At 40.9% G+C, this 142,026-nt stretch overlaps 10 protein-coding genes, 5 long non-coding RNA genes and 3 pseudogenes across 22 annotated transcripts; 7 read left to right on the top strand and 11 right to left on the bottom strand.

Moving 5' to 3' along the window:
* Positions 1-47,060: 47,060 nt before the first annotated feature.
* Positions 47,061-49,772, top strand: LOC130693096 (uncharacterized; annotated as a pseudogene).
* Positions 49,773-53,616: 3,844 nt separating this feature from the next.
* LOC130693097 (uncharacterized) lies at positions 53,617-54,878 on the bottom strand. 2 transcript variants are annotated; one of them, XM_059494478.1, is made up of 6 exons: positions 54,776-54,878; positions 54,548-54,715; positions 54,327-54,480; positions 54,099-54,272; positions 53,848-54,027; positions 53,617-53,783 (listed from the first exon to the last, which is right to left on the bottom strand). In XM_059494478.1, the coding sequence occupies exons 2-6, from the start codon at positions 54,713-54,715 to the stop codon at positions 53,638-53,640; spliced, it is 822 nt and encodes a 273-aa protein (XP_059350461.1). In that variant the 5' UTR covers positions 54,776-54,878; the 3' UTR covers positions 53,617-53,637. The 2 variants fall into 2 exon arrangements, with proteins under 2 accessions (XP_059350461.1, XP_057372203.2); XM_057516220.2 differs by lacking the exon at positions 54,776-54,878 and having other exon boundaries at positions 54,548-54,725.
* A 3,278-nt stretch (positions 54,879-58,156) lies between these two features.
* Positions 58,157-58,780, bottom strand: LOC130693098 (uncharacterized). The gene is made up of 3 exons (XM_057516221.1): positions 58,537-58,780; positions 58,325-58,461; positions 58,157-58,264 (listed from the first exon to the last, which is right to left on the bottom strand). Exons 1-3 carry the CDS (start codon positions 58,778-58,780, stop codon positions 58,157-58,159), a joined length of 489 nt encoding a protein of 162 aa, XP_057372204.1.
* Positions 58,781-66,305: 7,525 nt separating this feature from the next.
* Positions 66,306-66,933, bottom strand: LOC130693099 (cuticle protein 19-like). The gene is made up of 3 exons (XM_057516222.1): positions 66,928-66,933; positions 66,725-66,850; positions 66,306-66,656 (listed from the first exon to the last, which is right to left on the bottom strand). The coding sequence occupies exons 1-3, from the start codon at positions 66,931-66,933 to the stop codon at positions 66,306-66,308; spliced, it is 483 nt and encodes a 160-aa protein (XP_057372205.1).
* A 755-nt stretch (positions 66,934-67,688) lies between these two features.
* On the top strand, positions 67,689-68,329 carry LOC130693100 (cuticle protein 7-like). The gene is made up of 3 exons (XM_057516223.1): positions 67,689-67,694; positions 67,772-67,909; positions 67,979-68,329. The coding sequence occupies exons 1-3, from the start codon at positions 67,689-67,691 to the stop codon at positions 68,327-68,329; spliced, it is 495 nt and encodes a 164-aa protein (XP_057372206.1).
* Positions 68,330-69,629: 1,300 nt separating this feature from the next.
* On the bottom strand, positions 69,630-70,255 carry LOC130693101 (cuticle protein 19-like). The gene is made up of 3 exons (XM_057516224.1): positions 70,250-70,255; positions 70,050-70,175; positions 69,630-69,980 (listed from the first exon to the last, which is right to left on the bottom strand). The coding sequence occupies exons 1-3, from the start codon at positions 70,253-70,255 to the stop codon at positions 69,630-69,632; spliced, it is 483 nt and encodes a 160-aa protein (XP_057372207.1).
* A 2,508-nt stretch (positions 70,256-72,763) lies between these two features.
* On the bottom strand, positions 72,764-73,516 carry LOC130693688 (endocuticle structural glycoprotein SgAbd-3-like). The gene is made up of 3 exons (XM_057516877.1): positions 73,361-73,516; positions 73,175-73,290; positions 72,764-73,096 (listed from the first exon to the last, which is right to left on the bottom strand). Exons 1-3 carry the CDS (start codon positions 73,367-73,369, stop codon positions 72,841-72,843), a joined length of 381 nt encoding a protein of 126 aa, XP_057372860.1. The 5' UTR covers positions 73,370-73,516; the 3' UTR covers positions 72,764-72,840.
* Positions 73,517-74,456: 940 nt separating this feature from the next.
* Positions 74,457-78,326, bottom strand: LOC130693685 (peroxiredoxin-2-like). 2 transcript variants are annotated; one of them, XM_057516873.2, is made up of 9 exons: positions 78,177-78,326; positions 77,917-78,105; positions 77,619-77,653; positions 77,455-77,548; positions 77,283-77,350; positions 77,068-77,194; positions 76,889-76,980; positions 76,702-76,809; positions 74,457-74,598 (listed from the first exon to the last, which is right to left on the bottom strand). In XM_057516873.2, the coding sequence occupies exons 1-9, from the start codon at positions 78,205-78,207 to the stop codon at positions 74,539-74,541; spliced, it is 804 nt and encodes a 267-aa protein (XP_057372856.1). In that variant the 5' UTR covers positions 78,208-78,326; the 3' UTR covers positions 74,457-74,538. The 2 variants fall into 2 exon arrangements, with proteins under 2 accessions (XP_057372856.1, XP_059350462.1); XM_059494479.1 differs by lacking the exons at positions 77,455-77,548; positions 77,619-77,653.
* Positions 78,327-79,270: 944 nt separating this feature from the next.
* Positions 79,271-81,983, top strand: LOC130693682 (ubiquinone biosynthesis monooxygenase COQ6, mitochondrial-like). Its single transcript, XM_057516869.2, has 8 exons — positions 79,271-79,470; positions 79,556-79,743; positions 79,813-80,052; positions 80,145-80,252; positions 80,317-80,379; positions 81,094-81,201; positions 81,343-81,557; positions 81,639-81,983. Exons 1-8 carry the CDS (start codon positions 79,317-79,319, stop codon positions 81,949-81,951), a joined length of 1,389 nt encoding a protein of 462 aa, XP_057372852.1. The 5' UTR covers positions 79,271-79,316; the 3' UTR covers positions 81,952-81,983.
* Positions 81,984-83,289: 1,306 nt separating this feature from the next.
* On the bottom strand, positions 83,290-89,382 carry LOC130693104 (uncharacterized). The gene has a single exon (XM_057516226.1). It carries the CDS (start codon positions 89,380-89,382, stop codon positions 83,290-83,292), a length of 6,093 nt encoding a protein of 2,030 aa, XP_057372209.1.
* A 1,597-nt stretch (positions 89,383-90,979) lies between these two features.
* Positions 90,980-138,204, bottom strand: LOC130693687 (E3 ubiquitin-protein ligase MIB2-like; annotated as a pseudogene).
* Positions 93,439-105,144, bottom strand: LOC130693694 (uncharacterized). Its single transcript, XR_009001752.2, has 3 exons — positions 104,697-105,144; positions 104,253-104,637; positions 93,439-93,666 (listed from the first exon to the last, which is right to left on the bottom strand). It is a non-coding gene; the product is annotated as an uncharacterized LOC130693694 (long non-coding RNA).
* Positions 98,659-99,891, bottom strand: LOC130693686 (uncharacterized). Its single transcript, XM_057516874.1, has 7 exons — positions 99,779-99,891; positions 99,480-99,713; positions 99,286-99,420; positions 99,037-99,229; positions 98,877-98,977; positions 98,762-98,832; positions 98,659-98,705 (listed from the first exon to the last, which is right to left on the bottom strand). Exons 1-7 carry the CDS (start codon positions 99,889-99,891, stop codon positions 98,659-98,661), a joined length of 894 nt encoding a protein of 297 aa, XP_057372857.1.
* LOC130693693 (uncharacterized) lies at positions 105,476-106,445 on the top strand. Its single transcript, XR_009001751.2, has 3 exons — positions 105,476-105,605; positions 105,910-106,043; positions 106,105-106,445. It is a non-coding gene; the product is annotated as an uncharacterized LOC130693693 (long non-coding RNA).
* LOC130693692 (uncharacterized) lies at positions 106,002-107,170 on the bottom strand. Of its 3 annotated transcripts, XR_009420650.1 has the most exons (4): positions 106,955-107,170; positions 106,817-106,874; positions 106,291-106,740; positions 106,002-106,230 (listed from the first exon to the last, which is right to left on the bottom strand). It is a non-coding gene; the product is annotated as an uncharacterized LOC130693692 (long non-coding RNA). The 3 variants fall into 3 exon arrangements; XR_009001750.2 differs by having other exon boundaries at positions 106,002-106,740; positions 106,944-107,170; XR_009001749.2 differs by having other exon boundaries at positions 106,002-106,740.
* LOC130693690 (uncharacterized) lies at positions 119,009-121,079 on the top strand. 3 transcript variants are annotated; one of them, XR_009001748.2, is made up of 7 exons: positions 119,009-119,130; positions 119,235-119,379; positions 119,438-119,622; positions 119,680-119,892; positions 119,962-120,164; positions 120,223-120,687; positions 120,757-121,079. It is a non-coding gene; the product is annotated as an uncharacterized LOC130693690 (long non-coding RNA). The 3 variants fall into 3 exon arrangements; XR_009001747.2 differs by having other exon boundaries at positions 119,675-119,892; XR_009001746.2 differs by having other exon boundaries at positions 119,438-119,892; positions 120,757-121,078.
* On the top strand, positions 129,256-131,483 carry LOC130693689 (uncharacterized). Of its 2 annotated transcripts, XR_009001745.1 has the most exons (10): positions 129,267-129,300; positions 129,368-129,444; positions 129,523-129,620; positions 129,686-129,844; positions 130,000-130,211; positions 130,278-130,404; positions 130,470-130,589; positions 130,671-130,938; positions 131,014-131,178; positions 131,252-131,483. It is a non-coding gene; the product is annotated as an uncharacterized LOC130693689 (long non-coding RNA). The 2 variants fall into 2 exon arrangements; XR_009001744.1 differs by having other exon boundaries at positions 129,256-129,444.
* Positions 138,205-139,765: 1,561 nt separating the features above from the next.
* On the top strand, positions 139,766-141,033 carry LOC130693107 (protein MAK16 homolog; annotated as a pseudogene).
* The last annotated feature ends 993 nt before the right edge of the window (positions 141,034-142,026 follow it).

The following is a 142,026-nucleotide window of genomic DNA, read 5'->3' as shown; positions in this document are numbered from 1 at the left end:
TGCGTCATTTCATCCCGCGAGTAACAGGGCCTGTAAGCCAGGAAACGATCGTAATATAAGCCATTCCGGCGGAAAGTAGGCGGCGAAAGGCGGGGGCCGTTAGCAGCGATCAAGGGTCGCGAGCTCGGCAGATTATCGAAACGAACTCGTGTGAAACGCGAGAGACGGTGACCGAAAACAAGGAAGGGGCGCGTCCAGTGTCAGTGCAAGCGGAAGGCACTGTCGACATGAGAGACGCGGTTGGTGTGGAAGCCGACACCACTGGCATCACCGAGAGATCGTCGGGTGCCGACAGCAGACAGCTGTCGACGGAAGAACATGACGCAGCGGAAGAGCGAGATGTGGACTTGGAAAGAAGAAGCCCGCACGAAGGCCTACGACCTAGGGCGTCTAGCACGCCGCATACAGCGGTGTTGGTCAGGCCAGAAACAAGTGGATCCAGTGTTGGGAATTCACCAAGGCGGCAATCCATAGCCCAGGAAGAGGAACTAGCTTAGGACCCTTTTCTGGCTGAGGAGGAAGATATGGCGGAAAAAGTGTCCATTGACCACCTGTTCAGGGGGTTAAGCCCAGCACTTTACGAGACACTGTATGTGCTAGGAATCACGACCTGCGAGGAGTTTCTCGAAAAAGCAAGACTTCATGCAGATGCGGTAAAAACGGCCTAGGAAAGAGGCTATGAAGATGCACGCCGGGAGAATGAAAAAGCTCCCATCGGGGCAGTAGGCCTTGACAGGATGCAAGAGCTCCAGCGGCAGATACAGGAGCTGAGGGATGAGCTGGAGAAGGAAAGAGGGCAGTCGAGAAGGAAGAGCATCGATGATGGAAAAGGCGAAAAGAACTTCGTTACCGAACACGAAGTAGCCTTAGTGTAAAGGAGGACACGACGCTGTCATGTTGCCTCCAATACTGAAGAATAAAACTAGTTGCGGCGCTGCTACTCACAATGTCGTGTACAAATAAAGGTAAGACAATACGTGCGTGAAAGAATACGTGTATTAAGAGACCACCAGTAGACAATCGAATGAGCAGATCAGGGGCAAAGGCCTACGATTACGCATCAATTTACTTGGGCTTACACCACTAAGGGATAGCTAAGGCAAATAGCGAATATTGCTAAGAGAAAGACTTACGCTTCAGCAGGAGAGGATGAGGTAGCGGTTCAAAAGGATGCTGAAGGTCTACACGAGATAGTTCTTCCAGGGGCGACTAACTATTGCGAGTTGTCGATGGCTTCTTATATGTTAGCCATCGACCGTGAGAGCCGTACGGGACAGTGTTAAAGGATACGAGGCAATATCGGGCGGTATCGGGCGATTTTGGGCTCAATGGAGAGGCATAGGCGGGTAAATTCGGGCGGTATCGGACGAAATTGGACGATAGCTGAAATTCGGTCCGGCGGCTTTAGGCCATTTCGGGCAACCTCAGACCAACCGAAATAAATCTATTTTTAGCCAGCGTGCCCAGACATGTTCTATTTTTAGCCAGCGTGCCCAGACATGTCTTCATTATTTTTATATTCGTAAGGGGCTTTTTAAACTAGGTTAGTAGATGAAGGCTCTGAGTAACAAGGGGCTACAGGTATAAGATTCTAGTCTATTTGAGAAGGAAGGTAAGAAGGGGCTTCGCTGGTCGATTCGTTACATTAGTAAATGAAGGCTCTTTGGCCAGCTGAATGTTGGCCGAACCAGTAGAAATAAAATATGTAGTTTTGTACCCTTTCCGTTTGGGGTTGTCAACATTTCAGACATCCCATGCTTGTAGGTAGGAGGGAGGATGCAGCGCCAATGGACTTTGTCGCCTATCGCATGATGATAGGCGATCTGCAAGTCAGGCGTTGGCTAGCATTGCCGCTCTGGCCGGATTTCGGGAGCCTTAAAAGCCCGACTCTGACAAGTCCGAGTAGTAGTTGGTAGTTAGTAGTGTAAAGAAGCAAATAAATGTTTTTATTCGATATGCCTTCCCGTTTATTCTTTATGTATGACTCATGTGTTACGCCATATAAACTGCGCAGTAGAGTATTATATTACATCGGCACCTTGCCGCTTAGCAACAATTGTGATTGGCTGCTCATGCGTTGATCTGTATTGCACCATCAACTTAATGTATCAAATTTCATTACTTGCGACATGTAATTGCGCAGTTGTTAATTGTTGTGCAATATGCGAGGTTTCGTGGTGAACTAAGATCTGAGTAAGTTCAGTCGTCGATGAGCCTCTGACTCTTACAGGTGGAGTTCAAGTTCAGCTAGTGCTCCCCCATTGATAAATCTGTGCAAGTGAATTGAGCTGTGTCACGTGCTTGCCTGAGTGTTCAGTTCACCCATATTGTTTACCCACGTGGCGACGAACTCCTGTTAACGCCGTCTTCTCTTATATCCTCGCCCGTGCTCCGCTCAAGCCACCGCGGTAAGCTTATACTACAGTATCATATTACACTCCGACTTCTCTTCTTTTAGTCTGACTCCTTTTGTCCTATCCCAAACCGACTTCTGTACCGCTTGGCCCTACTTGGATAAATATAAATCATCGTGTGGGTAAATCGCCTCCGAGTTCGATTCATTTCAATTTGTCTTAATTCCGTAAAGTACGTCTTCTCACAGAGGAGATGCTTTACAGTAGTTAGGTTAGTTAGTAGTTGAACAGTAGTCAAGTAGACATTCATTGCGTAGTTGTTCAATAGTTGTTCGATAGTCGATTGATTTGTAACCTGTGTTTAGTGCTGTATCTTGTGAAGTGAGTCCAATAAACGAACCTTAACCCAGAGTTGTTAAAATATGTAGAAATGTCGTCATTTCCATTTGTTTTACTACTATGCCTTTATGGACTGGAAACGCATGCCTTTGAAGCGACCGTATGTGATTGTGTAGCGAAAAACATTTCGCTAGACCCTAAGGGTGTAGACACATTTGTTTTAGCTAAACTTCAAAGAGAAAAAGAAAAACCAAAAGAAAAGGGAAAACTCCCCCCTTTTTTTTTTCTTTCTCCCTCTTCCCCCTGCACGCGGTCTAAGCCGCCCATACATTCAGACATATTTTAGGTCTCGTTCTGTAAAGATGTCGGCTCAAGGTGGTTACGATAACGGCCGGCCTGGCAGTTCGCTGGATGCTAGGGCCAACAGATTCTTGACGAGAGAAGAGTTAGGGGAGTTACGCTTGCACGATCGGGATAGGGCCCATCGGGAAAGACTAAGGGTTTTTGAGCATGCTCAATTGCCGCGTGATAGATCGCCGTTGCGTCGAAGTGTTGAGTAGTCGTCCGACGTATAGCAGTGAACGCCTGCCCAGTCGGCCATATGAAGAGCGGGCACATCAACCGAGTTTGTCTCCCACCTCTAGTCAAGCTCATGAGGAGCGGGCGGGATTTAGTGAGGATCAGCTGGAGGACGACGAAGCTTTGGATGGACAACGAGGCCGTTCTTGGTTACCGAGCTCCGCTAGTTCACGCCCTACGTCTTCGACGGATGAAGGGAGTCTGCCGAACAGATCGGAAGATGTTCAGTCTCCCGTTGTGGTATCACAAGCTATTTTTGACTAAGGAGAGGCAATTTCTAGCCTCTTCCAAGGCGATTTCTAGACGGTTCCTCTTATTGTTTGAAGATTCCAACTTCTCTCTTAAGCCGCCGAGACTCGACGGCTATATGCAGCGCCGAGCCAGAGAGAAGGAGGTGATGAAGTCGGTCAACAATACCGAGGCCATTTTGATGACGACGCAACTTAAAATTATGGATGTGGCTCCCCCGTTGATAAGCCTATATGCTCGCCTCTCCACTCTCGGTGAGGGGGAGGTCGACACCCAAGTAAGAGACGCAGTAGAAGCTGCCTTACAACAATGGGGACGAGCCTATCTCCACGTTACAAAGCTAAGAAGGCAAGCGGCTGTCACTGCGGTGGAACCCAAGTCTGAATTTATGCTGTTGTACTCGGACATTTTTTCAGTTGGAAAGGAGGCCCGCGAGCTCCTTTTCACTGATAAATTTTTGACAGCGATGCTAAAGGAGGCTAAGCAAGACGCTACTCTGGCCCAGAGAGACGGTTTGGTGGCTGCGGCTAGACAACCCACGACGCAACGGTCGAGACCACGTGCCAGACGAGTAGCAATGGAGCGTCCAGCTTTTGTCTTTTCCAGGACACAGCGACCAGCGCTGGGTGCGGCACGTGGCCGTGGACGTGGACGCATGGCGCAGAATGGACGGGGTCGAACCGGATTGAGAAGCACTTGGGCGCTAGGACAGAGGTATGTCATCCCTTTTTCTTCGGTTCCCCGCCATTCTCATGTCGGAGGGCGTTTGAAATTTTTTGCCAAGAACTGGGAACGAATTACCACCGACGTTTGGGTTCTTCAAACGGTTTCGAGGGGTTTTGAAATTGATTTCGTTTCCGAACCAATTCAAGGGGGTCTTCCTCCTCCGGTTTCTATGTCGGAGCAGATGGCAATCGTGTGCGACAAGGAAGTTCGGGACTTGATCAGAAAACGAGCGATCGTGGAAGTGGTTGATAGTTCCGAGGGTTGTGTGCATTCATTCTTTGCTGTCCCCAAAAAATCTAAGGGATTGTTTCGACCAAATAGTCAATTTAAAACCCTTGAATACGTGTATTCAATACGAACACTTTAAGATGGTGAACTTGGAAGCGGTGCGTTTTTTGCTGCGGGAGGGATACTGGATGGTCAAGCTGGATTTGGAGGACGCTTATTTGACTGTTCCGGTCCACCCTGCTTTCCATAAGTTTTTGCGCTTCTTATGGAGAGGTCGTGTTTTTCAGTTTTCTTGTTTAACGTTTGGGCTTGCACCGGCTCCTAGAGTGTTCACCAAGCTTCTCAAGGTGGTTATGGCCGTGTTGCGTAGAGAGGGTATTAGGCTAGTAATCTATCTAGATGACATTCTGATCATGAATGCATCAAAGGAGGGCCTTCGTACGGACATTGAAAGGGTAGTGGAACTAATTCAAAGCCTAGGTTTTCTGCTAAACTGGTCAAAGTCGGTGCTTAAACCCACCCAAATTTTAGAATATTTGAGTTTAATGGTTAACTCTAAGCGTATGTCTTTTGCGCTACCAACTAAAAAGGTTTTTATCGGTAAAGGCCATGTGTCAAGCGGCGTTAGACAAAAACAGAATTTCCCTCAGGGAGATTGCTTCTATTCTCGGGAACTTTACTTGGGCTATTCCGTCGATCCCTTTTGCTCAATCGCATTATCGAAGCACGCAACGTTTTTATATTGAGCAGGCCAAGGAATTCACTTTCGACTTTAATGCGAGCTGTATCTTGTCTGAGGGGGCTCGAGTGGATTTAAAGTGGTGGGTCTGCAACCTAGACGCGTCGAAAGACAGGTTGTTTTTCCCAAAAGTGCCTGACTTAGAAATTTGTGCGGATGCGTCGCTTTCTGACTGGGGGGCATGTTGCAATGGCGTAAGGACAGGGGGTCCTTGGACTCTATCTGACACTTCGAAGCACAGAAACGAGCTGGAGCTTATCGGGGCGTTCTATGCTATTCAATCGTTTACGGCGGCGTCAAGGGATATAGCCATTCGCATTTTTCTGGACAACACAACGGCCGTCGCGTATATAAACAAGTGCGGAGGTACAAAATCGATAGCGCTTTCGGTTACCTCGAAGTTATTGACGGGTTGGTGTGAAGAGCGTGGGGTTGCCGTTGAAGCGGTGCACTTGGCTGGTAGGTTTAACGTGGAGGCCGACGAAGAGTCACGCTCGGTAGACGCAAGTGATTGGAGGCTGTGTCCGACGATTTTTTTGTGCATTAATAGCATTTGGCCGTTTGAAGGGCGAGGCTTTTCGCCGCAGCTGGTCGGGCTACTCTTGGCGGGACGCCGTCCCAATACAAACGCAGCCTATGAGTCGGCGTGGCGAAATTGGGTGGATTGGTGCGTGGGGTGGCATGAAGATCCCTTGTCAAATGGCCTGAGGAACGTTCTGGAGTTCTTGACAGACTTGCATGCCTCGGGCAAGTCTTATAACACCCAAAATATTCATCGCTCCATGCTTTCGAAAACTTTGGATAGCGTGGAAGGGTCTTCTTTGGGGAAGCATTCGCTGGTGGTCGAGCTGTTTAAAGGGGTGCTACAACCAGAACCCGCCTAGGCCGAAATATAACGTGATGTGGGATCCGGACGAAGTTTTCGCTTTCGTTTCATCACTAGAAGAGAACCGATGTTTGCCGCTGTTAGTTCTTGCCTACAAGACGGTCACCTTATTAGCTTTGGCGTGCCTGATGAGAGTGTCGGAAATCGCCGCAATGGACCTGAGTTCGATTGCTTTTTCGAACGTGGATGTTAGGGTTTCCTTAGTGTCGTTAAGGAAGACTCAACGCAATGGGCCTCTTCAGTCGACAACAGTGGGAACCTGCCCGGACGAGAAACTATGTCCGGTGCGAGCTTTGCAAAGTTTAATTGAACGCACTCAGGTTTTTAGGAACGAGACCAATAGCGGAAGAGTTTTTATTGGTCTTATAGCGCCACACATGCCCGTGACTGCCAACACTATCGGCAGATGGATTAAGACCTTTCTAAGATTGGCAGGGGTTAACACGGCTATTTTTGGGGCGCATTCTACAAGAGGTGCTGTGGCGTCTAAAGCAGTGCGTAACGGCGTCGCCGTGGATGCGATTTTGCGAGCAGGGCAGTTGTCTAGAGAGTCCACGTTCGCCCGTTTCTACAGGAGGAGTGCGGGACCGTCGGTCGGCACGGTGATTCTTGAAACACAAATGTAATTTAGGTAGGCCTTTAAAGTCACCCTTAGGGTCTAGCGAAATGTTTTTCGCTACACAATTGCAAATTACCAGAGGGATCGCGAAGCGATCCCGATACATAATTAGAATTGTGTGAGAAAATAAATGAAGAGACGACCCTAAGGGTATGTCTACTCGTCAGCCCACCCTGGTTTTTTCTTTTTGATCCTTTTTTCATTTATTTAGTTACATGGTCCGTAATTTGTGTTTTGGGCTACCTTTGTTTATATTCTACACTCCGTCGTGCCAGGGTTCAACCAGCCAGAGCAAGTAAAAGGCCGCGAATTGACGGGTGGTTTTGGCCAAGGCAACTAACCAAAAGGGGTTTCGTTCCTACCTGCTGGAGTGTCGGCAGTGGCGAACGGATGAGAAGAGGAAGAGATGGTCTATCTCTAGCCCTTGTGTTCAGTGTTTCCTTGTTTCCCTCACAGATGTTTCCCCAACAGAGTTATTTTTTGCTCCTGGAAAATTCAGGTTTTTTTCTCTGTTGAGGGTTATTTTTTTTTTATCTCTGCGTTTTGGTTGTGTTTTCTTTTTGGTTCAACATTTGTTATGTTTGAAGTTTCATCCTTTATAGTTTGTTCTGTTTATCTGCGTCAAGCCTGTCAAGTGTTATCACTTTAGAGATGTAGCAAATATGTCTGAGGTGTATGGGCGGCTTAGGCCGCGTGCAGGGGGAAGAGGGAGAAAGAAAAAAAAAGGGGGAGTTTTCCCTTTTCTTTTGGTTTTCTTTTGTTTTTTCTTTTTCTCTTTAAAGTTTAGCTAAAATAAATGTGTCTACACCCTTAGGGTCGTCTCTTCATTTATTTTCTCACACAATTCTAATTATCTATCGGGATCGCTTCGTGTTCTCTCTGATAATTTGCAATTGTACCTAATCGTCGAAAATGGGAATAATTCAATTTTCGGATACCGATTGTCATCCGGAAATAAATGATAAACATTCCGTTGACTTAAAATATTCAGTGTATAGTGAAGTGCGTGCGGCTGTTCATTTTCCTGGATATATTTGCGCAAAGTGGAAACCAATTTTACATGTCACCATGAACTTCTTTGGACAATTGGTGATTGTCTTCGATAAAATTCCATTTGACACTACACCAAATGAGTGCAACGATATGATTAACAGTCTTCGATGCGACGATCAAAAAATGACCGCTGCGGAAAAAAAATATGTATTTGACCGTGAACCTGAAATTTTCGGTCATTGGTTACAAACGATCGATGTGGAAATTATTAATTGTGTGCTCGAGAACATTCGTCTGTATCAAGATGTGGAAGATAGTAATTTTCCACGCCGATTGGTGTTCCTTCCTCATCAACAGGTTATTTGTCGCATAATCATTTAACATTGGTTTGGGACAAAACCTATACTCAACGATCTGAACCAAAAGCTCATCTCATAGAATCTGGAATTGGAAAATTAATACGAAAAACGGGAAATGATAAAATTTTTCGCCTTCAAGATGACAAAAAACAATTGGATTTCCATTTATCTTTTCAACCCCGTTGTATTCCCATTCAAAATTCCTGTTCAAAGAAATCTGATGCCTTTAATATTGTCGGCCAATCAAAACTCTTCGTTACAACGGCGGCCATCATGGAAAATTTGTCGACAATAACATTGGCGGACCTCGCGCCACCTAGTGCTCAAAATTTGGACAATTCCGCTACTTTACAAGTGCTGTTCAATTCATCCAATTTAGTGAGTTCAATTTATATATTATTTTATAACTATTGTGAGTGCTTTAACCGCTTCTTGTGCGACGGACAAGCCTTGTTATCTTTATTCTTTTCTTACAACGTTTGACATCTTTATTCCACCTTCGCCATGGCGGTGACGGTAAGACTAAATTCGCATAACTCCGTTTTGTATTTTTGTTTCCCATTTATGCCTTATAACTGTGTATTCCTTGGTTATTCATTTGGCCTATTAGAATAAAACATATTCGACATTGTGGTAACTCCTCCCGAGTTCATTTTTATTACTATTTGTCTTAATAACGTAAAGTTATTCATCTTCACAGAAGAATGCTTTACAATATTATGTACCTATGTACCTAGGTCCTTTTTCTTTAATTATATACCTTTCATATATAATTTGTATATGGTATTTCATCTCCCTTATTTATTCATTGATTACAATCATTTCAGAAGTTGAATGTCTTTCCAAAATGAAATGGCCCAATACAAACATTTCCACGTTAGCATTCGCGTTCAATTTCCTTTTTCTCTAAAACGTGTGTTCAAAGCAAACCAAACTTGAGTGCATGCCTATTGATCTATGAAGCACTTTTGCACTTATATAGATCGTATGAAAAGGCTTATCGACAAATTATTAACGATTAAAGGATTCTGCCGTTTAGCTTTCTTTTTTTAGTATTCGCCGTTTGACACTAATTTGAAAATTAACCATAGACAGTGCTTTAATAAAATTTAAGCTTTAAAGTCGGAATTCGTAAGCAGAGAATGGTATCCACATAGCCTTAACGTATCTGATTATATACGTATAGAAGTAGTCTTTTAACCCGCTCATTGCGTCCCGCTTTTTAAATTTCCGCTTTTGAAAACAATGACCTACGCCACATTCCCAGGGCTCATCAAGTCTAGTTGACAAATGTTTGTTCGTGATTACAATCTACTCAGTTGTCACCATCAATGCTCCACAAAGGATTTTTGAACGTTCGTTTACCTGCTGGATATGCGTGTACGATTGGGCTCTCTATGTGATCCACTTCCGCTTCTCGTTCGTTTTCCTGCTGCACTACGTGAGTTTTAAATCTGTCTCTGGATTGATGAAACGTGAATCTTTCAAACGATTTCTGTCTGAGGATGAATGTAGGACGTTTTTCTTATAATGACCGACTAGGGAAAGGAAAAGATTACATCATTCAATTAGTCGTTACACAAATTATATTTTTCAGCTTCGTTGTGATAAGCTAAATCATAGGAATGAATCAGTGAGAGAAAAAATATTGCAACACGGGTTTAAGAAATAAGAGTTTCACTAGTTTTAACGATAACATTACAATTCTGTTGGAACAACACTTACCTTCTTCTCTTTTGTAAAATGCTTTAAAGAGAAATTACTGTTGACGTTTTCATCCTATTCTTCACGGATTAAGCATATAGTGTTCATTCAAGGATAATGCCCATCTTCATCGCGTGTCATAACAACAAAAGGACCAAACTAAAAGGTGGGGTAGGCATATTGGCTTTTACGTCAACACCTGTCATTTGCGCGTCTCGTAACCGCAGGACTAATGAATCGAAACAGGATAACTTTCAATCATATAAAATGAGAGAACAAACGTGATTCAATTCAGTGTCGTAAGCCACTTGGGCACAGCAACAGAAGTACACGACATTTTCCATAGGTTATAATTTACATCGTGATTTCCAGCTTTGCAATTATGGGTAATTTGACGTTGTATTTTACTATTTAATCGTAGGAATTAAACCCCTAATTCTAATTTGATTTCAATCACTTGTAATGAAGTTGTGTGTTCTTGCGCTGCATTCAGGTGGTTCAAGAGAGTTATGTGTATGTATCATCTTGTTTCAGCTAACTGCGACGCGATGCTGCTGTTGGCTGTAGTATCTCTGATAGCTGGACAGGCCATGGGTGGACCAATGGGATCGTCTTCTTTTGGATACTACACCACGACGTTGCTGCTCCCAGCTACTACAGAACAAAGGCTCCAAAGTATTACAACGCACTTTCATTCCACCGCTTCCCTTAGCAACACTCACTTTCGTGAAATGAAATGGAAGAGAAATATCAAACAGGATGACAGGAGAAAACTGATCAAGAATTACTCCGACCTTTGTTCGTTGGCCACTTGACGCATGTGGAAATAGCAATCGATGTTGGAAGCTTATCTACATGTTGAATTTTACATGAAATTTCTAACTGGGGTGTTACACCATCAAGGCGGGGAACCAACCATCATTTACAGCTAAGGCTGTATCTGTTCAATAAAAAATCAAATTTTATGCTGCAACTCACGAATTTTGCATGCCAGTTTCAAAATTATCAATGCCGTTAAATAATTTTACAGATTCAGTATTACTTGAGAAACCTGAAATTAATATGTCATCAAGATGGAAAACTCGCCATTAGCTAAAGCTCATCGGTTCAATAAAAAAAAAAAAAATGAGACTCTTTGCAAGTAGCTTGTCAACTTCTTTTGCCAGTTTAACAATTTCGATGAATTTATTCAAGGTAGGGTAAGAATATTAGCTATAACATCACCAACTGTATGGTGCGCGTTTTCGTTACCTCAGCGCTAATTAAAAAGTTTCTTTAAAAAAAAAAAAAGAAATTCTCTGAGGGTGACTTTGCTGTAATGGAAAGTGAGACGACAAAAATGTTCAATTCAGTTTAGGAAGCTTCTTGGAAACCTCAACAACAGTACGCAATTTTCCATACATTGTATTTCAATTTGTGTTTTACAATTTTGCGTAAATTACCGCCTTGTTTTACTTATTGATCCTTGACATTAATACTGTTAACTATTTGGATTTTAATCAATTGGTATGAACTGGTGTGTACCTGCTTGACATTCAAGTGATTAGTATAGATTAAATGTTAAAAATGATCATATTTCAGTTAACTACAGTGGCATACCGCTGTTGGCTGCTGTGTTTTTTAATTTTGACTTTCGGGAGCAAAGTAATTTCCAATTTTCGTTCCTCGGGGCACCGCATAAAGGCGGTCGTTTCGGGGTGGATGGCCTTTTCAAGCGGGGCGGGTTGTTGGGGTAATTGCCGGAACCCTGCCATTTTTCAAAATTCTTTCATCGTGGTGAAATGCTTAATAACAAAGGTGCCATATGAAATATAAAAATTCGTATACTACCAATATAATATGTTTATTACTAATTAAGATTGCGGCACTGGCGTGCTAAGTGCCGTAATTTAAATATTTGTGTTGTACAGTTACAGTGTTTTGTTGTGGTTAAAGCTGTTTTTAAGGTAAGTCACATTTCCGTATTTTTATTACGCACGGCATTTTTTCACATTTTCCACTTCGGCCTGACTATGCCTTCGTGGGCATATTTTTTTTTTCTTTTTTTTTTCTTTCGGCGGGTCATTTTTGCCCACCGGACTATGCCTTCGTTGGGCATTTTTTTTCTTTTTTTTCTTTCGGCGGGGCACCGAAATATTTCGTTGCAATAGATTCCACCGGGGCTGGTGGAAATCAGGTAGGCCTATACAAAAATGAATTTTTTACAACATTTGGTTTTATACATATTTTTTTTTTTTTAATGGGCGGTGGAGAGGGGAAGATTGGCAGAGTGGTTGATTTGCGAGGCTAGGGTGACGAATCTGGCCGCAACCACGCTAATGTAGATTGGGCTTCTGGCTCAACAAACGTTCACCTTCTGGGACACAAGGGTAAAGTGGGTTTGAGGTGTGTTCATGCTGTTGTTTGGAGATATTACTATGGTGAAGCACTTATGGTCTTAGGGCTATCAAACAATTTCACTAGCAGACCTTGGCGTAGTCTGAGCAATCCCAAGCACACTGCAACGTTTAGCGTGGGTGACAAATCAAAGTTGCCGGCTAAGAGAAATGCATAAGGGACACAGAGGCTGGAATCCTCCTATGGCGGAGGTAGATCGCTGTTTGCTATTTCAAATTTTAGTGTTGCAAGATGACATTCCGTCGTTTTCCCTCACTTTCTCCTGGCGGTCAGCAGTGCATAGGTCACGTCGGAACAGTTCACCGCGTCACCGACAGGGAAGACATTCGAGTTCAGTTTGATGGTAGTAATCAGCGCTGGACGTTCCATCCGCGAGCAATTTATCGTTTATCGTCATTTCCCGTCGGAGACGCAGTAAGGATAATAAATTGAATAAAAATATCAAAAAGTAGTTTTTAAAAAATTTTAGCTTTGGGGCTAATCGATGATATTGCACACGTGAAACTTCTTCAACGGGACCATGGATAGTGGGTTGATTTAATGCGATTGGTATGAATATTTTTAACAATGCAACTTATTAAAACATGACGTTGGTGTCAAATAAAATTACGTATATCTCCGTAATATCTGTAAAGGAAAAATAAAAAAAGAAATAATTTAATCTTTTTTTCTAGGCTCTTGGTAAAATCGGTAAGGTGACGAAGGTCTATGACGATGGTGATCTACGAGTCACCGTGAATGGACAGACTTGGATTCTCAATCCATTATGTCTTACGCCATTACCCGGTTCAGCGACAGAACTGCATAATGCCATGGCTGCAAGCGTTCGTCAAGAGAACATAAGTGGGTTTCCTTTTTTACTCTATGTTATTAATGTTACTATTAACGGTGTCTTAAACTTTACATACTACACCACGACCTATGCTGCGCCCAACTACTACAGCACAAAGGCACCAGAGTATTACACAACAAAAAAGGGCGAGTATTATACAACAACATATGCCGCACCCAGCTACTACACCGAGCCTCCCCAGTATTGTTACAGTTTCATACCTCATAACAGTGTCCTACCATATACCCCCTCAATAGATGGCCAACCGGTAAGTAGGCGACGGGTCGTCTGCTCAGAGTCACGCAGGGCAGTCTGGAACCTCGCCGTCTACTGTGTGGTTGAAAGAAGGAGCTTTGCGCTATCGCTGGCTTCCCTTCGCGTACTTGTGTGTAATAGTGTTGAACTTGTGAAAGTGTTACCCTGACAAATACACTTCGTATTGCCTGAGCTTTGGAATTACCCATCTATCCTAACGTCTACGCGACTACCTGTCTCGCTGTCCCGGTTTTTGGGTCCAGCGCCGGCCACCTCCGTAACAATTAATGTCAGAAGAGGGATCGAGGAGGATTGAAGATCGAGGATATTCATCTCCGCCAGGCCATCGAACAACTTTTCTTTAAAAGTTGCCTGCAACGGACCCGCGTGCCGCCCACGCTTGAAGGAAATTTTCGCAGACGTGGTCGCCGCCATTGTGGATTGTCCTTACCGGCGCCGAAGGGGAGTGAATCCCATCCCGCCGCGACGTCTTTGTTGAAGAGTGGAGGAACGATACAGGTAAGTATTTCAACCCCTGTTACCTATAGCCACGGGCTATTAAAATAAACAATCCTAGTGCATGATTTTTTTTTGATTGTGTGTAGTTGGAAGTGTATTTTTTTTTCTTTTCGGCATACCTCTTGCCGCTTTGTGTGGTGCGTTCCGTCCTTTTTTTTCTTTTTGGGACGGCCCACGCGTTTTGGTCGAGAGAAATATTTTTCTCTCTCTCTCTTTTTCTGTTTTTTTTCTCGAGCGACCATATCAGCGGGATTGCAATATCTTTTGAGTGGTTCTTTTGTTGCTCGTTCTCTTTTTTTTTTGAAGGCGAGAAAAGAACCTTGATACAAAGCCGTGCCGTGAAGTTTTTTTTGTGCTTACGGGCTGTTGTTCGTTCTGGACGGTATCGTTTTTGTGTGTGTGTCCCTCTTGTGTACAGAGGGTACTTTTGTTTTGACCTTTTCTTTTTGTTTTTTTTTGGTTCTGCTGAGTTTTGATCGCAATCTTTTGCGCTCAACATCTCTTCTTTTTTCTTTTTTTGGACGATCCTTTTGGTCCTGACGTGAGACTCGTTGGATAAGTGCCTTTTTGTTCGCACTTGTTTTTTTTCTTCATCCTGGGAGTTTAAAGTGTTCGTCTGATTTATTTCTTTATTAATTTTTTTTTCTCTCTCTTTTTTTTCCACTGTCATTTTTGTGGCATTCAGTCCATTTCTTTTTTTTTTTTTTTTTGGAATTTGAGTGCGGTGGTTCTGCATGTCGGATTTGAATCCCGACGTCCCAGATCCCTTTTTTGGCTTCGAACCACAGTACTACCTGCGGAATCAGAGGGGAAAAGCTCGTCAAACAACAGCAAGAGCACGTATTGTTCGTCCGGTGCCACGTTCACCTGCGACGAAAACGAGCTGTCCGAAGTTAGAGTTTGTACTGGCGGCAGAAGCATCTTCATCAACAGACATGGCAGACAATAACGAGCTAATCGTGGCTTTGAATAGATTTGCTGAAGTAGCAGCGGCTGACGGTGCGGCGAGGCAAAATCAGGTTGCCCAACTCGTCGAAATTATCAACGTGCAACAACAACAGAACAACGAAGCTATCCAAGCACTTGCTAACGCTTTGCCAGCTGCCCAGGCAGTCCGTCCGTCGACGATTGCTGTCAGTTCTATACCACGCTTCTCGGGTGCTGTTGGCGAAGATGCGCAAGGGTTTATTGACCATGTGGAACGCGTTGGTGGGTTAGAGGGTTGGACAGAGGAGAATCGACTTTTGGTTGCTGTGACACGTCTCGAGGGCACTGCCTCCCAATGGCACGCGCAAACGGGACACCATCACACTACCTGGGCTATTTGGTCAGTCGCACTAGTGACAAACTTTGCTGGAGCGCTTTCGTTTTTGGAGTGGAGTTCGCTCGTAGAGTCTAGGGTACAAAAACTAGGGGAATCTTGCCTTGAATACGCGTTGGACAAGTGACGATTGTGCCTTCGTTGTTCCGTTGCCCTACCTGAAGCGGATGTCATCAAGTTTTTGTTACGAGGTCTCGCAAACCCCATCTACGTCGCAGCTCTAACGTCACCGGTACCAGTGGACTTTACGGCTTTCCTAGCCCGACTCAGGGACCTTGAACAACTTGGTTTAACTTCCGCAATACCAAACGTACCCGCCCCAATGTTAACGACCGAACCCGTCTTAACAGTGCCTCCGACGAATGTTGCTCCATCGACTCCAGATTTGACCGCACTTTTTCAAAACTTGGGAGATCGGTTGGTGAATCAAATTTCGGCTTCGTTCTCTCGGCTTGCGGTTAATTCCAGCCCTAACGTTCCGCGAGTAGGAGGTGGGGGGTTTACACCCAGGGGCCCAGCGCAAAGGTTGTGCTATTCGTGCAATCGACATGGCCATATTGCGAGGGACTGTCCAGCAAAAACCGACGGGGTAGCTCGCCGAGGACAATGGCGCCCGTGAAAGGATTTTTTTTATCAGAAAGTCGTCCAGCTCTGCCTCTTATCAAGGTCTGGGTAGAAAAAGTTGGGGAAGTCACGGCACTCGTCGAATCGGGCGCCAGCATTAGTGCGGTACGGCTAAGCGTCGTGCGGAAATTTATGGACCTTCATCGGAATTCCACGAAAACTAAATTGAGAGGCGTCGACAACAAGCTTGTGCGTGTAGAGGGAGCTCTACCGTTGAACGTTAAGTGGAAGCACAATTTTGTTAAACTCAAGTCCGTCACCGTGCTAAGGACCGCTCCGTTTGCGCTAATCTTGGGGGTGGACTGGATAGTGGAAAGTAAGACCAGCATTGTAGTAAGGGTAGGGAGAATTGAATAAGTCGGGGAAGGGTTAGTTGAGGAGAAAAATAAGGGTGTAGTGGCGCAGGAAAGTAGGGAGTTAGATCTAGTAAGGGGAGAGAGTAACGTAACGGGGAAAGGTGTAAGGGGGGAGAGTAACGTAACGGGGAAAGGTGTAAGGGGGGAGGAAATATGGTTAATTGAGGGAAATTTAAATAAGGGAAACAGGGAAATCGAAGACGGCGAAGGAAAGGGGGTAGAGGAAGTTTTGACGAAGAAGAAAAAGAGAGTTCGATGGGCGGAAGAGGTGCATATAATTAACGGGGAAAGCAGCAGGGAGGGAATATTTTTGGAAGAAGAAGGGAGTAATGAAGAAGATTTTGACGTAAGCGACGGTCTGATCGAGTCTTTTGCGGAGGAATCGCCTTCGAAACGACGTGGATGGATGCCAGTTAAGGCAGATGGACACCAGGTGGTTCCCCCAGACTCGCTAGTCTTTGTGAAGGGAAGATTGTCGTCAGATGTCTCTGGTACGGCTTTCGTCAAGTTTAATTGTTGTTCGAAGCCGGGAAAGGAGTGGGTGATACCAGCCAGTGTCGTGACGGTAAATAGAGGACTAACGGAGATACCCCTTGTGAATTATTCCCCTGCGGAGTTGAGACTGAGGCGACGGCATTTCTTTTGTACTGTTGAACTGAACGATGACGCCGTGTTGTCTACTTTGACTGACAGGGATTCTGAAATTTGTGCCACCGTTCTTCCAGTAGGTGATGAAGCCAAATACATCACTCAAGTTAATATTGGGGAAGGACTAGACTCTGGTCAACGTGAAAAACTTATGGGTATGCTTGAACGTCGACGAAAATGCTTTCCGAAGTCAAAAAGGGAAATTGGGCAAACCACTGAAGTTGAGCATCATATTGACACGGGGGATGCTTGCCCGGTGAAATCAGCGCCATATAGGGTATCAGCGTTCGAACGACAAATTATTGCGGGAAAGGTTGTAGAAATGTTAGAAGACGGTGTTGTCGAAGAATCTTTTAGTCCGTGGAGTTCGTCCGTCGTTTTGGTTCGTAAAGCAAAATCTGGTGACTATCGTTTTTGTATTGATTTTAGACGTTTAAATGCGGTAACGAAACGTGATGTTTATCCGTTACCTCGCATTGACGATGTTTTGGACAGGCTAGCAGGTGCGCAATTTTTTTTCTTGTTTGGATTTGGCCAGTGGATATTGGCAGGTGCCTGTAGCGTTGGAAGATCGGGAGAAGACAGCGTTTGTCACTCCAGACGGTCTTTTTCAGTTCACACGTCTGCCGTTCGGGTTGAGCAATGCTCCGGCGACGTTTCAACGTTTAATGGATAGGGTCTTGGCTGGTTTGAAATGGCATATGTGTCTAGTTTACTTAGACGACATCTTGGTTTTTGGTCGTTCTTTTGACGAGCACTTGGCACGCCTAGAGTTGGTGTTAACAGCTCTAGAGCGAGCAAATTTGACTCCGAACATTGACAAATGCGTTTTCGGCGCCACCAAGGTGTCCCACCTAGGACACGTAATCGATGCGGAAGGCATTCACCCGGAAGGCGAGAAAGTGTGCGCTTTAACTTCCATGCCTGTTACGAATCTAAAATCATTACGAGGGTTTCTTGGACTTGCGTCATACTATAGGCGTTTTGTCCCTGATTTTGCGTCATTGGCTCACCCTTTGCACGCTCTCCTCAAAAAGAATGCTGTTTGGCGATGGACGGAACGTCACGAAGGCGCAAAGAGCAGTATTGTAGCGCGTCTTACGACTGCTCCTGTTCTGGCTCATTTCGATGACGCTCTGGAAGTTACTATTCAGACTGACGCAAGTCAAACTGGTCTTGGAGCAGTGTTGACGCAGGATGCTGGTGAAGGCCATCGACCTGTGACTTTCATCAGCAGAAGGCTGTCGGACACCGAAACAAGATATCACGCCAATGAACTGGAATGTTTGGCGGTGGTTTGGGCAATCAAGAAATTGCGTACCTACGTTTATGGGAGACATTTTTTTGTTAAGATGGATAGTTCAGCCGTCAAGTGGATGATGGGGAAAAGGGCCTTAATGGGAAAGTTTGCGAGGTGGGTGCTTGATTTACAGGAGTTTACCTTCACGATAGAGCACGTGAAAGGTACGGATAATATTGTTGCGGACACACTGTCCAGGAACCCTGCCGATGGCATTTATTCCCGACCAGGTGATTGTCTAGTAGTCGCTGTAAAAGAACCCGAAGTGGGTTATGCCTCAAAAGAGCTCGCCCTCTTGCAACAACAAGACGGCCAGCTACGGAAAATATTCGTAGCATTAGACACCCTTTCTCCTTGTAAAATGTCCCAAAATTTTGTCATCTGTAGTAAAATTCTATATAGAAAGAACAAATATTCTGGCAGGAAGTTGCTACTCGTTATTCCCTCTATCCCTCGTAGAAAAATCTTGGAAGCATGTCATGATTCTCCTTCATCTGGACATCAGGGTGTGGAGAGGACTCTTTTTAAAATTAAAAGTCGATTTTGGTGGCCACGGCTGGGTAGGAGCGTAAAAATTTTTGTTCAATCTTGTTCTTTTTGCCAAACACACAAACACGCAATTGGTCAGGTGGTTGGCCGGCTCCAGCCCATCGAACCACCATCTTCTCCGTTCCAGCTTATCGGAATTGATCACTTGGGCCCGTTTAAGGTTACTGCTTCTGGACATCGTCATATAATTGTCTCGATAGACTATTTGTCGAAGTGGGTCGAGGTGGCTGCTGTTCCTGACACGTCGACAAAATTTGTTACGTCGTTCCTCGAGACGCACATTATCTTTCGCCACGGTACACCACAACGTATTATTAGCGACCAGGGATCAGCCTTTACGTCTCAGATGTTTGCCGAATGGGTAACACGCTGGCATATTAAACACATTTTGGCCACTGCAGAGCATCCGGAGACTAATGGATTAGTGGAAAGAGTTAATCGTACATTAACCCTTGCATTGTGCGCCTTCGTCAACGCCGAACATACGGACTGGGACTTACATTTAGCAGCCGCAACGTATGCTATTAATACTGCCCGCCAAGCCACAACCGAAGTAACGCCGTTTAAATTAGTGAATTGTCGTACATCAGTCCTGGCCATAGAAAATCTCTTTCCTTGGCCAAAGAACGAAGAAGAACCACATGCCACTTTTTTATCACGCGTTTCGGAATTGAGGTCGTCAGCTCGTTTGCGCATTGTGGAAAAACAGCAGAAAAGCAAGGAAAGAACAGATTGAGTTCGGAAGCCGGAACTCGAGCTTCTCCATGGGGACCTTGTCCTAGTTCGACGGAAGCCTAGAAAGAAAAATTCCACAAAAAAATTCCTTCCTAAATTTGTGGGGCCGTTCCCGGTGGTGCGAAAGTGTCAAAAACAACCTACCTAGTGTAACGAAGCCAATAAATACTTTTATTCAATATGCCTTTTTTTGTGCCTTTATTGTTGACTCATATGTGTACCTATGTATTTCGCAATAGCATAACCGCGCAGTTGTAACGGCGCAATATAAATTACACCGCATACCGTATCATATGACATCGGCACTACGCCGCTTAACAACAACTGTGATTGGCGGCTTATGTGCTGATCAGTATTGCACCATCAACATGCTGCATCAAATTTCATTAGTTGCAACGTGTAATTGCGCATCAGTTAATTATGGTGCAATATGCGAGGTTTCGTGGTGAACTAAAGACCTGAGAGAGTTCAGTTATCAACGGGTATTCTACTTTAACAGTCAGGATGAAGTCGGCTGTCGGTGTGCATCTGACTCTCACAGGCAGAGTTCAAGTTTGGCTAGTGACTTCCCAATAGTAACTCTATACTAACAATCTGATCGGTGTCACGTGCTGAAGTGTGTCAATTTCATCTGTATTGTTTAAACCACGTGCCGACGAGCTTCTGTTACCCGCCGCCTTCTCTGATATCCACGCCCGTGCTTCACACGAGTCACTGCGGTAAGCTTACACTAGGTGTCAGATTACACTTCGGTTTCTCTCTCTCTTTCACTCTCCCTTTGCCGACTACTTATGTCTTATTCCAACTCTTTTCGTCGTGCTTCGTTGTGCTTTACTTAGACAAATATAATCGTCGTGTGGGGAAAATCGCCTCCGAGTCCTATTATTACTATTATTATTATTATTATTTTAAACGTTTTGAATCTGTAAAGTTACTCTTCAGAAGGAGATGCTTTACATAATGGTGGCAGCGATTTTTGGACTCACCCACAATGACTGATCATGTTTTTCTGAGTAAGCATAACCTCCCTCGTACCCCTCCGCCCGCCGCGAACACCCCTGTCACGCCCGCCATACCAACTGTCGAATCTGTAGCAAGGTCCATTAATTATGAGCAATTGCCCACTACCACGCCTGCGGATACTGATAAGTTTACGGGGTATAAGACTTCGGAGAGGAAAACGAACGCTAGTAAAAAACCCGCTTCCCCTGTTTTAAAACCAAGAGCGACCCCAGATAGCTCTCAGAAGAGGAAATTAAGATCAAATCCTGCGTACGAGTAGGTACCTAGACTAGACATTTCAAACGCCCGCAAACATCAGGCCCAGCGCACAGAGAAAACCTCGACTATTACGAAGTCACCCTCCCTTTTAGCCAGAGTTGTAGACCATCTTACGCCAAAGAAAAAGTCCGTTTCGCAACAAACATCTCCAACCAAAACTCTCTCGATCGCTGTTTCGAATTTTTTTAATCGGAAAAGAGAGCAGCCAATGGAAGAAGAGCTCAACGTGAGCCTCAAGCATCTGCTGCAAGAAGTAAAAAAAAACGAGGACAGCATCTTTCAGATACCGAAAAGCCAGCTGCCGTCCCTACTGTTAGCCATCAGAAGCCTCAAGGAGAGGAAGGCAGATTTTCAGTCCAGCGACCCGAAAGTCTGGGAGCACCTGAATCGGTTGATGAACGACATCCAGCGGGGTCATCGAGCCGATCAAATAATACAAATAAATTGGTACCAACCGCAAATTTTATTGAAGTACTTGACAGCCATTCTGGAAGTGAAAGCCAGTGGACTGATCAGGAAGAAGACGAAGAAACAAACGGAGGAACAAGTGACAGGACTCAAAGAAATTTTCACGGGACACGCGAGGAAGGTTTTGACTTATCTACACGGGCAGATTTACAACCTCATCGATCTGCAAAAGATCACACCAACAAGAGCGGGAAGACTTTTCGGGTTCGTTCCGAGAAAAGATATCGAAACCACCGACGAGGACGGAGTATACTTGCCATTAATCACGGCCGTGAGCGACACATCAATTCACCTAGAGGAAATCCTACTGGCGTCACAGCGCGTATTCCTGAAGGAAGTGGACAACCTAGCGTCGTACTTGAAGAAACTACACTTAATCAACAACTTGGAGCTACTACAACCGGAAATTCAATTTCTTGTGGACAAACTGAACAATTTTCCGGAAGCCAACAACCCAGTCAACGCACAGAAGGCGAACGACATCAAGCCAATAATCACGCAAACGGAAATACAATTGAAACAAGCGCTGTTGTTCATACAAACGAACCAAACGCAACAACAAGCAACGCGGGTCCAACAAACACCGCCGCTGGCGGAAGGTACCTCGAAGAAGAGACGGTCACGCTGCAGACACCAACGTTGCAGACAGACAATTAACCAAATATTTCCTCACACCCAACCCCCCAGCCAACAGGAAATACTAGAGGATGTCAGTCAATTTCTAGCGACATTCCAGAACTCCCTCAGAACCCACAGCGACGACCAATAAGATTTTCATCTTTTAATCCAAACATGGCTAGTTCTTTCTCTCCGCCACGTGCAGCCACAGTCAACGACTTAAACGACCTTCAGACCACTCAGCATACCTTCTCGCGCCTGCAACTGCTTCCTTCTTTTTCGGGAAGCCCACTTTCCCGTTTTGATTCCTGGATCGACTCGTTTGAAGGCGTAGTTGAAGGATCAGGATGGTCAGAGGAGAAGATTATTCAGATGCTGAGGACTAAAATGACCGATAGGGCTTTCTCTGTAGCGAAAAATGTTGTGGAACAAAAATGTTGTAGGGAACATCCTAATGACTACGCGGCTGCTAAGGAAGCTTTGCTCGACTACTTTCACGGGGACGAAAACGTCGACCTGTATATTAAAAAATTTAATAAGGCTAAGCGTAAGCCGGGCGAGAAAATAGTTGATTACGCCCACCGTCTGCAGGAAATCTTTAAGAAAGCGTATCCTGTAGGCAATACCGAGCGATCATTCTCAATTATCCTTATGCAGAAATTAAAGAAGGGTTGGATTCAAAATTGCAGGTTGGGTACAAAGAATTTAGTGACTTTAACGCCCTGGTTGCAGCGGCACGCGTTTATGCTGTTCGCTTGGAGGCACTTGACTCTGACCGTGAAAAACACGAGTTTATTAAGGCAATTGACGAGTCGAAAGGTGTGGAAAATTCAGAATTGAATGAGATTAAACAAATGTTAATTGATCAGAAGGCGATAGTCACTCATGCCGTCGCAAATATACGTCAAGGAAATAAGACCGTAGATACTCCAAAATCGGAGAAGGGTGAAATTAAAGAAGCACTGCGCGAGCTTAGCCAGGCGGTCAAACAACTCCAACTTGATAAAAGGGATAATGTTTCTTCTTTGGCAGGCGCCCGGTTTAGGAAAAGGGTATCATTTCAAACAGATAGCGTCAATCGGGAAAGAAACTGGAAACCAAACCCTCCACGCTACCCCAATACTAACGCCCACCCTTACCAAGGAGATAGGAACCAAAATAGGCCTACAAACTATACACCATCTTTCCCAAGATCTAGTAATAATCCTAATAATAGGCCTACTGAGAATGTAATAACCTGTAACTTCTGCGGTTTCCGGGGTCATACTCAATCGGAGTGCCGAAAATTTCAGCGGCATATGTTGGAACAAGCACAACCTCCAATTTGCTACTCTTGCCGTGTGATTGGCCATAAATCGAACAACTGTCCCCAGTATAGGGCCAGTAGGCCTAATATTCCAGGTCCCCTTCAACATCAGGGAAACCAATAAGCATCAACTGTAACTTCGGGTCAGTTGATAAGGAGCCTCAGTTGAAAGCCCGACAAGTCGCAAAATTAACAACAATCATAAACGAATCGACCCCCAGAATTCCATTAAAGATTTTTCAGATCCCTTTACAAGCACTATTTCATACAGGCGCGTCTAGAAGCATTATTCACGAGAAGATATTTCAGAAGTTACCCCCGAGAAATCAAGTAACAAGCAGTCAGCTTGATTTCGATTTGTATGATGTAGGGGAGAAAAAGTTGCATACGCTGGGAAAAGTTACATTACCCGTACGATATGGAGATTCAGTTTTACAGCAGGAGTTCATTGTTAAAAATGGTGTCTCTGAAGACTGTATCCTTGGATGGGATGCGATCCAGAGACACGGTTTTCGCCTTGACGGAGAAGCCAAACGTATTTATTTAGCAAGGGATGAGCAGGGATCAGCCATCTCTAGGGTACCAGACATGGCAATTACGACGGTCAAAAAGACGACGCTATCTCGTCAGACGTCGATCGTAATCGCAGCGCAAATGACAGGGTCATTTCCGTATGTTCCCCCTAAAAGCACGTTTATTTTTAATCCAGCAGAGGATTTGCCGGCCGGCATTTTTATTGAAGAATTCGTTGGAAATGTATCGGGAAATAAGAAATATCAAATTATGGTCGAAAATCATTCGTTAAATCAAGTCAAACTTCCTAGGAACACAACATTAGGCATAATCGAAGTAATTCATAATGTAATTGGAAAGATTGCTTTACGTAAACTAGAGGAAAAGCCTACTACAAAACATGAGTTAGCTTTAATTTCAGAAGTCGACGCTGAATTTCAAGCTCCGCTCTCAACATTATTGAATGACTTTCACGACTTGTTTGCAACAAAAGATTCAGAACTAGGGAGCACTAATCTCATTATGCATACGATTGACACACAAGGAAGAGGCCCTATTCGACAGCGACCCTATCGAGTTACAAACCACCAAAGAAAGATATTGGATGATAAAGTGCAGGAAATGATGGACGCTAATGTAATACAATATTCCCATTCTCCATGGGCGTCACCTGTGGTATTAGTTCAGAAAAAAGGCGGAGACGTAAGGTTTTGCGTTGATTATCGGAAATTGAATGCTATTCCAAAAAAAGATTCATTTTCTATGCCGAGGATTGATGAAACGTTAGATAAACTATATGGGAAAAAAATTTTCACAACCCTGGATTTGGCATCCGGCTATTGGCAAATTCAAGTGGATGAACCAGATATTGAAAAAACAGCTTTTGTAGTAGAAAACAATCTGTACGAGTTTAAACGAATGGCGTTTGGCTTGTGCAACGCACCTGCCACGTTTCAAAGGGTAATGAATTATGTACTGAAAGACGTTTTGGGACATAAAGCATTAGTTTACTTGGATGACGTCATCATATTTTCAGACACTTTTGAACATCATTTAGACGATATCCGGGGAATTTTTTACCTTATTAAAAAGGGCCAATTTAAAATTAAAACTTAAGAAATGCCAATTCATTAAACGTTCAGTAAATTACTTAGGCCATGTTATTTCGACTGAGGGAATTAAGCCTGATCCTGGTAAAATTAATAAAATACTGAATTACAAAACGCCCACTTCCGTCGATGAAGTGAGGTCATTTCTTGGCTTAGCAGGTCATTATAGAAGATTTATTCCAAACTTTGGTTCTATCGCAAAATCTTTGACTAGATTAACACATAAGTATCTCAGTAGAAAACCTTTTTCATGGGGGGAGGAAGAGCAAGTTGCTTTCGAAAAGTTGCGGATATCCCTGGTTACACCGCCGGTTCTCGCATATCCAAATTTTAATGAAAAATTTATTCTTTTCACTGACGCATGTGACTATGGTATTGGGGCCGTCTTATCTCAAATGCAAAACGGTCAAGAGCATCCAATATCGTATTCTAGCAGACAATTAACTAAGGCTGAAGTGAATTATAGTACAATTGAAAAGGAAGCTCTAGCAGTCGTGGATGCCATTAAACATTTTCGTAATTATCCTTGGATAAACCCTTTGAGATAATTAGTGATCAACGTCCCTTGCAGTGGCTTAAAAACCAGAAAGACAATAATGGAAGATTAGGAAGATGGGCTATTTTATTAGCCGCCACCAATTACGAATTAAAATATAGACCAGGTCGCATTCATCAGAACGCGGACTGTTTATCAAGGTTAAAAGTAGCTAATATTCGAACTGTGCAGTATATTAAATTGATTTTTGAAAAACAATTGGATGATGACCTTTGTGTCGTTATCAGGAATTACCTTGAGAAAGGAGAACTAGATGAGATTTTTCAAGTATCGAAACCCGAGTGGGTGAAGGAAATTTAATATTTTGAGATAATTGAAGGAACCCTTTATAGACGAGAACTGCCATCTCAGAGTAGTAAAAGGAACGACACTTACCATCAATTGGTTTTGCCATTATCTTTACGCCATCTAGTGCTTAAAGAACTACATGACGCACCGATGGGTGGACATTTAGCATTTTATAAAACTTATATGAAAGTTAAAAATAATTATTATTGGCCAAATATGAGGGGCGATATTAAAGAATATTGCCGGGCTTGTGAAGTATGTATAGCTAACTCTTCTTCACAGTATCGAGCACTTTTGCATCCGCATGAAATTGCAAAGGCTCCCTTCGATGTAATTGGAATGGACTTTTTGGGTCCTATCACCCCAGTTTCGCCAAACGGCAATAGCTACATTTTAGTTATTACGGACTATTTTAGTCGTTGGGTTGAGGCTGTTGCCTTAAAAGATCAAACTGCTCAGACAACAGTAGAATGTGTGTATAAAACTGTAATAGTTAGGCATGGAATGCCTAAGGCCATTCTTTCTGACCGTGGAACAAATTTCACGTCAAAATTGTTTCGCTATTTTTGTAAAAAATTGAAGATTGATCAGCGTTTAACCACTGCCTATAACCCTGCTAGTAATGGGGAGACCGAGTGGTTCAATCGAACTTTGACGTCTATGTTAAAGAAAGAATTAAAGGACGGCGAACATGCTAATTGGGAAGAAATTCTAGACGATGTTCTGTTCGCTTATCGTAGCTCAGTCCATTCTTCAACACTTGACACCCCGTATTATTTACTCCACGGAAGAGACCAAACATCCCTATCAACGAATTTCTTGATGCGTCCCCCAAAACATTTAAGTCTTCTTCTGATTATGTAGGTAATTTAACAGAACGTCTGCGTTATAGTTTTCAAAGATTTAGAGAAGAAAGCGAGAAAGCTAGGAAGCGCCAAAGGGAACAATATAATAAGCGCGCAAATGAAAACCGATACGCGGTAGGCGATCGGGTGTTATTGGATATCCGAGTAGTTAAAGAAGGAGATAGCAGAAAATTCACTTCAAAGTATAAAGGCCCTTATAGAATAGTAAAAGTTTATTCGAATAATACGGTGGATATCGCTGATAACTCGTACACATGTCAGCGCACGCATGTAAATAGATTAAAACCATTGTACGAAACAATGCTATGGAAAGATGAGCATTGCCCGCTACTTGAGACCCCCTCGGAATTTGAGAACCGATTACGCAAGTCAGTTGCGACTCAAACGACCAATGTGTGTGAACACGAGATCGATGCTGAAGCCGCAAGACAGCCCAATGTTGCGTCCAAGGCCGTCACAGAACTGATATCAGACACCCGTTCGGTGGATCATCAACTAGAAAAGTGACAATATGATCAAACAGTCTCATCTGCTGATCGAAGGGCGATTGTCTTCGTATGACAATTGCGATGTTACGAATAATCCACAGCATCCAATGGCATTTTCCGAGAATACTCCTATACACGCCGACAAGGATTGCGACCTTCAGCAATTTGAATCCAAGGATGATGTGACATCAACGTTGTCGCATCATGAAAGTGTCACCCGACGCCCGCAGCGAAATAGGAGGAAACTGGTTCGTTACAGGGATGGAATGTAGTGACATCATACCGAATAGCCCAGATTGTTAAGGCAACAACGAGTGGACTACTATATAAAGCGATCGTTGGGTGAACCATATCACAGCTTCTCTTACTCTCAGCACTTACGAACTCCCTGTCTCGCAAGTTTTTAAACGAGAACCAAATGGAGAGCCACACTCAACAATCCGCTGTAAACGCAAACGGAATTGTCGGCACCTGGACCCCAATGGTGGCCATTCCGATCCAGGTTCAGGATGTCATTGTAGTGGACATCGTGTCTCAGTCGGGCAGCAACTCTACGGTGGAACGCGTCTCACCGGAATCACCACAGCCACTACCATTTGACGCGGGGGAGACCGTCGCCAAGGACTCGCCGAGGCCTTGTGAGACGGAGGACGCCGTCGATCTCAGCCAAGGCGGAAGCCGCACTACGGATTGGCACCTGGAAGCGGCCTGGAAAGCGAAGCAGCTAGAGATCAAGACGAATCGACTGATCGCACGCCTCCTTATCAACCTGTACGACAAGAAATGGCATGATGCCGTCGACACCCTGAAGGGGATCCTCGATCTGGATCCCGAGAAACGCCACCCATCCCTCTACGGATGGACTGCGTGCCACTGGGACTCACCCCAGAAGCAGTTCGGCGGAAGCGACGACGAGGAGGGTCCTCGTGCTAAGAGGTCGACATACCTCTAAGAGGAACGATGAATGAAAAAAAAAAACAACTTCTATATGTTATCCGTTTTAACGTTCTTATCATGTGTTTATTTCTTGTCTTAATCTCAAACTTCCCTTTCTATCTCCATGGTTACTCTTACGTTTCCCTTTAATTATATCATATGTCCTTATTCGCTTTATCTTTTTAGGCCTTTATCGAATGAAAATAAAAGCAGTAGTGATTAACCATTTACCTTACAAAAATGATGAAAATGAATATATATCAATCCTAATAATCAAAATTTAAAAAAAAAAAACCTTTTCAGTACACTTTCGTAGAGCCACGTAAATGAAAGACCCCTCATAACAAGTTACTAGTCGTATTGCAGTAGTTTGTAGATATATATTTTGACAGACTAACACAGTAGATGAGTAGGATTTACCGTTGAATACTAACCAAAAGCAACAACAACAACAACAAAAAAAACACAAACAAACAAACAAACAAACATATACTAACGCACGACTGATGGATTTTATGAACCACAATGTGAAATTTCCTTGCCTGTCTTCTTTCCCATCTCTTACATGTCTCCTTCCATCATTCACTCCATAAATACCTTCCAAGCGTAACCAACTAATTATTTTTTGCCCAATATGCCACTTTCCCTTTCGTTCACACACACTGCGGCTTGTCCATAGCCACTCGGAGAATACAGTAATAGCACCGCCCCTAATTGCCTGGAAGTAATACTACTCGTGGACCTTGGACTTCCACGGCAGAATCTCTTTCCGCAGCAAAATTTTACACGTTTCTTTTCTCGCCCTCCCCACTAAGCTATGCCGTATTTTCTTAATTTATCTTTTTGATAATTATGGTTATCTTTTTCTCTTCCTAACGATACGAAATAGTATCAAAAACAAGTTGTGCTTCCCTCTCCAAACACTATTATATCCCAGTGCCCTTTATCCTTCCCTTACGCCGTAGCCTGCTGCTAAAGTTGACTGGAAAGCCTCTGACCTTTCAACAGCCGTCGGTTTTTTCCTCACTTTCACTTCCCCACTTCTTTCTTTATATTTTTGATGTTACTTAGAAAACCCACACGATGACGTTATATATATATATTCTGTCAAATTTCATATTTTCTTTTGTTTGTATATATTCTCCAGTTATAGAAATGTCCCCATTTCCATTTCTGCTGCTTCTATGCCTCTACGGGTTACAATCCCAGGCATTTGATGTGACCGTATGCGATTGCGTGGAGCCATCGAAGGTGGGAATCCTTCAATTCTCCGATGCGAAGGGCCAATCGATATCCACCGATAATAAGGCCGTGAAGGTGAAATATGCAGTGTATAGTAAAGAACGTGCCGCAACCAAATTCTCAGGATATATTTGTGCCCGTTGGAAAAATATCCGCCATATCACTATGACCTTTTTCGGACAACTATTGATAGTGCCAGATAAAATTTCAATCGATACCACACCCGCCGAATGCAACGAAATGATTACCAACAAAAGGTGCAACGATAATCGAATGGCTTTTGTGGACGGAAAATTTGTGTTTGACAGTGAACCAGATACCTCTGGATACTGGTTACAAACAATCGATTCGTCAATTATTAACTGTGTTCTCGAAAAAGTCGAGCTTTTCCAACAAAAGGAGGACGCAGACTTTTCAACACCTATCGGAACTGCTTCTGCTGCGTCAGGCAATCTGTCACATAATCATCTAACGCTGATTTGGGACAAAACCTACATGCAGAAAACTAAAGGAACTACCAGACTCGCCGAGGATGGCATCGGTATGTTGAACCGATTGCCAGGGGAAAAACAAATCTTCCGACTCCAAGACGACGGGAATCAATTAGACTTCCATTTGACACCGGTACAGCATTGCGTCTCAATGCAGCAAAACTGCTCCAATAAGACTTCTTCCTATGAAATAATCAGCCAGCCTAAACTCTTCGTCACGACCGTGCCTATCACGAAAAACTTAACAACGGTGGAGACCCAAGCGCCACTTGGCACTGAAAATTTAAATATACCCGCTAATATCCAGTATATTCGTGATCAACTCACTGATCATGAAAACGAGCTGGCCCGACAAATTCAGCTACTTCAGTGTGATGCTCGTAAAGCCAAACATGAAAGAGCCGTAACGACTGCTCAATATAATGGATGGCTAGCAGCCTCACAATTAAGCTTACCCCGGTGCACAAAACTACAAGCATTCGGAAAAACGGTTCTATTAATTCAATGTCAATCCTTGAATGTTACATTTGAAACCGTATTGACCTCGTGCGGACCACAACCAAAATTCCAAAATTATACTATTAACCTCGATGGCTGGGAACTTGTAAAATATTCCCCTTGCTATTGGACAAAGTCAATTTCAATAACAAACCCTATGCCTTCCGTAATAATACGTGGGAACAACTCGAAGCCACAATTGTGTTGCCTGAACAAACGCTGGCGCACTCTTTCCGTTACGAGAACGTCGAATTTTTCGACTATGAACATCAAAGTAACCAGGCATATACTGACAATATGCTTAACCACATGAACATCATGGCCGACATAGCAGCCGTGATCAACGAACATCCGTCATCCGAATTCACGTCACATGGTAGACCTAGCGCCACAACCATTTTCGTGACGGCTTCTAGTGTTGGAACCTACACATCGTGGTGGGAAACAATCAAAAATTATTTCTTCATCGGCATCTTATGCATCATGGTATTACTCTTTTTACGCATCTGCTACTGTTGCGGTCTCTTCAAGATCATAGGGATCGTATGCCGTCGCCCGCCTTAACATTCAACATCCTCTGAATCCATTCCCATGCATCCCGTCTGATTACGGAACGTAATCTCACGCCGCCAGGAGTGATGTAACAAAGCCAATAAATACTTTTATTCAATATGCCTTTTTTGTGCCTTTATTGTTGACTCATATGTGTACCTATGTATTTCGTAATAGCATAACCGCGCAATTGTAACGGCGCAATATAAATTACACCGCATACCGTATCATATTACATCGGCACTACGCCGCTTAACAACAACTGTGATTGGCGGCTTTATGCTGATCAGTATTGCACCATCAACATGCTGTATCAAATTTCATTAGTTGCAACGTGTAATTGCGCATCAGTTAATTGTGGTGCAATATACGGGGTTTCGTGGTGAACTAAAGACCTGAGAGAGTTCAGTTAACAACGGGTATTCTACTTCAACAGTCAGGTTGAAGTCGGCTGTCGGTGTGCATCTGACTCTCACAGGCAGAGTTCAAGTTTAGCTAGTGACTTCCCAATAGTAACTCTATACTAACAATCTGATCGGTGTCACGTGCTGAAGTGTGTCAATTTCATCGGTATTGTTTAAACCACGTGCCGACGAGCTTCTGTTACCCGCCGCCTTCTCTGATATCCACGCCCGTGCTTCACACGAGTCACTGCGGTAAGCTTACGCTAGGTGTCAGATTACACTTCGGTCTCTCTCTCTCTTTCACTCTCCCTTTGCCGACTACTTATGTCTTATTCCAACTCTTTTCTGTATCGTTGTGCTTTACTTAGACAAATATAATCGTCGTGTGGGGAAAATCGCCTCCGAGTCCTATTATTACTATTATTATTATTATTATTTTAAATGTTTTGAATCTGTAAAGCTACTCTTCAGAAGGAGATGCTTTACACTAGTCGATGATCTGCCAGCGCAACGGATAAAGTCATCGTACAGGCGTTTTAACGTCCACGTCTACCAGATTCGTCGCTTCCATGGTCGGTCGGATGTGGAGTGGGACGCTTCGGAAAATGTAACAGTCGACGAGTCTTCATATTCGTCTTCTTCGAGCGACTCATCTTCGTCCGAGTCGGAAGAGCTTCCACAAGACGACAGGCCAACAACAACTACTAGAGCTGGGAGACGGACAAAAAGACTTGCATGGATGAACGACTACCAAACATAACACGTACACGCTCTTCTTTCTCTATCGTGTTTTTTTTTTGGGGGGGGGGGAGTTATTGGTTTTGTTACGGTGTTTTTTTTTTCCTTTTTTTTTTCTTCTTTCTTTCTTGTTTTGGGCGGGTGATGATGTCATTTGATGTTTTGTTTTCTTTTGTTTTGATAAATCGTTGTTTGTTTTCTTTTTTTTCTCTTTCTTCTTTTGCTGGGGATGTTATTTGTTATTTATTATGTTTTTTTTGGTTTCGTAAATCGCCGTCATTTGGGTGGGTGTAAAGAGCCGTAAGCCTCAGGGAGAATATTTTATTATTTTTTTTTCTTTCTCTCATTGTCTCGTACCTTTTTTTTTTTTCTCTTCTCGAGTAGTCGATAGTGTTTTCCCTTTTTTGTTCTGTTTTTCGTTTGTCTTCTTTTCTGTGAGGGCCATTTCGAAGTTCCAGAAAACCCTCTGTGTTTTATTTGTATTGTTCTGTGTAACTTCGAGTCAGAAAGGGCCGAATGTTACAGTTTCATACCTCATAACAGTGTCCTACCATATACCCCCTCAATAGATGGCCAACCGGTAAGTAGGCGACGGGTCGTCTGCTCAGAGTCACGCAGGGCAGTCTGGAACCTCGCCGTCTACTGTGTGGTTGAAAGAAGGAGCTTTGCGCTATCGCTGGCTTCCCTTCGCGTACTTGTGTGTAATGGTGTTGAACTTGTGAAAGTGTTACCCTGACAAATACACTTCGTATTGCCTGAGCTTTGGAATTACCCATCTATCCTAACGTCTGCGCGACTACCTGTCTCGCTGTCCCGGTTTTTGGGTCCAGCGCCGGCTACCTCCGTAACAGTATTACACAACTAAATGGGTGGAATACTACACTGCAGCCTCTTACCACACAACTACGTATGTTGCTCTGATGTACTTACACAACGACATACGCTACACCGAGCTACTATACTGAAGCTCCCCGTACATATTATGCTGCCACCAGCTACGCTACCACTAGAGTTGCCCACTACACGACAACCGAAGCAGCCAAATATTATGTAGCACCAACTTACTACACTGAAGCTGCCCCGTCTTATTACACTGAGCCGACATAATACGCTGAAGCTACGAAACGCTACGCTGCCCCAAGTTACTACACCACGGCTGCTTCTTCTTACTACGTGGAACCTACCTACCACACCACAACTTATGCTGCCCCGTCTTACTACACCAGAAGGGCTGCAGAATACTATACTACTACGTACCCTGCCCCAGCTTACTACACAGAGGCCGCCATGTACTACAGGACGGATGCTCCACAATACTACTCTACAAAAGGCTGTTACACAATACATCACAACCTATGCTGCACCAGGCTACTATGCAGAAGCCCCGAAGTACTACACTACACTTACGCCGCTCCTTCTTATTACACTTAGGCTCCGCAATACTACACTACAAATGCTTTCGAGTACACAACGTGTGTTCCGCCAAGTTACTACACCGAGCCTACCAAGTACTGTACCACTACTTATGCTGCTCCAGTTTACTACACCGGAGCTCCCCAATAATACACCCAAAGGCCGCTGAATACTACTCTACTGCAGCTCCTGAGTATTACACCAAGAAAGCTGAGTATTACACAACCTCTTACGCACCTCTAGCTTATTACACTGAGGTCCCCATGTATTACAAGACTGAAGCCCCTCGATACTACACTACAAAGGCTCCCGAGTACTAGGGTAAAAGAGCGAATTGGGACAGCGTTTGGGCTAACAGCCTTTCTTATGGGGAATGCGTGTAAAGCCGATCTGCTAATTTCGGACAAAAACCCTAATTCATTGGACATTTCTACTAATTCTGGACAGTCTTATTTTTAAAAACTAATTTATTCATTCGATTCAGTTTTTAATTCTGAATCGAATAGCTTAAGACACCGAAGGGGGTGCAATAGAAAAATATTGCGAAATTTATGTTTCAACAACCAAAACAATGAGCTGTCAAAACGAGACCTTATTTTTCAGGCCTGGTAACTTGCAATTGAAATTCACCCCAAAAACATAAAATATAGATTTTTAAAATTGTATTAAACACTTCGCTCTTTAAGTAGCCAATAGGTTATAGGTTCCACGGTAAAAACGAAAAAAAAAATGTGATTGAAATTTTCGAGAAAAAAGCATAAGCACTTCCCGTAAACACGCCGTAATGTCCGAAATTTTAAACCGAAAAAAATTGTTTTTAACTTGCCCTATCCTACCAAATATCGCCGTAAGAATGTTCGTCGACTGTTTCGTAACAATGCGTTAAAAGTCGTTAACGTAGACATATACTATTCATTTAATCGCTGACTGATTTTAGCCTATTTTCCCATAAGCTCCCATGACGCTAAATCTGTACAGCAGACTATATTGATTTGTATAAGTTGTATACAAAAATTTACAAAATGATCATAGCACAGTCATAAGGCTTTGGCGTGCAAGTTTGGAAGTCGGTGGTTCAACCCTACATAGTGACTGATTGTATTTCATTGTTTACATATTTCAGCTCACTTTTTTTAACCATGCGAATTTTTTTTTTCAAGAGCGATTGTTAATTCATTTTAATCATCCAAAGCTAACATTTTTCCAATTATTATTACTTCCCTGGGTTCGCCTAAATTCCGGTTATAAATCAAAAACTTCATCACCTTAGCTAGCTTACAATATTCATCTAACCAGTGATGGCAATTTTCATATTTTTTACATAAGCTCCCATGGCACTAATTTGGGACATCATACTATAAACTAAATAACGTTGGTAGGTTGTGTTTCTATTATAAATCAAAAGTGGCATAGTCGTACGGTGTTGGAACACCAACTCGAAGGTTGGTGGTTCAATACCAGTTGGGGCTCTTGTGCAAATATTTTTTTATTACTTGTAATTTTTAATCTTATTTTGTGAGATTTTATACAATCGCCAAAGACACTTTAAGCAAACGCAATATCAACAAATCTTGGTATTAATAGATTCGTTTAAATGTTCTCCACAGGGCTGTTAAATATTTTATGAAAATCATATGACAATATTCATCTAACCAATGATTTAAATTTTAATTCGATTAAAAATTTTAAACCAAAAATTTTTTACATAAGCCCCCGTGACGCTAATTTGGGACAGCAGACTACATAAAAAAAGACATGTTATGCATTTTAGTTATTTTCTGTGAACCATGGCAGAGTCGTAAGACGTTCCGACTAACCTTTACGATTTTCACTCATTTCCTCATTTTTCCCTTTTTTGTGAGATATTTCGAAATCACTAAAGATACCTCACACTACTTCAATATCAATAAAATTAGGATCAATAGATTCGTTTAAGTTTTCTCTACATGGCTGTTGAATATTTTATGAAAATCATGTGAAAATATGCATCTAATCGGGAATTGCAATTTTTATGTTTTTCACATAAGGCCCCATGACGCTAATTTGGGACAGCAGACTACATACTAAATGACGTGCTAGGCTTTTCTGTCAACTTGTGTTAAACATGGCGTAGCTGTAAGACGGTGGGTTGCTGACCTGAAGGGTGATGGATCTATACCGCATTAGCACCATATTTAATTTTTCATATCCTCATTTTAGAAATTTTCCTATTTGGTGAGATATTTTTGAAATCACTAAGAACAACTTAAACTAAAGATATATCAACAATATTGGTGGCAATCGATTTTTTAAAGTTTTCTCTACATGGCTGTTGAATATTTTGTGAAAATCATGTTATAATATTCATCTAATCGGTGATTGCAAGTCCTCTGTTTTTTGCATAAGCTCTCATGACGCTAATTTGGGACAGCCCACTGCGTACTAAATGACGTATTATAGTTTTCTTAGTCGGTCTGTCAAGAGTGCGATAGTCGTAAGACCTTGGATTGTCAACACGAAGATTGATGTTTCAAATCCAGTTGCAGAATATGAACAGTTAGCTTTGAGTAATTTTTCACTTTTTCGAACATTTTGTGAGATACTTTTACATCTGCAATGACACAGAATGACAAACTTGTTTAATCTTCCTCTGCATGGCTATTGCACATTATAAAAATTATGCGACAATATTCATGTAATCGGTGAGGGCTATTCTTATTGCGAGCTGTATCATTCATTAAAATTTCGGTGACAGTAGCTCTGTGGGAAGATGTTGGAATGGTAATTAAAGGATTGAAGGATAGATGCTTAATGGGATAAATATTTATTATTTTCCATTATTGTTTTTTTATCACATTTTGTGTGATATTATGGAATTGCATGTTTGTAAGAAAAAGTAGGGAGTTTTAGTGAGTTCCTTGGGATCCTTTTGTGTGATTTTAGAGAACAAGAAAATAAAGCGTATTTCCTCAACAATGAAAACAAAAAAAAAGCAGTGTAATTTCACAGTAACATGACAAGTGGCTAGTAAAACAAGCGGTAAATGTATAAAAAAAAACCTATTTGCTGGCACTTTTTCCTTTAACGTCCTTGTTTCTTTAAAGTAAAATAGATTGTATTAAAAACCAAGCAGAAAACTGGAAACTGAAAAGCTTTTGCTTACTTGACAAAGGTGTCCATGCAAGTTGGACAACAAAAGCTGGTGATGCCATGTTCCTTAAGGTTATCCATACCGAAACAGGTCTCATGGATCCACGAATCACAAACCCTACATTGGTTGCAATCATCCTCTGTACCTGTGCTTTTACACAGCATACAGAGAACACTTAGCAACTTTTGTTGGGTTTCGTCGATAAAGGCAGAAGGATCCCCGACTCTCAATCGTGCTTGAAGCCTCGATGAGCGGCGGGATCCTTCTATAAAGACCTTGTCTGCCGTCTTTTTGCCCTTTTTTCCTTTCGTCTTCAGACTGTAAAGCAGAATAAATAATTATAAGTAATTAGGGAATTCAAAACATTAAACTAACCAAGTGCTATAACCATACCATGAAAACTTACCATCTTTTGCCAAAGTGACAAGAGGAGTATTAGCCTCAGATGGTCCAGGTGTTGGCAGCGACTGGAAATGTACGTTCCCACCAAAATGCTGTGTAAACGATATTTCTTAAAATGACAAATTTAACTTACATTTCCATGTATTGGATGTATTCCTCGTCCACGTCGTCGTAGAAGTCATCATCCAACTGTGGCGCATTGGTTTTTTGAAGAAAATTTTCCTTTCCGGCACTTTTCCCAGTTAGCTGCTGCCTCCGTTTTTCCACTCCCGCCAAATGTTTTTTGGCTTTTTCTGTAGTGAGAATGGCTAACGGCGGATCGCGCTTCCGTGAAGATTTTGAAATCTTGGGAAGGGGACCAAAATCCAGTTTTGAGGGATGTTTGCATGTCGATACAGCTGGAAACGCAAAATGCAAAAATTAGCCTTGAATATGAAGGAAATACGTAACTCTTTTCGCTTACCTCTGATTTCTCCAAAATATCTTTGAATAAGGTCTTTCCACAATTCGTACTTGACCTTATCCATATCACTTAATTGGTTGGCCATTTCCGAAACTCGGCCTTGTTTTTCGCATCCCAGAATTTGAATGAACCTGTCTATTGTAACTGGCGAGATATTCTTTTCAAATTCTGCCAGGATTGCATGTCCACTCTTGGATTTTAATACAATGTTAAAACATGTTTCACGAATAAAGATAGTAGAAACCTTACGTATACTGGGTTCAACGATGAATCCAATAGCAGTGTTGATGAATGAACTCCAGTTAGTGGCACCGAGGCAAGAGGCTGCAGTTCGCTAATGGATGCATCTTTAGACTAAGAATGAATTCGATCAATTAGAAAAAGTAATCAAAGAATACAATACCTAATAACAACATATACTTACAGAATCAGGAAATCCCCCAGAATTTAGATCTGATTGCGATGAAGAACTTTCTTGGGCAGGAGGCTCTTCAAGCAAGTCCAAAGAAGAAATAGGGGCGCCATCGCTATCTCTCTCGTCATCTTGTTCGTCATCTTTGTACAAACATTTGGAAATTCTAAAATGCAAACGCTATTAGTTAAGAAGTCTATTAAATGTTCAAATAGCTAAAAACTTACTTTACGGCATCGGGATTCCATGGATACAAGCCACAAGCTCTGAAACCATTTTGCCCATACTTAGTAGGCAAATTTTGCCACACTTCGTTGAGCAAATGGGCCATATTCTTCACCGTGACTTTATTCATTGGATCCTTTCCTGTCCACTCGTGAACTTTGGTTTTCCAAAGGCTCTTCAAGGGCTTAAAAAGAGCCACATCACACGGCTGCAATATATGTGTTGTGTTTGGGGGAAAACAGATTAAGATGATCTGGTTTTCAGTGCAAATATCCGAAATCCGGATATTAATGTGGCTGCGGTGGCCATCCAGATATAGCACCACGGGGAACTGGACATCCTTCATCTTCAATTGAGGAACGAATTGATGTGACAGCCAATAGCAAAAGGCATCGACCGTCATCCACCCTTTCTTGGTACAAAATACCTTAAAGCCAGGTGGCATTTGTTCTTGCAACATCCATTGCTGTGTTCGCTCAGAAGGGTAAATGACAAAGGGGGGTAAAATCCAACCAGACGCCGAGATGGTAGCCAAAACAGAGACACCAGTCTTGGCAGAACTTTTCAGTTAGAGATAAACATCTCTAGCTTCAATTTCTGACAAGACTTTCCCTTTGCCTGGTGCAAGAAGAAAGAAACTTTCATCACAATTGAAAGATCTTCTGGGATCGGTGAAAATGCCCTCTAAGCCGTTCTCACTATGAAACAAAATTATAGATAAATAAAAATTCCTCATGATATGTGTTAATCGATAAAAACAATGCGAATGTGAAGTTGTGCAGCTAAAAACAGGTGCGGGTGCAACGAGAACCAAGCTACGGCAAAAAATATTAAAATGAAAACCAACTTGAAATATTTTTCAACATGTGATGCCCATTGCAGGAGGTCGTGAGGCGTTACATGGCTCTTGCCGAGGTCCAAAGTTTCTGCTGTTCTCAATGACAGGTTATGCCGCTTTGTAAACTTCGGAAGCCATCTTTCCGTTGGGCGATTATTAGCAAATATTGTGGTCCGTTTCGCCCTATTCAAGGTATGCTTAATGGAATCCAGCAATTCCTTGTTTGTCACCGGAAACCCTTTGCTAGCCATACTGCGAAACCAATTAGCGATAACGATTTCGTCTTCTTCTAACAGAAGAGTTGGCCTTCCTCTTTTGTTTTTAATTGGCCCTTCCTTGTTGCAACCGCCGGCAAACTTTAAGATCTTAATGTGCGAATACAAGCAATATCATAATTAGCAAATACAATTACAATTACAATCGTTAGTCAGTGCATTTAACTTTTCTGAATATGATTGGAAAATGAATTACAAATACCTTGTGACTGAGCGTGGATTTGGGAATGCCAAACATGCTGGCGACGCTTCGATACGATCCATCACCGGAGATGTAGGTTGCGACCGCATTCTCTAGATCCTCTGTAGTGTAAGCCATCTTTGAAACAGAGAAATGAAAAACTCATTAAAAAATCCTATTCTCCATCAGCATATTTTTACTGGTTAGATAGTTTTCTAGCCTTTTATCAACTATTAAGATTTAGCCATTGTCTGGGATTGATCCTCAGTCCTTACGACTGTAAGGCTAGTGCTCTACCACAGAGCTATCTACCTATAATTTGTATTTATAAACAACATTTGAAACAAACCAAAAAATGCAAGTAAAAATGTTATTTTTTTAGAGTTTATCTGACGTGAAGACGCACATCTTCCACGCCACATAAATTCTTTGAACGAATTAATAAAACGCGACAATTAATAACCGATGGTGAGGATTGAACCTCAGACCTTCGTCTCCCCAGCCAAGCATTCATCCCCTGAGCTACCTGGGTCTTATCGTAAAAAAAATCCGCCATCCCATTTTCTTCGCAAAGAATGTCCCGAATTAGTGCTTTTACGTAAAGCACAAACAAATGGGGTTATGACTGGAAGGGGAAAACAGTTTTTAAAAATAGTTTTACCTAAACATAATAACTTATAAGTAAATTTCTATTACCAAAAGTAAAAAGACCATGAAAAGCGTGAAAAACCACTGGAATTTCTGAAAAATCTAAAAAAAGCGTGTGTCCCAATAAGGTACAACAGTTTCATAAAATTTTTTTGTTTTCTACCTCATAAGAGGAAACAAAAATACCCAATTACCTTGAAAATTACAAAGAGTCTATTAGCTTTGAAGTTACGAAAAAAAAGTGAAAGGATGTAAGTTAATTAAAAAAAAAAGCTGCGTGGATGAAGCCAGACTAGAATCTAAGGCCTCAAAGTATTTTTTTGCAATTTACATCAAAAGGATACAAAAAAACGTACAAATATCCCACATCAATCTATTTCTTTTTGAATTCTGCATCGATTGATGTAAAACTCTTGAAAAAAAAATTTATTTTCTTTTTCGAAAATAACTGTGTCCAAAATTAGCGTCGACTGTCCCAAATTAGCAGGAATGGGTTTTTTTCTTATTGCTGACATTAGCATAAATTAGTATTTAATGGGACAGACTTGTGCTTAATTTGTAGTCCTTAACTTTCTCTACGGTTTGATATAATTAGTTAATGGGTTTCTTCAATTTTACCTTAGGGGAGACCGGGGCTAGTCCGGACGGAATTCGCTGTAAGTGAATTACTTTTCACTGGTTTGCAATTCGGTTAATTTTTTTGCACCAGTTGAATCGCCAAACTTTGCGCTAGGTCCTGTAACTCTTTCATGATCGCTCGATAATAAACAAAAGTGTTATTAGATTTTGAATTTTAAAAAAAATGGACCCATATTAAACTATGCGGGGTGAAGTCGGACAGGGTGTGGGTTAAACCGTCCACATCTACTTATTATCAAAATAACATCTACTAATAATTTTAAAAAGTGAATAAAACATTGTACTGGCGTTGGCATTAAGAAAATATATATTTCTTCAAACAGTTGACATTGGAAAATACTTAAAGAGCAATTTTTTGAACGTTTTTCACTGTTCTACCGGAGCGGGTTCTTTTAGGCGACGGAATTGGGGGCAGATCCGAAGAACTGATGGATGAACTGAAATCTTCAGTAGCCTCTGCTCTCGGTTCAAAATTCTCTTCGTTTTCTTTGTTGTTCTTTCTGGGAATAGCTGGAGCGGGAACTTTTTTACGTTTTGACATATGATCCTGTTCCAAAGAATTCTTCTCTGGAGTGCTAGTGAGGATGCGCGTTCTACCGGCATTCCTTTTACGGCCTGTTGTTTGCCTATCTTGGTTGATTTGAGGGAAAGGCCTAATTGCACATGGTGCGACAACAGTTGATGACGGTTGATGAACGGTCGCTAGGATCACGGTGGATGTTGCAGGAGTAGCGGCCGCAGAAACTAGAACCAATAAGAAACCAGGGTAATTCAAATTGCTCCAAAACTAACAATGTGTGAAGAAGACACTTACAATCGAGGCGATCGGTTGCAAATGATGGTAAGAAATCGGCATCTGAAAATGTATCACGATCAAAAGGGAATATACCAGACTTAGAAAAACCACTGATGATGTTCGATGTATTGAATGACCGTTCATATGGCTTTCGGCTGAGCTCCGCAATTTGATGGATTGAAATCCGGCCACCTGGATTGAGATCCTGCCAATCATTAAACGAAGTCCTGAGCGCGCTTTTGGATGGCCCGAAAACGCTTACGTCCAGGGGCTGTAATTTATGTGAACAGTGAGGCGGGAAAGTCAACATCACAATCCCATTATCTCTAGCGAAGTTGATAACGTTTAGATCTAGATGGCTGGAATGGTTATCCAGTAGCAACAAATGGGGAACTTCCTTGGAGCAGCCCGTGCAAGCGGCGAAATGTTTCAGGCTATCTAGGAATGTGTCGCCGTTGATCCATCCTGACGGATGCGCGAATCCCACACACCCAGTAGGGCCAGCTCGCGTCATTGATGTTAAAAAATTTTTCCGCGGGAAAATGTAGACTGGTGGGATGTGCGTGCCAGCAGCAGATATGAAGGCTAGCATCGTGACATTTACGTCGCGTTCGTGCGAGACAGTTTGTTGCACTTGCTTAAGTCCTTTCGTGGTGACAACTTTCGGGGGAGGCATAACCGTTGGGATGCCGGTTTCGTCAGTGTTCCAGATTCGGAAGGCGGAAAAATTGTAGAGAAGCATTACTGTCATCAAATTGTCGAAAAATTTGGCTACGACGGGTTTGTTGAAGCCGCTTGCGCGGCCCTGGCTTGTTTGTTCTGGAGCACGGATGGCCAAAGTTGGATTTCTTTTAAGAAAGCCCGAAAACCAATCGCGAGAAGCAGCTTCAGTGATTTTCCAGTTAAAAGGGACTTGAACGTTGTTGGCGGCGGCAAATGAAAATGCCAGTTTACGGGTTTCCAGTGGAGTCAGGCCGTGGTTCATCAGCGAACACTTTTTCAAATAATCGGCAAGTTCGCTCTCTAAACCAGCAGTAAAGATTTGCCTTATGTGTTGTGTAGTGTGCATAATGTTAAGTTGATATTAAACAATGCACATAATCGTTTCACATGAATGTATTAACTCCTGGCACAGCACGATACAATAAAGCACTTGTATAAGTCACGGTGGTGTTACTCCTTGACGTCGCAACCGTGGGCGCGTTTTTTATAGATAACGCGGGATCGTGAGTTGCGACTCAAGGTGTGGACGTGGTTGCCTACGTGGCTGTAGACTTCCTTGGAAGCGTCGTGGGTGGTAAGTAGATGCTTGGGTGCCTCGTTGCCGTGCGTGGTAGTGGTGCCGGTGATTGACAGCTCGCTGCACTGGATGAGGAGTTAGCCTCATCACAGTTGACATCGCTTTAACTGGTTGGGAACGATGTCGCCATTTACGCGGACTTTACGGACGTAGTCAGCTACAGTAGATCTAGCAAGCCCGAAATACTGCGCTGCTGCTCTGAGGGACATGCGCTTCTCCATCACCTCCGCAACGGCAAGTTGCAGTGTTTCCTCCGACGGACGCGGCTGCGAGCTTTTCCTAACATAGTTGCGAACCATTCTGGAAAAAGATAGGCAAACGGTAAGACAATCAAAAAGCTAAAATGGTTAAATTGCCCTTTAGTAGAGTGTACAATCAGTGCGAGTTGCGAAATCAGAATGAGACCAGCAACCCAAATTTCTTCTTATATAACCTATATGCCGATGTAACCATGGATAAGTTTGGCATTTTATTGCACTCGAGTGTATCTTGTAAAGTTTATTCACTAAACAAGCATCTAACAAGCTGCCAGTTAGCATGTCCGGTATCACCCCTTTCTTGTTGTCCGATGTAACCCCCAAGAGCCGTGTTGCGGTAAAACCCAGATAACTCAAATACTATACAAGCGAAAATTCTTCTGAAAAAACCATCATAAACACAAATGAAAAACCAATTTCAGAAAATTTTTTCAAAATTGTGTATTAGTTCGTGCGTCGGCAAGACGAAAAACACTGCGAACGCAAAGCGAAAAAAAAACATATCATAACCGGTCTTTCATCTTATTTCGTTCATTTCTTTAGACAACAGTTTGAAATTTTGTCCAAAGGTGCGAAATCGCACTAATAATGTTGGGTAAAAATTTCAAAATTTTACAATCAAAATTGAACAAAAAAAAATCAAATGGTTGGTTTAGCCCCCGTCCGGTCTAGCCCCGGTCTCCCCTATATATTTCCTGTGTCGTCTAGGTGTCAACTTATAAGTAGTGCACTGTATACGTTATTCGCCCGCAAGCAATACGCACAGATTTCAATTATCGTTTTCTCGGTTATTGTTACATTTTATAATTTGCCCTTTGGACAAATTGCATAACCCCCCTTTTAGTTTATAATTACCCTATAAGATGTCCCAATAGAACCATTATTGGTATACGATTCGTGAAGCGAAGATATGTACATATTTTGTCCCAAATTAGCAGGAGCCGGGCCTGTGTCCCAATTCGCGCTTTTACCCTACACCACAACATATGCTGCACTAATTTATTAAACTGAAGCTCCAGCATACTACACAACAACATATGCCACTCAAAGCTACTACGTCGAGCCACCGAAGTACTATTCAGCTCCAAGCTACTACCAAACTGTTGGGGCCTCAAAACACTACACGACAAAAGCGCCACGGTACTACACTACCACATACACCGCTCCAGTTACTGCACCACCATATACGCCGCTCCCAGTTCTCCAGCTTATTACACAACAACGTATGCAACTCAAAATTACATTGAACCACCAAAATATTATTAATTGTGAAAATTGCGTTGTCCATCAACTTCGATGATGGGAGAATTAGATTTTGTTTTATTTGCAGTCCTTGAGTTCCAAGATGAATATATTTCTGCCATGTATTTATGCATTAACTAGTCTAAACGAATGTGGTTTTAAATCGAATGTTGAATACAGCTATAATGTCGTTACCGAATCTAGTTGTTTTTATTCTTTATTATATGAAGCGGATGAAGGCGATTTCAATATGGGTTTGTACAACACTGTAATTGCTGAACACATTATGCGTTAGGACATTGGTAAGAACTACAGTACGTAATTGTTATTGATAAATATGCTGGGAATTCATGTACTCAGTTGCGCGGCAGGCAGTCGCATTGTTTCGTTGCGTTAGCAATGAGCATTGTGTAGTTGATGTGGTTAAAATCCATTCGTCTTTCCGTTTGTAATTCAATATAGCAGTATGAAATGTGAATGTTTTTCAGTTTCCATTTACACCGTTAATGGCTATTTCAAGTTATAAAACAAAAAAATTTAACTAAATGTTTAAAGTTTTAAATTATTATATAGCAATCACGAATTTGGGTGTGGCATCATGCATCGTTGATACTATACAAATATCCTCCATATCACGTTGCGGCCAATATTGGTACTAATGGGTTCAATGCTGGGTGCTATTTATTATTTATTACTAGTAACTTTGGGCCCGTCCAGGGCCGGTGTATAGGTGGCGCTAGCGTATTTTAACGCTATTTTTAAGAAACCTGACCAGTGCCTATTTTTTGCCCGTCTACTCTTAATTCTATGTATCAATCAAGAGTTCCCCTTTCTGCCCCATTGACCTTTTTTGCGTTTGCCCGTCCTTTTGTCCAGTCTCTGCCCGTCAAAACGAACGCTATAGTTATCCGCCCACCCAACTTCTGCCCGCTAAGAAGCCCGCTGTTATTGCCCGTCGACCCTCTCTCTGCCCACCGGCCTCCTTCTGCCCGTCGACCCCCTTTCTGCCCGTCAACCCCTTCTCTGCGAGTCGACCCCCTCTCTGCCCGTCGACCACTCGCTGCCCGATGATCCCATTTCTACCCGTCACCCCACTCGTTGCCCGCCAAAACGACTGCTATAGTGGCCCATTGACTTTTTCATTTGCTTTTGCCCGTCTTTCCGTCACAGCCTCAGCCCAGAAAACGCCCGCTGTAGTTGCCGTCCACCCACTTTTCCCCTCTGCCCCTTTTTTCTCGAATAGACTCTGCCCGTCAACCCTCTTTACCCACCAAAAAACCCGCTGTAGTTGCCCGTCTTCCACCGTACAGTCTCTGCCCGTCGGCTTACCTATTGTAGCGCACACCCGTTTTAAGCCAAGCCCGTAGACTAAAAAAAGCATTTATCCGATCTATTGTGCAGTCTCTGCCCGTCAAAAAGCCCGTTTAGTTGCCTGTCCACTCACTTTTTGCCTCTGCCCGTCAACCCACTTTGCTCGCCAACCACTCGCCGTTGTTCCCCTCCAACCCCTCTCTGCCCGCCAAAATAATGAGTAAAACCAATAAAATAAAATACAATTATTAAAATTTAATTAGAATAATAATAATAAAACGCCCTGCCCGTTAGCTTACGTGCCGTTGCCCACCCGTTAACGCAAAGCCCATAGACTGAAAAATTGCCCAAATCCGCAATTCCACCTGCAGTTTCGTTTTCCAAAACCCCATCCCACCAATTCACTGTAGCAGACGACGGTTTTGGCGTCAGCCAATCACAGCAGCCGGCGGCGGTTTTGACGCCAGCCAATCAAAACAAAAGCACAAAGTCACAAACACAGGCTCCACCTCCAATTTCCTTGTTTTTTTATAGAGTATAGATTATTTTAATTAAATTCTTATTTATTTTAGTTTATTAGTTTCATTTATGATTTTTATTGGCCACTACGGCAGGTGTTTTAGCGGGCAGAGAGGGGGTCGATGGGCAACAACGGCGAGTTTCTTGGCGAGTAAAGTGGGTTAAGGCAAAAAGTGAGTGGCGGGCAACTAAACGGGCTTTTTGGCGGGCAGAGACTGCACAATAGATTGGATAAATGCAATTTTTTAGTTGAAAAAAATTAGTTTAAAAACCCACTGTAGTTGCCCGTCTTCCACCATACAGTTACCTATTGTAGCGCCCACCCGTTTTAAGCCAAGCCCGTAGACTAAAAAATTGCATTTATCCAATCTATTGTGCAGTCTCTGCCCGCCAAAAAGCCCGTTTAGTTGCCCGCCACTCACTTTTTGCCTTAACCCACTTTACTCGCCCAAATTACCCAATTCCGAAATTCCACCCGCATTTTAGTTTTCCAAATCCCCATCCCACCAATTCACTGCGGATTTGGCGCCAGCCAATCACAACATCCTAAATTCACTGTAGCAGACGACGGTTTTGACGCCAGCCAATCAAAACAAAAGCACAAAGTCACAGACACAGGCTCCACCTCCAATTTCCTTGTTTTTTTTAGAGTATAGATTTTTACTGGATGTTATGCAATTGTGAGGAAAAAAATAAGTTGAAGCCAACCGCGTCTCACAAGGTAAATTTAGCCCTAGAAAACAGAAGAAACCTGATTCATACGTTTTACTGAGGTATTTTTTTTAATGGATTAGTGCCGTTTAGATTTGGGCTGTCCAGAATCTAGCTTATGCGATCAATCGCATTTCATCTGTGAAATATGCCTGCCATGCAAAGTCGTTTAAATCGGCAAACAACTACTGAAAACTAATTGCGGAAATCTAATTTTTGAATTAAATGGGATGATCAGCCATATTTAATGGGTATTTAAACTATTGATCCGGCAGCCGAAACTGGCGCCTTTTATTTTTATTTATAACACTTACGACCAGCTGTTGTCATATAGGTACGGACGCCAACTAGTAGTTGTTAACGAAGGTACCACAAATATGTTGTTTGTGTAAAAAAATCTCTGCGCAATGCTGGCCTACATTGATTTTTTAGTTATGGTTCTATAGCTGCATTATGGTTATAGAAAGTCCCATGATAGAATTAGACCGTTCCTGCTGTAATTTATTTCCATGAAGAAGAAGTGTCTGGAGTAGTTCACATCTCAAATATCAACATCAATTATATCATTTTACATTTCACTCATTACTACACTTCTTTTAACTTTCGTAGGAATATACCTGGAATGTCAAGGCTATGCATAATTATGTTTCAATGAACATAGTAGACCTGAAAATTCCTCTAATTAACAATGAAGGTGCCACTTCAGTAATAAGAAATGCTACCAATTATATGAAACACTTCTATTATCTTTTATACATGAATTGTTGACTTACAGGTAGAGAAACGTTTGATCTTGTCAATGGGGTTCACCGACTTCCATTTGTTTCTGTACAAATTTTCTTCTTCATTTCAAACTGAGATGGTGGAAAAATTTGGCTATGGCCATGTCAAATACTTGATCAAAGTAGTTTTGAAAAGGTTTTCATGGCAAGCAAATGGATGAAACCTACTACAAATAACAAACTAACAGTGAATGGAATGTAGATCCACCATCCACCATAGTTCTTTGTGTGTTTTCAGCAGAAGCTCCATTCAGACGCGGTATTTGCTAAGTGACATTTTATTGGGCATAGAGATTTCAATTCTTCTTTGCACAACTCTCGTCCGTCAATGAAGACACCATCTTCGCCTTGCGTCGGATAAGGCTGACCGTGCGAAATTTTTTCGCAACAATAACTATCGTGAGACGTATGCATTATTATAGCACATACCAGATTTTTCAATCAAATGCTTTATGGAACTCAGTGTTTCAATAGTTTCACCATGCTGGTTGTGTCGGGCAAAATATTCTGTTTAATAACTGTTGGTCATAACCGTGCACGTGCCGACGATTTTCGTAGACCATTTTCTGTGGAACGACATTGGCTTACCTTTACTCCCGAGCAGCCAAAAAGTGAACGGTCGAGTTGTTCTGCCCGCATATTAAGCGGTCACGAGTGCGTAAACTTTGCTAACGTTAGTTGACGAACTAGTTTCTGTCCCTGTAGCTGATTTTGACTCTTATCAGTTTTCGTGAAACAATTGATAAAATGAAACTACGGGATACTTCAGGGATGCTGGGCGGCTTCTCATGCGACGTTTTTCGTTTTAACGTTCTGCTAAATTAGTAACTGGAGGACTAGCCGCGATAGTTTTGTATGTGCACTTATTTCCTGCCGTTGATTTAAATGATCAGGTTGGAGAGAGCTTTTCGCCGTGGCTAGAAAGGCCCATTGAAATCAATCTGCAGTCGCGATGCTGAATGAAGAGGTCCTCATCAGAAAATCATTGTCTATTCACTTTATCGCAACCTTTCAGCGCCCAAGTTTGCCACCAAATTTCAATTCAATTTCAATTCTAACATTTCTTAGAGAGGCACTCAATAGTGTCCCACTGGTTTAACCAGGTGAGCCGATTTCAAAAAAAATTATGGCAAATTGTAATTCTTATTTTTTAAAAATTAATTTTGAAAATAAAGAAAGGCTGGGTTGTGAGAATTTACCGCAATTTAACGATGTACGATGATCAGACTTGCCGCGCCGATCAATTTTCCGATCGCGATCTCCGATCCGATCTTTTGAGTTTGATCGGATCGCCCGATCCGATCAAACTGCGAAAGATCGGATCGGCGATCAAATTTTGCCGATCATTTTTAGCGATCATTTTTGTGCAGCATCTAACGGTAAAAATTTACACTGTTTCGCGAAAATAGCATTGGCCGTCACAGCGACAGTCACTGGCGGCCATTGAGGGTGAACACTAAACAGTTTCCTTCAATTGGCATTCGTAAAAATAGCAGTGAAATAGAACCCTGCGGCTAAAAATCTACAGCTAGATGGCGAAAAGTTTGATCGCTAAAAACGATCGGATCGCGATCAATTTTTTGGGATCGCCGATCCGATCTCCGATCTTTTTCAAAAGATCTTTTTCAAAAGATCGGATCGGCGATCAATTTTTGATCGCGATCGCGGCAAGTCTGACGATGATAAAGGATGGAAAGTCCTTGAGAACACCATAGATTTCGGACACCACATTGATTTATGCAATGGAACTGAGCTCATCGAGAAACTCATTTTGGCCGACTTGTTTGCCATGACCTGGCGTTGGGTAAATCATTTGATTCTAAAACAAAAAAATTTACCGGATAGGCTACCTTGAATAACATGATTCAAAACCAGATGGATTATTCAATATTTGAATATCTTTTCATTTCACACAAAATCTTTGGTAGTTGTCGTTACTGGATAAAATGGTGGACACGTTGATGTCAGGAGACTCGGACAGTAAGCTAATAGTTCGTGATCGGAACGCTGTTCGTGAATGGCTGGGAAACACCCGAACGTTCACATCATGAGAGACCATCCATTCTATTGCATAATCATCGTTGGATATTAATTAATTTCTGTTTGTGTCTATTTCGTGAATAATAATCACACCGCACGCTCTATGTTGAAATTAATGCAGGCTGCTGGGGAGCGAAGGTAAGCAAATGCCGTTCCACCACTGTAGAAGCAGCGCAGAAAATGTTCCACAAAAATCATCGGCACGTGCACTGCTATAACCAACAATTACTAAAGAAATTATTTTGGCAGATAGCCATAACCAGCATGGTAAAACTTTTGAAACACGAGAGCTTTGAGTTCCATAAAGCATTTGATTGAAAAATCTAGTGTGTGCTATAATAATTCAGATGGCTCACGATAATTATTGTTGCGAAAAAACTTCGCACGGTCAGCCTTATCCGACGCAGCACAGCGATGGTTTGTGCGTCGGTGGACGAGAGTTGCCAAAAGAAGAACTGAAATTTCCACCCCAGTAAAATGCCGCCCATCAGCAAATATCACGTCTGAATGGAGTTTCTGCTGAAAACACACGGAGAACTATGGTGGATGTCTGCTAGATTTCTAAAAATTATTAATGTCATCGGCGATGTCAATGAAACAAATAATCAGTTGTGATTCATTGCTATAGATATCGGCCATGAAGGGATCCACCAGTTACCTAAGGTACAGAGTTCAATTTTTCACCATCAACCGAGAGTTTCACTAGAGATAAATAAAATGGTGTGTGGGCAACAATGAGAAAAGGTAATACACTATCAACTAATACCTACCAGAAAGGCCATCATTTTGATCCACTACCGGGCCATTGGATTCGTAGCCCCAGAATTTAAGTTCAGGGAAATTTGTGCTAACAACATTTTGTGAAATAATTTCTGTTGGTCTTGAATCAAGAAGATGCTGGAGAAGAATCGTAATTGTAATTAATTAATTAATTTTTTGATTGCTGATGCAATGAATTAGATTGCCTATCCTATTCGAAATAGGAGCTGACGTGACACCTGCAAGATCCTACCAGTCCTACCTCCATGCTCCGTCAATTGACGATTCGATTGACGATTCAGTTGAAGTGCGATGCGTCTCGTTCCACTAACTTACGCTAGGGTTTTATGTCGTTGATTTACCGTTTGAATTGCACCTGTTTCAGATACGTGTGCAGTTTGGAGCTGTTACAAACCTTTTACAGTCCATATTTGAAACAGCTCTATTGAATTTCCTGGGGTGTTGGTGCATATGCTCATAAAGGGCGTTAATAAATGGCATCTTCTGTAGCGAAAAAGACTGACGCCCACCTCGACGATGGTAGCCTAGACGCAGCCCAGACAGGATGCATGGAACATATATGGCGCATTGCCAACAAGCTCTTCAATAATACTTGGATCGAAGCAGGCACTTCCTGTCTCGAACATTATTCTGAACCGGATCCTCATACAACTGCGCTTTTTCGAATTACGCCGGAGCTTACGCTTCCATCTAAAGACGAATTAATAGAAAAGGGCAAAGACGTATTGCAGTTACTCATACGGTATGGTGAACGCAGCGTTTGTGCTGAATGAAATTCCTAGAAACTAGTGGAAAACGTCAAGGATTTTCTCGAATTTCTGCTCTTCAAACTTGATGCTGAAAGCATTTGTGATCTATATTGCTGTGAAGGAGTTTCTCACATAATTCAGCAACAACAAAGCCGAAATGGGGGGAAAATCTAATTAAAGCTTATCCTGTTGCAGTAAATTGTTTCCTTTGGATTATAAGCAACACTAAAGTATAGAGTATTGAAACTTATCTCGGCTCATAATAATACCTTGTCTGTTTAAATGTTCTTTCAGTTACCTGCCATTGACGAATCTGTAGATTTTGCCATACCTGTCTCCTTGGTATTATTTGATGATTGGGAACCAGCTTACCAGCAAAATGGACTTGATAACATATCTCATATACTAAACGTACCGCGGAAGACTTACATGTAGAGAGGGCCAGGGTACGGTTATTGCCGGATGGGGAACGACATCTTCTGGTGGGTGTGTTTTTTAAATAATTTTCCTCTTACATATGGTGTTTGTTATGCGAAGTTTAAATCACCGTTTTGCCGTCGATAGGTGGAGGTGTGTCTAGCACGTTGCCCAAAGCAACGGTTAGCGTGCTCGAGAACAGCGTGTGCCGTAAGCAGTATGGGCGGACTTTGTTTGGATTGGCCGTTGTATCGAGTGCGTTTTACCCTAGTGAGATGATGTGTGCCGCTGCTGCTGGAAAGGATACTTGCCAGGTCCGTCAGTTTTTTTTTGTTCGTGTTTAGTGTTTCAACCAAACTTTGTTTTTCGATTGATTCTGTAACAATAATCTTCAGGGTGCTAGTGGCAGTCCATTGCTCTATGCCGGGTATCAAGTGGGTATTACCAGTTTTGGCAGAGGGCGTGCCGATCCTGGGTACGCTGGAGTGTATACTCGCGCACGAATTATCTGGGATGGATTGCAGACGCCCATAGGAGGATTTAAGATGTTATTGCGCAACGAGCCGTTCAGGAGCGAATGGCTTTTGGGGTGTAGGGTAGAGGGTTTCAGTTCATGGATAATAAAGGTAGTGTGATTGGTTTCATGGCGGATATCCATTTTGCGCTGAGCAATTTCCGGAGAAAGGTGGTATGGCCAGAAGTTCGATTAGTTGAAAATGTGATCCGACATAGATCGCCGGTATATTACATTAGATATGTACGGTGAAAAAGTTTTGGTGGGTTCTTCGCTTCCGGCGATTTGGAACAGCCACGGGGCTGTATCACTTAGGAACAGTGTCCTTGGGATTAATGGCATGGATTTCTGCCAGGTAATTTTCTTGCTAATCATCTAGTATTCAAAGGTAGTTGGTAAACGTGAGTGAAATGTTTCTGTTCTTTTCCTCAAATGTGGTTCACCCTGTTAGTTTCCTTTGCTACTTACTATTTCTTTACCACAGAGATTTCCAGGAAGTACAAAATTTCAAAACTTGTTTTATCGCTGCAAACACTTTTCTAACTTTCTTACTGGCACGATTTATGGCACGATCTATTTATGTTTAATCACAAAACGTGATTTCGATGTCCGGGTCTTAGGCAACAGAATCACCAAAACGGACTAACCTCACCCCAATAGCTTTGAGACTCGATGTCACTTGTATCCTATTTCTTACGTACGTTCGTTCATATGGGAACTCAAAAATGCCTAGAGACAGCAAACAACTATATTTTTTTTACACCAACGAAAATAATGTTGAACAATTGAACGTGAAAAAGCGAAACTATTTTCGGGTTTTATAGGTCGAAGGCAATTGCTATATGGTAGTACAGTGTTACTGCAGCTATGGACAAATCGTCCTTCATTTGTTTTTCAATTAATTGTCGTCTGCGACAAAGGGACGTCCCTAGAACGTCAATGGGCACAGCCATTAAGTGAAAGCATGGAGCATCTTCACGTCAAAGGCTGCATGATGTAGTGGTATTTTGCCAGCGAAAGCTTGTTCTTCAGTAGAATAAAATCATAGTAGAAAGGTAAGCTTTTCACGCAAATGTTTGTTTCAATAAAAGAAAAATGAATTTGGAAAATGTAAATTAAAAAGAGGATAGCTAAAAAAGGAAATGGCTGGGAAAATTGAATATCTCATTGTTGCATCGAAAGAAACATATATCATCTACGGATTTTTAGAAAAACGAAAAAGAAGAGCAGTTGCAATGCATTGTCTTTTGAATTGTGCATTTTCCAATCAACAAAAGGGGAATCCAAGATGGTTGTTGGAATTTAATTTTTCGTTCTCGTTTTTGCACGTAGATTAAGTTTATTGAGGTTAATAGTATTTGTAGCTTGTTTAGTTTTCAGTTATGCTCAATTGGCAGAGACGACACGGGACTGCATTAGACAACAAATGGAAATCACCGATGACAAGATTCAACATCTCGCGACCATTGCTAACGTCAGAAACTAGTCAGCGCCCTTGATGGCTGGGAAGTAAATCAGCACAAATGGTGAGATTCTTTTTCTGTAACAATGTCATTTGACCGATGGCAAGAAAGACAGACAGAAAAGGAATGAACGGCTCTAAGGCAGAGCACGTGTTTAACGGGCAAATTTTTGTCCGAACAACTTGTTTTTCCTCCGACGTCTTTTGAGCTTTTGATTGGCGAAGATTTTTTAGAAAGGCAAGGACTTCTTTTTCTCAAATTATGGCCGTCGTATCGTTCGTTTTAAAAAGCAACTAAAAGTTAAAATATGGCAGAACGTTCATCAGAATGGGCAGAGCAAGTCTGGGTTCAAGAATTCAGTCACATCCACGTGCCCCCTGCTCTTGAATGTGATTCCTTGGCCAAAAACGCGTGTGATGTGTAGAATCGTTGGATCTCTTTTGAATGACTCACCTTCTCGAAATATTATATTATATTCTCGAGTTGAACGCTCATGCCGATTCCAAGAACCAAGAAAATTGCCATACAAATGGAGAAGGCGATTGTGGCAATGTCCTCTGTCCTTCTTTCGTCCAAGTGACCCAAACTAGACAACGAATTGCGTTTTTCATCTACACATTTTGGGCTTTGTCATTTAAACTATTTTCTGTTGAGAGGGCGAACAATTGATCTTACACTTAATTCGAAAAGAAATGGTTTTAGTTACGGCGTCTTTGTCTCTATTGGCTTTGCATTGGAACGTTGTGAAGGTATTTTGCGTGATCGCAGTCAGTTCCAACCGACTCTCGTAATAATTCAATTTGAATCCTCCAGTATTGCGCTGGTTACTGTAATCACGTGTTGTTACTTGAATGCCTGAAAGTTTGATGTTTTAAGTAGCTGATTATTGAATTTTGTTTTAATGAATTTATTCAAAAAGGCCGGACCTTTGGGTGGGCTTGCCTCATTTATAACATGTAATCGTCCAGCATTATTGATCTGATAGGCCAATTCCGGTGGGGCTGGGAATTCAACCTCAGGATAAATTGTGCGGCAGATTAAAGTGACGTTGCTTCCTTCCAACGGACCCTCTGAATCGCCAATCCTTTCCAACTCCATTCCTTTTTTAAAATTCCTTTTTTAGTTATTTAATCAAAGTGGTTGTTTGAATATACCTTTAACGCTAACGGTAAATTGTTTCTCTTTAGTGACGTTATCCTTGGTGCCAATGCATCGATAATTTCCAGTGTTGTTTATCATCACGTGTTTCAACGTCATTCCCCATTCGGGTTCAAACAACCATTTCGAATTTTGTTCGATTAACACATCCTGTTTTTTTAAATTCAGTTTGAAGAATATCAAAATCATAAAGGTTAATTTTTAGAAAAAATTATACGTCAAAGTTTGGTTCTTTGTTGAGTTGATCAACGTGAACGAGAGACACGGTCACGTTGGGGTGAGTTGGCTTGCACGGAATTTGAACTTCCAGTTCACCTTGGTGGAAAAAACAGGTAGTAATTCGGGTAGTAGCTCTTGTCGGTGATTGTGACGAGATTCTTTCCATCTAAAACGAACGTGCGCATTCATTAGAATTTTCTATTATTTTTACGATATTTTAACGCACCGGAAAGGTAAACGTATGGTTTTAGTTCCACGTCGCCGTAGTGAAACTGGAAGTAGCCTGTATCTTGGTGCGTGACGTTGTGCAGCGTCATCGAAGATGTCACGAGAGTTCCATTCGTATCCTACGTTTCTTGAAAACGCTCGTCTACTTTTGTCAGTTGCAAATGAAGAAATCGATCAAAAGATTCACAAAGGGGAAAGACGGTGTTAATTGCTAGATAGACGTACTTGTGGATGTTTAGTGAGAAAATCGGGCAGTTCCCGTTTCCATGGGAGTACCGTCTGATTAGCTTCCATCTCATTTTCATACACGTAGCTACTCGTTATCGTGAGCATTGTATTCGGTTCAATTACACGATACTTGTGATCGGGAATCATCAGCCAAACACGCCCGTTTTCTTCAACTGCATTGAACTCTGGAAATGAGAAAGAAACACAAGAAAAGAAACTCCAATTGCGATGTAACTGACTGCCTTTCGAAGCCGTAGGCAACAAACAGTTGTAACAACATGGACAATGTTGTGATGCACAGTTGAACGAAGGAAAGACCACAAGTGTGCGAGCTTGTACTTTCACTTGTTTCTGTGTAAACGTTTCTGTAACGAGTGCTGTCGTGAGCCAGATGTTTGCGAGGGATGAAAGAGCCGAACGACTTTTTCGGTCCCGAGTCAGTTTGGCTCTATTCATATTGCCGGTTGCGCCTAGACATACATCACGCGCTTCTCGCGCCTGCTACTACGTAGAGTTCATCACATTTTAGTCCCCTTCCAATATATCTGAGGCACTATTGGGCCACTTAGTTGCCTCGAAATGAACACTTGGGACACGTCACCACCCAAAGTGCCTCATTGATTGATCTGTCGATCGATTTTAATCGACTGTTGCGTCGTTAAGGTACTAGCTAGCGGGAAAATGCAATCTTCGTGGCCGGGCAAGTCTATGTGTTTTATGGTGCCATCGTAAAAACATGTCACCATAAACAGCGATTCTGAAAGTGCGGACAATGACATTGGACGTTGTTCGTTTCCCCCCGCGTGCATTGTTGATAATTTGATATGCACATAACTCTTGTTTTAACCTTGGTTTCTTCTCCCGATAATGCAGTCTTGTTTATTGTGTCAAGGTGATTGTTTCTTCACATTAATGCTGGGTCTCTGTACGTGTTTTCCCTATGGAAAAAACTAATCAAAAGAGACCTAATAACTGGGGGATTTAATCAACCGGGAAAGTGTTTCTACGTTGCCTTTCCAGTCCCTTTTTTTATTGCATTTTCATTCGAATAAAAGTTGGTTGTGATGAGCAAATTTGAATACCGAATCGTGAGTTGCTGCTCGACTTGGCACGAGGCCCCTGTTCTTGTATTGTTTGTCAATCTTATTGTAGCTGCACTGTATTGAAATAGGTTAACAATTGCCTCAATCAACAATTCTTTGTTTGCTGTTGCTGCTAAACGCTAATTAGATTTGCGTCGAAAATTGATTGCACGCAAACATTGATTAGAAACCATAAAGCGTTTAGCGGAATAGATTGAAGTCTCTCCTCTAAAGGTCGTTCACTTACTTTGCCCATCAGCATAAGGAAGGGACCGAATGCGTAGTTCACGTGTATGTTTTTCAAGCCCAACCTTTAACCCATTTACCTATTATTTTTTTGTTCGTTGTTGGTTCCATTTTCTCGTTCCCTTCCTTTACGTTTTTAAATTTTTTTCTTGCTGGCATTGATAAACCGTTTAATTACTAGGATTTTCTTTTTCTATAGATAATTTCGCTGATTTGCTTTTTCGGATGCGTTTATTCGGGCTCCGTTTCCGTAGGCGTCCTCAACAATGGTGGGTGTGCTTTCTTTTACCGTTTCATATATTCGTAATGTTCAGTTTGTTTTAAAATAAGGGACGGAAGAGATTGATCAGATCGTTGGTGGACACAAGCTGCTGCTGGGGAATTTACTTATATGATAAGTAATAAATTTTTTTTGTGGTCGGCATGCTATATAGTTGGAATCATTTGCAATCTCGTTTAGGCATTTTTGCGCCTCAACGGCGCCTTCTTTTGAGGTGGGACTTTGATTGCCCCTTTTTTTATTTTGACGGCTTCTCATTGTCTAGTAAAGTAAGAATTTTTTTGCGACCCCGCTTTTCGCCGAGGGTTGGAACCCCTCCGTAGGTTTAAATTTGACGCACTTCCAATCAGCTTGCAGCCGTTGGTGCAATTTAGTATGTTTGTTTGTGTTCATTTTTGGGTCCTTTTTTCGTAGTGTATTTCCTTCATCAACGGGCTCGTTACAACTAACTGTAAACACACTAGCTGCGAACGGCGGAGCCGGTGCTGAGGTGAGGACTGTAAGAAGGTTCATTGTACATCCCTCGTACAATTCCGTATCAAAGATAAGACCCTATTCTTTGCAATGATGGCGAGATTTTAGTTTTCCTGATTAATAACGTCGCTCTAATTTAGTTACAGCAAAATGACATTGCCATGATGACTTTGAGTACTCCTGCTAATGTAACGAAGTCATAAAAATACAACATTTAATTATATTTTATCTTCATTGTTTGTTTTCTTTATATTAAAATTATATACTATGTCTGTTATGCATTATATTTAAAGTATACATGATAAATATAGTAATTCAAGTGTCATTGGCATTTCCCTGAATTCTATATTTATATTATACTTTACATCCTGCTTATTGCTGAATTCTATTTTTATATTATACTTTAAATCCTGCTGATTGCTGATTGGATGAGCTTCATGCGTAGAACATCGCGCCATACATTTCCATGAATATGAAATGTTGCGACGTGAGATATTCAATAACTTATATCCGGAGCTCATCTGTCGGAAATGCTATGTTTCCCTCAAACATGTAAAACGTATAAAAGGATGCCCTTTTTGTTCCCAAAAGTTAGTTCTATAGTTCTACAGTTCGTTTCAGTTCTTCAACTATCTTCAGTTCTAGTTTTCATCTTTAGTGCTACCAGTGTTGTTTAATTCTTCCAATATAGTGAGTTTAATTCGTTCTTATTCAATAATTATTGTGAGTGCTTTTCATCGCTTCTTGTGCGACCGACAAGCCCTGTTTCCCTTATCTTTTCGCTTCCAACGTTTAACATCTTTTTTCATCTTCGCCACGACGGTGACGGTAAGACTGAATTCGTATGACTCCATTTTTGTATTTCTGTTTCCCATTTATACCCCATATCTGTGTAATTCTTTTATTATCTTTAGCCTATTAGAATAAAATATATTCGGCATTGTGGTAACGCCTTCCCGAGTTCATTTTCTTATTACAATTTGTCTTAAATAACGTAAAGTCATTCTTTTCAATCACTAAAAGAATGCTTTACACTAACAACGTCACGCCTGTCCCGCTACCGTTTTTCTCAGACGCAGGCACTTCGTATGTGGACCAATGAAGAATTGTAAGAATCGTCAAAGGATGTAATGCCCACATGAACTCCGCTGACGAAAAGCGGACCACCACTGCCATCCTGTAAAATTACACATCAGCATTTCATCAAAAAGAATCAAGTAACCTAGAAGAAAATTACCTGACAGGTGTCTGTACCAGGACCAGAGGCACACAACATGTCAGCACCAATAAATCCAGTGCCGTAGTGACTAGTGTAAACGGAGTTGTCTAGAACAGTGACGTCAGCTTTCAACACCACTTGGGAAACGCTTCCCTCTTTGGCATTTAAATGTGAAAAACAAATTATTGAAAACGGAAAAAAGGACAAACTGGATTTAAACACGTTAAAACCTGAAGACGTGGTTCCCCATCCAGCGATGACGGTTGGGCTGTTAGCGTAGGTGCTGAACGCTCTTACCGCTGGCGTGGTCGGTGGCGGGCAGGTGCACGAACACGTCGGTTTAGTTCCCGTCGTTTTCATCGTTGTGGTCGACTTGGTGGTCGTCGTTGTGGTTGGTTTGGTAGTTGTTGTGGTCGGTTTGGTAGTTGTTGTTGGCTTAGTCATCGTCGTCGAAGGCTTAGTTGTTGTAGTCATTATGGTTTGGTTGTTGTGGTCGATTTAGTTGTGGTCGTTGTTGGTGTGGTAGTTGACGTGGGTGGTGGGGTAGTAGTAGGTTTGGTAGTGGTTGTCACCGATGAATCGGTCGGAAAGGTAACGGGCGTGATTGTCGTCACCGGTGTGCCCAGGACCAGAAAGCGATGTCGTTATCCTACCAAGTCATTTGGAGTGTTAACTAACTACATGATGGATGATATACTAAGAAAGCTATGTTCTTTTTTTTCTTCCGTACCAAGATATGTTCCAGTTTTTTTTTTGTCTACATACAAGAGGAACAACTGACCTGAGTGTTGGAGTTGTAGGCATTATGGACGATGAATTTAGTCCCTTTTCGAGTCAGAGATCCTGTTCCGACACCGTTAATTGACAACGTGTTTGAATACACGGTGAAAAGGCTCGCCTCTGATTGGGCGTGACTGAAATAACAAAAACAAACTGATTTCAATTTTATAAAACGACGCTTTTTGGCAAAGTTAATTAATTTAAATAAGTTAAAATGTTGAAAAACGTTCGCATGACAATGAAAGAATAAGCCAAACGCATTCATGCTATAAACAACTTAAGCAACTGAAAAAAAAAAAATAATTCATACTCTACCAAGCAATGAGCAGCCGTTAGGACTTAAAATGGTCTCATCGCACAAGTAGCCATTTAAAAGTAAAACCGTCTGCGAAATGTTTATAATTGTCACAAAATGAATTAAATTTTGGTGCTGTATAGCACCGATGATGGAGATGTTTGGTTGTCTATTTCCTTCTAATTGAATAACAAGAAACTAAACCTTTGCATATTATTAATGTAAAGCTCAAATACCTTTGCTATACGCTGCATTTCTCGACGACCCTAAACCGAAAAGGCAAAACAAGCCAACAGCCTTTAATTAACACAAGATGTTAATATCATTAACGAATAAATTCGTGCCAAAAAAAAAGAAATTTACCCATAAGGTGAAACGCATCTTAACGATGCACTTGAAATGTCAGACGATTTGCAACTGTCAGTAGAGCCAAGGCAGCTTATGGACAAGTTGATCCTTTCGGGCTCCGTTATATTTCGACAATTCAGAACGTCATTTCTCTAGAAAGAAACACCAATGCACGAAGTTGCAGACCATGTGCTACAGTTGTTTGGAAAAAAAGACGCAGTGAAATAACTCTCATACGTCATTTCGCAAGAACACACGCGTCGAGTTTTGAGTACGACGGGAAAACAAGGAAGAAAAAATTTAAAAATAAAATGTTGCAGCTGTCACCTCGCATAATTGTACACGTGCCTTGCAAATAAGAACGCAAAGTGCACACTTGTTGATAAAACCCCACTCCATTGAAACTCCTATTAAAGAACATAAGACTTCACTACCATCATTTTCAATGCGAAATTCGCATTCATGTCACAACCTGTATCAAATCAGTTTAATAACTAAAATCTGTAGCCTAACGTACACGTGTTTTTTTTAACATGTTAACAGCAAGCGCGCAACAATAAGAAAGCCCACTGAAACCGAACGGTAGATGAGACATAGTCAGTAGTTCAATTACCCAGCTATTGGAGGATTGTTGGCCTGGGTGATTGCAACCCAATCGACGTTGGTGGAACAACGCACGAAGGTGGAACAAACGCCGACAAAGTAAGGATCATCACATTCATTGCCGAAGGAAGTAACAGCCACTTGAATTCCGCAGACAAAAATCAGAGTCACCCCTATCACCCTGTAAAATAACACAGAACTTTCATTCCGTTTCTCAAGCACCTTGAATACCAAGAAAATTACTCGGCAGAATTCCGTGTCTAGAACGAGAGCTTCCTTCCGAAACGAAAATTGAATATGAAATGTAAGTGAATACATTCGTCATAAATCCATTGCCTAGAATAACAATTTGTAAACGCAGTTTTCATAAAATGTACAGTCATTAGAAGGCTTAGATCAATTGCAACGACCCACAGGGATACCCTTAGCTCACCGCGTACTTGCGGCGTCTTAAATTGCATGTCATAATTGGAAACCAAGAAAAATCAAACCAACACTCAATGAGTGAGATGCTACGATATGGTACGAAACATACCCAAACATTAACCCCCAAGGAACCGGCTTCTAACCGTGAACTAGTCCCTTGGTCGCTTCAAACCGCCAGGATGGGTTTCTTGCCCAATAAAAATTCTCATTCAGTCCAATGGCACCGTCGTTCAATGGGATCAAGGTACCAGCTAATTCTGCACACAATACAACTCCAATATCCTGCACAGCAATCTATGTCGGATCGCATCTCCTCCAACCAAACGGATACCTGGTTATACAGTACCGTCCTCTGGAAACTATCAGGTGAAAATATGCATTCTCCACCAAGTCAATTATGGCAATTGTATTATTTATGAACTGCAACCCTCCACCCTACACCGAAAAAGCCATTCGCGCCTAAGCGGCTCACTGCGTCCATAAAGTTCTAAATCCTCCTTTGAGTGTCTCCAATCCATCCAAGATAATTGGTGACAAGTGTATACACTCCAGCGTATCCGGGATCGGCACGCCCCTGCCAAAATGGTAATACCTACTTGATACCCGGTATAGAGCAATGGACTGCCACCATCACCCTGAAGACTATTGTTACAGAATCAATCGAAAAACAAAGTTTGGTCGAAACACGAACAAAAAGAAATTGACAGACCTGACAAGTGTCCTTCCCAGCCGTAGCGGCACACATCATCTCACTAGGGTAAAACGAACTCGATACAACGGCCAATCCAAACAAAGTCCTTCCATACTGATGCAGCACAGGCTGTTCTCGAGAACGTTAACCGTCGCCCTGAGCAACGTGCTGGACACACATCCACCTTTCGACGGCAAAACGGTGAGTTAAACTTTGCATAACAAACGACACCACATGTAAATGGTAAATAATTAAAAAAACACACCCACCGGAAGATGTCGTTCCCCATCCAGCAATAACCGTACTCCGTCCCTCATACGAAGTGTGCGCGCCTAGAAAAAAGGTAGCTCAACAGGCACGGTGTTGTTAACAGGAGTACTGAAAGCCATTATGGCAATGCCGTTGTGCTGTAATTAAATTAGAACGACGTTATTAGGAAAACTAAAATCCCGCCCTCATTGTAAAGAATAGGCCCTTACCCTTGATACGAAATTGTAAGAGGGATGCACAATGAACCTCCGTACAGCTCTCATCTCAGCGCCGGCTCGGCCGCAGACGAAGCAGGCACACTACGAGAAAAACAAACATACAACATTGAACACGAACAAAATTTTGCTACACTAAATACTAAACCACAAACACTAAACCAGAATCAACGACTGCAAGCTGAACAGAATTGCGTGCAAGTTACGGAGGGGTTTCAATTTTCAGGGAACAGCGAGGTCGTAAAAAGATCCCTACTTTACCAGAAAATGAAGAGCCATCAAAAGAAAAGGCGCAACCAAAGTCCCACCGTAGAAGAAAGCGCCGTTGAGGCGTAAAATTGACTAAACAAGGTTGAATAATTCAAACTTATTAGCATGACGACCACAAAAAGAATTTGTTGCTTACCATATACGGAAATTGCCCAGCAGCAGCCTGGGCCGCATCAACGATCTGATCAATCTTTACTGTCCCTTATTTTAAAAACAAACTTAACACTACGAATATATGAAACGGTAACAGAAAGCACACTCAACATTGTTGAGGCCCCCTCCAGCAGCAGAATTCGAATAAACGCATCCGAAAACGCAGAACAGCAAGACTCTCTACAGAAAAAGAAAAAAAGTTTAGTAATTAAGCTGCATGCAACTGGCAAAAAGAAAAGATAAATTTACCCAAACTGTGGAACCCATGGCTAATGATAACGTTGGTAAATGTTCCTTAGCACTTGATGGAAGACCGGTGCAAATCAACTGGTGATCGAGTTCGCCTCCAGCGAAGCTTTTTAATTCACATCCTTCAACGCGATTGCGCCGAACAGGTGGTGAATGATGAAACGGTGCACAGCTTTCACTAGAACAAATTCAAACACAGTCGGGTACAACACACACAACGAAAATTCAATTACAGGAAACACATACGCGTCAGAATAAATACCAATTAAACTATTACCAACGTGGCCGACGAGACAAGTTCCAGTTTTCATTACACTCAGCTGATCAGGAGAGATGTACACATGTCCATCTGTGCATTACTTCAGCTGATCCCAAAGAAGCACATAAACATTTCCTATCATCTGCACACAGACTGTAGTATTAACTTAGTTAAAAGAATAGCAATTAAAATCTAGCTTAAACTAAGCATTCACCTGCCTTAACACTAGGCACATCAGATATAGCTCTGTGAACTGCTCTGCTGGACTGATGGCAAAGCGCAGCACAGGTGGGTATTTAAACCCTTATTAAAAAGGGGTTCCGGTAATCAAATGTCAAGTGTAGCTTCCGGAAACTCCAAACCTTTGCGAAAAACATTAAAATTTGTTATGTAATAGTGGTAAGGAAGGGCCTGATTTTAGCGTCTTTAAAAGCCGAAGAACAAAACGAAAGAAGAAATAGGAAACGTAACGGAAAAAACAAACGACCTTTAAAGGAGAGATTAAAATCTATTCCATACCTCCGTGGCAGAAATGCTTTATTGTTTCTAATCAATGTTTGCGTGCAATCAATTTTCGACGCAAATCTAATTAGCGTTTAGCAGCAGCAGCAAACATAGAATTGTTAATTGATGCAATTGTTATTAGAATGAAAATGCAATAAAAAAAGGCCTGGAGAGACAACATAGAAACTTTCCCGGTTGATTAAATCCGCCAGTAAGTAGGACTCTTTTGATTGGTTTGCTCTACAGGGAAAAAACGTACAGAGACCCAACTTTAGTGTGAAGATGCAATCACCTTGACACAGTAAACAAGATTGTATTATCGCGAGAAGAAATCAAAGTTAAAACTTAAGTTGCGTGTATATCAAATTATCAATAGTGCACGCGGGATAGAGATGAACAACGTCCAATGTCATCTTCCGCACTTTCAGAATCGCTGTTTACGGTGTCATGTTTTTATGATCGCACCATAAAACACATCGACTTGCCTGGCCACGAAAATTGCATTTCCCGCTAGCTAGTACGTTAACGATGCAACTTTCGATTAAAAATCGATTGACAGATCAATCAATGAGGCACTTTGGGTGGTGACGTGTCCCAAGTGTTCATTTCCAGGCAACTAAGTGGCCCAATAGTGCCACCGATAAATTGGAAGGGGGGCTAAAATGTGACGAACGCGTCGTAGCAACAGGCGTGAGTAGCGCGTGATGTGTCTACGCGCAACAGGTAATATGAATAGAGCCAAACTGACTCGGGACCGAAAAGCCGTTCGGCTCTTTTATCCCTCCCAAACATTCAACTGTGCATCACAACATTGTCCATGTTGTTACAACTGTTTGTTGCCTACAGCTTCGAAAGGCCGTAGTTGAACTGAATACAACGCTCACGATAACGAGTAGCTACGCGTATGAAAATGAGATGGAAGCTAATCAGACGGTACTCCGATGGAAATGGGAACTGCCCGATTTTCTCACTAAACATCCACAAATACGTCTATCTAGCAATTAACACTGTCTTTCCCCTTTGTGAATGTTTTAATCGATTTCTTCATTTGCAACTGATAAAAGTAGACGAGCGTTTTCAAGAAACGTAGGATACGAATGGAACTCACGTGACATCTTCGATGACGCTACGCAATGTCACGCACCAACACACGGGCTACTTCCGATTCCACTACAGCGACGTCGAATTAAAACAATACGTTTACATTTTCGGTGCATTAAAATGAACAAAACATTAACTGAAAAACAACAAAACTAAGGATTTCTTGCCCATGGTCATAAATCATGCTCGTAAATCAACCGTTGTTACTCAAGTTCACCTCCATTAACGTACTTATTCCGAACAACCATTGAATCCAGTTACTTTCGTTTGGTGCTAAGCATACTTGCAGATGTGCCATATCCCACAGTTGCTCTACTTACGTTCAACGCTCGCTATAAATATCGCGATCGAATCTACTCAAACCACACCAAACTAGGGCTCCTGCACCAGTTTCCCCAACTCCCCAATATAAATCTTCTGCTACCCCTACTCCCGTTTACTCCACCCCAGTCTACACGGCTCCGGTCGCCGTCTACCCTACACCAGCCTCCAAAGCAAAATTTAATACATGACCCCCATCACATCACCCCCATGAAGTCTAATCACGCAATGCAAAATCAGTTTACTTCTATACATTGGTTATGCTGAAATAAACGACCACATTACATTTTCAATGTTCCTTTTAACTATACCATTATTGAAATTCAAATTATAACATGAATGTTACAGGCAGTGGATTGGCTATGGAAAATCCAAACATGGTCCTCGGTGCCGCAGATGCTTAGAGCATACTATCTGTAAGGCACTAATTCGTTTTGCGGACCGAATATGTAATTATGAAAAGTAATAGTGACGTTGTGCGTTCACTAATACCCAACTGGAGAAATAAAGATTTTTGCCAATGCTTTTGTTATAAAATAAATGAATTCACTGCATCGTTTTATCTTAGTTTGGTAACATAATAGATGGGTCGCATACGAAAGCAGTCGAATCTTGTTATGGGTGATATCATTGATCCACAATGCCCTAAAGGAGCCACACCTCAACAGTTTGGTTATTAAGATTTGAATGCTTGATAGTAATTGGGAATGCTCAAAAATATGAAACAGTTATTCAATGTGTTAAATGGTCAAAGCTAAGACACAGTATACCAAGTAATAATATGATTGATTTGTTTGCGAATTGATACGCTTGTATAACATAAGCTTTTGCGGGTAACGGGTAATAAACCGGCCTTCTAATACGAAGTATGCTGGCATATTTCCTGTTATGGGTAAAAATACTAAACATTGCAGCAGGCGGATATTAAAATTTCATTAAAAATAATTGTTGGTTAGCTGAATATCTTCTCTTCAACAATCGCGGTATGTTATCCATAACAGAATGCTATACTGTTAGGGTGACAGCTTTAAAAGTCCAGTTTCGGTTTCAGCTGGATTTGATCAGCTTTTTGTGGAGATCCGACGGTGTTGGAGCTATTCATTCAATTATGATTAGGTAGTACTAAAATGCGCAATACAGTTAGGAGCTCGAACACCAATTTATTTACTCCGAAAGCATATGCGAAAAAAAGGTTTAGGCATTTTGTATTCTCAAAAAGCAGAATGGAAGCGTTTGTGTTGGATTTGAGTACTAAGCGTCTAATATCGATAGTTTCCACAAACACGTTCATGTTTCACAAAAAGCTTTTGACTTTATGCTTAAAAAAAATTACATTACGTTTCAATTGAACATTTATGTTTCTAAAAAATTATTTTTTTTAATGATTTATTACTTGTCCTTTTTTGGAGTTAGACAATAAATAAGGACGTTGTAGTTTTGCTTTAGTTTAATTTATTAAATGATAAATTTTTAATGGGCATCTTTGGGCGTAAACATTTCAAAGTTTAGTGGGCTTAGTAGTCGCGGGCAACGTTAGCGGAAGTCCTGTAGATTGGGCCGGTTGCAATAGCGGTGACTGGCATAGCGTAACGAGCAGGGGCGGTGATAACAGGAGAAGTGTAAACTGGTGCGGAGTAAACTGGTGCGGAGTAGGTGGCAGCAGGGTACTTGGCTTCGCCTTCGTACTTGACATCAGCTCTGTATCCGTAACTATCAGCTTTGTAGGTGACGATTTGTACACGACCATCGGGCAGGAGGACGCGGTAAGTGCCGGTGGTTACCTGACCATCGCTGCTCTCAGAGTGGGAGTAGTCGCTGCCGTAACCATCGTTGACGGCCCAGTTGAAAGCGTATGGCTGGGCGGCCTATAAAACGGGCAACCACTAATTTAGACACTGCTATGAATCGATAAAGAAAAGACAATGGGACTTACGTATTCCTTGCCGTCGTAAGTTGAAGGTGAATAAGATGGCCTATTGTAAGATGAAGTTGCATAACTTGAGCCAGGGTAGGCAGAATTGGCTGCGGCGACAGCGATCAAGGCGGCTAGTACGACGAACTTGAAAATTGAAATGGCGATTTTGTTAGAACTATACAGAATAATTATGAATCGTTTGAATGCACAGTAAATGTTACCTGCATGTTGGGAAGCTGATAGTACGTTTGAGACAGTTGGGCAACTGATACCCTTTCTATTGTTCGCTCGCCCTTAAATACCGTAGAGAGATTTCTTTGTAGTACTTATTTCTGTTACCTTTGCTGGATTCAAATGGGGGAAATGTTTGATGACGTAAAAAAGTGTTTAGCACCTTTCCATTTTAAAAACGAAACTGTACTACAGATGATCTAGATCGTTATTGACAATGACCTCGATCAGGATTTCATCATGGTCAACAGGCAAGTCCATCAAAAAACGGGATTTTCCCTATTGTGTCTATACCGGACACTTTCAAGAATATCCTCTCTCTTAAGTTCTGTGACCCACTCCCCGAATAGGTATCAATCCAGCCAAAGAGGGTATTATCAACTTGATTGTACAACGACTTTCAAAAATATCATCCTACGAAATTAGCATTGAGCTTTACATAATTTATTTGATAAAACAGTGGACCAAGTCAGAGAAACGACACAACAATGAATTTATGGCACAGGGCCACAAACTTTGCTCGTAAGTAACCGGTTATTCTCCAACTCTGTGATACCTAACGTACTTATTCCAGAATAACTCCTAATTCAGTTAGACTACCACTTTCTATCAAACTGTGCTTGGGAATTTGCCACTTCCCACAATTGCCATGCATTATCCTTACTATCAAAATTCAGTATAAAAGTCGGGATCAAATCGGCTTAAACCATCAGTCATCAAAATATTTCAAGCAACTCACTTCTCCTGCAGCATGAAGGTAAGCGACACCTTGACTTTCAATTGCCATCGGCTGCCATTATACTGAAAAGCATATTCAATATATTGTAACAACAGTTTTTCATCATCGCCGCTGTCTTCGCAATTGCCGCCGCTGATTCCTACAGGACTGCGGAATACGCACCAAAGTACGTGGCTCCTAAATATGAATCCCCTAAGTACGAGGCCGCTTCATACGGCGAAGTTTACTACGAGGTAAGTTCGATTAGAACACGTTTTTTTTTTATGTGGCGTATTTAATTCGGATTCAAATGAATTGTTTAGGCTCAACCTTACGATTTTGGGTACTCCGTGAAAGATGCTGAATACTACACTGATTATGATCACTCCGAGAGAAGCGACGGTAAAGTCACGACTGGCTCTTACCGCGTTCAACTTCCAGATGGCCGCACTCAGATCGTGACGTACAGAGCTGATAGCTACGGCTACACGGCTGATGTCAAGTATGAGGGTGAAGCGAAATATCCCGAATACGTGCAGTCCAAATACAACACGTACTCTGCCGCAGCCTACAAGGCACCCGCTGCTCCCGTTTACTCTGCCCCAGCATACAGAGCTCCCGAATACAGACCTCCGGCCTACAAAGCCCCAGCGTACACCACTCCAGCCTACTAACGTTTCATTTGCACTACCCTCAGTGCTCCAAACATTAGATGCTAAAATATTGCTGAATATTATTTAATAAATGACGCCTGCAAGAGGTCCGAGTATGCAACACAAAACTAGTTTACTTCTTTCACTGGTTGCGCTGAAAGTAAGCGCCATATCTTTGTTTTCAATGTATTGTTGAACTATTTAACTAATCCATGAATGTCAAGCGTAACTCCTGCGTTGGAAAAGCATGGGAGTTTTCGCTAATGGCACAGTTGGTAAGCCCATGGTACTTATACCAACAGTAATCATATGGACGTTAGAAGCATGAAATTAATGTTAGTAATGCTGAGGTCACATGCTCGACCCGCGCTATGAGAAATTAAAGTTTTGCCGATGTCTTCTGAACTGATTCATTTATTTTGCTTTTACAAAGTTTTAACAAGGAAGTATGCGAGTAGCATAGGAAATCGGAGTATCTTATTTTGGGTATTATCATCCTAGGCAAGTGATGTCACAACAGTTTGGTTTTTGAGATTTGAATATTTCAAAGTAATTGGGTATAATCACTAATGTGATAGAGTATTGAATGTGTTGGGTTCCTTGAAAACTAGAATATGCAAGCGTTGTTATGATTAATTTGAATCCATCGTCATTGGTTCTTAGAATTTTCACTCGTTGTTGGCCGAAACGGTAAGAGTTTGATGTGATAAACCGAACATTGCACGTTCAAACACATTCCGAGGTGAAATATATAAGAATTAATGAATACGTATGCTACGTTTAGAACATATGACGTATACAGAGATTTCAAGTTCGACATTTAGGCAGTTTAAAACCCATGATTGAGTTTGAGGGTTGTTCAGATGAACATTTATCTGGTAGCTCGTTTTATGTTTCATTGGAATTTGTCCCGCTTTTCGTGGAGATCAGGAGGTGTTGGGACTCCTCAACGAATAATGATTAAATCATTCAACAAATATAAAATAAAGTAAGTTTTCGAAGACCTATGTATTGTACTTCGAAAGCATATGGAAAAAGGAGGTTAAACATCCTGTGGTCTCAAATTACTGAACGGGAAAAATGTTTGTGCTACTACCACGAAAATACTGAATTTCTATTTAACAAGAAGCTAGTTTACATTCCCGTTGTAATCAAGATGTTCATTTTCAGACTTTCCCCATTTTTTATGACTTTTGACTTGTGCTGTTTTGTAGCTATACAATCAATAAGGAAATTATACTTTTGCTTTAATATAGTTTATTAATAGGCCAATTTTTCATATGGCACCTTTTAGACGTAAATATTTCACAATTTAGCGGGATTAGTAAACGTGGGCAACGTTAACGGAAGACCTGTAGATTGGGCCGGCTGCGGTAGCCGTAGAGGGTATAGCGTAAAGAGCGGGAGCGGTGGCAACAGGAGCAGTGTAAAGTGGTGCTGAGTAGCTACGTGCGGAATAGGAGGCAGTGGGGTATTTGGCTTCGCCGTCGTACTTTACGTCAGCCGTGTATCCGTAGCTATCAGCTTTGTAGGTGACGATCTGAACGCGACCATCGGGCAGCAGGACGCGATAACTGCCGGTGGTTACTTTGCTGTCGCTGCTCTCAGAGTGGGAGTAGTCGTTGCCATAGCCATCATTGACGGCCCAATTGAAATCGTATGGCTGCGTGGCCTATGGCATGGGCAATCGTTTATTTAGAAACGGATTTGAACTGATGGGGAAAAAGACAATTAGGCTTACGTATTCCCTGGTCTCGTAAGTTGACGCCGTGTAGGAAGGCCTATTGTAAGAGGAAGGTGGATAAGTTGAGCCAGGATAGGCGGAATTGGCTAAGGCGGCAGCGATCAGGGCGACGAGTACGACGAACTCGAAATCGAAAAATATAGTTTAGTAGAATTCAACAATAATTTCAAACCATTTTGTTGAACAATCTTTTCTACCTGCATGTTGAGAAGTAGATAGAATGATTGAGACAGTTGGTTAACTGATGCCCCTTGTGCTATTTACTCGCCCTTAAGTACTTTAGAGCGACGTCTTTGTTGCACTTCCCTTGTCCTGCATTTTACTATGTTCAGATTGGGAAAACATTTGGTGATGCCAAAAAAAATGAAAAGGAAAAGTATTTTAGTTTCCTTCTATTAAACGAACTCTACTATAGGATCACTAAACCATTTTTTGGCAACGTTCTCGATAAGTATTTGTTCACGGTCATTGAAAAAGTTCTTTAAAAAACGGGGCTTTCCCGGTTGTGTTCTACATAACAGACTTTGCAGAAAATCTAAGCTGCTTATAGCAATTTGGCGCATTCTCTGATCAAATGCCTATTCCGCAAAAGGTAGTAGCAACTTGATTGAGAAACGCCTTCCAACAAAATCATTTTGTGAATTGAAGTTAAATCATTTGTTGAGTAAACAGCGCACCAGATAAGGATTCGATTACACGTGGATGTTCCCAGGTTTTAATTTTTTAAAACGTTGAAATCCTTGAAATAGTTCAGCCAATTGAAAATCTATTTTCATTTTCAAACATCAGAGAAACGACATAACAATACGACAATAACGAGTTTATGGCACAAGGCCACAATTGCAGCTTGTAATGAACTCATTTTTGCTCAAGTTCAGAACAACTAACATAGACTGCTGGTTCCAGAATCTCTCCTAATCTGAGTACTGTCACTTTATATTCAGCTGACCTTGCAAATGTGCCACATCCCACAAGTGGCCTCCTTACTTTTTACGTTCGATATAAATATCGCAATCCAGTAAATTAAAACCATGAGTCTTCAAACTGTTCCGAAATATTCACCTCCTCTCCAAAATGAAGGTGGAAACAATTGGATCCTTCAATTGTTACTGGTGCCATTACACCAGAGAGCACATTCAATTTTTTGTATCAACAGTTCTTCATCCTGGCCGCTGTTTTCGCTATTGCCGATTCCTACAGGGCCGTGAATACGCACCAAAGTACGTGGCCCCTGGATATGAAGCTCCCAAATACGAGGCCGCTTCATACGCGGCAAAGGCAACTATGAGGTTATTTACTACTAGACAATACTTTTTTTTATGGGGCGTATTTAAATAGGATTCAAATGAATTGTTTAGACTGAAGCTTAGCAGTTTAGGTACTCCGTGAAAGATGCTTAAACCTACGCCAATTTCGATCACTCTGAGAAAAGCGATGGCAAAGTCACTACTGGCTCATATCGCGTTCAACTTCCCGACGGTCGTGTTCAAATTGTTACCTATAAAGCTGATAGTTACGGCTACTCGGCTGATGTCAAGTTCGTAGGCGAAGCCAAATATCCCGAATATGTCCAGTCGAAATACAACATGTACCCTTCCCCAGCCTACAAGGCGCCCGATGTCCCCGTTTACTCTGCCCCATCCTACAAGGCATCCGCTGCTCCCGTATACTCTGCACCGGCCTATAAAGCTCCCGCACCTGTTTACTCAGCTCCTCAGTACAAAGCTCCCGCTCCCGTTTACCGACCTGTTTAATACAAAGACCCCACTACCGCTGCACCTGTCTATGCTGCCGTTTACCCTACTTCAGCCTATGAGGCTTCCGCACCAGTTAAACCTGCTCCTCAATACAAAGCCCCGACTACCCTTGCTCCCGCTTACTCCACCCCCGTCTATAAGACTCCCGCCGCTGCGTACCCTACACCATCCTATGAAGCTCCAGAATACAAAGCAACCACCACCGCTGCTGCCCCAGCCTACGAAGCTCCGACCACCGCTGCTCCGGCCTACGATGTCCCAGAGTACATCGCTCCTACCTATCCCGCCCCAGTCTATTAACCTTCCACTTACACTACCCCATTGCCCCCTCGAAATGTTAGGTGCTAAAATATTGTTGACGATTATTTAATACGTGACGCTCGCATTAAGTTTGATAACGCAACGCGAAATTCATTCATTTCTATTTGTTGGTTGTAACGACAGAAAGATTACATTTTGTTTTCCAATTTTCCCCATTTATTAGAATTAAATTTACGTGAATAACACACCGTAAATGTCTCTGGTAGGGCAGTTGGTTAGCGCATGGTACTTGCAAGCCAGTAATCTGATGTGCTAGTGGAACATGGTGAATGAAAGTAATTTTGAGGTCGCGAGTTCAAGCTTTGCCTGGAGAATGTAATAATTTATCTATTTTAACCACGTTTAGGTCCGTCTTTGGCCAAATAAAGCTCGCCGACTGGCTATTTACAAAGAATGCTCTCACAGAAAACGTGATTTCTTTTCTTTCTTTTTTTTTATTTTATCTTTCCTTAAATGTTGTAGCATGCAATTATCTTTACATCTCAGTCTGCTGTACAATTTCAGTCCTTCATCAGAGCCAACCCGCACCAAGACATGTTACACCAATAATTTACCTAAAGCAAATCTTACATTACGTTTTGTGTACATACAGTAAACACACTAGAACTTTCTCAGTTTAAATACCACCGTTACTTTTTTTTTCTGGGAATGCAAAATTTTATTTGTCGTCATGTATGTACATTTTGAACGTGTTTTTGATATTGATTTGTTTAGAGAACACCGGCAGCTTTCAGGTCAGCGAGCATTTTGACGACGTGTTCAGGCATTGGTGGAGGTGTAGGTAAATGGTCTCCTGTTGCCTGGAACCCATTCTCATCGGCGACCCAGTTGACGGTAAGGACAACGCCATCGGGGGAAGTGTACGAGTAAGATCCCTTGGAAACGGTGCCAATATCCTCTGGTTTGGGTCCAACCTGCTTCTGACTGCCACTCTCCGAAACCTTGGTTCCATCAGCGCTTTCAAAACTATTTTCAATATATAAGATTAAATAAAATGTAAGAGTTAAACAATGTCGTGGAAAAGTGAAACAAAGATCTACTCACGCAAAAGAATAACTGCCATCGGCGTTCATTTCGCTGTTGGATGACACGATTTCGATGGGCTTCTTATCTCCTTGGGGTGCGGCGAGGGTCACAGCCAAGAAAGCGATAGCGATGATCTTATCAGGCATTATTTGAATAATTAAACGAACGATTAAATTGATTGAAATAAGAAAATATGATACTCACAAATTTCATTTTTTGGGGTTGAACAGGTGAACTTTTGCTGATCTTCTGTAAACAAACGAAGGAAAGTGTTTGATGGTGGTACCTACATTGGCATCTTTTTATATTCGGCGGTTGCGTGAAAGTGATGGGAAGACCTTCGGTCACAGCGGCTCAAGAGAACGTTCGTCTTTAGCTCCGGGCGTCGTAATATGCAAATAAAAGTGAAAGTGGAAAAAAAAACTGGGAGACACAACAAAGTCCTGTATTTATTGTACGTATGTTAGCATCAACGACAAATGCAAATTTTATAAAATGATATAAGGAAAATGCATTTGTACCTAATTTTGATGGAATCTAAAATGACTCTAAATGAATTTATTATTTGACTTTATGTACATAAATTCATATGCTCTGTTATGCATATTAAAATCCATAAAAAAACGACTTTGCAAAGTAACTTAAATGTTGTAGTGCCGTAACCGGCCCTTGTTTCTAAAAATGGTTGCCATTCTTTTTCACCGATTTACGCTTCTTCTCGATATTTATGGAATTGGCAAGTTCGGCTAACTGTTTTCGTCTTGGGCCGTTTTGTTGCCACCTACCTTTTATTGCCCATCCACATCTATCAGGGGCGTAATGCAATCGAAAGTCTTGGTAAATAAGCATGCACAATAGGATACAGATTAGTGGATCGAAATCCTTATGTTCTGCACAGGCAAACATTAGTTATGCAGTCGTCCACCTTAGTTATCTTTTCCGATTGCCTCCCTCTCAGGCTGAAGAGCGGTATGTAACGGGGTCCGAAAAGACGGTCCGTGGATAGTCGACGAGCCGAAAGTTCCCATCAACATTTTGGAATTACAGGTTAATGGAGTTACGCAAACTTACAACACTACTTTAACACTATTTTTCTTTAAATGACCTTTATAATGGTTACGCTCAGGCTGATTTAAGCGTGCTTTTCAAGAATTGTAACAAACTGATTTCCACAATGAAGTCAATTGGTGGCTGCAACTGATATCCTGCAAGGATTTTCCTGCATAAGGTCCGCCGGTAAAGCAGCCATTAACGGCTTTGAAAACTGAAAGGGAAAAATTAGGAATGAAACAAGAATTACTCAATAGTGTTAACCCAATTTATTGGAACACCCATCTGGTCCTTAACAGTCATCATCCCTTGACATTAACGGGTGAAGAATATTAAATTTCATCCTTCTGTTTTTCGAAATAGAGTTTCTTCTCTTCCGGATGGGGAATAATCTAATTCATCCACAAAAGAAAATAAAAAGCTTGAGTCAGAATCACGTAGAATTTCTTAGTCCAGTTATTCATTCACGGAAACATAGTTATTGCTCCCATTCGCGGTGCAGAATTAGTTTACATTTGGACGGAAATCATTGGGAAAGACATGTGAAAGCTTATTGCACGATATAAGGTTTGCGGTGGAACTATTTACTCACATACATAAATATGAAAATAAGTCATATTTCTGCATTTAATCTATGGTGCCTACAAAGAATAATGTTTTAATAAGCTGTTGAACCATACGAAGAAAACAGAGGTTGGTAACTATTAATAGTACATGGCAATAATCAGGAGTGAAGTACAATACCCCTTCCATAGTTTGGAAAAGCGCAGTGGTTTTCCGTACTTTTAACTTTGGATTTCATTGGGTAATGTGTTCCCAATTTTTCCGCACTAATTCAACCTTATATTTAAAACTATAAATTTGGTCGTAAAAGAAAACGCAAAAGGCCCTTTTTTTACGTATGATTTTTTTTTCCAAATCATGGGGTACTATGGGTTTTACTGAAAAGTTGTAGTGTGAAAACTTCTACGCCTTCTCAAACTTGGCACGGGTATTGTGCCTTTCACTTTGATTGCCATTAAAATTCGTTGCTCACCATGAATCTACACGGACATAGCTGAAAAAACTAAATAGATAAGTAAGCATAAAGGAAAACTTCAGGTGAAAATAACGATTGGTGTGTAAAGCTATGCAAGCTTTATATATACGGACGTCAGTACCATGTGCCTTCAACTGATAGCGATTAAAAATCTTGCAGCAAACACGGGAGAAATATCAATGTTTACTGTAGGTAAGCCTTACGCAACTAAAGCAAAATACTGAAGGGCATTGCGATAAAAGCTTTCGGAGTTTCCAATTTACCCAAACCACACTTATGTGTTAAACCAACTGTTGAGTACGAAGAAAACTAAGGAATGAAAGCAAAATTTTTGCAAATCAGCAAAAACGCAGCTTTGGCCTAGGTAAAATAGGCAGCTTTAGATAAAAGAACATTGCTTTACTAAAATCTTCTTTTCTCACCAGAACATCGCTGTAAATTACTTTAACAAGAAAAGGGCAAATTCTTTTCTATTTCTTCATGTTAACTGCCATTACTAAACGAAAGACTTGGCCCATTTCCGTAAACGCATAAATTACACGTGCATCCTTAAACCACTTAAAGAATATTAACCTTAAATTTAAATATTAAAATTTCTAAACTTAACGAACCATTCTAACTAAACGAATGTATTTGCGCTTGCATCCGGGGGCCATTAAAGAATAAGACTGTTTCAAGAGTTTCCGAACGAGAAGACTTTTTCGTGGATGTCTTTTTCCTGCGGGTTACTGAACTACTAGACAGCCGAAAGAGAAGACTTCTGAATGCATAACAATATAAATTAGCGAATTAAAACGACATTTTCCGCATTTTTTTTTTTTTTGAATGCATACGGAATGCAATAGGATGCGGCAGACAAGTGCGAAGTAACACGAACAAATGTAGCTATGTTAAATTCTAAACAAAACATTTGATAATTCTATGGTACTAAGATAAAAGAAGTAACCAACTTACAAAAACGACACTTCTTTTAAATTTCCTTTATCTATACGGCGTGCCTCAGTCAACAGCAGCCACAAAAGCCACTAGTTTTGCCCTGGTTTTGGCTAGCTATTTTTAAAAATTGTCTAAAGTACTTGGCTAGAGCAGTAAGAAAAACACTATTTCACCTGTTATCCCAATGGATATCATGCTTGAAAAATTCCAAAAAGAAAAGACGAAATGCTATTCGCTATTGGTAACTCAGTGCAACAAAAACCCTCTCGCCATACAACGGCATTCAAGTGGAATCCATCGCGGATCTAGTTTTTAGTTTTATATTATCATACTCTAGTGTTCAAGACGAACACAAGTTGTTTGCAGTAGACTAATTAAAAGCCCCAAAGCTAACGCCACGACAAAAATGACACAACCACATCGGAACTGTCTAACTAACCGTGGCTTAAAATAGGACGATAGACGAAACGATGCATGTTATAAAAAGCGGATTGGTTGTTTAAAATTAGAACAATATTACCGTGTCACTCCCTGGTTTCCATCCAGCTGGGCAAACCTCGCCATGGTGATCAGTATACTGGAATGCCTGTACCAGTCTTAACGTTTCATCAACTGATCTGCCTACTGGCTAGACGGAATAAATGAAATCTTGAGCTAAGTGTACACCGTAAACGTAATATATCATAAGTATCCGTTGTTTGCAATACCAGATCATTCATTGTGATTTGCCTCAAAGTTTGTTTGTCATCAATTATGAATAAACCTCTAAGTGTGTGACCCACATCTTCCAAATAGACTCCTAATGGAACAATTTTAGAGTTCGTTAAGGAACGTTAACCCTCCTCTCGCCCCCAAACCCCTCCAAAAAATAAATTTATAAAAATACCGTAATCAGTTGAAATCTTGTGAGATAAATCCGAGAGCAATGGTATCATCAAAGGCCCAAGTCCACCCTCTCTCCTGGGAGTGTTGACCCATGCTAAGTGTGTGAAATGAGAGTCCACTGAACAAGCCTAGAATTACTATAAATGGTGAAGCCACCACACAGCAAAAACACAAAAAAGAAACAAAAAAAAAATGTATAAAACTTTAATACTTTACCACAAGTTCAGTATTCAATGCTCGAAATTCTTCAATTCTATCATTAAATGCCAAAATCTCTGTGGGACCTGCATAATTCCAATGAACATTGAATAATAAACCCAACAGTATACTAAAGGACAGAAAAATAACATGTTAAAACATTTTAAATCACAAGAAAACCTGTTCTTACAGACAAACGTGAAATCCAAAGGGTAAAAGAAGAAAACCAAGTATTTTCCTTTATAATCTGTTAATTTAAGGTCTCTAAATGAGCCATCTACCACCTAAATTGAGGCAATAGGGAAAAAGAAATTTATTTACTGTGTGGTAACAACTTGTTGACAACCAATTTACCGCTGTTGCTTCCCAAAATGGAGCAGGTTTTGAAACTAGAAAAAAAAAAAAAAAGTTAGAATAAGCAAAATTCTATTTTCTTTTTCAGCTAAAGAAAATTTGCTCTGCTTATGGACCTCTAGCAATAGCTCTCTATGTTCTCAAAAAGATTTAATTAGGAATTTTTGCAATCTTCAATTTTATCATCAAACGTTTCTAACTAAATCCACAAGAAAACAATAGAAAATGCTCTACCAGTGGAAACTAAGAAAATCTATATATTTACATACATAAATATGTTTATATATATGTCAATTACTCATGGCTTTTGTCCATTGCAATGAATGCCCACTGCTTGTTCTTGTTTCCCTTGGATATACTGCACCTCCAGCAAATGTTTGGCACTCATCTCCATTTACAATAGTTACTGCAAGCAGTAAGGTTGTTATTTGCGCCACGAACGAAATAACTCTCGATTCCATCGTCCCAACGACTTTTCTTGTACAATCTTTTTAATGAAATTGATATGTAGGCTTAAAACGTTTAGATAACGAAAATAATAAAAATAAAAATAACAACCAGTAGAAAAACAATGCAGACTGTTGAGCATGTGATGTGGATGCTACCCAAAATGCGTCTGTCAAGTTGTGTCAGTGCAAGGCCTTCTTGAAGGTTAAGGCCTGTAAACTTGAATGCCGATTACCATGGAAGGTTTGGTCTGCGAGAGCCAATCAGCAACTGTGATATCAGCCAACGCGTCGTACCGTTAGGGCGAATGTGATCTCAACTGCGTCATACCATTCGTTCGTAGGATACATGATCAGGGTTGTTATCCTGAAACCTTGAAAATTAAATCACAATTCTAATATATTAATAATAATGATAAAATCACTAGATTCAGTTTTATCGATGTCTACCACATTCTTTCGGGTAAAACAGAAGGACAATTGATATTTAATTGCCCTAATTTTTCTTTATATTTATCATTTTCATTTTGTACAATTCCATTTGAGAAGTTGGACTGCTTAAATAAAGAAATAGTTTGAGGTATTTGATCACCAGTATTCTGATCACTCATGATTAAATTTTAATTTTAGCACTTATTCTACAATAACAAGTAAAAATCGACCAAACAGCACTCAGGCTTCGACTTTGATTAATTTTCGTTAGGAAACCAGATACAATTTCCTATTTTAAACTATTGCAGAAGATGCAAAGTGCCTTAAACTTTAGTATTCCGAACATCTTTTTAATGGGTAAAGTATTAGTATGTTAAATAAATAAAAAAAACAGCACTTCGTCCGATCCCGCCTGTGTAAAAAAAAGACAAATTTTTAGAGACACAATTCAGAGGTTTTCGACGCAAAATCCGGAACTGGCCTAAACCTATGTAGTGGATGCGTGATACAACGTTCATTTTTTTTCGTACCACGGGTATGTCGTCTGTTTCCCTCTTTATATCTGCTTGACTTGGTTTATACTTTTATCATTTTTACATGACGGATGTAAAAGGTTCTCGCTTTATGTCCGCGTCCGGATTTTACTTTCATTCGCTTTTAATAATATCAATGTTTTGAATCGCCCACGGTATTCTGCAAGAGAGGGCATCACACACCCACCAGAGGGATAGGAGAAGTGGTACTGCAAATGGTCATCGCAAGTTATTGTTGATTAGTTTCCGTGTGCTGCAGTTGGTAACAACTGTTTTTCGGTAAAATCATGGCAGGGTTTTGTATGAACCGATTGTTTTCGTTGTCAAAACAAGCGTCTGTGACACTCAGTTTGAGGTTTAATCATAGCCCGGCTGCACGTCATTATGACATTATTATTTCAGGTGGAGGTATGGTAGGATTTGCAATGGCCTGCAGCTTAGGTAACCAAATGTTTCTGTCTGAAAATGATAAAGTCAGTGAATAAACTTTGAAGCATTATATATATTTTTTTTGTAATATGCGTAGGTAGAAATGACCGTTTAAAGAACCAAAAGATTTTGCTTTTGGAATCATCAAATTACAAAGAGTTGAATCTGTCAGAATATAACCTTAGAGTTTGTGCTCTAAACTTGAATTCTAAATTGCTACTTGAGTCTTTAGGAGCTTGGCAACATATTGTTAATGCTCGTTATTCTCCCGTGAAGAAGATGCAGGTGGCTCTCACATTTATTATAAATAATTCCATACTTATATGTGCCAAACTGTTTTTTCTCATATTTTAGATTTGGGATGCATGCTCTGATGCAGCAATAACATTTGGAAAGGCAGATTTAAGTGAAGACATTGCTTGGATTGTAGAAAATGATCTGATACAAGATTCATTAATGAAAGAAGTGCAACACGAAAATCAAGTAGATGTGCAGTATCAATCAAAGGTAATTCACTACAGGCTTCCAAAACATGCAGATGATTCAGTCCATGTTACTCTTGAAGATGGTTCACATCTCACCACAGATTTAATAGTAAGTGGATCAACTCTTAATATGACTTCAAATTCAGTAACTATATACATTGCCTTTCCTGTAATCTCTCCATGTCGTATTTGTTTACAAAGATCGGTGCAGATGGTTACAACTCGGGACTACGGCAAGCTATGAAGACGCAGTACATCACGTATGATTATAATCAAATGGCAGTCGTGGCCACTCTTCGCATCTCGGAGGTAACGCTACCATTTGGAAATTTGATGTCGTTTATGCTGTCATTGAGATAAAATTTTTCTATAGAGCACGGAAAATGTCACAGCTTGGCAAAAATTTCTACCGTCCGGCCCAATTGCTCTGTTACCGGTTCGTATTTTCCACATAACGTTTAAAAAGTTAAGTAGCGATGCTTTTGAAATTTTTAAAGAATATTTTAAAAAAGAATTATCAGCTTGCTTCCTAACCTTCGGTTGGGACCTTAAAGCACTATAAATTATTGTTAATTGCCTTCGAGATGGCGTTTGGTTACGTTTTTAAAAAAATTATCGGGGAACACCTTCGTCCTTAACTTCTCAGTTATCACTCTTATCTAATGAATGCTAATTTCGTTGGCTTTACCGTACTCGCACTTAGTTTGTGTGTGTTCAAACGTAAGTTGGTTATTTAATGCGATGCCTTTCAAATCAATTTTAAAATCTTTTTCTGTGCGGATAGTTTCATTTTGTTCAGGACGAAAATGATTGGTATATGACGTCATTCGTCTGACTAATATTTTTTTACAAACATGCAGCTACAAGTGTGTAAACAATCGTCGTAAATTTTGGTTTCTTATTAAGCTCTTATAAATCGTTGCAAATCCAACGAATTTTATGAACGATAAATATGTAAGGGCTAAATAATAAAAGATTTTTTAAAAAATCAGCTGCATTTCTGTTGAGGAAAACTAATGTAGTCCTATTTGATTTAAATCCACAATGTTTTCCGATAGTTCAATTGGGAATCATTACTTTAAAAAAAATGAAACCAATTTAAATCAAGTGTATTAGTTTAATAACTTGTAAAATTATTCATGTGGTGCAGTTGAGCAGCAGTCTTAGTTCACTCGTGTGGAGTACAGATAAAAAATCAGCCCGAGATTTACTGCAGTTACCTCCAGAAATCTTTATCGACCGGATTAACCAAGCTGTTGTAAGTAATCTCATATTTGAAAAATAATTAAAAAAAAAACGTTTATGAATGCATTTTGCAGAATTAGTGGGCAATGATCCCATTCATGTATTTGTTTTGATCAAACAACAGTGAGATGTTTTTTTCCTTTTTTGTTTGCAGTGGAATAACGAAGACATGAACTACATGGCCCAAAACGTCAGTGAACGGTTGTTTCAATTGTTGAAAGTATGCCGCATTAATTCGCAGGAGGAAAATGAAACAGATACCCGCCAGCTTCCACCCAGTGTAGTCGGCATAGAAGGACATCAAGCAGCGTTCCCGTTGAGTTTTGGTCATTCAGTTAAATACGTTTCTCCTAAGGCGGTTTTGATAGGGTATGACACTCTTCTGTGAGACGTTTACGTCGACGTCAGAAACCAAAATCATCGGGAAATGACTAAAGTTTCTTTTAATAGGGATGCGGCTCATCGAGTACATCCACTAGCCGGACAAGGAGTTAACTTGGGCTTCGGAGATGTTGCTGCCCTTAGTCAAGTTATTAACGAGGCCATTGATAACGGATCTGAAGCTGGAAATTATCTCTACCTTCAAAAGTATCAATCTAATCGTCAGTTGATTAACTTAACTGTTATGGCAGCAGTTCACGGTTTGCACTTGTTATATGGTACAACGTCGTTACCGCAAGTTTTGTTGAGAAGTCTTGGCCTGACCATTACTGATTCTTTATCTTCTGTTAAAAGATTGATAACTCAAAGGGCTTCAGCTTAGCTTGATATAAAAATATACAGTTTTTGGTTTGAGGAATTCTGCAAAAACTATGGGTTGTAGAAATATACAGAAAAAGGTGAAAGTACACTATTTTCCAAAAAAAAACTCTGACCATCTCATTACCTTTAAAGAAAAATGCCCCTTATTGCTGTTCAGGACTGTGAAATGAAGTAATAAACCGGACGTTGAAAGGCAGTGATCCAGTTAAAATCGAACTACCGAGCTATGGAACCAACTAGGTTTCCGAACTGATTTTCCGTTACTTGTTTCGCGCCGTCATCTGCTGGATTTTGAACGGGGTCTGTTTAACCAGCTGGGGTACACGAATTATGGACGCTGGCTCCGAGGAAAAAACGGTCTTTATGGTTGCCAATAATGTGTATGAGTGGAATAGGCTGGTATTTGGATTACCTAATGCACCGGGAAAATTCCAGCGTTTAATAAGCTTTGTTTAGCGCTCAGCAATTAGTGAATTCAGTATGGCCTATCTAGAAAACGTTGTAGTATTCAATAAAGCGGATCAAAGTGAAGTGACCACAACACAGAAATTTTGGAGGCTTAAATACAGGCGCACAATGTATTAGCTAGATAACTAGTAGCAGAGCATCATTAGGAAACTTACGAAACAAAGCTGATTGATCACTTCTCATTTAATTGCAATTAACGGCACTACAGTTAGAAGGCATTTTCACATTCTTACACAAGGAGAAGACGAAAAGCACGCCTAGATCTACTAAGAACAACTGGTTAACCGAGGCTGTGTATTTCGCATGGTAAAATTCGATAAAAAGCTAACAGGTATCCGGGGAATTAATTCTAACCAAAAATATTCCAGTGTCAATCCCTTTCTAGTTTGCATTCAAGTTTCCTAATGTGACTAACAGAAAATTAAGACTCCACTATGGAAGGAAAAGGACCAGTAAAAAAAAATATTTTCTTCAATTTCTGCAGGTATAATAAAATTTTGTTTTCAAAATATGTCAGTGCTTTATTTCTTAGTAAAGTGAAAGTTCATTTGAAGTGAATCAGATATGGAAGACAGTGAACATAAAGCTACAAATGCCATCAAAGAGAACACCAGGTGTTAACGATACGTACTGACTTTAAGATTGCAGGTAAATTTCGCACTCTGTATTTTATTTACGGGCACGTTAGCTCAATACTGATATTTTACAAGTTACAATCTTTTACGGGAAAACGAGTGACGTGACTGTAACAGGCAAATTCTTGTCTCTAATTGTTTTGCGAAAGGGTGATCTTCCCTCCTCGTTGCGTCGTCTACGTTCCCCTGCCTCCGTTTTCGCCTATGGCACAATACCGTTTTAGATAAAGCCTCTTCTAACTATTTGGGGCTGTAGGATTCGGAACATAGCCGGCCCTGCGTTCGTAAGCGGACGCACCATCCGTATCCCAAGACTCCAACAAGCAGAGTTTCACAGCTGGGCGATGAAGTTCGGAGGTTTTGGTGGCCGAACGTAGGTGAACGATCGCGGAGCGGACCACGCCATCTGGTCCAGAGAACACCTTGACGACACGAGCGATGGGCCATTCTCCACGGGGTGTGTCTGGCTCAATAACGATCACGATGTCGCCAACGTTGAGGTTCTTTTGTCCGTATAGCCATTTCCGTCTTTCCGTAAGGCTGGGCAGATATTCCCTCATCCAACGTCTCCAGAAACAATCCGTGAGGTACTGAGCGATGCGGTACTGCCTTTTGGTCGTCATGTCGTTTTCGTCGAACATGTCGAAGGGTACGTACGGATTTTCGTGTCCAAGGAGAAGATGGTTTGGCGTGATGGGTTCGGGATCCGCCGGGTTTACGCTTACATACGTTAACGGGCGGCCGTTGAGAAGTTTCTCCACTTGAATTAACGTGGTGACTAAGGTATCGTCAGTCAGGGTTTGTTCGTTAAGTACGAATCTTAAGGCACGTTTTGACGACTGAACTAGACGTTCCCAAGTTCCACCAAAATGTGGCGCGGCAGGTGGGTTGAAACTCCAGGTCACTGTTCTTCGTTTTCGTCCATCTCTTATGGCTAGTTGTTCCATCCGACGAAGACACTCGGAGAATTCACGCACAGCTCCAACAAAGTTCGTGCCATTATCGCTGTGATAATGTTGCGGAGTCGTACGGCGATCTTCAAAGCGACTGATGCAGTTGATGAATGACGAAGTGTCAAGAGAGTATGCCATTTCCAAGTGCACGGCTCTTGATGACATGCAAGTAAACAAACAGGCCCAGCGTTTTACTTTCCGTCTGAATATCTTTACGTTGTACGGGCCAAAGAAATCTACTCCGGTGTGTGTAAAGGCGGGGTAGAAAGGCTTCAGACGGTAACCGGGAAGGGCGGCCATCATCGGGCAGAGTGCTTTTGCGTAGTGTTGCTTGCATTTGAAGCACTTGCTGATAATTCTTCTCACCGTTTTTCGTCCACGTTGAACCCAGTAAACCTTTCGTAACTCGTGAAAGGTTCTCTCTGTAGTGGAGTGTGCGAACTCGAGGTGGAGACTATAAATTAGCAACTTTGTGATTTTCTCATCAGCTGGAAGTATGATCGGATGGCGAGCTTCAGGTGGAGCTGGAGCATTTTCAATACGTCCTCCGACTCGTAAAACTCTTTGATGGTCGATGAATGGCGTTAACGTGATTAGGCTTGAACCAGGATCGAGCTGCTTTCCCTCTTTTAAATTGCTATAATCTTCTGGAAAGGCAGACATCTGAGCGCGCCTAAACAATTCTGCTTCCGCATTCTTGACCTCGGTTTCCGATAATTTGCCGAATTCGCGATGAGTTTTTTCTTTACGAGCGTTACTGATGAAACGTTTGACGTAGCCGACAACGCCGACTAAAAACGGATAGCGGGAGGTGTACGTGGTGAGCTGGTCGATGGAATCGTTTACGTGTAGAATCACACCAACCCATCTCGTACAGCGAACTTCGGGATCCTCTACTTCGTTAGTTCCCTGTTTTACATCGGGGAAGGCCGGCCAATTTTGAGGTGATTGGTAGAGGAAAGACGGACCGGTGAAGAAACGATGTTCGATGGAAAATTCAGATGACGTGACGCCGCGGCTGACGTCATCTGCTGGGTTTTGAGCCGTAGGGACGTAACGCCATTGACTACTTTCGGACAGCTCCAATACTTCGCCTATTCGGTTTCCGACGTAAATATGAAACCGATAGTGTGGGGAGTTGATCCATCTCAAAACCGTTGTCGAATCTGACCAAAATGTGGTTTGGTCGATTTTTAGTCGAAGTTCTGACTTGATCACTGATGCTAGGCGGGCGGCGAGTAATGCTGCACACAGCTCAAGTCTGGGTATCGAAACGTATTTGATAGGTGCTACTCTTGCCTTGGCCATAACGAATGACACTTTAACGCCGTCGGGGATGTCGAAACGAAAATAGGCAATGGCACCAAACGCTGATTCGGAGGCGTCAGCAAACAGATGCAGTCCCACACCTCGTGCTTTTGGTAGCTCTGGGTAAAAACATCGTGGGACGGAAAGCGGGTTTAGCTTCGAGAGGGAGATGGCCCAATTTTGCCACTCATCGATGGTCGTCTGGTCTAGTTGATCGTCCCAGCCAACCGATTTTCTGCATACAGCTTGCAGAATGAGTTTAGCTTGTAGCAACACCGGTGAGAGAAAACCAAATGGGTCGTAGACGCTTGACGTTTCTCGTAGTATTTCACGTTTCGTCTCTCCATCCAGTTTAATGCTTGCACTCACTACGAACGAGTCGCTACCGTAGTCGAGTGAGAGGCCCAACGTCCGTTCTATGGGCATTCCGTGTAGCGCTAAGTCGATAGACGAAACTGGGTTGCCAGGCAACGACAGCAGAACCTTCGGGCATGATGAGCCCCACTGGGCGAGCTCGAATCCTCCACGACGTAGAACGTTTGTCACCCTTTTCGCTTGCTGAATAGCTTCTTCGGCAGTTGGGAATGACGTCAGCCAGTTGTCCACGTAGAAATGGTCGATTACTTGTTTCGAAGCGTCGGCTGCATCAATCCCACCGTCTTCGGCTGCTTGACGTAGAACGTGAGCACAAATTGTCGGGGAGCAAACTGCGCCGAAGGGTTGCACGTTCATTTGGTAAACGGAGGGCGGTTCCTGTATACCCGGGTCGCGATAGAAGAAGCGAAGTGCCGGCCCGTCTTGTGGCCGCACTCTTACTTGGTGGAACATCTTTACGATATCCGCGCTCAATGCCATCGGATGTTGCCGGAAACGTAGCAACACACCAATTAAGTTGGTTAGCAGGTCAGGTCCTTTCAGCAGGGCAAAGTTCAGCGACATTCCCTTGTAGTACGCGGAGGCATCAAAAACTGGGCGGCATTTGTCAGGTTTCTTCGGATTTATCACAGGGTGGTGAGGTAGAAACCAGGTACGGCCAGCTGGACGGTAATCGACCTCCTCGGCTGAAAGTTTTCGGGCGTGACCAAGGCTGATGTATTCGTTGATTGCAGCGGAGTATCTTCTACCAAGATTTTCGTCGGCGATGAGTCTTCGTTCTAGCTTTAGGAAGCGAGCTAGTGTAGACTGGCTGTTGTCGGGGAGGTTCGGCTCTTCGTTTTTCCAGAGGAATCCCGACTCGTAACGATCGCCTACGAATCTTGTCGTTTCGTTTAGGATCTTGTTTGCACGTAATTCATCGTCGCTGACCGGCACCTTGACACCTGCTCGGGCTTCGTAGGTCTCGGTGAGTAGAAAGCGATCGATCGCATTCACAAGATCTTGATCGGGTGGGGGCGCTAATGAGAGCGAGTTGCACTGAAGTTGTGCAACGGCGGCCGGAGAAATCGGACCGGCTATACACCATCCAAAGGCTGTTCGGAGACCTCGCGGAGCTCGCTCGTTCAACGGATCTCTTTTGATTTCAAGGACTTCTTGCGGAGCCATATCACACGAGCCGATCAACACGTTCACGTCCACGGAATTTTGGGCGGGAACCTTCAATCCAGCTAGATGAGGCCAATCCTTGACAAGCTTCTTTAGATCGACGTTTTCGTTCTTGATTTTTAAGACGGGAACGGAGTAACAGTTCGGGATTTCGAAAGAACTGCTTTTGTCCAACGACGAGATTCTGAAGGACACCTTTGTCGTGTGTGCAGTTGGGTCGCGGCCGTGGTACGTTCCGATTATCGAAATTCCCTTCTCGCCTTGAAGTCCCAATTCGTTTGCAAGCGCGTTGGTTATCATTGAGATTTGGCTACCGGGATCCAACAATCCGTACCCGGTCCAGGTTCGACCATTAGCTTCGATTACCATAGGGACGATAGGCAGCAGGGTCGTTTCGTTTGCGTAGCCGTAGGAGACCGCGCCGTTAAATGGGCCCTTTCGAGAAGAGTGTGACGTCGGGCTCGATTGTGGCGTTTTCGGATACATCCTCGGTGCTCCGTGGAGAAGAGGGTGGTGAAGACGTTTACAATCTTCTGTTCCACATTCCTTTTCCCTTTTACACTCGGAACTTAGATGGCGGTAGTCGAGACACCGGTAACAGCATCTTTTTTCTTTGACTACCTCCGATCGCTCCGTGGGATTTAACGCCTTAAACTTCTCACAGAGGTAAAGGCGATGAGCACCGTCACAATATGGGCAGGATGCGATGTTTACGGTTGTGGAGAAGACCATAGGGGGCGTGGTCGACTTCTTCGGTTTTTCGTTAGACGATTTGTGGACGTTTTCTCGAGTCTTCGGATGACTGCCTTGCTGGAATGTGGGGTCGACGCCAACACGGACGAAATACTCCGCCATCGTAACGTCATCGAGCCACGTGTCCAGGTCGAGTATCGTAGGCAATCTATCTTGAATTCGATAGCTCACTTCGGCCCATTTACTGCGTAGGTTGGGCGGCAATTTTCCAACCAATTGAGCCAAAGTGGTGCTGCTGTGTAGCTCCAATCCATATCCACCCAGTTGCAAAGTTGCGACGACTGAACGGAGTGTGGACGAAAACTGCTTTAAAGATTCGTAGTCGCTATCTTTAAACGAAGATAGCTTTAGAAGCAATGAAGAGCAGGCGGTTGATACGATTCTTGGATTTCCGAACTTCCGATGCAGCTCTTTTAATGCAAAGGAGTATAATCCAGGGTTGAGTAGAACTTCACCGAGGTTCTTCTGAATTTCGGTCGTCAGGCATGCACGTAGATGATGTTGACGTTCGGCATCGCTGAAACATGTGTCGTGGATCTGAACCTTGAATGACTGGATAAACATAGGCCAGTTTATCGGGTTGCCGTCAAACTTCGGTGGTTCAGCTTTCGGCGGTCTCGATGATGAACGAAATGTCGGAGGTGCGTCATGACGATTCACGGTGAATATCCAGGCATCAGGGGAGTACACCGTTGGTTGCGAATCAGGAACTGGTCTCTGGGACGGAAACGTTTGTTGCGTAAATCGGTTGTGTACGGGAGGCGCCGACATCGCGATTGTTGGATGTGACGGCGGACGTGCGCTGGAGTTGATTTGCTGAGCTACCCGATCGAATATGTTTGTGGGTGCGTAGCTTGAGGCGTTGACGTTCAAGTTAGGAAACGACGAAGATGGCTGGTCAAACGTAAACGGCTGTTGGGACGCAGCCGGCCCGTGTTGAGAGCATGGTTGCGTTGTCGTTGCTGGTCTGTACGGCATGCAGAATTCTGGAACAGGCGTAGCGGGTGCATGAAATGGGACGTTAGAAGTTTTCCAGACATCTGTTTTATCAAACCCGGACGTTTCGATTTCATCCGTCTCTTCGGTTTCCGCTAATTCGTCTGCGAGTTGTTTACGTAACAAGGAGCTAGTGTAACGTTGCCTCTCTAACTCCATTTTCAGTTGTCGTTCCTTACGTGATGCTTCAACCCGCTTTTCCTCTGCCTTTCTGGCGATTTCGAGCTGCATTCTACGTTCTTCCTCTTCGGCTTGTTGTAAGGCTTCGGCTTTTTCCTGTTGAATCCTTAGTTGCGTTTCCTTTTCTAACCGCTCGGCCTCCTGAAGTTTACGTCGTGTCGATGAGGTTGATGAACGGTTGGAAACACTACTACGGCTGGAACCTGCAACTGATCTTGCGCGGGCCTGAAGGGAGTCGATGTAGTTGGCCATGTCGGTTAATGCCCTCGAGTGTTTGATGGAAATATCAATTCCCCAGCTGGTTTCTCTGTCTAGATCTTCGCCGTCGAACTTGCAGACTTCCACGTAGCGACGGTGAATTCTTTCAACGATGTCGTATGCACGAACCAGGCTTGTTCGCTCAATCTCGATTGTTCCAACATCTTCCTGCATTCGGACGGCAAGGAGAGCTTGATTGAGTGCCATCGTGTGGATTCTCTTGGCCTGCGTACGGTGCTGTTTTAGCTGAGCGGGGTCGTTTGTCCTTTGCCATTCTTCCAAATCTTCCTCCGGTTCTTCTTCTTGAATAACATCGAGGGGGAAAGCTTCGTTGGCCATGCTTGAATGACAACGGATGACGTATGGGATCAGTTTACGCAACGTGTTACGTGATCTGCCACGCGGGACTGATTTGCGAGTATGCACTTTAGACGTTATTTAAAGGCATGAGCTTGTCGACGAGACGGGTACAAGCTAAGGTTTCGACAATCAAGTTATTAGGACAATACTTCGTGCGTAGACGATTCAATGTGCTATAGGGGCGAGCACATGTGGCGTAAATCGTCTAATTAAGTTTTGTTCTAAAGGTAACGCTTGATTGTAGATCCTCTTGATAGGATACAACGTCAGCATGAGTTTTCGTGCTGTAGCGTAAACGATGTGGACGATACAGAGCGATAAGACGACTACAATTTACGGATCAGTTCGTTGGGATTCACGATTCCCGGTCGATGCACCAAAATGTTAACGATACGTACTGACTTTAAGATTGCAGGTAAATTTCGCACTCTGTATTTTATTTACGGGCACGTTAGCTCAATACTGATATTTTACAAGTTACAATCTTTTACGGGAAAACGAGTGACGTGACTGTAACAGGCAAATTCTTGTCTCTAATTGTTTTGCGAAAGGGTGATCTTCCCTCCTCGTTGCGTCGTCTACGTTCCCCTGCCTCCGTTTTCGCCTATGGCACAATACCGTTTTAGATAAAGCCTCTTCTAACTATTTGGGGCTGTAGGATTCGGAACACCAGGATAAACCAAGACTTGAAATTGGAGACGAAACAGAAACTCTTTCAAAAAATATGAAACGTACAATGTAGTTTTGAACGTGCCAATATATTTGTGCTTGTACCTACAGCCCATTTACGGAAATGCAAGCGTCGTACGAACTGTTACCATTTCATAGCTTTGTGAAACCTTTTGAGAGATGTATTAGTGATATCTTAACTTCTAAACAAAAGCCTTCAACAACGATAATATGTGGCATAATGAGATTTTTAGTTCTAGTAGCTCTGTTGAGCATTATTGCAGTTCCAAATTCCTGACTATAGGTCTAAGCTCTAAGCTCATCCTAATATTAATGGCCGTATTCACTGATTGCATAGACAGAAACTTTCGAAGCACTTCTTGCCTTAACTAGAGGTTCTTATTTCAAATTGTACTTTTCCATCTTCCATGTGTAACCCTTGAAACACGCACACTTCCAGTTAGAGAATTTTGTCATCTATCAAACGGTGTTTATTCAAACACCTCATCTTTCAAGATGAGAGGCAAACTCGTCATCCTTTCGCCAACCTTCTATGTCGGAGTGCAAAAGTATTCCCGCTGAGTGAGTGTCTACGACATAAAAGCGTCTGTTATTGCTATTTTCACGATTAAAAGGGTAGAAACTGAAAGAATTCGCGCAATTTTTCAAGATCCAATAACATAAACCCAAAGGAACAAGTGATATGACAGGTAACTGTTACACTCGTATCCAGACTGTGATTAGTTTATAACTTTCACTCAGTTTCATGTCGTCATTTCAAGGATCCTTAATCGATACAGTACCACGCGGAGTCAGTTCTAAGAAAATTCTTTTTAGCAAACGTATTCAAGGCACAAACAGTATATCCAGTATAACTAAATATAATCATCATGCAAAATCAAAGACGAAGACTTCATATAGAATTTAACCAAAATAAAATTTACACAAAAATGAGGTGCGGCTAGGATGGGCGAAACATTGCATAGTCTGAGGTCCTGCTCTAGCAGTTTTTGAAATGGGACTTTCCAAGTATTGTCTATTTGAACTGGAAACGGTAGCAGCAAAGCGTTGCATACTTTCTTTTGCTTGGGACAAACGGCTGAACAAACCCGTCCATTAACACCATTCGCATTCTCGTTTTGATCAGTACAGATTAATTTTACATGCGATCAATTTTCGGCACATATGACAAATGCGTAACGTTTGTGAGCAGCTGTCACACGCACCATGGCCGCAAACGGAAGCCTACAAAAGTATAAACTTCAGCTTATGTAACAAAAAATAATTCATTATGTTTTATATTTACCACATTCCTACGGCGTTCCATACAAATGGAACATGTATAACCCACATCCATTTCAGCGATACGAGATTCCAAATTTTTTAAGCGATCTTTGCTGGGCAGTTGAGACGATTGGCTTGATGTTGGGGTGCCATCTGCAAGAGGGTACAACGTTGAAATGAAACACAATTGAACATGAGCTATAAGTGAACTTGACTCTCAATAAAACTTTAGAAACGATTTTTATAACCTAAATTCAATTTGAGAACAATGAAATCATGGCATTTTAAACAGTTTCTCATCCGTTGAGTACATTCGGAGCAGGTGACACATGGCCACACGGTTCAAAACACACATCAGGCGGATTTTCACAGCAGACGATGCATTCAGTGCCGTCAGAAGGTGGCCACGATTCATCGGGCGACCCCCCTTTAGCGGTAATTTTTGTCTTGCACGGAATGACGACTGAATCAGGCTCAGTAGCAATTTCGCCACCAACCGAAGCTGGTGAAAACCAAGTTCAATGGTTAACGTAACTCACCAACGTTTCCCATACAGAGGAGTCAGCAAGAAAGTCTACGCATGTTTTGTTTCTGCGTTTGCGGACTTCGGGATTACAACCAAGCTGCATCAAGTAGCAAGCGACTGCCATCACTAACCTATTAGTTGGATTTCGGCCATTCGCATGTAAACATTATTGGATCTTGATTTGAAATATTTGTTAAAATCCTTTTCAATGAAAGATAAAATTCAAAAGAAACCTACACTGAATTTGTTGGGTGACATCGTAATGCTGGGTTCTCCTTGGAGTGAATGCAACTTGAGACAGGCAACGTGGATACCCGTATCACCATCTTCATCCGCAGCCGTCACATCGGCGCCGGCTTCCACTAAGAGGTCGACAAGAGGAGCATGTCCTTGGGAAACCGCTAGCAGTAAGGGCGTCTGCCTCCGGTTGTTCAGTGGATCAACGCAGCGCTGGCCATCCAATAACAGTTTGGCCATCTAAAAAAAACATTACGCAGAAACGCTTTAAAAGAGCTCCGAGGAAATGCCAGATAACGAACAACCGCCAACCTGAACATGGCCATTCAAACTAGCTAAATGAAGGATGGTGAATCCTTCATCCTTTTTCACATCCACCAGCTGTCGATTGCGCATCAAAATGCGCTCCGCAGTGCTTAAAAAACACCGTAAGATGTTTAACTGTTGGTATGAAACAAATTTTGTTCCATTGTTCCATACTTACACATAATTCCCTTTCAGAGCGGCGTGATGAAGCATATTGAAATCTCATGTGTTCGTCAGTGTACAATCAAGAGCTGATGACGAAGCTAAAGCTTCTATAATACCCGCATTCTCTTTGTCGGTTGCATCGTGCAGGGCCGTGTCTCCGTATGAATCCTAGTTCAATTTCAAAGGAGAATGGAGATTACTTTTACGTGCCCTTATCAGGGATGATTAATGTACGACTATGAAATTCGTACTTGAACATTGACGTCACATCCGTATTTGAGGAGCATTTAAACACAAGCAGGGAACTGCTTATTTACAGCGGCATGCAAAGGTGTGCAGCGCCCAGGATTCGTACTGTCAATGACAGCTCCTTTTTTAATGAGCAATTCCATAACTTCGGGCTGATTTCTGTCACGAATAATATCAACAACAAAAATTTTTTAACGCAGGGAAATCATGATAATGTTACCAAAAGCGGCATAATGTAATGCTGTATCGCCGTTATCGTTAGCGATTTCCATGGAGGCCCCTTTGGACAACAAGAATCCAACCAATTCAGTGTGACCCTGATGAGAGGCAACTTGCAGGCAAGTTTTTCCGCTGCTTTTGGCGTTTACTTTATCGGGATGCTGTAGTAATGACTGTTCGAAGATATTAAATTGACCATGTGCAACCGCCCTTACAAGCCGGTCGGCTATAGTGCCCTCATTTAACGTTCCCGGCTGATGGCTGGGGTGAGACAGGGAAAGTGGGTGTTGTTGCTGTTGTTTCGGGCCACCCACAAACAGATGAGACAGCAATGAAGCCAATGGATCTGAAAACGCAAATTCGGACATTTAAGACACCGTTAATAGTAATTAGTAATATTAAAAACATAGAAATAATGAAATAAGGAATAACAGTATTTTTTCAAAGCACACAGTGATAATAATAATTTTAAACATCAACAACTAGATCAAATTAATTCCAAGCAGAAGACTTGGTCTTAAAGCCTGCCTCAATTAGTGCGGTGGCAATGTGGAATCACGGTGATACAACTCCCTTAAGGCAGCGATCGTGCACGACGAAATTACAAACTGTATTCGTTAAGATATCATTAGATTTGAAATTTTTTTCTGCGTTGCTTAGCCTATATTTATATATCTTGCAAATATTTAAAACACATGCTTAACGAACGATTGGCTAATAATGATGCTACTTCACCGTAATTAATTTGTAGTTTTGTAAGCTGCTGGACCACGGCACTTACCCGAAGAATCGTGAGATGTAAATCGAATCGAACTATAATATTTCAATATCATAAGTTGAAAATACAGTTAAAGTAAAACACCTAGCTAACAAGTCACTCTTCTCTACTAAATATAAGTTTACTGAGACCTATTATTGAGACAAAAAAATTTCAACTTAAATTCTAAAATTAAATTCTTCTTCTTCTTTCAAAGGTGTTTCTATGGGAGTCGTATCCTTTTTCAAAATCAAATACAAAGCTGCATTTTGTAAAAACTAGTTTTTGAATTAAGATGGTTGCAGAAGATTGACTGAATTGCCACGAGAATATGGTAAATGTTCCACCAAAAATGTCAGAACACATAGCAATTTTGGCTTGGGTTATGTTCCGCGCAATTTATTCGAGTTATTTGCGTGAGTAAATAAATGGCATAATAGTAGGTATGAAATAAACCTGAAATGTCCGTGCCGTATTTTTCGGCCTTTATCAAGGTACAGACCGCTACTGTCTATTTCTATTTCGAGATGATGACTTTTTCATGCAAGCTTCCAACTCCAGCTACAGGCTTCTCCGTTCCATCAATAGTTGGCCGCAAATTATATTTGGAACACTTCTATCTAATGCAGCTCCACAGTCTTTTCTCCCATATTATGACCCTATGCCAGCTACAGGAACATGTTTTTCGGCGATGCTGCGTTAACGAAAAGAATGATGAAATCGCGGTTAACAACCGACATTAACTAAGAAAAACAGATTTCGAAAAAGAGAAAAAGACCTCTTTTCTGACTACAGTGTGTCTTTTAGCTTTGCTAAATGCCTCTCACCAAAAATACAGTCAATGACTAGCTAAAATCTTCATACATACAACAATTATTTCCCGCCTACACTTTTTTTTTTGTACGTCGATGGGACGCTTAAAAAAAAACGGATAAACCATATTCAGCCCATTAAGGTTTGGACCATAAACCTGTTTATCATTCTATAAAACCGATAAAAAAGGGAGAAGAGAAACCTACAAATGGCAATAACATACACAACAAACTATTTCGGTACGTTACATACAGAAAAATAAGCATCTGAAAACAAAAATTATTTGTCAATTCCTGTGTGCGAATTTATTTTGAATATTGCCATACGTATGGTGTTAGGTTTCCTATAATTCTTGGGCAAATTTTCCAAAATGTTCGCAGAATATTGTCACGATTGCAACTTTTGTAATACCTAATTATTAATGTTGTGCCATTGGCAAGGTCGTTGATGAGATGGATCTTTGGGTTCATTCTGTGAAAACCGTTGTTATGATGCTATGCTTTAAGTACTAAGAAAAACCCTCTCTATCGGTTACTCAGAATTTCCCTGACTACGTCTATCAAGAACGTAGTTGTTACTCTGGATGGAATCTGTGTGGAATCGTTTGGAGTCAGTGTTTTTAGAGATTGCATGCGGTGTAGGTTATTTTGGTGTTTGGTGTGCTTTTATACTACTGGTAGTGCATTTTGCCAGTAGTGGTAAGACAGTGAATTGTCTGTGTCAACGGCAGAGCAACTATCTGCGTCACCATTATTGGTGAAGAATCATCATTATTAAAGCGTGTTTATGCGTTTTCCCGTTTTGCCCGCGACAATATTTTGAGTTGACAACTCGAATCAAAATAGATTTTGTTGTATAGTCAGCTGACACTGACTAGTTGTCCGGTAGAGGGCTTGAACAATACAACCAGTCTCAACCAGAACATAGAGCAGTGCAGACTCATATACTACATGGTGTCAGAAGTAAATCTGAAAATATCCGTGCAATCATGGCAGAGTTTAGTCTTCGACCTCCGGGAGCATTTAACTTCGATGATAGTGATCAAGCTTCACAGTGGGATTCGTGGAAAAAACAGTTCAATTGATTTTTAAAGGCAACAAAGAAAAACAAGGAGGACAAAGATGTTCAAGTCAGCGTACTAATCACGTGTCTGGGCCTCGAAGGGGCAAAAATTTATGACTCGTTCGTTTTTGCTGATCAAGGAGACAAACTGAAAATCAATCCGGTACTTCTTCAATTTGACAATCACTTTCGGCCACAGAAAAGTGAAACGTTCGAGAGATTAAAGTTTATGTCTCGCAGACAAGCAGGGGACGAGCCGTTCGACAAATTTTTGCTAGACCTCGAAAGTTTAATAGCATCGTGTAACTACGATACGCAACAAGACTCATTATTGAGAGACCAGATAGTGTTTAGCATCGTTGACAACCATACAAGAGAGCAGTTGTTGTGCCAATCAACACTCGATCTAAAGAAAACTGTAGAAATTTGCCGAGCACGCGAGTCAGCAAGAAAATTGGCCTGTCAAATGCAGCAAGGAACAGAAGCCAGTCAAGCACAAGCGCATGTGAACTTATTGAATTCCAGTAAAGGGTTTTCGAGTACTAGGAAAAAACACAGTGCCAAGGAAAGTGCCAACGGATTTCCTTGCCGATACTGCGTAAACCAGCACCCAAGGGGGAAGTGCCCTGCGTATGGAAAGACGTGTGCCAAATGTGGCTTGGAGAACCATTTTGGAAAAGTGTGTGAACAGTCAGTCCATCACCAAACTCAGCGCGGACAATCGAAACGCCTTGATAGAACAGAAGGAAAATATAACAATCAACAGCAGCAGAACCAAGCTAACAAAAACTGTTCGTCTCTGCAAATTGATACGGAGGTAACACCGGAAGAATTCATTATATCATCAATTGTTTCCAAAGACATGGAAGACTCGTGGTTTGGAAATTTACATGTAGATGGAGTATCAGTAAAGTTCAAAGTGGACACGGGGGCACAGTGCAATGTGATGCCCAAACACCTGTATGATTCTGTTGTAAAGACCAAAGTGTTACAGCCAGGCCCACGAGTGACGGCATAGAATCGTCAACCGGTGAGAGTGGTGGGACAACAGCGACTAAACGTCACGTATCAAGGCCTCCAGTTTAAAGTGTTGTGCGTAATAGCTGAGGAGGTGGACATACCAGTGCTGGGGTTGCCGTCATGCAAGCAAATGAACGTTGTTAGATTAGTTGACTCAGTGGAAATTCCCCAGGCACTGAACAGCGGTTCGGAAAAGTCAAGGCAAGTCTCAATTAACACTCTTCTCAACAAGTACGCAGCAGTGTTCAAAGGAATCGGCAAATTACCTACCAAACATCACATTCAACTCAAGCAAGGAGTCGCTCCAGTAGTTCGTCCGGCTCGGAGAATACCATTCAAAATTAGAAGTGCAGTGTTAAAGAAACTAAGTGAAATGGAAAACCTGAGGCTAATTCAAAAAGTCAGTGAACCTACGGAGTGGGTAAGTCCAATGGTGGTCGCTAGGAAGTCAAATGGGGACATTAGAATATGTCTTGACCCATATGACCTAAATAAAGCGATAAAACGTCAGCATTTCCAAGTTCCGTCGGCTCAGCAAATATTTACAAGAATAGGAAAAGCCCGCTATTTTTCAACACTGGACGCGACGTCCGGGTTTCTTCAAGTTCAGTTAACTGAGGAGTCGACATTTTTAACCACCATGGCCACTCCATTCGGAAGGTATCGTTTCTTGCGGTTGCCATTTGGGTTATCATCTAGCCCTGAAGCGTATCAGCAAATGATGATAGAATTATTTGGCGACTTACCGGGTGTGGAAATATACTTTGACGATTTTTTTGGGATAGCGACGACTGCCCCCTTTAACAAATGCCCCCTGGTTCTGTAACAGTTGCCCCCCGACTTTTGCCCCCCAAAACTAATGCCCCCCCCTAACTAATGCCCCCTTAACTAATGCCCCCTATTCAACATAACAATAGCCCCCCTTCCATATGCAATATGATAGACAATAAGTAAAACAGATTTTATTATTGTCTTCTGCGGGTACATCGTCGACTGGGAGGCGTAATTGGGGAATCACCGTCTGCTGACAGGTGACGGGGTACGTGAACGATACGGCGTGGGCGACTGGTTACAGGCGTTATTTCGGCTGAAGGATCATGATCATTGTCGGCTGGCTCGACTGTAGGAGAAGCGTGGTTAACTGCAGGCGCTCTAACAGTTCCAGCCAAGAATCGCCTTCTGGGTTGAATTGTTGCCCTTTCAGTCGAGTCGGCTTGGTTTTGTGTAATCAGCTGAAAATATAATTCAACGCCATTAAGATAAATTATAAGTTACAAATTAAATGCGAACTTACGTCTGGCTCAGTTAAATGCCTGGATTTTTTTAGAAAATCCCGCATAGAGATGGAACCCTCAATAAAATCCTTTTCGTTTTTTGTTATGACCTCATTCCGTTTTCGCTGCGAAAGGGGTTGTCTTCTGGTTGTTCGTAGATTTTCTGACTCGGCTAGGTAATCATGAGCTTTAGAATCCTCTGCTTCCTTGATAAAATCTGAAAAATCTGAATTGTTTAAATTGTCTTTCAGAATTGTACATATTAAATGCATTTAAAAATATGCTAACGCCCACACTTACAGATGAAATCCCAAACATTAAGATGGGATTTTCCCATGCGGTCATTCAGCCACCGGTGCCACGATTCCACCAAATTATTGGTCCGGTTCACCAGGCCAAAAACACTGAAAACTTGCGGAGAAATTTCACCAATCCAGTAGCTAAGGAAATAGTTGTTGAGTTGCTTTATTCCTGCCTGAATAGCTGCACTTTCACGGCGGAGAACATAATGATAGTAGGCTTTTATATTCTGTTGTAAAAAAAAAGTGTAAAAATTTCGAAATTTCAATTTAAAATGTCAGGCACTTACTTGATAACCGGCCAAAATTTCATCCGACGGCAAAAGCGCTAGCGCGATAAGCTCCTTTACGTATTTCCCAATAATAGCGCGGTTCTTATAGGCACACTGAAGGCCATACTTTTGTATCCTTCTCCAGATAGCCTGAATAAAATTTGATTAATTAAAGTGCTTGCAAAATATTTAAAAGATAAATATACCTGAGAGTAGTGAAAGAAGCAACCAACATGTTGACTTCCATGAAATGCGGCCGCCATCGAACCTTGAATTGCTGCCTCATAATCAGACATTATGAGATCAACCGAAATGTAGCGCTCAGGATGAAGCTCATCAAAAATATCGATTACTTTCTCTAGCACAGCATCATAAAGGATGCGTGATTTTCTAGTCATTAGAATGTACGCAAATGGGAATGCCTAATGAAAAACTTTGGTAAAATATCAGTTTACAGCTTAATTTTTTAATAGTTATTTACCAAATGACCCCTTGTGATGTGGATAGTGAAGAGCTGTTTGAATAATCCGGGGACTGTTCGGAAAGTTGCGTCAGCTTGAAGTTCGGTCGCTTCACTAAGTTCCGGCAGTAGCGTCGGTGATAAAAAGACCAATGCCTCTCCCTCAACCGTCTTCACCAGGCCTCTAAAAAATCTTCCACCACCAAAGGCATCCCTTTACAAGAAAATAGATATTGAAATTTTCTTAATAGTACTAATTTTTGGCATTACCTATAGTCCTGATACTCTTCAATCAATCCATCTATTTCTTCTACAGTCTTGGGTATTTGTGGTTGCCTTCTCCTTTTTGATCGCTGCATCCGACGCTGCATTGCATCACCATACCCAATGTTAACTCCAGCATTTCTTTAATAAAAAATTTAATGATTAACATTTAATGATTTCCGCAATGAAGATGGACTTACTCTCTCCGAACGGCGTCAAACACAATCCGTGGTTTACGGCGATCCACAGCAGCAGCATCAGCACATGCGTTGACTACACGAAGCAACTGCTGTTCTTCCAGCTCGGGTGGATGATTATGCTTAGAATCACCGTGTTTGCTGAAAATAGCATCTTCAAGTCCCGACTTAACTCTCGCCTTGCACCCACCCTGAAGTTTCTTATGGTACTTGCAGTGATATATGTTGTGCTTGGATCTGAAAAATTAATTTATTTAAGAATTACTGCTCAACTATGCTTTAATACAAAATCAAAGTCTTACGTTTTCTTCTGTAGATGGTAAATAAATCCTTTCTCGGAGTTGTAACGGGTACCACTGTATTTAACTCCTTTAACGGGTTCAACCATAGGGAACTCGTCTTCTTCGTAAGACATTTTTAAAATTAAAAGAGTAGAAATATTAATCAGAGATGCGCAAGATGTGCTAGAGAAGAATGAATTGACATTTGTGACTTCCTACTTCCTATATATAGGTTTATTCGAAAAGGTTACAAAAATTACATCAGTCGGAAACCAATAAGAGTCAAAGAAGGAGAAAGGATGGAAAAAACAAAAAGTCGGCTGGAACACACAAGGTAGGTAACTACAAACAAGCCTGTTTGCTGTGACATCCCCAAGGGAGCTGTGAGATATCCGAAGCGCGATCAAACGCATTACCCGACGCGCGATCAAACGCATGACCCGTCGCGCGGATTGTTTATTTTACTTTTATTTTACTTACCTTTTACTTTCCATTTATTACTAAGTTTAAAGTACCAGCACTGTAAGAGCAACATTTTGTCATACAACTGCTTAATAATTGAGGGCATGGAACTAGATGACCATGTTCTTCCTCTCATTTCAAAGCAATGTAAATAAAAAAAATTCATTTAATTATTTTATAGCTGTTGAATGCATTTCGCTATCTAAATATTTGGTTTAACAAATTTCTTCACACTGATACACCATGCACTTGGGTCCAGTCTTTAAGAAAGCAGAGAAATAAAGAAGCAACAAGCACAAAACTACTAACCTCAGGATGGAAACATCGCGGCACAACCAGCTTTTACACCGGCTGTATTGCACTAAGCACTCCGCTATCCATGGTGGATGGCTAGCTCTAGTGGGCCCCCAACCGAATCGGACATCTTTCCATAGCACCCGGCGACTAGGTGGATATGGCGATTATCTTCATCGATTGGTTTCAGCAATGACAATTACCTGGAGGTCGCCCGACCATGTTGCCATGATTGCACCAGATTCTCGTCACCACGTCATACCCTGAGTACCGAGGTACCCAACCGGGAATTGAACCCGGAATTTTTTGGGGGACAGAAGATCAGGAAACCCATTGCTCTACCATCTGAGCTATTCTTCGATGGCATACTTGCTAAGGAATAGCCAACCGTGCAAAATTGCCCACCGAGATAAACATGAGAAAAAATGCACCACGAAGATATAGCCAGCCGGGCAAAAATGGGTCAATTGAATTAATTGATGATTGGTACCTACCTCCAAAGTCCGATAGATCAAAACATAGGAAACACACACACACACACACGACATTCACCACTACACTTTGCAATAGCAGACAGCAATATATTATTTGATGACAGTATCGAACAGGCCAGTAGCAGACGCCAATAACAATGAAAACAAACGCAAGGTAGTTGCCAATAATATTTTATTGTAGCGTTCGCTTTTTGTACAAGACAGTTAAAAACAATAAATGGGGGTCAATTGTTATATTTGACAGGGGGCATTAGTTAAGGGGGCATTAGTTAGGGGGGCATCAATATTGGGGGGCAAAAGTCGGGGGGGCAACTGTTACAGAACCAGGGGGGCATTTGTTAAAGGGGGCAATCGTCCACATGCCATTTTTTTGTGTGGGGGGGAAACCCTCGAAGAACATAATTCCCGACTGGAGTCACTGTTCGAACGCTGTACGAAAGTCAGTTTGAAACTAAATATGGATAAGTGCAAGTTCCTTCAACCAGAAATCAAATACATTGGTCACATAATCGGCAACAAAGTTCTGAAACCGGATCCTGAGAAAGTGGCCGCTATAACGTCCTTCAAACAGCCTGAAAATAAACAAGATATTCAGCGATTTCTGGGGATGGTCAATTACTTGGCCAAATTCTGTGATACACTCTCTGAAAGAATGTCTCCCCTACGAGTGTTACTGAAAGCGGACACGGAGTGGCAGTGGGATGCCAATACTGACAGAGTGTTCGAGAGCATTAAAAGTTCAGTGTCTAAATTACCAGTTCTACGCTTGTTCGGCTCATCTCTCCCGGTGGTTTTGTCCGTTGATGCCTCTCCAATAGGTGTGGGTGCGGTGCTTATGCAAATGGGCCAGTCGATAGAGTTTGCATCAAGAACTCTTACTGACACTCAGCAGAGATACGCCAGATAGAGAAGGAGCTATTGGCTGTGCAGTTTGGACTACAACATTTTCATCAATATGTCTACGGTCAGACAGTTTCAGTCGAAACGGATCACAAACCGTTAATCGGCATTCATCACAAGCCGATAGCATCGTGCAGTCCTCGCATTCAACGAATGAGACTATTAATGCAAATATATGATTTTGAATTAGTGTTTAAACCTGGAAAAGATTTACACGTGGCAGACGCTCTCAGCAGAGCCCCGGAAACACGACAATATGTGGAGGATCCCGCTCAACGCAGTGACGAGTGCGTAAACATGGTAGTCTTGTCTTTAGCAGTGACACCAACTTCTCAGGAAAAGTTTGTAGCAGCAACAGCAGCCGATCCAACTCTAAATATGGTAGCAGATTTAGTTCGCAAAGGTTGGCCAGAACACAAGAAGAATTGTCATCCCGCGGCTAAACCATTCTGGTTACATCGCAGTGATCTAAGTGAGTGTGGAGGTCTCCTCCTTAAAGGAGAACAAGTCGTTGTACCAGTGGCCTTCCAACCAGAAGTTTTACGACAGATACACGAAGGGCACCTCGGAATATCTAAGTGCATTGAACGAGCGAAGCTAACGGTGTATTGGCCAAACTACGTTGACCAAATAACAAACATGGTCGAGGCCTGTAGCATGTGTCAAGAACATAGACATCAGAACTCTAATCAGCCGTGCTTCCCTGTCGCAATTCCCGATTACGCCTTTCAGAAAGTGGCGGCAGACCTCTATGAAATAGCGGGAGTTCATTATCTCCTAGTGGTAGATTATTATAGCAAATGGCCGTGCGCGGCTCAGTTACGTGGAATTACTAGTGCATCGGTGGTGGAAGAACTCAAACGTATCTTCGTTGACTTTGGCTTTCCTGACCAACTTGTCTCAGACAATGGAAAACAGTTTGATTCGTCAGAGTTCCGGCGATTTTGCAGCCGTTATGACATCCGCTTAACAACATCAAGCCCTGAGTATCCAAAATCGAACGGATTGGCGGAAAGGACAGTGCAGACTGTCAAAGAATCTTTCGAAAAATCAAGAGGCGAAGGCAAAACCCTCCTCGATGTACTACAAGTCCTTCGGTCCACACCAGTGGGCAACGGGTTGCCAACTCCAGCAGTGTTACTCCAAAAGCGCAACCTTCGTGGCGGATTGTTGTTCACTAAACGAGCTCTGATTTCAAAGAAGTTGATGAGCAAGCCGTGAAAGCCCTACTCCAACGCCGCCAAGCAAATCAAGCGTTTACTGCGTCAATGCAGACAAAGGCCCTTCCCGTTCTGGCAGTAGGCACCCCCGTTCGGGTACGAATCTCAAAAAAGTGGATTGAAGGCGTGGTGAAGTCAGTGTGCCCGCAACCGAACTCGTACATCGTGAGCACCAATTGTGGCCGTCTATTCAGGCGAAATAGGCAGGCGATAAATGTAAACAAAGCGGCCCTGAGTCAGTTTAAAAAACCGACATCTGTGGGGACCGAAGATGCTCAACGGCCTCGTCCAGTTAACACACCTAGAGTGATCAGAACATCGGCACCCTTTCTGAGGGATTGGAACCCAACAGTTGTAGATCCCAATGCATCTACACCCACAAACCGCAATGTCACTCTGGAGCAACACCAAGCGGTTGAGAATCTGAACAGCCCGGAGGACTCCAGGGAAGCGTTCCATGGGTTTGAACCAGCAGCTCAGAGTCCTTCCCCTACTAGAGGGTCCTCAAGACGCTCAAATTAAATGGAAGCAAGAGTCTCATTCCAGGATCAACAACGCCCAAATAGATCTCGCTCGGTGTGTTCGGGGGATGAGAGAGTGACCCGTTCCGGTCTTAGATATGGAATCAGCAAATAGCCCCAATAGTAATTCAATACGGTCAAGAATCAAGTTTATCTCTATCCCAGACTAGCGCTCCACCAAGTAATATTGTCAACATTCACTGTATGTCTATTGACTCAGATTGTATTGTTTTGTTTTGTTCCTTGTTTCGTTAATAAAGAAAGGGAGATGTTGTATAGTCAGCTGACACTGACTAGTTGTCCGGTAGAGGGCTTGAACAATACAACCAGTCTCAACCAGAACATAGAGCAGTGCAGACTCATATACTACAGATTCCCTCAACTTTTTTTGTGCTAGTGGAATCGTTTGTTCAAACTTATCATTACTATTTGATTTTTAAAATGCCTCATCAAATATGTGTACTTTAATCCAGTGTGCAACTCATTTGTAAGGAATCGCTGTATTAATAAAAACGTTAAAATATACGGTATGTCCTCATGGAAAATATTGTGTGTGATTGCACAGAAGATATTTAGAACGATCGAAAATGAAAATTTTTTATACTTTCACAAACGTATCCTTGTCCAAGAAGTCCCCATACCAAATCAGAACAATGGTAGCAATAAGATGGCTTGTGAAAGTTTTTCTTCAGGAAGTAATATCCGTGACTCCCTGTTCTTGGCCATTGATCATCTCCGCCAGCTGCCATTTTTCTTGACAACTTGGCGGTGGCAATATTTTCGGTTAACTTTTTAAGACTGCCTTCAACGTCGCCGTTCGTTTAGTATGGTGTAGGTTTCATTATTTGCAGCACACGAGGCATCAGGCTCATTTGTAGGGTTCCGTTGAACAAAACATTTTTACGTAAGGGTGAACAGTAAATACCGAGACATGTGTTTGTAAGACAGCAACAGATTCGTCTTCCTCACATCCTTGTTGTTAACTTTTCCTGAATTATCGCTTTTCATTAGTGCCAATAATAATATATACTTGATTTTTTCCTCCAACCTTGACAACCTGATTTCCTTAGTCAAAAGTCACTGCCAGCAATCACATTGCAGGTCCTCTCCGAGTTACAACGTGATACTGCAACCAACCAGACCAGAAATGGGTGGGTTACACAAGTATAGCAGTAACACTCTAAAGGCCCGTCTGACTCATGCGACAGGCCAATTTCAAAACAAGACAAACCACACTTAGATGCGATATGAACGCCACACTTTCTGAGACTATCGTTCACCAAGAACGAAGTATTAGGATTGGGTGTTCTTTGTTGAAACATAACCAATACTAGTAGTTGCCTCTATTACAGGGAGTTTGTGAGGTAATCTCATTTTTCGCTTGACGATGAAAGAAAAATAAAGTAGGTCGGCGCGGATCACGTTATCCCTAAAACACATCCATTCTTAGCTTTAGTGTTACTCTGTCTCTTGCATCCCCAATTAATAAGCTCACGATTTTTTATTCTCACGTCTATCAAACACACAATCTCAACAGGAACTGGAACATTGTGGGTATATAACTACGGTCGAATAGCCGCAGATATGCTACCTGGTAGTAAGAGTAAATGTATAGTTATTGTCATAAGTGTATGTTTCGTTTGGGATTTAAAAAAAATAATACGCGTCATAATTTATTTAGGGATGAGATACTTAGTCAACAACTCAGTGGTATTATTTACTAAAACAAATTCGTAGCTGATAAGACTACTGGTACAGTATAGATGGCAGCACATTGGTCCATGATTCATGGGTTTTCTTTTTTTACCTGTGTTTCTCCCCAGCGATCTCCACTACATCGATGGGCGGACATTTTTGAAATACAAGAATTGCATTGGGCTGAACTAGAAAATGCGCTTGTTCGCTGCTTCCAGCATTTGTACACGAATATACCCCAACACAACATGCGATCAATACCGTAATAAATTTTCTGTATTTCTTGTACTTACACATTACACATACCTACAAAAATGTATTGAGAAGTACTAGTAGATCAACATCATCCTTGACCAAATTAAAGGTAGATCACAGAGCATACAGGGTTCTAAGATTATTACTCAGCACACTGATACATTTTATTATTGACTGATTGATGTGAATATTTGCTCCGTAAACTCCTTCATTGCTGCTACATTCATTCAGTCCCAGAGTTGCAATACTTAGTTGTTCAACACATCTGATAGGGCTCATTACAAGCTAATCAATTATTCATTCTTGTGCAGAAACCCATCGCTTCAGGACCACAACATTTAATTTCAAATGTCTAAGACATTCCGGAGTGGTTAACTTAGACACAGGATGCATAGGCACTATACATCACACAGTACAAGCTCTTGCCAAAAATAGCAAAACCTAAGTATATTAAATAAAACTATATGAGGAAACAAATTTTACTTTTCAGTGCACCTTTGATACAGATTGTGTAATACAGTTTACAGTGGAAAGTTGTATCCAACTGCCAATATTTTCATTAGACATATTCCGGTCACGCACTACAACTGAATATAATGCAGGATGAAACTCAGGTCATTGTTTGTATGGGACTATATGAAAATCAATTCCATCATTATGAGTCAAAAATTGTTTAAATAAACATAACATACTGAAATCTCCGCTAAACTTAAGACCTGATCGGACTACCCAACCAGCAGACAATCAAAAATGTTGATAAGATAGATATCTATGATATGACACTTGTCAGTAAAACCTTTGCAATAAAGCATGTGGCTAAACATTTTAATTTTAAAAAACTTGTTAGGATTAGGCTAGCTTGCAGTTTAAAAAATTTGCTTGCTGATTAGCTGTATAGAAAATATAGTGCAAAAAAAACCAAAACAAATTTTTAAAGCAGTGTTTGATGGGAGTTAATTGAATTTGCAACTGAAAAAAATGTTGTCATACCTGAGACAAAAAGTTGTTGGTAGTTTTCATAAACAAATCCACGATTTCATCCAGATTCAAGAATTTTTCTTCCAATTTTATTTGTAAACATCCAATGACAGCTTGGGAAAAATGCTTCTTCAACCATCAAATTTCAAGTTTCACTAACATAACTGAAAAACTAGGCATAATTAGTCATTGCGAAATGTAAATTACAATTGCTACAACTATTATCGATTATGTTTTTACTTCAGAGGATTTAAAATTTTTGTGAGCTCCTTGAAAGGTTTCCTTTCCCAAAACATCCCTAAATGCAAAATAGTTATTAAAATAGTTTTACATCATTTTCATGGGAACTAAATATTGTGTTGCAGACCAAGATCATACATAAGAATACAATAGCTGTTTTTGCTCCACATCTTCGATCTCTACACTGCACACTCTACACTACACTAATCCATTTGCCAGCATCGATTGGCTGTGGTATCACTTCAGGGAACCGGGTAAAATGTGTACGTGGGCAGAGGACGGCAAATGTGTAACGATATATCATGGAAATTTTTGAGGAAGAGCAGAATGCTGTTGTGAAAAAGTGGAGTTCTACTGTTTAATTTCCTTTCCACAGAGCAGGCGGGGCGCTAAAACTGAGTCTCCCATGTTTTACGGTAGCTGACAATGACAGATATTTATTATACGGTGTAGCTTACCACTTCGGTGTAAAAATAATAATAATTCATGTCTCCTGTGAGTATATTCTAAACATTTCCAATTAATTACATGATTACCTTACCTAATTAAACGTTAAAAAACTGCTCATTAATATTGTTTTATTATTTTTTCATTCATAAATTCGTGAAAAACATTCACAAACTGTCTGCAGACGCCATCTATTGGCAAGTCATCGACCAATGCTTGCGATAGAATTTTTATGGGAAAATGTCTAAAAACGGTAAACCATCGAAATTCAAATTTTATTTCTGGTGTTTTACCAATACATGAACCATTTATTTTCTTATTATTATTTGTTGCACAACATTGGAAAACTGTTTATTTTTTCTTATTGCTGATTATTTTACTGATTATCTGATTCCCTAGCCGTGTTTGAACATTCATCCTTTTGGAACAACTAGGCATAGCTCTTTTCTTTGTTTGATGTCCTTTCATATTGTTCTACATCAAATTTTCAATAAAACCTAATTGAACTTAATGCGACTATAGGCATTAAACTGAAATTCGATGTTAAATTTTTGGGATGTCTTGGTGTTTTGGAAAAATGCAAGAATACCTCAAGATTTTACACTTACGGGGTTCAAATCGGCGGTGCATTTCATGATAAACGTGTATGATCGAAAGATATCTCATTCTGCTCAAACTCAAAAATCGAAAATGGTTAAGTGTTCAACATGCTACTTGGCAGTGTCGAGAGTTCTTGCAGTCAGCTGTTTAGTGGGGTTCTTCGTAATATTGGGGACCATGGGAGAAGCAATTCCCCCTGTACTCTCCAGTGTTGCACGCGAAGAAAACACACCAGATGCGGTACTACGTATGAAACCAGACATGATGAACGCACTCTCGAAAATTCTTCCTGAACTCCACAGGGTGAAATTTGACCGTCAGAAAACAAAAATGACAAAAGTTCTCTCTAGTTTTACCGATGAAGAAAAATCACCTGAAGCGGGCCCTGCCAAAAAAACAGACATGATGAATGTCTTCTCGAATATCTTTCATGGCATTCAAGCACTTGAATTGGACGTTGAACACAAATCAGAAATGATTAACGTACTCTCCAGTGTTACCCGTGAAGATAACACACCAGATGCGGGGCTGCGTATGAGAACAGGCATGACGAAGGTATTGTTGAAGATACTTCATGACCTCAACGGACTGGAATTGCACCATGATCATAGATCAAAAATGATTAAATTTCTCTTTAGTGTTACTGATGAAGAAAAATCACCGGAAGCGGACTCTGCCGAGAAAAAAGACATGCTTAATGTTTTCTCGAATATCCTTCATGACACTAAAGCACTTGAATTGGACATTGAACACAAATCAGAAATGATTAATGTACTCTCCAGTGTTATCCGTGAAGGTAAGAAACTAGATGCGGGACTACGCATGAAAACAGGCATGACGAAGGTATTGTCGAAAATACTTCATGACCTCAACGGACTGGAAATGGAGCATGAACAGAGATCAAAAATGGTTAAATTTCTCTCTAGTGTTATTGACGAAGAAAAATTACCTGAAGCGGGACCTGCCGAGAAAAGAGACATGCTGAATGCTTTCTCGAATGTCCTTCATGACATTAAAGCACTCGAATTGGACGTTGAGCACAAATCAGAAATGATTAACGTGCTCTCCAGTGTTACCCGTCAAGAACACACACCAGATGTGGGTCTCCGTATGAAAACAGACATGATGAAAGTGTTCTCCAAAATACTTCATGACTTCAACGGACTGGAATTGGACCATGATCGGAAATTAAAAATGATTAAAGTTCTCTTCAGCATTACTCATGAAGAAAAATCACCTGAGACGGACCCTGTCGAGAAAAAAGACATGCTGAATGTTTTCTCAAGTATCCTTCATGGCATTAAAGAACTTGAATTGGACGTTGGACACAAATCAGAAATGATTAACGTACTCTCCAGGGTAACCCGTGAAGATGACGCATCCGATGCGGGATTACCTCTGAAAACAGACATAACGAAGGTGTTCTCGAAAATACTTCAAGCCCTCAATGGACTGAAATTGGACCATGACCAGAGATCAAACATGATTAAAGTTCTCTCCAGTGTTACTCACGAAGAAAAATCACCTGAGGCGGGCCCTGCCGAGAAACTAGTCATGCTGAATGTTTTCTCAAAACCCCTTCATGGCATTAAAGCACTTGAATTAGATGTTGAACACAAATCAGTAATGATTAACGTGCTCTCCAGTGTTGCCCGTGAAGAAAACACACCAGATACGGGACTACTTAGGAAAACAGACATGACGAAAGTGTTCTCGAAAATACTTCGTGCCCTAAGCGGACTGGAATTGGAACATGATCAGAAATCAAAAATGATTAAAGTGCTTTCCAGTGTTACTCATGAAGAAAAATCACCTGAAACGGGCTCTGTCGAGAAAATAGGCATGCTGAATATTTTCTCAAAAATCCTTCATGGCATGAAAGCACTTGATTTGGACGTCGAACACAAATCAGAAATGATTAGCGTGCTCTCCAGTGTTGCCCGTGACGAAAAGACACCAGATACGGGACTACGTATGAAAACAGCCATGACGGACGTGTTCGCGAAAATACTTCATAATCTCAGCCGACTGGAATTGGACGATGATTTAAAATAAAAAATGACTCACGTTTTCTCCAGTATTGCTGATAAAGAAAATTCGCCTGAAGCAGGCCCTGCTGAGAAAACAGGTATTTTGCATGTTTTCTCGGATATCCTTCATGATATTAGAGTGCTTAAATTGGATGTTGAACAAAAATCAGAGATGATTTACATATTCCTCAGTGTTATCCGTGAAGATCCATCCATAGAGAGCCTTGCCAGGTAATCAGAAGGAAGCGATGTATTCTCGAAAATGACTGATGAAGCCAATGACGAAACCTTTAAGGAGGATGTTATAGAGAATATACCAAACATGGCAAAAGCGCTCGGAGACTTATACGACGAAGAAGAATCACAGGTGTTATCGTCACTTGACATGCAGTTCAACGGAATGAAGAACAAAATCTCATCTTTCTATTCACTGCAAGATACAAACGGTAAACTGAGAGTTCTAAAGTTAATTGCAGAAACCTTCCGGATGAAGATTCCTATACAACCGACAGAGGAAAAATCAGAGTCAATCTCGTCTACACCTCTTACAACTTAACCTTTTTCTACTTTCGACCACAATTCAATAAAAATATTGTTTGTGTAATTTGGCCTGAACAAAATATAAAAAATTAAAAAAGTTGTTATTTCATTTTATTATAGAATAGTGATTAACATTAAGGTTATTATTACTGTCGCGGGGGAAAAGAAGACTGATCATCTCTTCACAGAGATGATTCACCCGGCACCCACTTTTAAAAAGATACGGAGATACTCAGTCACGACCAGGGTTAATTCGCGCAACGGTATAAAACGCTGTTGCGAAACTCCGTTGGTCAAGTCCCCATCCGTGGATCTCTCGGAATTTACTGATGGCTTACTGCGGTATACTAGCGGGCAAGTACAGCGGCATTTTGGCGGATAGAGGCAATGGGCGGGTCTACGGTTACAGATAGGGAGTGTTTCGATTTCTAAAGGGTTAAAGTTGTTTCGAAGACTAAAGGGTCGACAAACAAAAAAATGGCAAATAAGGGCATTAAAAATATGTTAGTGCCACGTATTCCCCGACTCTGGACAGGCTCAAAGTTACTAGTACCATAAATAGTATAGTACATCAGAAGCAGTCCATGTTTCAAAGCAACTGCGCTACGCATGTTTAGCTCCAGAGATGGCGTTTAGGTGGTTTTGTTCGAAATTTGAAAGGAGGAATACTGTGATAAAGGAACAAGTGGAAAGTGGGGCTAGTAGGCACGGGTGTATGTTGGTTAATCCCTTTTTTCGCGACCAGCAATAAAATTGAATTCCTGGAAAAATAATTTGATATTAACAGCATAAATCCACAACTTTTAAAAGAAAAGCCAGCCCAGATGATGCGTAATTAAAAAATAAAAGAAGTTTTTCGGTTTAAAATAGTTTTGCCTACTTATTTACAATTCTGCAACTGGAGGTTTGCGAAATTATTTTAAAATTTCAAAAAATATAATTTAAATGAAACATTCATTCTTCTTTAAACACATGATTCATTTTACTTAATGTTCCAATTCAATTGTTTAAAAAACAAATTTTTAAGATGCCCCTATTTCGAGGTAAATAACGAATATACCTACCTATACCTAAACAAAATAAAAGAATATGAGAATCAATAATGAAGGGAGTATGGCGTTGTGGGAGATAAACTTGCTATAAAGATTTTTCTTAAACGAGGGCAACAAACCCGACAATGGCACATTAATCAATAGTACCGATATGTTGTGTTCCGGTCAGGTCAAATACTACCCCACTAGCTGAACGAATCCATTACAGCTTCGGAAGTCTCATATCGTCCTTTAAGTATTGTCAAAATTGGGTCGAAATCTCAGGGTACATACCAGAAAAATCTCAAGAAATCAATCAATCATTCCAGAATTTCAAACCTTGATTGCTAACGAAATCCTCCCTATAAAGCACGTTTCCAAAAATAATTTTTCCTTGCGAGCAACATAAACATACGCTCATTCACATCAAGTAAGCCGTTGAATTTTCCATACGAAGAGCAGTCGATATTTCGTACAAATACCTGTAGCTATTAAAGGCCCGTATCATTTCTACGCTATATAATTAATCGCGCTAATCTGGCAGCATTGAAAACAAACGAAAGCCCTGTTGCTGTAAAGTTATAGTCATGTATACGGTGACTAAACCTAGCTTTGGTGATTAATGATTGATTAAAAATCTGATTCGTCAGAGGCCATTGTATTGAATATGTCCGCAGGCAGCAGTCACATACACAGTTCAAAGCGAAGTCGATTTGTTGGCTGGCCATACCTCCAGATGGTTATCCTTTACTGGCTGTCTGCATTTGCATATATAGAATAGCTATAAATACAAGGCATTCGACAGATACATTTGATCGCGTTTGGTTTGATCGCTTGAAATGAGAGGACCTCCAACTGACCGATAAGGTGGACCAATGCGACATGTTTCGGTTGACGTGATGAATTGGACCTTGTGCCCTGTCGTACGTGAGCTTGTTTAACAGCTATTCTTTTCTTCCTATTATTTCTCTTCTTTGACACGGACTAAAACTAGTTTCTTTCTGTTTTCCATTTTCCCTTTTTGTTCGTTTGCTTTCTGTCTCCCTCCTCTTAAATTGTCACCTTCTTTTTTGCCCGTTCCTAGCCCAACCTTCTACTTCGTCACGTAACGAGTTCTGCACCAAGCCGCCATTGGAGACGATATGGATGAACAAAACATGTAATGCAGATATATGCCAGATTGCTGCCGTGGCGTTAGGGTGATAACCTTGGTCGGTTGGAAAGACGAGTTATACGTTGAATATTAAACGTTCGTTGACAACACCATGCTATTTATCTTGCGTTTTTTTGTTTTTGTTTTTGTTTCTTTTCTTATTGATTTATATTTTTCTTGCTGTCCATCTCGCTAGTTGGTAGCTAACTTGGCTAGTTGTAAAGTTTCAAACCTTGTGTATTGCAGTGGATTGTCGTAACAAGTCCCAATTACATGTTACAAAAATGCAGTATTTATACTACTAACACACATACAAAATGAAGGTAAAATGGGAGGGGACATGTTCACTTTCACTTGTGAAACGCTTGAGGGATGTTGAGGGTGTGGCCGTCTTCGGATAGCCTGTGGGCTCGTTACATTCCTTCCCCTCTTCGATGAGAAGAATTGGTCCTCCAATGTGTGTGTTTCCATCACCGACTATTGTTTTACGGATAATATAAAAAACTTGTTCCTTCACCTGAATTTTTAGCAGAAATTTTTCTCCTTCTTCTTTTTCCGTCACCAACTACAGCTGCTTCTATGAATACTAATGATGACTATGGTTGAATAACTCGTTCCACCTTTGTCTTGATTATTGTATGTTTGTGCTGTTATTATTTGCTACAGCCGTATGTCCACGGTTGTCTTTTATCTTTTTATCTGCTCCATGTAGAAGCAGTAATTCGATCATGTCCAGTCGTTTATATTTCACTGCTTCGTGTAAGGCAGTTGTGCCCGTTTCGTCTTGCTGGTTGACGTCAATTATTCTTTTTGTACAGATTTGCGTAGCCAAGTCTTCGAGTCCATATCTGGCGAGGTAATGCAAGATGGTTCTGCCCTTGCTGGTTGCTATTTTGATGTTTGTTGGTGTCGAAATTAGGCGTTCGCATTCCTCATGTTCGTGTGATATTGCTGTCATTAGCGGGGTTTCTCCGTCTTTATTGCGATTTGTGAACTCGCAGTTGTGGTGTTTTAGTATCCTTACCAGGAATAAGTCGTTATTTTCCGCTGCCATGTGTCCAATTGTGCTGCCTCGATACATTATCTCGGGGTTTGCCCCATAGGCAAGTAGAGCATCAGTTATGTCGTACCTTACTTTTTGTATACTGGTGTGGAGCAGGGTACGTCCATCCTCGTATCTTTTATTAAGGAATATGGCCATTTTTTGTCGTGGCCAACATCCTAGCGATTCTAATCTTTTTTGGATGCATCTTCTTATAGTTGGTAGTGTAGCTTCCATCATTGATAGACAAAGTTTTCCGTCTTCCAAGTCAATAGTAGCCTGTCGGTGCAGTTGAATCTTCTCTGCTTGTTCTGTTGAAAGGGGTGCTATTGTCTTCATCCGACAGTTCTTGCATGTTTCTGTTTCCCTTTGTTGGTTATTCGGTCTGCTCCGTTTTTTGGGCGGTTCACATTGGAGGTCGGTGTCACTAACATTTTCCAATTCGGTACCGTGGGGTGGGTCATATTGGAAACCGGTGTCACTGTTATTTTCCAATATAAATTCGGTACTGTAGGTACTATCCAGATCGGGTTCCATTTCACTATAGGCATTTACCTCCTCAGTGTCGTCGTCACTTGATTCACTGATGTCTTTCCTTTTTCTCTCTAGTTCGGAAAAATCGTTTTTCTCGGTTTTGATTCCGTTCCATTCCACATTTTTCACTATCTGCTTGTTCACATCTGCATTTTTAGCACTTTCCTTTTCTTTGTACTCCTGCTGGCTATTCTCACTTTCAGTATCACTAATGTATATTAATTCGTATTCTTTTTCCTCTTGTGGGATGATGGTTACGTCCATTGCGTTATCCTGAGTGATGTTGTTGTTTTCCATTTTTAGAGTAAAGGTTGACTTGTGATGACACTTTTCTTTGTAGAACTTTGTCTGAATTATGTCGTTGAAACACTGGGAAGAGGTTAGTTTTTTGAAAAGTCTTCTTTTGCAGAGTTTTTCATAAATTCTTGTTCCCCTCTTCTTAATTTCAAAACAGGTAGTTTCTTCTATTTTAATGTGTTCCGTCTTCTATTTCGCCGTGGGGCGAATTGATGAATATACCGTTACATTTTGAACTTTCTATTTTCCTTTTTAAGTCATTGTCTTTTCTTATAGGGGTTCTTGCGTCTTTCTTTTTCTTCGTGCGTTAGTTTCTGTCGTTCTTTGTTACACTACACTGCTTTTTCTCCGATGATTTTGTTATTGACTTGGTTTGGTTTGTAATTTTTGTTTTGTCTATCCCAAAGGTTTTCTATTTTGAATTTTTTAGTTCATGTTAGTTTGGAATACAAAATTGTTATTCGGGTTTTGTCTCTACTCTTTGTTTTACTATAAAGTTACGAGTATGGGATATATTTTAAAAATCACCTAAGTGGTCGGAAAAAAAATGCTGATAAGTGTGTTATTTTCTGGGAGCTAATTTATTTTGTAATTAATTAAATTTGTCAGGGGTTATGTTTAGTGGCTACTTTTAATTTCAATGACCTTGGGACTTTTACTTTCTGGCTGAATTACTATTGTCTGTTTCGGACATGCAACGGCATAGGTCTTCCCAAACCATGCCATATCCGACGACGTAAGTGCACATGGTGTGTTTTCCTGTACATCGTGTGATTGTGTCAGTTGTTTCGATAGAGGGGTAAATTAATGAATTTGGTGCACTTGGTCGGGGAGGGCGCATTTGACCTTGTCTTTCTGTTGTTAGTTGTGCAGGGGCGGTTGTTCTTAGGAACGGTTGTTCGATTGCTATTTCCGAATGGTAATTTGTTTCTCGTGCCGGTATCATTGATGCGAGTTCGTGTTCTTCCTCTACGCCATCATCGTATCTGGTTGTAAAGTTCCGTTTTCTGCGGATATGTTCTTTTATCTTCGAGATGGGGTTGCAAATAATGAAGATTCGTAAACATACGAGGAATAGTACAAATCCTATCGCTGATAGACCAATTATTTTTAGTTTGTCGAACCATGAGAACATGTTTCCTATTTGATTATCTTGTTGTTCTGACATTACAATGTCTCCAACAGAATTGGAGTTGCCTTCTTGCATTCTGCCAACTAGGTCATTTAGAATATTTAATTGTTCCATTTCCATCGTCTCGTGTGCTGGATGGCTTTTCAGCGCGAAGTCGAAATCGTTAAGATGGAGTTCTTCAAATTCTGAAATGAGGTCTAAATTAGGCATGTGAATGCTAGGTGTCTGGCGTATCCAATCTCCTGTCGTAGAATTGTGTTCCCATGTGTGTGGATTTCCATTTAAATTTACCAAAGGTGTTTTCCAGAAACAATCAGAATATGGATGAATTGACCATCCATCTGTTCCAATCGTACAGTTTTTTCCTTCGTAAGTAAAAAACGGCTGAAATCCACATTTGGTTTCGTTTGCTGATATAAAAATTCTTTTTGCCTCGCATTGTTGAAGTGTCATTGCTTGACCGAAGCCTTGTAGTCTTGTGCAGATTGGTAAACCTACTGCTGCTGCTGCTAAAATTCCGTTGGTTTGGGCTAATATAACTGCTTGTGTTCTTTTGATTGCTGATAGTTGACAATAAACGTCCCGAATTTCTTTTGCCAACTTGTTTTCGTGTTCAGTTTCGATGCTTATCTTATATTGGTCGTGCATTTTACTTATTTCGTATTTAATTTTGTCGTTGAATTCTTCAATGTTTTTGGGTAAATCGGCTTCTAAATTTTCATTGTTTGATGTATCTTCAGCTTTTTGATCCATTGAAATTATCAAAGAATCAGCTAACGGCAAGTTTCGAATACTGCTTTCTTCGATGGCCTGAATTTGAGTTCCTTCTGTTGTAGACGTTGTTCCCGTTAGTGCTAAAGGGGTTACTCCGGCAGTAGATTGGCGGAGAAAAAGGCCCAGACGAAAAAGGCCCAGACGAAAAAGGCCCGCGAAAAAGGCCCATACGAAAAAGGCCCACACGAAAAAGGCCCACTTTTTTCCAAATTGAAAAGTGGGCCTTTTTCTCCATTGACTGGGCCTTTTTCTCCGTTAAATTTCCAAATTCCTACAATCTTTAACATGTTTCCAAAAAATATTTCCCACCTCCTATTCCGTGGAAGTTGGAATGTACAAAGGTTGCTGAAACCGTGACTTTCAATAAGGTTTGCCGATGAAACAATGTTAGCGTTTGTACGCTAGGTAATTTATATTTTTTTATTCGGTAGCAATCTGATTTTGAATTATGTTAGTATATATCTATTGCTAATATCCCGTTAAATAAAGTTCATTTTTCACAAGTTTTGTTTATTGAACTACTATAGCTGCTTTAAATATAATATAAGAAATACATGTTTTTCGCACTTATCGTGTGAAATTTACAAAGTAGTTTTGAAAGTAAAAAAAAAGAATATTATAATTCAATATTCATTCTCATACCATTTATTTCCTTATCACATTTTCAATTCTTCACACAATTACAAAGAGCCAAATTAATGTATTAAAATCATAACCTACTGCTATAACTATGCCAGCTAGGCGGTGACTGCTGACTGGGATTGGAGCGCTTTTCACCCAAGCAATAAATATTTCGAGCAAAACAGGAATATTTGATTTGCCTAGGAACGTCTATGAGTAAAACTTAAATAGTTAATGCATTGCTTTTGTTACAGAGCAACCTTTTGTTAAAGAATAACGTCACCTTTAGTACGAGAGAACCATCTACGTCTCTGGTAAGAACGCGCGCTTTTCCAGCAATTATAAATGATTTTTTACGTTCTTCGTGTCTTGTTTTCCCTTATGCACATTTTCTAGCATCTATTGGTTACCTTATTACACACACATACTACAGTGAAATATAAGGAAGCTTTGCACTTGACATTAACAATGCTACTAACAATTACAAATCCATTGTAATTATTTTATACCATGAAGAACTTTTTTTATGGGAGTCTGTTATTGGTGAAGACACTAAACCTTTTAAAATGAATCTTAGATTTTGTTTCTTTAAATTTTCCACGGTCATTGAAAGCATGCTAGTGTATTGTTATAAAAAACTATCACGACATGGCTTGCACATGAAAGAACACGAGTTTAGCTCGTCCATGAGACAGTATCATTATTTCATACGATAAATTTGACTGTTTTTCTTTGGTTTATTCACTTAATGTTCTTTCTTTTCAGTTTAATTTTTCTTAATGTTGGTTTGTCTTTTTTTCTGTTGTTATTGTTTTCTCTTTTCCTTTTCTTCGTTTCGTTCAGCGCAATTTATGTTACTTTCTGATTTGATCTCGTTCATTAATTGATTTGGCAAGCAATTCCACATAGTCTTTTACCTATTGCAATACAGAAAGGTTAAAAGTTTTGAAGATCTTGAGAGTAAAAGTTTTGAAGAAATTGAAAGTTTACCTGAAAACCTTCAGCTATTTGCAGAGCACCATTTCATGCCTGTTTCTCTTCAATACTTCTTGCATTTGAACTTCAGCTTGGCCTACCAAGATTTTCATTTTTGGTTTAAGTTTTATTTTCTTTCATTTTAATCGTTGCCACTTCTGGATCTGAAGTGGTCTTTTTCAGTATGGGTGAGGAATTAGATAGTTCTCCAAAATCACATTTGCTGGAAACTAGGCAGCCTTCACTGTTAAAAATTGGTGTTGGCAGTGTACTTGCTAGTCTTGGTTTAGGAATTTCTGTTTTAACAAACTCTGAAAGACCAGAGGTTGATGACACAGAAGCTGCCTTGGTGGCTCAAGCATGTTTGGCAATTCAGGACCTCTTCTTCTTACTTTTCCTTTTTAAATTCTTGTTCATTCCCTCTAACTTCCGTTTAAGTTTGATTTTCGTTGTCTTATCAGACAATTCCAGCTTTTTCCCTGAAAATCAATGGAATAAACTGGCCGGTCTTCCTTAAATGTAAATGTTAACACATACCAGTTAAGTGTGAGGTGTTCATTCGGTTTATGTTCTTTCTTTTCAGTTTTCTTTTTCTTAATGTTTGCTTTTCTCGTTTTCTCTTGTTATTCCTTTCTCTTTTCCTATTCTTCGATGCGTTCAGCCAACTTCTTTTACAATTTGATTTGATTTCATCTTGTTTCTTAATAGATTTAGCAAGCAATTCCACATGGTTTTTTACCTATTGCAATACAGAAAGGTTAAAATTATTTAAAATCTTACATTGTCAAATTGAAAGTTTACCTGAAAACCTTCAGCTCTTTGCAGAGCGGATGATGGAAAGCTGTTATTAAAACTTTTAGCTAAAGCTTTATTAAATTCAACAAAATTTAGTTCCTTTGTTATTGTTCTATTATTATAATTCATTATTATTGTTATACAAAGGAACTAAATTTTGTTGAATTTGTAATAAAAGAATTAAAAAATTTTAAAATTTTATGTTAAAAACCGTCCGCCATTGTTAGTGGCGTCCTGACGCTAGATTTGACTTGAAAATGCCGTTCCCTGAAGAAAATAACAATAGACTTGTTTCGTATAGTTTGATCTATGGAGTGATCAGTGATAATGTTGAGAAATCAAGGTATATAATAATAAAGTTTAAAGGTTATAATATGAGAGGCAGTTTTTGTAAATGGAAAAAGAGAAAACAAGAACTTGAAAGTGTCGTCTAAACAAAATTTATAGGAAATGTGGACCCAAAAAATCATGATTTCTAGCTTATTGACCAACATTCCAATTGAAAGTGTATCTACAGTTGACGATCTCAATAGCAATAAGGTTGGTGTTGAACAGAAAGAATGTCTAGCAGCTAACACCTCACACTTAACAGGTATGTGTTAATCTTTACGTTTAAGGAAGACGGGCCAGCTTATTCCATCTATTTTCAGGGAAAAGGCTGGATTTGTCTGATAGAACAATGAAAACCAAACTTAAAAGGAGTTAGAAAAATTGAAGAAGAAGAAATTAAAAAAGAAAAATAACAAGAAGTGGTCCTGAATTGCCCAACTTGCACAAGCCACCGAGGCAGCATCAGTGTCATCAACCTTTGATCCCACAGAGTTTGTCAAAACAGGTATTCCTGAACCAAGACCAACAAGTACACCGCTAACACCAATTTTCAACAGCGAAGGCTGCCTAGTATTCAGCAAATTTGATTTAGGAGAACTATCTAATCCCTCACCCATTCTGAACAAGAACACTTTAGATTGAAAAGTAGCAACGATAAAAAAAAACTCAAAGCCAAAGTGAAAATCTTGGATGGCCAAGCTGAAGTTGGAATGTGAGAAGTATTGAAGAGAAACAGGCATGAAAAGGTGCTTTGCAAAGAGCTGAAGGTTTTCAGGTAACCTTTCAATTTGACATACATATTTGTAAGATCTTAAATAATTTTAACCTTTCTGTATTGCAATAGGTAAAAAACAATGTGGAATGGCTTGCTAAATCTATTATGAAACAAGATGAAATCAAATCAGATAGTAAAAAGAAGTTGGCTGAACGCATCGAAGAATAGGAAAAGAGAAAGGAATAACAACAGAAAACGAGAAAAGCCAACATTAAGAAAAAGAAAACTGAGAAGAAAGAACATAAACTGAATGAACGCCTCACACTTAACAGGTATGTTTTAACATTTACATTTAAGGAAGACCGGCCAGTTTATTCCATTGATTTTTAGAGGAAAAGCTTGAATTGTCTGATAAGACAACGAAAATCCAATTTAAACGGAAGTTAGAGGGAATGAAGAAGAAATTAAAAAGAAAAAGTAAGAAGAAGAGGTCCTGAATTGCCAAACATGCTCGAGCCACCAAGGCAGTATCTGTGTCATCAACCTCTGGTCTTTCAGAGTTTGTTAAAACAGAAATTCCTCAACCAAGACTAGCAAGTACACTGGCAACACCAATTTTTAACAGTGAAGGCTGCCTAGTTTCCAGCAAATTTGATTTTGGAGAACTATCTAATTCCTCACCCATTCTGAAAAAGACCACTTTATATCCAGAAGTGGCAACGATTAAAATGAAAGAAAATAAAACTTAAACCAAAAATGAATAGCTTGGTAGGCCAAGCTGAAGCTGAGAATGCAAGAAGCATTGAAGAGAAACAGGCATGAAATGGTGCTCTGCAAATAGCTGAAGGTTTTCAGGTAAACTTTCAATTTGACAAAAATATTTGTAAGATCTTCAAAACTTTTAACCTTTCTGTATTGCAATAGGTAAAAAGACTATGTGGAATTGCTTGCCAAATCAATTAATGAACGAGATCAAATCAGAAAGTAACATAAACTGCGCTGAACGAATCGAAGAAAAGGAAAAGAGAAAGGAATAACATCAGAAAAAGAGAAAAGCCAACATTGAGAAAAATAAAACTGAAAAGAAAGAACATAAAGTGAATAAACTAAAGAAAAAAGGCAAATTTACCGTATGAAAGACTGATACTGACTCATGGATGAGCTAAACTCTTGTTCTTTCATGTGCGTCCATGTCGTGATAGTTTTATAGAAAAATACACTGGCATGCCTTCCATGATCGTGGAAAATTTGAAGAAAAAATATCTTAGATTCATTTAAAAAGGTTTAGTGTCTTCACTAATAACAGACTCTCATTTTAAAAAAAAGTCCGTCATGGTAGAAAATTGATTTGTCATTATTAGTAGCTTTGTTAACGTAAAGTGTAAAGCTTCCTTATATCTCAATGTATTATGTGATGTGTAATTAGGTAATCAATAGCTGCTTGAAAATGTGCAAAAGGTGAAAACAGGACACGAAGAATGAACAGAATCATTTATACCAGTAGGTTATGATTTTAATATATTTATTGGGCTCTTTGTAATTGTTAAAAGAATTGAAAATATATAAGGAATAAATGGTATTAGAATCAATATTGAATTACATAATCTTTGTTTTGTTCCTTGCCTCAGACGATAATTTAAGTTTGTAATATTATTCCTATAAACATTATTTATTAAATGTTAATGATAATAAACTAGTCTTCGTGGTAACATATATTTTTGTTCCCAGCAACCACAAAAGCCCCGCGGAACTCATTCAGTTTCCGTATTCCCAACGAATCAGTGGTCTTTACCTATGGCATAAGTATCGACAAAAAGAAGCTATATGGGAGATGGACTGGGGGTTGGGGGAATAATGAAAGAGGGTGGACAGAACAAGGCTAAGTGCGAAAAACATTTATTTTTTGTATTATATTTAAAAAAGCGATGGTAGTTCAATAAACAAAAATTGTGAAAAATGAACTTTATTAAACGGGATATTAGCAATATATAAATACTAATATAATCCGAAATTAGATTGCAACCGAATAAATAATCAAAGATTAACTAGCGTACAAACGCTAACATTGTTTGATCTCTGCAAACCTTAAAGAAAATCACGGTTTCAGCAACTTTTGTACATTCCAAATTCCACGGAATAGGAGGTGGGAAATACAATTTTCGAAACAAAAATAAAGTTTGTAAGAAAATGGAAATTGAGCGGAGAAAAAGGCCCAGTCCAATGGAGAAAAAGGCCCACTTTTGAATTTGGAAAAAAGTGGGCCTTTTTCGTATGGGCCTTTTTCGTCTGGGCCTTTTTCGCGGGCCTTTTTCGTCTGGGCCTTTTTCGTCTGGGCCTTTTTCTCCGACCTCCCGGCAGTATGTGTTGATGATTGTTGGGTAGTCGAACTTTCGATTACTGTTTTTGTGCTCGGCGTTATTGAGCTTGGCTGGTGCGTCGTTGTTGTCGCTGTTGTTGTGGAACTTGTCGTAGTAGGCGTTGTTGTTTTCTCTGTTGTTGTGGAACTTGTTGTAGTGGCCATTGTTGTTGTTGTCGTAAGTTTTGTAGTTGTAGTGGTTGTTGAAGTTGAAGTTATCTTAGCAGTTGCCGTAGGTCTAGTAGTAGTGGTGGGTTTAGTGCTTGTCGATGTGATTATTGGTTTTGTAGTTGTGGTGGGTTTTGTTGACGTTGATGTCATACTGGGTTTAGTTGTCACTTTCTGTGTTGTGGTGGGTTTGCTAGCTGATGTGCTTGTAACTGGTTTAATTGTCGTAGTGCTTTTTACCGTTGTTTTTGCTGTTGTTCCCAATGTGGTTTTTATTGTGGGCTTTGTAGTCGTTGTAACGCTTGTCGTTGTTGTGTGTTTTTCTGTTGTGGGCGTGGCAGGGGGTGTGGCCAAAGTTTTGCTGTTCTCTGATTGGTTGTTATCCTCTCTTTTCATTAGTGGTGGTATGGTTGGGAGTGTTTTCCCGTCCAATGGCTGTTTAGTGTGCAGTGCTATGATGGCTGCCGCTGAGAGAGTCCGTATTTGGTGTGGGTTGCGATATTCAAAGTTAAAGTGCTGTTTTTGGCTGGAGCTGTGACAATGCCCCAGGGTCACCCGTCCTACTCTCTGTGTGAGACACTTCCTGTCTGATGAGGGTGAATGTAGCCCAGTTCTATCTGTTGCCATGAGCTGTCCTGTGTGCTCAAATGTGCCCCAGATTGAGCTGGTGCTAGCGCACTCTTGAAGTACTAGCATTGTCGTATTGGCTTTGATACAGGTGTTTGTGTTGAACGGTCTGATGGTGAAATCAGATGTATATTCGAAAGCTTGTCCTCGTTCTGTTGCTTTGCTACAGTTGGCTACCATTGTTTGTGATTGTACTAATGGATCGTTGCTGTTAATTAGTTTTCTTAGTTCTTCTTGACATTGCGGCCACTCTTTGTCGCATTCTTCTAATGTCATTTGCTTGTTTACTCCATGGTGTGTTAGACATTTTTCGTTTGGTGTTTTTCCGTTTTTCAATAGGCCCCAGGCAATCATATCCCAGATTATATTTCCGCTACCGTGATTAGTTTTTAAAATTCCTCCAAATAGCGGCGAATTAATCGTGGTTGTGATTGCCTTCCGTTGTTCTTGTTGAATTTCCTGCATTTCTGCTAAAGTTGTGTCTGGGAAATTTTCTATGATGTCTGGATTGGTGTTGACAGTTTCAAAGATCTATTTTTGTGTTACGCTGTTCTTATCATCTCTGCATTCTGTCAATATGATAGCTTGGTATGTTCCTAGTGTAATACAGAGATACGATTCTTGTGAAATTAATTGATGGTTTTGTTGATCTAGAATCCACCGTGTTGAAAATTCTGAGCATTTAGCAACAATTAGTCGGCCTGCTTCTCCTTCCGTGATACAGATATTACTGTTCTGGATTCTTATTGTTTGGTCAACGATGTATTCGAATTCTGATCCTTGAGGAAGTGGATCATCGTCTTTGAGACGAAAGTGGGCGGTTAACTGAGTGTTTTCGTCGGGTTTGTATATTATGTATATAGTGGCGTTGTAATTTACACTCCGGTCCTTCTCGTTGATCCTGATTGCCTGTTGATATCCCATTCTTATTGGTCCCCAGGCGTACGAAATGCTGTACAGACGTTTTCCTGAGTCTTCCGAGGGGGCGTTGAGCAAGAATGTAACTTCCTGTTGAATGGATCGTTTCCGCTTGGTTAACTGGAGTTCCCTGTAGTCCTTGCATACCGATGTATCTATGTGAGTATTTTGTATACATGTATGTATAGTTGTTTTGAACATCTCGTACAATTTTCTCGTTGTTTCGGTTGGAAAGATTAGGTATGTGAGCGGTACGCCCACAACTTTGTAACCTTGTGGTGTTATGTCCCGATCTGGTTTGTTGAAGAATGAAATCTCGATCTGTCGATTGGTGTCGTAAAGACGGCTGGTGTTTTCGCGTTCCGGTATTCTCGGAAGTTCCAGATAACCGCTTCCTTTGATCAAGGTTTGAGAATATGAATTATTTGTTGTCCTATCTCCCCATACTATTGTGTTTTGATTTTGGATGAAGTGTCCTTCTTGCTGGGTAGTATTTAATGGTCCAAATGGGCTCTCGATTGGGTCGTCTTGTTTTTCCTGCCGTAAGGTGATTTGTTCTGCAACACAGTTGAGGGTGTGATATGTTTTTATGGCATACCATTGCCCTTCGCCTGTCGGGGTGGCTGTGAAACTCAGACCCGCTGGTCCGGTCTGCATGTTATTATCGCCACATTTCTTGTCGTTCACCATTCTCCAGCATTCCAGTGGGGAAATTAGTTTAGTTTCTTGTGAATATATGGTGTCGAAAGATCCGATCCAGAATGACCCAGTTATTTTCTTCGTTTTTATCCATTGCTTGCAGGTCCAGCCTTTCCAAGAGGCTGCTGGTTTTTGTGTTGTTTTTAAAGTGTACAACGTGGGTATTCTGGGTAAGTGAGCTGTATCTGATTCTTTGTTATTGCAGTAATAGGGTCCCTCTATATCTAAAATTCCTCTGGTCTTTACGTTCTGGCAGTCGCATACGGTTGAATAGATGGGATATGTGGATGGAATGATGGTGAGTAATTGGATGAGTGATAGTATCAGTTCCATCTGCGAAAAGAAAATTTGGACGTTTTAGAATCTCGAGACTTCGTTGCGTTGCCGTAAGTTGTATCGTGGATTCGTCATTCTAGTGTGTGCAGGATTAATTGGTATAGGACCGGGGAGATTTGGTGCGATGATTTTACAATTTTCCGTTTCTGCTGCATGATGATGCCGATGCCAACACGCTCTACGGACAGGTATTCTTTTGTTGTTGATGAAGTTGTTTCTTGGTCTGCCTGGTCCTCGTCGCACTGTTTCACTTCCTGGTTGTTGTGGAACACTAGATAATTCTTCTGTTTCTTGGTTTGCCGGGACGTAGAGCTTTAGGCGGTTGACGTGTACCACTGATTTTAGTTTTTCATTGCTCGCGTGTTGAATCTCATAAGTGAGATTTGAGAAATTTCTGATGATTTTGAATGGTCCATTCCACCTGTTGATGAATTTTCCGGCAGTTGGTGGAGCTTTCAGTAGCACAAAGTCACCAATGTTATATTTGATCGCTTGTGTTCCTTTGTCGTAGTATCTTTTTTGTTTTGTCTGTGCCCGAAATAGGTGTTCCTTCGCTAGTTGCTGAGCCTTCTTCCATTGGTGTGAGTACATTACACTGGTATCCTCGTATGTTTCGTATCGCCTGTCTATTTTGATGTCGTTTGGGAGCACTGGTTGTCTCCCGAAGAATAGAAAGAATGGGTTTTGTTGCAGTGTTGATTGCTTCGCTGTGTTGTAAGCAAATGTGACAAATGGTAGATATTTGTCCCAATTTTCTGGTTCATCCGTTACGTAGCAAGCCAACATGTCACATAGGGTTCTGTTAAATCGTTCTACTAATCCGTCTGTCTGGGGATGGTATGCTGTTGTTCTGATTTGTTTGATTTTAAATAATTTGCAAATATCTTGGATTAAGCTCGACAGGAAATTAGTTCCTAGATCTGTTAGTACTACTTCGGGGGATCCATATTTTGTATAAATATCATTAACCAGTATTGTAGCAATTGTTTGGGCAGTTTGATCTCTCATTGGAACCGTGAAGACGAAACGACTGGCATAATCTGATAGGACTAAAATATACTTATGTCCCTTTGCGCTTTCTTGAACGGGACCCACAATATCCATCGCAAGTCTTTCCCACACCCTTTCGGCTGGGGGCATAGGTTGCAATGGTGCTTTACTTCCTCCCACAGCCTTGCGTTTTGCGCATTTAAGGCAATTTTTGATGTGCTCTGTTACGTTTTGTCTCATGTATGGGAAGAAGTATTGTTCTCTAAGTCTGGCTATTGTTTTTTCGATTCCTAAATGCCCTGCCATCATGTGATCATGATTTGCTCGTAAAATTCCGTCGATTAACGGTACAGGGACTACTAATTTTCCTTGTCTATCTGTTAATAGACCCTTTTCATTGATTATAAAGTTGCTTGAGAATTTTTTATTTCTATTTTTCTGGCTATCTTCTTGTATATCCATCATTAGTTTTTGACAATATTTATCTGCTTGCTGTAATTCTATCCATCTGTCTTCTTTCTCAGACCTTTTACTTTCACTTCCAATTTCTCTTTCAAAACCTACGCTCTTCCTTTGACTTTCCCTCTCAAAACTTTCGTTTTCTTTTTGAATACTTTCGTTTTCTTTCTCCAGTTGTTCTGGTTTCTTTAATCTTTCAATCCTTAGTTTTTCTTTTAGATTTTCACCTTCTTTTCGAATATTTTCTAGCTCTCTTATGACAGTTCCTCTTTCCATTGCCCTTGTTTCTACTCGTGCTATTGGCACTATGGGAATACGGCTTAGGGTGTCTGCATTTTGGTGCGACTTCCCAGGCCGGTACCCAATGACGATGTCGAATTCTTGTATTTTTAGTGCCCATCTAGCTAATCTTCCTGCGGGTTCTGTCTCGCTCATTAACCATTCTAAAGGTCTATGGTCTGTAAATACGGTGAATCTGCGTCCGTATAGATACGTTCTAAATACGTCAATTGCGTGGATGATGGCGTAAGCCTCTTTCTCTGTGGTTGACCACTTGGCTTCGCGGTCGTTCAGATGTTTAGAGCTATACGCTATGACGACTTCCGCGCCGTCTGATTCACGGGGTTCCTGTACGTCGGACTCCGCTGAATCCGCTGATTGAGGTAGAGTTTGCATCTGAGCCAAGACTGCTCCTATACCGTATCCTGAGGCATCTGTGTAGATGATAAATTCGCGCATGAAATCTGGATACCCTAGGATAGGTCTAGTTATGAGACAGTTCTTGATACAATCAAAGGCGTCCCTTTGTTCCTCTCCCCATTTCCACTCGGCTGATTTTCTCGTTAGCGCTGTCAGTGGGTGGGCTTTATCAGCAAAAGCCCTGATGAACTTTCTGTAATAGCTAGCCAAACCTAGAAATGAGCTTAATTCTTTCACGTTTTTGGGAGCTGGGTATTTGCTGATTGCTTCTAACTTTTTTGTACTCGGTGTTATTCCTTTTTTCGAAACAATATATCCTAAATAGTCTAATTCTTCTTTGAAAAATTCGCATTTCTTTCTTTTTAATTTTAGTCCTGCGTCTTTAAGAAGTTTAAACACTGCTTCTAGATGTATCACATGTTCAGCAATATCATTACTGAACACTATGATGTCATCCAGGTAAACCAATGCGAACCTGAACAATACTGATTTCAATATGTTGTTCATTGCTCGTTGAAAAGTGCTTGGTGCATTTGTTAGTCCAAATGGCATTCTATTAAATTCGTATTGTCCAAGTTCACAAATGAAGGCGGTTTTGTGTTTGTCGTTTTCTTCTATCTCGATCTGCCAGTAGCCACTTAGTAAGTCCAATGTTGAGAAGTAAACTGATCCGCTCAATGCATCAATTGTGTCGTCGATTCTTGGTAATGGGTATTTGTCTTTTACGGTTATTTTGTTAAGTGCCCTATAATCAATACACATACGCATTTCTCCATCTTTTTTGGGAACCATTACAATTGCTGCTGCAAATGGGCTGTGACTTTCTCTAATAATATTGTTATTTACCATTACTTCAATCTTTGTTTTGACAATTAGTTTTAATGCTTCTGGTGTTCTACGCAATCGTTGAGTAATTGGGGCGTTGTATCCTATGTTAATGGAATGTTTTACATCAGTTGCTAGACCCAAATCTGATTCTCTTTCTGCAAATAGAGTTTCGTGTTTCTTCAATAGATTTTCAATTTTAATGCGTATCTCGTCGGAGATGTTAGTCGTTTCACTCTCTTGGGTTTGTCCAATTCGCTTAGATTTCTTGTTAATTTCTGATTGGGAGAAAGATTCTAGGCTGCGATAATCTGCTACTGTCAGATCGTTGTTGTAGTTACTATCTGACGAACGGTCTGGGAGGAGTGGAATATTAATACCTGTCTTGCCAAAAGTTATGCTATATACTGGGAGTGTGTATTTACCAAAGCTATGTTCTTTTCCGGAATGATCGTAATTGATCTGCCTGTTTTTAGTATTAATTTTTACATTGTTGCTCGATAAGAAGTCTAATCCTAATATGCAAGTTTCGTTCAAGTTTTCCATAATAAAGAAATCATGCTTAATGACGTGATGGGTGTTAATGGTGATTGAAAATCCATATTTCCCTTTTGATTTTAGTATTTCTCCTGACACCGTTCTAAATATTGGCAAAGGGGAGTCTTTAACATGTTTAAGTTCTGGTAGCCGGAGAAATAGGACCTGGAGAAATAGGACCCGGAGATTTAGGACCTACAAATAGGACCTGGAGAAATAGGACCTGGAGAAATAGGACCCAATCTTCAAACATTTTTTGAAGGGTCCTATTTCTCCAGCCTTGAGGTCCTATTTCTCCATCTTAAAAAAATTAAATGTGTAATGGGCTTAATTTTCCGATATGTTGAAAAAGAAACCGAACGGCTTATATTGGTTTCTGCACTTCAAACACCGTTATCAATATGACGCCTTTTCACTGCATTATAACTTTTTTAAAAAAATTTACATTCATAATATTTTTGCAGGATTATATGCTTTTTCTATTGCTTTTTAGAGCTCATTTAATAGAAAAGTAATTTTGTTTATACAGTATTTGGATTTTCGCATTTCACTGGTGTTTTCAGGCCTACCATCACCCGCCCTTTACTAGTGTCGCTATTCACTTTTTTTTTCTTCGTGCCTCAATGAGGATTCTTGGGAGGGCACATAAGTACCTCTTAATACACAGATAACTAAGAAAATTATTATATAAAAATAATGTAAGAAACGTTAATTTCATAATAAAACACTGTTTGCCCTTGCGCAAAATATTGTTTTTTACGATATATATGGCAACGGTTACTACAAGCAGACGACTGTTTCAAGCTCGAAGTGTCAACATCCTACAATTCTATGAATCGTTGAAGTTGCTTATTGTAAGCGGTGTTTGTTTGACAGGTAAGTGGCTAGTTTCAGTAAAATTAAAAATTTTCTATTACCTAGGTTTGGCAGTTTTGGTACATTTCAAATTCATGTTGGCATTAGCACCACAGAAGAAAAAAATTTACTTGGAAGGAAAGGTATTTAAAGTGTAGACATAATTTTATTAGTTGCAGTTGGAAATTTGACACACATTACTAATCCGAAATGTTTCTTAGGTGGTTACTTTCAAGGAGAATCATGAAACTAGAGCATGATTTACCATGAACCATTTGGGAACCAACTTGTTAGCTGCCTTATAGCTATCATCCTTCTGGTAATCTAGATTTTCACAGATTTTTTGTTCGTGAAATTTATGTAATCATTTTTCTTATCGTTCAGATGAAATAACAGCATTACAGCTGTTAGTTACGTCAAGACATTAATCTCAAGATGCAAGTACTGAGCTTTAACGGATTTCAATTTACAGAAGCAAGACATCCAATTCTGTTGTTGAGGAGAAAACCAACTACACACCCAGCTATGAATGGACACATATGTGTAATTGAATCTAAATTAATTTTATTTTTATGGTTTAAAGGCTTTTCGTTCTAATCTTCCTGCTAGATAGTATCTGAGAGCCATTCTTTAATTATCATTTCACTTAGATGCATTTTCAACTAGTAACTACATTAATTTATTATCGTCTTATGTAGCAAACCGAAATCGGTACCATCGCTGAGCAGTGCCCAAGAAAATGTCCAGGAGCACGTAACACTATTCCTTATTATTGATTTCCATGATATCAATATTGGATATGGATCACGGGATCTCATGTTGAAGGCGAGGGGGAGGAGAACACCCAATCCGTTAGAAAGCTGAAAAAAGAAATGACCGTCGAAGAAAGGCACTTAATCCGTGCCCAAAAGTATAGGATACATAAACATTTTTACGTTTTGCGTTTAATTATTTAGAGTTACTTGTGTGTGAAAAGGCTACAACTCATCGAATCGGACTTTTATAAGCATGCCAGCATTAATGAAACGGCGCGGACGCTAGATCTTGATCTCGATGTCGTTGTCGTTGATCAAATTTTCAACTTTTGGGTACTTAAACGAAAGGTGTGTGCTCCCAAATTCATGTGACTCTACTACAAGCAATCAATTTTCTTTTTTAAAATTTCCAGTCCAACCGAGACAGACCATTGCTACCACCCAAAACCACTGAAACGGAAAGATTAAGTCAGCAACAACAGCAAGATATGGAACGTATGAAATTGTTTGTACAGCTACAAGACCTAGAGAGGGTATGAACATACTTCTCATTAACTTTATTATTTTATCTCGTTAAATGCAGAGTTGTCAGTAAAAACTGTTCTTCGCTGTAGGTTCGAAATTTGTGTTACATGGTCAGCCGAAGAGAGAAATTATCACGATCGTATTTTCGATTGCGAGAACAAACCTTCCACAAGCAACAGCGATTTTGTCTCTGTCTGATCTACAAAAAACTATCACCCCAGCAGAACTGACGCCAATCATGGCTCCAATGTCTATGACCTTGTATATTTACGTGGGGAAACGATCCAAAAAGAAGGCTTTGAACAAGTCATTCAACTCATAGCAGGCGTACAGTCGAACATCCCCGCAATGAAAAAGGTTTGGCTTTTCCGTAATTATCGATGACAAGGAAACAGTTCTCAATCTGTGTGCGTTGAATTTATTTGGTTGCAGGATAAAAATGGAATCGTTGGTCGTCCCAATCATTTAAAGGAAGACAACCCATACAAACGCACGTACATGAATGGGGGCGAAAGTCGTTGATTCCGCTCGCTATCTTCCATCAGTGCCGAATCGGCTACCTCTGATACTGAAACAAACAGTAGATGGAAGAGACCGGTATTTCAAATCATCTTCCTGTTCGAGTTTCTACGCCGATCACAATTTCCCATTTTTTATTCTTTCCGTCCAGGTGAGAACACCTTCGCAAACATCAATTACCTCGGTCGACAGCGATTTCGATGTAGCCATTACACAGCTTGGTTCCAAAAAAGCCAGTTCGAAAACTAGTGATAGAGCTGGCAAGTTCATTTACACCGACAGTGAAGAAGAAGCGGGACCTTTTAGGCTTTTGATGTTACCTGCTAAATTTTTGTTTAATTGTTTGTATTTTGTAAAAATAAATGTAAATCAATTACCAAAAATTTATGGTTTTATTTTAATTTAAACAAATTTTCTTGCGTCCTTTGGATGCCGCGATCCGGACATTCCGCGGATGTTCCAATACGTACGTTCACTGAACGTACGGATTTGCCATCCTGCAGACGTCCAACTAAGGACGTCCGTAGTACTCCCAAATAAGGACGTTACCAGGACTTCCAATTAATTACGTCCGTAGGACGTCCTCCAGTGGACGTCCCTAAAACCGGACATTAGGACATCCTGATGACGTACATCTGCCGTCAGAATAGGACGTCCCGATCGGCCAGCCAGGACGTAGATGGGATGTCCCTGGGACGGACAAAGGCTAGTAGGGTATGTATGTGCTATAATCTTTTTGTTTAAGGAAGGCAAGCCAGCATATGCCATCCAATTTCAGGGGAAAAGCAGGACTCTGATAAAATGAAAACTCAACTTAAACGGAAGTTAGATAAGTGGGAGAAGAAGAAACTAAACAAACAAAGGAAAAATAACAGATGCCAAGGTAAACTTTGATTTCGACAAAAAAAAATAGACCTTCAACTAATTTTACTTTTCTGTATTTTAACAGATAAAAGAATACTAAGCGCAATAGGTTAAAAAAAATGTGGAATTGATTGCGAGCTTGATAAACCAATTAGGAAAGAGAATAAAATCAACATCACAAACGAGAAAGAAGTTGGTTGAACGCATCGAAGAACAAGAAAAGAGAAAGGAACAACAACAGAAAAGGGATAAATCAACATTAAGAAAACGAAAAATGAAAGGAAAGCATAAACTGAATAAACTAGCGAAAAAAAAAAAAACTTATCGTATGAATTGCCGATATTGACATGGATGAGCTGCCTCGTGTTCCATTATTTACAAGCCGTGCAATGATAGTTTTGTATAACAATACACTGGCATGCCTTCCATGATCCGAGCGGAACTCATTATTTTCGTTCTTGCCACGTAGGTCTCTATTTATGGTTTTGCGGCATATATTTTTTTTATTAAAAAATGTGCTTGTCTTAAATAATATATATATAATTTTTTTATTATTTATCAGTGTATTAAGGAGTACTTAGGGGAAAGCATACCCCTCGTCTCCGGGAATTCGCATGGAATAAGGATATCAGCCAGGGGGGAGGGCGATACTAGGACTGGAAACGCCACTAACGAAAGGTCAAGGGCAAAAAATCAAACACTGTGTAAAAATAAACATAACTTTTATACATGAGCTGTGTAAAGCAATAGATAATGCGTGTAATCGTGCAAAAAAAATACAAATATGAATTCAAACAAAAAAGTTATGATGGACTGATTACACGAGCAATTGATAACGTGGTTTGGAGTGCGGAAAACTACATAAGCCGTCCGGTTCTTCCTTTATAACAGCGGGCTTTAGGGCTATTTCCCAAGGAGAAATAGGACCATTACTATGGAGAAATAGGACCCTTATGAGGGAGAAATAGGACCCTTCAAAATATGATTGATGATTGGGTCCTAATTCTCCGGGTCCTATTTCTCCAGGTCCTATTTTGGGGTCCTAAATCTCCGGGTCCTATTTCTCCAGGTCCTATTTCTCCGGCAATCTTAAGTTCTTCATACTCCTTTAGATTAAAAAATATGCTGTCAGAAACTAAACTGGCTGCTGCTCCTGTGTCTACTAAAGCCTTAATTTCTTTTCCAAAAATTCTTACTGGTATACGGATTAGTTTGGGTATCGCTATTTCTAAATTTTGTGTTAAAGGGTTGGTTGGTAGGGATATTGTGTTTACTGCATTGGACGGTGGTTCGGGTTGTTGATACGTGCCATATCTGTCCAACATTCTCGTGCAATGTGTCCTTTTTTATTGCACTTGTAACAGATAATAATCTTATTTCCAAGAGTGTCGTGGGTGTTCGGCTGGTTTTGTCGTTGCTGCGGGTATTGTCGTGGATAACCTGGGTTTTGGTGATACGCTTGTTGATTGTTGCTCGGTTGAAAGTGTGGTTGATTGTAATGGGTCGGTCCGTTGTTGTATGAAGGTCTCGGTGTTTGTTGATATGAAGGGTAATTGGGTTGTCGATACCCTGGGGAAGTACCTTGTCTTCGTGGTGAAGTATAATTGTTGCGGTATGGGCTGTTCTCCCTGCTTCGGCCGAAATTTCGGTCACTACTGGGGCCTCTGCTATTTGAACTGTCGTCGAATCTAACTCGCGGATTTTGTGATCTGGAGTACCGATCACTTGATCGTGAGGATCTTGGTTCGTATCGATCTGCTGCTGCTACGGTTATATCAGTATCCTGTGCCAAGTTACGGTTTTTATTAGTTTTTTCCAGTTCCTGAATTTTTTGTTTTAAGAACTCAATTTCTGTCTTTTGTTGTGAAAGTTCGTTGTCTTGTTGTTTTTCGTGGTGCGTTATCCCTGCTATCACCGCATTTATTTCCTTATCTTCTGCAGTTTCCTTGCTATATAGGATACCTTCGGATATGATTAATTGTTTACAAAGCTGATCAAAATCTTCAGGGTCTTCGGGCATTCGAAAATAGAGCTCTGCTCTGAATTTTGGTAAAATGCCTTGCATCAGAATTTTGATTTTGGTATAATCTCTCATTCTTTTGACTGTGTTTATGAGTCGACCTTCAACTATGGTCTGGTTTTGGTCAGATTTTTCTTCTTTGCCTTCAATGGACTCGTAGAGACTGTTGATTCTTGAAATAAAGGCTTTGCATTTCTCTTCAGGTTTTTGTTTTAGCGTGGATAACTTTTTTCTTTGTGCTGCTAAGTCGTATGCATCCTGGAATCTTGCAATAATGGCAGTTTTCCATTCGTCATAACTTAATTCGTCACCTTGCTCTTCCACGTAGTTTCCATGCCATTCTAAGGCATCGCCTTTTAGTCTGTCAGAGAAGAATCGTATTTTTTGGTTGTCGTCCCAGTCGTTGTTGCGTGCGACATGTTCGGCGTCCTTCAGCCATTCTGTTATTAGTTTATCAGTACTTTTCCCTTTGAAGATTGGAATTGACTTTTTGTCTTCTCTGGAAAATAATTCTCCTAATGCTTTTACAATTGGTTGGGTTGTGGATGTATCAAGGCTATCGGTATCTGTTGTGTCGCGGTCAATTCTTGAAGCTTCTTTGTGTGAAAGTCCCATTTCGATTTTGTTTTTGAGAGTTTGGTACTTTCGCTCTAGTTGAAGAAGGTTGTTGTTTTGGATCTCGATTTGGTTCTGTAGGTCGTTGTTGAGTTGCTGTAGTTTTTCAACTTGTTCGGATTCTAACTCGAAGTGAAGGGATTTGTCTCCTTCTGTTATTGAGGTTAGGTCGTTTATCTCACTTACTAATTTCGTTATCTCTCCTGGTTCGTTGGAGTTGTCTAAGTCTTCGGTTTCAGCGAATGTTACCTGTTGCTTTCTATATTCTCTTATCCTGTTCTCCAGATACTTAATCTTTTCTTCTTGGTCTATTGTCTGTGCGTTGATTTTTTGTAATTCTGTTTCAAGATTTTTATTCTTTGTAGTAATATCTATCAGACTTCTTCGTAAGGCGATTTTTTCTGTTAAGGTTTTTTCAAGGATCTCTTTTGTTTCTTTTGTTTCTGTCTGAAGTTGTTTGTTTGTTTCTAAAGCTGCTTTTATCTGTTGCTCGGCGGTTTCTAACTTCGTAACCAGTTGTTTTCTTTCACTTTCAAGTTTGCTAATTATTTCTTGCCCTTCTCTCTCAACTGCTATGATATTGGCTTCTTTTTTTCGTAACAGGTTGTGTAGTTGGTTTTCTGTTGCTGTGGCACTTTCAAGGCTTGTTTCTAATTCGCTTATTCGATTGGCAGTTTTTTCAAGGGAGTTTTTTAGTGTTTCGTTACTTTCTTGGAGTTGTTCAAGGGAGCTACTTAAGGTGTATTTGGAACTCTTTGCCTTTTTCTTGTTGTTCTCTAGCTGCTTTCTTAAGCTCTGTAACTCAAAATTGAGTTCAGACGAACATTTTTTCTCTGTAATATGCGCAAGTACTACTTCTTTTTGTAAAATACGGCTGGTACCTAATAAGAATTCTTTCTCTTTACCATGTACAATGCTAATTTGCTGTAATAAACTGTCAAGGTTTTCGGTGTTGCCACCAAGGGATTCTACGTAATTTTTGACTGTCTTTGTGGTGTTTGTAATAGTTTCTGCTGTTATACCACTTGGTACTTGCAACGATGGTTCTAACAACGTATATGAATACAATTGTAATGCGTTGTGTGTCTCTTTAATAACTTCTTGTTTTTTGGATTCTATTTGTTGGATTTTTGCTTTTGTCGTGGTAGTCTGATAGGTTTTGTTTTGTTCTACTTCTTGTTCAAATTCTAAGTCCACAAGAGTTTTCCAGTGGTCTAAAAAATTTTCTCGAGAGTAGTTGGGATTTTGGTTGGTTGTGTCTGGCTCGGGAAATACGGGGTACAACGGTGGAGATAGTTCGTCAGCAATGTTCGGATACAAAGTATTCTCCTTACGAGTAGTCTGATACAATATGATCAAGCGGCATTCGCTTACCTTTGATGGTGTTCCTTGGTCTGGTAGAGTTGTTGGAGACTCGTCGGGGAAGTGTAGAGCACAATCACTGAAATAAGGTACGGGTAGAAACTTTGTACTGGACAACAAGTGTGAGTCTCGTTGGGACCTCCAATTGTAAAGTTTCAAACCTTGTGTATTGCAGTGGATTGTCGTAACAAGTCCCAATTACATGTTACAAAAATGCAGTATTTATACTACTAACACACATACAAAATGAAGGTAAAATGGGAGGGGACATGTTCACTTTCACTTGTGAAACGCTTGAGGGATGTTGAGGGTGTGGCCGTCTTCGGATAGCCTGTGGGCTCGTTACATAGTTCTAACCCATTTCTAGTAGCCCTATCGTTCTTTTGTGTGTTTCTTTCCGATAAATTCAGCCATCTCGATTTTTCTTGCAAATTTCTTCTTGCATTTTTTGTTGCGCATGCAAATGTATGTGCATTCCAGTTTTCATTTAAAGATTGCCGTTCAAGTGGTAACTGGAAATCAAAATTTATGCCAAGCAAGGTCATGGCCACTTTGAAGTTACTGTTTATGTGTTTCTTAGTGCTGAAGTGATTGCCAAACGACTCTTTTAAAAAGGCATTTGGCTGAGATGTCAAAGGACAAGACGGCATACTCGTTTAGACACCTTTCTTTCTAAAAAAAAAGGAAATATGCCAATGCTAACGATAACCCTAATTTAAACATTAACCAAATTTACCCACGATCATAGAGCAATATGAAATTAGGCTAAGAACTGGTTTGAAATTCTCCGTCACGTATATCTATCCAGACGTCTATTGCCTAAACAGAAAGTGATTTCGTCATAGTTTGAACAAAAAATTATATATTTGTTTAAGAGCTGTGATGCGATTAGGTACGTCTGCTAGTCTTCAGCAGCGCCGGGTTGTCAACAAAAACGAAACGGACTGCAGTCCTAGTGAAATCTATTGCAACAAAAGCTTTCGTTGCGCTAAGGGCCTTTTTCCCCTATTGTATCGAAATATTTCGTAGCGCTCAGACCCTTTTTCCACTATCGCACTGCAGCTTTGTAACTCCTAAACAAAAGCCTTCAACAAGTATAACATGTAGCATAATGAAATTTTTAGTTATGATTGCTCTTTTGAGCGTGATTTCAGTTCCAAACTCCTGAAAACAGGTATAAGCTCATCCCAATATAAATAGCCGTATTCAACGATTGCATAAACAGAACGACATTATTTAAGAATTGATTTAAGAACCACTATACTGGTTCTTATTTTTTCCGAAATTGTACTTTTCCATCCTCCACGTGCAACCCTCAGAAGACGCACACTCCCACTAAAGGGAATCTTGTCCTCTATCAAATGGTGCATATTCAAACACGGTTAAAACGACAGAAAAGTGAAAGTTTTGCGAAATTTTTCAAGACCCAATAAAAAAAAACCCAAAAGAACAAGTGATGTGACGGTAATATTCCGCTCGTATCCAGGCTGCGATTATGTTTTAAATTTCACTCAGTTTCTTGTTGCGATTACAAGGATCCCTAATCAATACAGTAAGCACGGTGGCAAATCTAAGAAAATTCTTTGTAGCAAACGTATTAAAGTCACTAACAATATATCCAGTATAACTAGACATAATCATCACGCAAAATCCAAGGCAAAGACTTCATGTTGAATTTAAATGTATTAAATATATTCGTATTAATCATGTTAGGCTAATTGCTGTAGCAATAACTGTTCGAAGATATTAAATTTACCCTGTGCAGCCGCCCTTACAAGCAGATCGGCTATAGTGCCCTCATTCAACGTTCCCGGCTGATGGCTAGGATGAGACAGAGAAAGTGGTTGTTGTTGCTGTTGTTTCGGACCAGTCATAAGCAGATGAGATAGTAATGAAGCCAACAGATTTGAAAAACTCAAATTCGGACATTCAAGACACCGTTCATAGTAAGACTAATAATATATTTTTAAAAAAAAGGAAACCGACTTATGTGTTCTTGACGAATGCTTGCAGCCATGGTGTTATGAAGGTCTGTCGCTGAACCGGGCAATGGCGTAAGACATAATGGATTGGGTCCAAGTCTCTTCATCCGCAGTGACTCGTAGATCACCATCGTCATAGACCTTTGTCACCTTACCGATTTTACCAGGAGCCTAGAAAACAGATTTAATTATTTTTTTCTTTTATTTTTCCTTTTCAGATATTACGGAGTTGTGCGTAATTTCATCTGACAGAAACGTCATGCTTCAACAACATTGCATTGCTAAAATCATACATACCAATCGCATTAAATCAACCGACACTCCATGACCTCGTTGAAGAAGTTTCACGTGTGCGATATCATCGTTTAGCCTTACTGCGACTCCGACAGAAAAATCCGATAAACGATAAATTGTTCGCGGATGGAACGTCCAACGTTGGTTACGGCCATCAAATTGAACTCGAATATCTCCCCTTTCGGTCACGCCGTGAACTGTTCCGACGTGACCTATGCACTTTTGACGACCAGGAAAGCGGGGGAAGAGGAGACGGAATGCCATCTCACAACGCTAAAATATGAATTCGAACAGCGATGTACCTCCACCACACGAGGAGTCCAGCCTCCGTGTCCTTCTTGCATTTCTCTTAGCCGATCGGCCTCAACGGTAACTTTGACTTCGTCGCCCACGCTAAACGCTGCAACGGCGCTTGAGGAGCTGGGATCGCCCGAAGGTCTGCTGGTAAAATCGTTTGATAGTTCTAAAACCGGAAGTGCTTCACGATAGTAATATTCCCCCTCCGGCAGCATGAACACAACTCAAATCCATCTACCCTTGTACCCCAGACGGTAAACATTTGTCGAGCCAGAAGCCCAAGCTACATTAGCCATCCAACATCCTTTATAGAAAAAAAAACTAGAAGTAAAATCAACTGTCGCAAAAAAATTCATTTTTGCATACCTGATTTCCCAGTCCCAGTCAGGTCCTAGAACTACTTTGGCTCTACCAAAAATACACCTGTGACTTGAATTTTTGGCATGCTTTACCGTTTATTCACAATAACAATTGAATTCAAAGATAGAAAACAGGTACTAGAATTATGTAAAACTAAAGAAGCAAATATACCCAAATGATGATGCATTTTCATAGCGTGAAAATGAGTGAAACAGATCATGTTTTTCTTCCGTGAAACAGGAAGTACATAAATCAAAATCTTTACACAATCGGCACTTCCGTCTCATTCCTGAGATTCCTTGGCACTTGCAGCCATCACGTACAATGTCCTGAAACTTAACACCAACTGGGGCATTATCCCCATAATTGTAGCATTAAAACACAACAGAAGACATCAAAACTGATTTTGCATTACCCTTAAATCATAATCTCCTTGATAACCAACACAGTAATTCTTTCTAGCACCAATATCCCACTGCACGACAATTGTTTTGTCAGGCCTTGATGGGCTTCCGGGTTTACCCATTTCAACAACAGTTCCAACATTCCCGTTGCCACTGCCCTGGTTACCCTGCATTTGTTTTCAAACAAAACGTAATAGGTTGCAATTCATATAAATTTTTCAGTTCTACTATTTGTTATGAAATTCATCTACCATTTTGCGTTAATCATATTTATTAAAAGCAGTTCTATGTAAGTTGATTGCACAGTAGAATCATTGAGATCTAATGGGAACATAATTCCTATTTTAAAATCACTTAGTTTGAATATGAACTCTATTGTGTGTGAGCATAATCTGCCGTATTCAAATTTGAAACCATAGCTTAAAACAGCCATACAAATTGTTTATGATATCCCGGGAAGATGGGCAATGTCTCAGAAGGTCTTCAAGCATAGTTCATGTTACTTTGTATAGATATAAGATCAATTATTTTATTTTAGGACCAGATTTCCCGTAACATGTGGGAAAAAGTAAAGCTGTCTAAAAGCTTGGAAAACGCCCTTCGACAGATTAATGAGTACCTTATGTTCTGGCCAGGCTTTAACAAGCAAAAGTGCATACTGACTGCTTAAAATCTCCCAATACCTGACACTAATGAAAAAACTGAGACTGCAAGGACAGTAAGTGTTTAAAATGTCATTTAGCAATTATTCGGCATGAATAACCCTATTTTCCTAAATATTTTAATTATTCCAATATTGCTCCCGATGGGAAGAAACTGGTGCCTATCCAAACAAAACAAAATAGGCGTGACCGTCGCCAAGAAGAAAAAGTCCTAGTCGCTGCCCGTCTAGATTCATTCATTTTCGAAAAAGAACTTCTCGAACGTCTTAAAATTTAATCTGTATGTTTTTTTATTATTTTTGTATCTAAATAATAATAACACTCACCGATTGGAATAACCTTTGGTACGGTGACATTTTCAACTTCCCTCAAGTTGCTTTTAGTAGACCTTTGGAAGAGGCGGAAGACGCGGGAGTGAATATAGAAGGCGAGGACTATGGAGAAGATGAAGAAAACGAAGGAGAAGAGGTTTGTAGATTCCTTTGGAAATTTTGTTGAATTATAGAGTTTCCATATAGAGTAGTTTATAATTTTTTTTTTTTTTAACCAGGAGATTGATGAAGAGCTAGAGAAAGAACTAGAAGAACAGAGCGAAAACGAAGAGATTGAATATGTTGAAGCTGACAGTCATCTAGAAAGAGAGTTAGAAAGTGAATCGGATATAGAAGACACTGAACCTAAAGATACAAATGCCGACAAAGATAATGCCAGGAGAAAAACAAGACTTGAAATTGAATACGAAATTGAATACGAAACTGAAACTCCTTCTAAAAACTTGAACACGTACAGTGTAGTTTTGAACGTGACATACATCAATAGAGCCACAATATCAATGGAGCGCTTGGTTGTCGAAGAGGTGCAAACACCTGAAAGTAATGAAAATAATGTTAAACAAAAAATTAAATTTTAGCTTGAAAAAGTGGCGGTACCGATTCCGTTACTATCATATTGACAACATAGGATCCCAGAAATCCACAAATGCTTGTAACGAAATTCGTGACACCCGTCTAAGTACTGGAATTTCACCCGGTTACCATCAGGCTGCCAATACACTGCTCGTAGCTCAGAGGTAATATTCTTATCGTCATTTTAAATATTGCAGTTAATTGAAAAATGTGGTATACGCTTGCTTTGGTGAGGGAAGACAGGCCAAATTTTGGTTTTATTTATAGATTCTATTCGCTAGCCCATTGATATTGCCCAGTAAATTATATGAAACACAAATCTTAGAAACGTTTAATTTAATAGTTTAACTGGCTGTTCTCCTCCTTGTGTCCAAATCGTCGACCTTCCTGCACGCAACACATTCAAATTTCGGTTTGTGCTGTTGATATTTTCCATTTTTTATATTTTTATTGGCAATAATTAAATTTAATAATAATAATTTCTTCCCAATTTCAACAGAATTCCCCCAGCTAACACATCCGATACCTGGTGATAATTAATTTTGATCTTCAAATTACCATGTTGCACTAAAAAAAATGGCAGCTACGTCACTTGCGCTTAAACATCTGAACACAGGACGGCGGGGTTGTTTTTCCAAGACTTGCTTTCGGGTATTCGGTGTTCTTCGTGAGGTCCTTCCTCATCAAGTTGCATACATATGTGTCTTCTCTCCCCTTTTATTTTTAATATTAACCTGAGCCACTAAGCTATGGTCGGGTGTTTATTCAAATACCTCATCTTTTAAGGTAAGAGGCGAACTCGTCATCCTTTCGCCGCCCTTCTATGCCGGAGTGCAAAAAGCATTTGCGCTGAGTGAGTGCCTACTACATAAAAGCAGCTGCCATAGCTATTTTCTCAGCTTAAAGGGTAGAAATTAAAAGAATTCGCGCAATTTTTTAGATCCAATAACATAAACCAAAGGAACATGTGATATGACGGTAACTCTTACGCTCGTATCCGACTGTGATTAGGTTATAGATTTCACTTAGTTTCATAGTCATTTCAAGGATGCTTAATCGATACCGTACCAAACGGTGTCACATCTAAGAAAATGCTTTTTAACAAACGTATTAAAGGCACATACAATATATCCAGTATAACTAGACATAATCACCATGATA

Source organism: Daphnia carinata, chromosome 3, assembly GCF_022539665.2.
Source record: "Daphnia carinata strain CSIRO-1 chromosome 3, CSIRO_AGI_Dcar_HiC_V3, whole genome shotgun sequence".
Taxonomy (NCBI): domain Eukaryota; kingdom Metazoa; phylum Arthropoda; class Branchiopoda; order Diplostraca; family Daphniidae; genus Daphnia; species Daphnia carinata.
The sequence above is the reverse complement of the archived record's forward strand: the minus strand, read 5'-3'. Positions and strand labels throughout refer to the sequence as shown.

Coding starts and splice junctions, on each gene's coding strand:
- LOC130693097 (XM_059494478.1), bottom strand. CDS start 54,715: ATGGAAAGAATCTCGTCACAATCACCGACAAGAGCTACTACCCGAATT. Junction 54,481..54,547: donor ACAAAGAACCAAACTTTGAC/GTATAATTTTTT, acceptor TTAAAAAAACAG/GATGTGTTAATCGAACAAAA. Junction 53,784..53,847: donor CATTTCTTTTCGAATTAAGT/GTAAGATCAATT, acceptor CAAAATGTGTAG/ATGAAAAACGCAATTCGTTG.
- LOC130693098 (XM_057516221.1), bottom strand. CDS start 58,780: ATGACTACAACAACTAAGCCTTCGACGACGATGACTAAGCCAACAACA. Junction 58,462..58,536: donor ATGGGGAACCACGTCTTCAG/GTTTTAACGTGT, acceptor TAAATGCCAAAG/AGGGAAGCGTTTCCCAAGTG. Junction 58,265..58,324: donor CTGGTACAGACACCTGTCAG/GTAATTTTCTTC, acceptor GTAATTTTACAG/GATGGCAGTGGTGGTCCGCT.
- LOC130693099 (XM_057516222.1), bottom strand. Junction 66,657..66,724: donor CTTACGACGGCAAGGAATAC/GTAAGTCCCATT, acceptor CCCGTTTTATAG/GCCGCCCAGCCATACGCTTT.
- LOC130693100 (XM_057516223.1), top strand. Junction 67,910..67,978: donor ACGGCGAAGTTTACTACGAG/GTAAGTTCGATT, acceptor TGAATTGTTTAG/GCTCAACCTTACGATTTTGG.
- LOC130693101 (XM_057516224.1), bottom strand. Junction 69,981..70,049: donor CTTACGAGACCAGGGAATAC/GTAAGCCTAATT, acceptor CCCATGCCATAG/GCCACGCAGCCATACGATTT.
- LOC130693688 (XM_057516877.1), bottom strand. Junction 73,097..73,174: donor GATGGCAGTTATTCTTTTGC/GTGAGTAGATCT, acceptor TATTGAAAATAG/TTTTGAAAGCGCTGATGGAA.
- LOC130693685 (XM_057516873.2), bottom strand. CDS start 78,207: ATGCTCAACAGTCTGCATTGTTTTTCTACTG. Junction 77,549..77,618: donor CATTTTGGGAAGCAACAGCG/GTAAATTGGTTG, acceptor GCCTCAATTTAG/GTGGTAGATGGCTCATTTAG. Junction 77,351..77,454: donor TTTGGATTTCACGTTTGTCT/GTAAGAACAGGT, acceptor GGAATTATGCAG/GTCCCACAGAGATTTTGGCA.
- LOC130693682 (XM_057516869.2), top strand. CDS start 79,317: ATGGCAGGGTTTTGTATGAACCGATTGTTTTCGTTGTCAAAACAAGCG. Junction 79,471..79,555: donor TGCAATGGCCTGCAGCTTAG/GTAACCAAATGT, acceptor TAATATGCGTAG/GTAGAAATGACCGTTTAAAG. Junction 80,380..81,093: donor GCCCAATTGCTCTGTTACCG/GTTCGTATTTTC, acceptor CATGTGGTGCAG/TTGAGCAGCAGTCTTAGTTC.
- LOC130693104 (XM_057516226.1), bottom strand. CDS start 89,382: ATGGCCAACGAAGCTTTCCCCCTCGATGTTATTCAAGAAGAAGAACCG.
- LOC130693686 (XM_057516874.1), bottom strand. CDS start 99,891: ATGTCTTACGAAGAAGACGAGTTCCCTATGGTTGAACCCGTTAAAGGA. Junction 99,714..99,778: donor TACCATCTACAGAAGAAAAC/GTAAGACTTTGA, acceptor TTAATTTTTCAG/ATCCAAGCACAACATATATC. Junction 99,421..99,479: donor TTTGACGCCGTTCGGAGAGA/GTAAGTCCATCT, acceptor TTTTTATTAAAG/AAATGCTGGAGTTAACATTG.